Raw genomic sequence first — 144,179 nt, forward strand, 5'->3', positions numbered from 1 at the left:
AATTACAGTACAGTTCAATACAGAAGGCACAGGAGGGCCTTGCTCGTAGAGCTTACATTCTAAAGGGAGGGGGTGGTGGTGGTACAAAAGGTAATAGATGCAGGGAATGATTTAAGTGCATATGATGAGAACAACTGTGTTTTGTATAGTGCAAAATTATGTTTATGTAAATATCTGATGCCCTGAAATGTACACCACAGATCACATGTATGCAGGGTGGCCAACTGCCAGTAAATTTATTGATAGTTTGTAAAAATCTGTGATTTTTTTTACAACTGTCAGTAAATATCGGGGGTTGATCATTTCATGCTGTGTTGACTTTTCAAGTGTAAATCAAGCTAATTACTTTGTTTATGGGTATTGACAGTGTTTCCATATCATGTTTATACTGTTTAAATATCCACTTTGTTAGTTTTCAATAGGAGTTTTGTCATTTATCTGGTTGTCAGTAAAAATTGTGCTCCACCAGTAAATTTTCCATGTTTTGTCAGTAAAAAATGCTGCGGGAGGTTGGCAACCCTGCATGTATGGCATGGGTTTTGCACATTTGGCCTGTTCTTTTTTCTTCGGTGCAGTTCTCCTCCATCCACAGGGCAGGTGTTCCTCTTTCTAGGACAGTCTTTAATGTTTCCAGTGCAGTCTCTTCCATCTTTTTTTTCTCTACATTGCCAATATCTTTGCATTCCATCACTCCAAGGCAGTCTTTCTCTACATGGAAGGCTTTGTTGTGTGGTTGTCCATATGGCAAGTTCCCAATTTTTACCATGATGCACTTTGCACTCACTACTCATCATCCTGACCACAGCTCGCCAAACCTCCTAAAAATGTTGAAAAATGCTGTGATTTGCAGCTACACCCCCATGTAAAACCTCCTGTGTATTCTACATACTCTGTGCTGAGTATAAATATATAATGTATCTAGTGTTGTCTCCAACACCGTTCCACATAGTGCTCTCTTAATAAAGGTTGCTAAACCTAATATCTCTGGCTTTTTAGATACATTGCATTGCACATGTTATATGATGCATGCAGTGTTCTGTGGTTAATACAGAAGGACATCCTACTCTGTGTATAATTCACATACACTCCTCAATGGTTAGCTCTCCCACGATCAATAAATCACATCATTCACAGATTATGCTGCGGTTAGGTTCATTTTGCGGAGGAATCTCGGTGGGTTCATCAGTGGGTTAATTGCTTTGCAATAAGGAGTGGAAAAATAGACCTGGATTGCCCCAGCCTCTCATAGACAGGGAAAATAAAACAGGAAAGCAAAACCAGAGAACAGAAAAATGAAAACTGTCTTATTCATTATATTATACTTTTTAGGTTTTTACACTGTTGCCTTTTTTGACAATATGAATATGTTATCATTCAAACTCCTGTTTATTTATTTTTTTTAATTATTTGCGTATGCTTAAAGCTGATATAAAAAATAACTAATGCAACTACACTATATTACCAAAAGTATTGGGACACCTGCCTTTACACGCACATGAACTTTAATGGCACCCCAGTTTTCGTCCGTAGGGTTCAATATTGAGTTGGCCCACCCTTTGCAGCTATAACGGCTTCAACTCTTCTGGGAAGGATGTCCACAAAGTTTAGGAGTGTGTCTATGGGAATGTTTGACCATTCTTCCAGAACAAGAAGGCCTGGCTCAAAGTCTCCAGTCTAATAATCCCAAAGGTGTTCTATCAGGTTGAGGTCAGGACTGTGTGCAGGTCATTCAAGTTCCTCCACCCCAATCTCGCTCATCCATGTCTTTATGGACCTTGCTTTGTGCACTGGTCCAAATCATTTGGTGGAGGAAGGTGTATGGTGTGGGGCTGGACTTGGCCCCTTAGTTCCAGTGAAGGGAACTCTTAAGGTCTCAGAATACCAAGACATTTTGGACAATTTCATGCTCTCAACTTTGTGGGAACAGTTTGGGGATGGCCCCTTTCCTGTTCCAAAATGACTGCACACCTCCTCTCCCCTAAACAAAAACGTGCAGTGAACCCATGCAGTGCAGGCAGTGCCGGGACAAGATCATCCAGTGCCCAGGGCAAAGATGCAAAATTGTGCCCCCCATCCTTCATTTTGTGTGAGCTTATGAGGAGGAGGAGGGGTAAGAGAAAGCACAGCCCGCACCTCCTCCTGGCTCTCTCCACCCCTCCTTGCCGCTTCCAGCGCTAGGCAGAAGTAGTGACGCCTCTGTCACTACTTCTGTCAGCCTTATAGTAGAAGGAGCTTGCAGAACCCCCATCCCTACAATGCACGCTGCTCCCTTCTGCCCACCCCTTGATCCAGACCCTGAGTGCAGGTACAGCTCCACTGCATAGGAAAACTTTTTTTGTTGCCTGGAGTTGGGCTTTAATATGGTTATCTGAAATCTCTATTGGTATAAACATTTTACAATCCCCTACATACCAGGAATCATGCTGGGAGTGCCAGCTATTGGATAAAGTAGGGTTTTTTTTTTTTTTTTTTTTTGCTGTCTGTACCCCATTTGGAGGATTTCCCTTCACTTCCTGTCCTGGAGCCATGCAGGCTGTGGGTACATATATTTTTCACTTCCTTAAAACTTTATGTATTACTACACATTAAAGAGAGACAGGGATGGGTGGGTTGAAAAAGGTGTAAACATATCCTGCGGTTGATATGTTAGGTATTGTAAAACCGGCAATTTAACCATTTACAAAATTGCTGCAAATATGATCAGACAAAATAAAATGGAAATAAATGTTGAATTTGTGATTGAACATGGACATTTATTTGCTCCTGTCATGACATTAACCAAAACTGCTTAATCCTCTTTGTTTTTATAATACAGTTTAAGCCCCTTGAGCACTCATGGGGTTAATGGGCCAGAAACCTATGGTGAATTTGAATTTAAATTGGCCAAAATAAAAAAAGGGGGAGAAGCAAAGGTAAATTTTCCATCCCTGACAAAGAAGCCATTTCTGGCAATTAATGGTTTGTAGTTCACATTATATATGCAGGAGAAAGTAATTAGCTCAGCAGGGGACAGACACACAGGCCTTGGTCGCAGCTCTAACCAATAAATTACCACAAGATCCCACTGCTTGTTTAGATATGTGGAAGAAAATACCTTGGCATGGAAGATTTAAGATGCAGCTGTACTTTTAGAGCAGCACAATTGAACGGGGTAAAATGAGCCTATTTTTTACATATTATTCTGCTGTACACATACTCTCTGTCTAGCTGCAACATGGTAAAAGGCAACTAGGTACTTCTTAGTTTCCAATGTAGAGAAGTCGTGAGCAATCTCCATTCCAGGACCCCATTTAAGGTCCTGCCAGCAATTCTCTGCATCTTGGGAATATCTCAACTAAACTATAGGTGGATAATAAAAGAACATTGCTTAACCCAGCTGTGTATTCATTAACCACTTAAGGACCGAGCCTGTTTTTTAAGTTAAACACAGTTTTTTTTTTTTGCTAGAAAATCACTTAGAACCCCCAAACATTATACATTCTTTTTTTTCTAACATCCTAGAGAATAAAATGGCAGTCGTTGCAATACTTTCTGTTACACCGTATTTGCGCAGTGCTCTTACAAGCGCACTCTTTTTGGAAAAAATACACTTTTTTTAATTAAAAAATAAGACAACAGTAAAGTTAACCCAATTTTTTTTTATATTGTGAAAGATAATGTTACACCGAGTAATTTGATACCCAACATGTCACACTTCAAAATTGCGCCCACTCATGGAATAGCGACAAACTTTTACCCTTAAAAACCTCCATAGGCGACGTTTAAAAAATGCTAGAGGTTGCATGTTTTAAGTTACAGGGGTGGTCTAGAATTATTGCTCTCGCTCTACCGATCGCGGCAATACCTTACATGTGTGGTTTGAATACCGTTTTCATATGCGGGCACTACTCACGTATGCGTTCGCTTCTGCACGCGACGGGGCACGTTTAAAGTTTTTTTTTCTTTTCTTATTTATTTTACCTTTTTTTATTTTTTATTTTTACACTGTTCTTTACACTGTTTTTTACACTGTTCTTTTAAAAAAAATTGTGTCACTTTTATTCCTATTACAAGGAATGTAAACAGCATAATTGCCAGATTCTATCCACACCCAACACAGTATAAAAACAAAATTTTCTTTACGGGGGAACATATACAGGGGGCTGCACATACAAAAGAAGTGAGGTTCTTTAAATAAGTGGCACTTCTGCTCTTGCACTTCAGCGATTTGCACAAAGCAAACCACAGCAGATCTGGGGTCAAAAAGACCTCAGATCTCATATTTACACTAAAATGCAATAAAAAAAATTAAAAAAAAAAAATGTCATTTAAAATAAAAATTAAAAAATGGCCCTTTAAGAGCTTTGGGCAAAAGTGACGTTGCTTCCGCACTGCAATGGTATGGAGACGGGTGGGGGCCATCTTCCCCTCGCTCGTCTCCATACCCAGCAAGGAAGAGGATCCGATCACCTCCGCTGCTGCAGACGGCTCCGGTAAGCGTTGGAAGGTACCGGAGCGAGGCGGGAGGGGGGCCTCTCCCGCCGCCGATAAAAGTGATCTTGCGTCGAATCCGCCGTAGAGACCACTATTATCGGAAACCGGACCGCCGGCTGAAGTAGAGGATACCGGGGTTATGGCAGCTAGCCTGCTGCCATAACAACGATATTCCTCTTCAAAGTTAGGACGTATATCGGCGTGCAGCGGTCCGGAAGTGGTTAAAAACTTTTTATGTATTTGTAAATGCAGCAGGTTAATGACCTAAATCATAGCTCCCAACTGTCCCTGATTTCGAGGGACTGTCCCTGATTTGGAACAAATGTCTCTCTATTATTCCCAACTGATATTAAAGAGTGTATGTTACAGAAAGGCAACAGATTTTCAGACAAACGTAGATTGGGTTGTGAGATTGGGTCTGTCCCTGAAATATCCTACAATGATTTTACAGTTGTATCCCAGCATAAAAAGGTTGAATTAAATGGATATTAGTCTTTTTTTATCCTTATTAAATATGAACCAAATCCAATCTAATTGAAGGCCGAGCATCACATATAAGAAATAAGAACTGTCTGTTTTACCTATAGCAGGGCTGGGGAAAGCCCGGAAGCTAGGTAGCTAATGTCTAAAAAGTCCACACGGCTTCTAACCTTTCAGCCGGGTTGACACTGGGATGACATACGCTCTCACTTACGCTCTGACTTTGGGAGCTCATGTCGCATGGCATGTGTAAATTAATGGTTCCCTATGAGAGCTGTCTTAACTGGTCCAACAGAAGTCGGTCCGACATTGAAAAAAGTTCCTGCACTACTTTAGACCGACTTTGGTCCTACCGACATTGAAAAAAGTTCCTGCACTACGTTAGACCAACTTTGGTCCTACCGACATTGAAAAAAGTTCCTGCACTACGTTAGACCAACTTTGGTCCTACCGACATTGAAAAAAGTTCCTGCACTACTTTAGACCGACTTTGGTCCTACTGACATTGAAAAAAGTTCCTGCACTACTTTAGTCCGACTTTGGTCCTACTTCAGCCCATTGAATATCATGGAAGTCGGATCAAAGTCAGATTCTTGTCCTAACCATCTGACATGGAGATTACAGCAGCAGTAAAAGGAATTTATGTCACACTGGAATTGTTTTGATTGTTCAAAGGACAAGTCAGACTATCTCAAAGTCGGAGCAAAATCTTATCTTGTTCATTCAAGTCCAAAGTAGGATGGATGCAGGACCAATGTCACAGGGCAAAGTAGGATGACAGTTGTACAAGAGTCGTGTCGTACCAGTGTGAACCCAGCCTTCAAAGATTTTTAGTCACTATTAGTGGAAACCCAAGTGTCCTGGAATTGTAAAAGTGCCTATTGGCTCCAGAATAGGATAGGCTGGTTTCCAAATTCTACATTCAGTTCACCACCCAACAAACATAAAATAGCTGGATTATTTCTGTCCAATTTTATCCTGTCTCGGAAATTGATAAAAACATGATAGTCTACTTATTTACTAAGGCCAGCATAGACTGATAATTCCATGCATGAACAAAACATGAGAAAGACCCAGCATGGCATATTGGTAAATGGTTTATTGTACCAATTTATGTGCCAAGGCCATGGTCTGTCCATAGCCCAAGTCAAACTTTCAGAATAAGAAGAAATTCTCTTACTCTAGTCTAAAGGGCTGCAATCACTTAGCATTTGGTAAAACTGGCAGTCTAAGGCCCTAATTACCTAGTAATGGGCCCTCGGAGGGAGGCAGATATCCTGGGGCAGGACGATAGTTGATCTGTCCCTCTAGTGACAGCCCTGGAAAGTTCAGACTTGTAAACATGTCAGCAGGCGTGTAAAATAGAGCTCTCTGCTCTAGTGAGGCTGATAAGCCATCAGTCACAGTGTCACACATTAAACTAGTGTAGTGACAGCCCTGTATCCTCTGGGTTCTGTCCTTTCTTCACTGTACCGCTTGCAAGCTACTGTATTACTATACCCTGCAGCACCCTTATCTCCCTTAAAGAGGACCTGTCTTCTAAAGAAAAAAAAATACGTGCAGTCCAAATACAAGCTGACATGTAATATGTTTTTATTTGACATCTATGTTTCATTTAAAAAGATCAGCTGTAAAAGGTTCTCCTCCTACAATGGATAGTAAATATATTGGTCATTTATTCAGTTAGGAGTCTGTTTAGAGAAATTATTGAAAATAGGATAGACATTAATTTAAAAAATGTGCCCATTAGGCCATTTAAAGTGGCCACCTCAGGCGTGGAAGGCATGGTGGGGTTGGCACTGAGATGTGAGTGTCCACGTTCACGTCTGTGTATGTTAAACTCCAGGGCAACAGACAGTGGTGTGTTTTGGCTTTGTGCTGCCTTAGGCAAGACTAAAATCGGGTGCCCCCCCGTCTAAATTTGTCCCACCCCTTCCTGTCCATTGACACCCACGCCATCCGATCCTGTCCACCAAACACAGACGGATGCGGGATCTATTCCCCATCTGTCTGGGGGATCGGATGGCAGTCGGATGGAAATGGACAGGCAATCTGTTTCCATCCAACCGCCCCATAGAGGAGAGCGGCTGTGTCCCTGTCCACTCTGCATAGCAGACAGATCCCCCGCTAAACAGGCGTGTGACAGGGCTTTTACTATGTTTTTTTATTTTATTTTTATTTTTTTACAACTTTATTTTTTCTTTTTTTGTACAGGTACAATTTTATTTTTCACATTTTTATTATTTATGTAATATTTTTAACTTTTTTTGGGGGGGCTTTGGAGAGACATCAGGGGTCACTGAAGACCTGAAGACAGTCCCGTTCTCTGCAGCCTGAGCTGCACTGTGGATGAAAGAGATAGGCGTCTGTATATGGACTCCTAATCATTCAGAAAATTAAATATAGTAAACAGCGTTTACTATATTTTATTCACAAGCTGACAAAAAGTAAACGCAGCTTACTATGTTAGTGATTAATGAATACAGAAGCGATCAGTACTGTAATCACTGTCTGTATTCTTTCAGGAAAGGAAGGGGGCTGGTACATGTTTACCAGCTTCCCCAATCTCCATCCATCCAGTGATCTCCCGCACTAGCAGCGGCTACAGCCAATGGGAGTGGGAGGAGGGAGAGCCACCCAGCAGCTGCATGGAGGCCTAGGTCAACTAATTTCAGTAAATATATGGCCAGCATTAAGTCTGGCTTTTATTGCTATCCATGTCCCCACTGCGTGACATAATCCTCTCTATTTGTCACAGAAAGTAATATGAGATCAGAAAATGTTACTGTTGCCGCAGGAATGGGATCAGAGGGATAATCTTCCAACAGGGACACCTGAGACAGTGACAACTGTTTAGGAAGGGATATTCCCTTCATTTGTAAAGATTTCTGTTCGCTTCCTGTTGTGCCTCTGAAACAGAAGTAAAAATTCCCCAATGGGGCAGAGACATAAAAAATAAACATGACGGGGTTTAACTATTTCCTACTCAAAATGTTTGCCTTTATTTAGATGTAATTTAAGATCACTTGGTGTCATCAATAGAAACTGTTGGTGAAAGGTTGAATTAGTCTGGCAATTTTTACAATTGAAATTAGTAACTAATCTCTTCTTCCTCTACCTCCTTTAAACCCTCTTTCGACCCCCCCCCCCCACCTCAACCCTTCCAAACACACACTCCCACCCCATCTATCCTATGATACTTTTTTCTTGTTGAGCATTCACCTCTCTGGCTGCAGTAAACCTACTTAGGCCTTCAGCCCCCAAGCCAAGTTTTCCCCATTGAACTTTGTTGAATGGTTGCTCTCTATCAATACATGTACACCTCATTTGTGCTTACTATTTGACGCATGCTGATCCCTCAAATGATATTTGTAGCACACAATTTTGTTATGAATTGTACTTTCCTAAACAGTTCAATAAAAATGATTGAAAAAGAAAGTAGGAACCAATTGAAATCATCTGCAAATTTTCACAACTTTAGCAGTGAAATGGTAGAACAAGGGAGCAGTACTATAATCAAGCTCTATGACAATAAGTGGTCTGTTCACATTCCAATGATTGTGTATAAAGCTGTACACCTAAGTCATGAAATGAGAGCCATTATTGCTCTCCAAAGAGGTTTTCCAGAGAAAACAGGTGTCCTGATCAATGCACTCACTGCTCAGTTGTTGTACATAGCAACCAAGCACTGTTGAAGCTACCATGGTTTATATTGGTTCTGCTTACTTAGGCTGCCCATGAAAACCATTTGTTTTTTAATGGGTGACCTGGTCATCATAACCCACCTTGGAAAATGATGGGTTTCTAAAAGCATGGTGATTCAAGAGAGGTGTCTTCCAGAGCGTCTTCAAGAGAGTCTTCAGGAGAGGTGTTTTCAAGGAGTTTTCAAGAGAGGTGACTTCAAGAAAGTCTTTATGAGAGGTGTCTTTTAGAGAGTATTGAAGAGAGGTGTCTTCAAGTGAGTCTTCAAGAGAGGTGACTTCAAGAGAGTCTTCAAGAGCGGTGTCTTTAAGAGAGATGTCTTCAAGAGAGGTGTCTTCAAGAGAGTCTTTAAGAGGTGTCTTCAAGAGAGTCTTCAAAAATGGAGACTTCAAGAGAGTCTTCAAGAGAGGTGATTTCAAGAGAGTCTTCAAGAGAGGTGTCTTCAAGAGAGTCTTCAAGAGAGGTGTCTTCAAGAGAGATGTCTTCAAGAGAGTCTTCAAGAGAGGCGTCTTCAAGAGAGTCTTCAAGAGAGGCGTCTTCAAGAGAGTCTTCAAGAGAGGCGACTTCAAGAGAGTCTTCAAGAAAGGTGATTTCAAGAGAGTCTTCATGAGAGGTTACCTCAAGAGAGGTGACTTCAAGAGTCTTCAAGATATGTGACTTCAAGAGAGTCTTCAAGAAAGTCTTCAAGAGAGGTGTCTTCAAAAGAGTCTTCAAGAGACGTGACTTCAAAGAGTCTTCAAAAAAGGTGTCTTCAAGAGATTCTTCAAGAGAGGTGTCTTCAAGAGCGTCTTCAAGAGAGGAGTCTTCAGGAAAGTCTTCAAGAAAGGTGACTTCAAGAGAGTCTTCAAGAGAGGTGACTTCAAGAGAGTCTTCAAGAGCGGTGTCTTTAAGAGAGATGTCTTCAAGAGAGGTGTCTTCAAGCGAGTCTTGAAGAGGTGTCTTCAAGAGAGTCTTGAAGAGAGGTGTCTTCAAGTGAGTCTTCAAGAGAGGTGACTTCAAGAGAGTCTTCAAGAGCGGTGTCTTTAAGAGAGATGGCTTCAAGAGAGGTGTCTTCAAGAGAGTCTTCAAAAGGTGTCTTCAAGAGGGTCTTCAAGAGCGGTGACTTCAAGAGAGTCTTCAAGACAGGTGATTTCAAGAGAGTCTTCAAGAGGGGTGTCTTCAAGAGAGTCTTCAAGAGAGGTGTCTTCAAGAGAAATGTCTTCAAGAGAGTCTTTAAGAGAGGTGTCTTCAAGAGAAATGTCTTCAAGAGAGTCTTTAAGAGAGGTGTCTTCAAGAGAGTCTTCAAGAGAGGTGTCTTCAAGAGAGTCTTCAAGAGAGGTGACTTCAAGAGAGTCTTCATGAGAGGTTACTTCAAGAGAGGTGACTTCAGGAGTCTTCAAGAAAGTCTTCAAGAGAGGTGTCTTCAAAAGAGTCTTCAAGAGACCTGACTTCAAGAGAGTCTTCAAAAGAGGTGTCTTCAAGAGAGTCTTCAAGAGAGGTGTCTTCAAGAGAGTCTTCAAGAGAGGTGTCTTCAAGAAAGTCTTCAAGAAAGGTGACTTCAAGAGAGTCTTTAAGACAGGTGACTTCAAGAGAGTCCTCAAGAGAGGTGTCTTCAAGAGAGTCTTCAAGAGAGGTAATGTCAAGAGAGTCTTTTAGAGAGGTGTCTTCAAAAGAGTCCTATAGAGAGAGGTCTTCAAGAGAGTCTTCAAGAGAGATGTCTTCAAGAGAGTATTCAAGAGAGTCTTCAAGAGAGGTGACTTTAAGAGTCTGCAAGAAAGGTGCCTTCAAGAGAGTCTTCAAGAGAGGTGCCTTCAAGAGAATCTTCAAGGTGCCTTTAAGAGAGCTAATTAGTATTGATACTCACTGTAGCCTCTGAGACCTTTGGCAGTGCAGGTAAAATAGGCCTAAGATCACAATCTCAGTAGGAGCATGCTATTAATCAGCTCTTGCGGACTAAAGGGTATCTACTGAAGTACATGACGTTCATATGCCAGAAAGCTTGAAATCCCTAGTTTGCTCTGTATACAAGAAGATAACTAGAAAAAAGGAAAAAGTAAATTAAATTATGTACTGTGTTAAATTTGGCTGTGGGCTGTTTCCAATACATTTTATTAGGCATATTAGCCTAGGGTTCTTCTTTAAAACATGTTCTCCCGTCTCTCCTTCTGGTTGCTGCACTTCTCTTACCTCCTCTCGACGGGACTGAAATGTGCTGAGGGATTTTTCTATACATAATTTAGTCCCATCCATTTATCTGACGGACTAGTGGAAGTAACATAGAATAATTGATAAACGCTGAACATTAATACTCGGCTTGTCTGATACATCAAACCATTCGGACACTGTAAATACGCTGGCAATAATATTTTACCCTGGTAGAGAGAAGCTTTAACAAATGTGGCTTATGTGATTATGATTCATTGGAGTCTGGGAGTCATTCATCATGGTTGTACGTCTGAAAATGTGAGTGAAAAATTCACTCATTTCAAGTTAGCGAATGGAGGATTATTAGTATTGTAAAGGAAAAAAAGAAGTATGTGTTTCAGAACTGTCAATAGTACACCATTTCTTTAGGGGAGTCAATAAAAAACAAAGAATGTGTCTGTGTTACACACGTCGAAGTGAATCATCATTGTAGGACACCAGTTAACTGGAATCCATACATAATGTGATCTAAATAACTCCATTATTAAAAGTTAATAGTATTGTAAGGGCCGATCTGTTGCAAGATAGTATGGGGATTGTATCTATATTCTATTGCAATAAACCAAAGGAGCCAATAATATTCAAAAAAGCAGATCTCTGTCCCTACCCTCTGATGTGTAAGGTGCTCAGTGAAGCCCATTAGATAGCAGGAAAGCTAGGATTTTGGGAAAATTCCCATCACCAGCATTCTTACAAATCTGCTTATACTGTATGTACTCTATATATACTATGGTATCCCAGTCTTAGTTCATAGGGTTCAATATTGAGTTGGCCCACCCTTTCCAGCTATAACAGCTTCAACTCTTCTGAGAAGACTGTCCACAAGGTTTAGGAGTGTGTCTATGGGAATGATTGACCATTCTTCCAGAAGCATATTATTGAGGTCAAGCACTGATATTGGAATATTGGACGAGAAGGCCTGGCTCGCAGTTTCTGCTCTAATTCATTCCAACTGTGTTCTATCAGATTGAGGTCAGGACTCTGTGCAGGCCAGTCAAGTTCCTCCACCCCGAACTCGCTCATCCATGTCTTTATGGACTTTGCTTTGTGCACTGGTGCACAGTCATGTTGGAACAGGATGGGGCCATCCCCAAACTGTTCCCACAAAGTTGGGAGCATGAAATTGTCCAAAATGTCTTGGTATGCTGATGCCTTAAGAGTTCCCTTCACTGGAACTAAGCGATTGAGCCCAACCCTCGAAAAACAACCCCACACCATAATCTCCACTCCACCAAATTATTTGGACCAGTGCACAAAGCAAGGTCCATAAACAAAGAGTTTGGGGTGGAGGAACTTGACTGGCCTGCACAGAGTCCTGACCTCAACATGATAGAACACCTTTGGGATAAATTAGAGTGGAAACTGTGAGCCAGGCCTTCTAGTCCAACATCAGTGCCTGACCTCACAAATGTGCTTCTGGAAGAATGGTCAGGAAGTGAACCAGCCATCATTTTTTTTCAACACATTGCAGGAAGCAAGACATGTCTTTCTCAATCTATCGTTATCAACCCTTAGAGAACTTAAAAAGTAAGTTTTTATTATCTCATCTTGTACTGTATATCGTTGTTTATGCAATGTATGCTGTATTGTATGCAATATTATACTTATTGAGGTCTATTTCTGTTATTTTGTAGTTTCACCTGGCTTGTTCTAATAAAAGATAGAGATCAAAAGAAATATGGTATCTGAAGTTATTAGGATAAGAAGGTTTAGCTATCTGTCCCAAAGACAGAACACTAGGTCCGATTCAGTTACATTCAAAAATAATTTAATGATGTATCCATGATATTATTGCTGTATTTATTTCTGCCTTTTTATAGCTGCCTAGAGTTCAGCTTTAGTCCGGATCAGCAAGACAACCAGGCAGCTAGCATTTTCAGAAGGAATTCAGCAATAGCAACCTAAGAGCCTTCTGAAAAAATACAACAGATTCCTCCATCCACACAAACAAGGTAGATGGAGGAATCTTCCCAGCTGGAATACACTGATCAGCAGCAGCAGTCGATTGGCTGCAGCTGCTGATCAGGAAAAAATGTGATCAATCGACTTCTGTTGAACAGGAAAGACCACAGACTGATCCAAATTCAGCTGGTCCCTGCCTATTCAACCCATTCAGTTTAAATTAGAAAAGAAAAGGAAAACATTTGTGTATAGATATAAATACCTTTTTTCCCTTTCTTTTAAAGGGGTTGTAAAGGTTCCTTTTAAAAAAAAATAACAAACAAGGTATACTACCTCCTCGATGGCCCCGATCCTCCTTTTCTGGAGTCCCTCAGCGGTGCTCCTGGCTCCTCCCTTTATCGAGTGCCCCCTCAGAGACCCGCATTCCAAGGGGGCACTCGTGCAGGCGCGCTCCCGAGTCCTGCTGCTGCATCCATTGACACAGGCAGCGGGACTCTGCCCCCCCGGCTCCCGTGTCACTGGATTTGATTGACAGCAGCGGGAGCCCATGGGTGCTGCTGCTATCAATCTATCCAATGAGGACCCAAGACAGCGGCTGGAGCTGCTCTGCTCATTCACAAGGCTAGAAAGATCGGGTTCAGGTAAGTAAAACGGGGGCTCTGGGGGGCTGCTGCACTACAGAAGGTTTTTCACCTTAATGCATAGAATGTATTAAGGTGAAAAACCTTGAGGGTTTACAACCCCTTTAAGTGATCAAATTCCCTTTGTTTTCAGCTCCATAAGATCTGGGCAGTGGTGGCCAGTGACATTTTTTTTGGGGGGGCCGCAAACAGTATGTCAAACCCCCCTCCCCCCTGTCGGTCGGTTAGCAGGTAGGTAGCACTTACCCCATCACCGGCAGCTTCCCGTGCTTGGCGGCGGCTGCTTCTGTTTCCTCCCTCCTCCGCGGCCAATCAGGAGTCTTCTCTTTTTGGCCAATCTGATTGGTTGGATTGAGAATCAGTGTTTCAACAGTGAATATTCATTCGCTGTTGTAACACACCTGGGTGGGCTCCGGACGCATCCTCTGCGACCCGAGCTCACCCTATTTTGAAGCCTATAAGAGCCTCTGGCTCTAATCAGGTGATTAAAAAAAAAAAAAACCCGCCGCTGTAATTCATGCACCCGGTGCCCGGTAAGGGGGCCGGACGCATGAATAGGGGGTGGCCGTGGCGGCCTTCGATAGATTCATGCTATGCATGAATCTACCCATTATGCATATAGTGGGTGGAGAGGAGAGAGAGGACGGCACCCAGGCGCCTCTAATGGACGGGCCGCCACTGGAGCTGGGTGAGGAGAAACAGCATTGCACTGGTCTTCCCTGTGAATGGCTGTGCAGGAGGGGCATGTCAGGACAAAGCAGGAATTCACACAAAGGAAGCAATATAAGAGAATAGTATACTTTTTCATACAAGTACATGATACAGCAGGCTCATATTAGGAATATGAAATGTTGGGTTTACATATTCTTTAAGCTTGTCTCCAGCATTATCTTGCTTCTCTTGGTAGTGCCCAACAGTGTAGCCATTACCCACAATGCAGTTTAATCCGTCAGCATCTTTGTTTGTTGGAAACTGACTTAAACCTTTAGCACAGGCACTCAGGCAGCTCATATAATTAACCAATTGCCAACCGCCCCATAGCAGACTTACTGCTACAGGGCGGCCACGCTGCGCAGGATCACGTAAATATACATGATTCTGCACTTCCGGGTAGGGGGGCGCACACGCGTCGCTTCTGGTGTGATTTGTCACAGCAAAAGTCACTCAGCGGGTGCTGGTGAATGGATCATCGGGAAGATACACAGGACAGAGCTCTGCCCACAGTGTTTAAACAAGGCAGAGCTCCATTCTGACAAGGGAGGAAGTGATGGATTTGCTTTCCCTGCAAAGCAGGGAAAGCAAATCCATCACTTCCCTTAGAGCCCTTGCACACTGGGGCGGTTTGCAGGCGCTATTGCGCTAATAATAGCGCCTGCAAACCGCCCCGAAAGTGCCGCTGCTGTGTATCCAGTGTGCAAGCCCCGAGGGCTTGCACACTGGAGCAATGCGCTGGCAGGACGGTAAAAAAAGTCCTGCCAGCAGCATCTTCGGAGCGGTGAAGGAGCGGTGAAGGAGCGGTGTGTATACCGCTCCCTTACCGCTCCTGCCCATTGAAATCAATGGGACGGCGCGGCTATACCGCCGGCAAAGCGCCTCTGCAGAGGCGCTTTGTGGTGGTATTTAACCCTTTCTCGGCCGCTAGCGGGGGGGTAAAACCCCCCCGCTAGCGGCCGCATACCGACGGTAAAACGCCGCTAACAATAGCGGCGTTTTACCGCCGACGCCGCCCCCCGCCCCAGTGTGCAAGGGCTCTTAGTAAAAGCACCTAACACAGTACAGAAAAACACTGGTTAGGCACACAGTTAAATGTTTGATCGTCCCAGATGTTTAACCCCTTCCCAGCCAGTGTCATTAGTACAGTGACAGTGCATATTTTTTAGCACTGATCACTGTATTTGTGTCACCGATTCCCACAAAGTGCCAGTTATGCTGTGTACACACAACCTGGACTTTTCGACAGCAAAGGTCCGACGGAACGAATCCACTGGACAATTTGATCGTGTGTGGGCTTCATCGGACCTTTGCTGTCAAAAAATCAGACGGACTTTAGATTTAGAACATGTTTCAAATCTTTCCGACGGACTCGAGTCCGGTCGAAAAATCCGTTTGTCGGTATGCTAGTCCGACGGACGAAAACTGACGCTAGGGCAGCTATTGGCTACTGGCTATGAACTTCCTTATTCTAGTCCGGTCGTCACGTTCAAAACGATCGGACTTTGGTGTGATCGTGTGTAGGCAAGTCCGATTCGTTGGAACGCCGTAGGAACTCCGTCAAAAAGTCCTTCGGAGTTCAGGCGGACGAGAAGTCTGCTCGTGTGTACACGGCATTAGTGTCCAATTGTCCGCCGCAATATCGTAGTCCTGCTATAAGTTGCTGATGGCCGCCATTACTAGTATAAAAAAAAAAAAAATCAAATTTCTGTATACTTCCCATAGTTTGTAGATACTATAAATTTTGTGCAAACCAATCAATATACGCTTATTGGGAATTTTTTTTACCAAAGACACGTAGCAGAATGCATATTGCCCTAAATTTATAAAGAAATTAGATTTTTTTTAAAAGTATTTATTTATTGGATATGTTTTATAGAAGAAGGTAAAAAAAATATATATTTTTTTTCTAAATTTCTAAATATTTTTGTTTATAGCGCAAAAAAAAAAAAAAATGCAGTGGTGATCAAATACCACCAAAACAAAGCTCTATTCGTGGGAAAAAATAACATAAATGTTTTGGGGTACAGCGCTGCATGACCATGCAATTATCAGTTAGAGTAAGGCAATGCCGTTTCGCAAAAAAATGGCCTGGTCATGAAGGGGGGTAAATCTTCCGGGGGTCAAGTGGTTAAACAAAGACATTCTAAGCGCATATAACACAATACTAGATAGGTCTACTGGTAATTACTATAGTACCAATACTCCCTTCATAATTGCATGTGGATTGGGCGAAGGACATCAGGGCAGACAAAAGTAAAGCTAGGCAGTAAATCTACCTATTAACCCCCTAGGAGGGCTAATTTACACATCACTGCAGGAGACTGCATCTCACTAGCTCATCAATGAGATAGGGCTCAGTGTGGAGCCAGTGTTGAAATTGGAGAGAAATTTACCCCCTACCAGGAAACATTATACAGCAATCAGATGGAAGTAAGCAAAGTTTAGTATCCATTACACCAAACCATGTATAGTAGCAATGACACAATTTAATATTAGTATCAGGGAAAGCCAGCATAGGAAGCTTTGAGGTTTGTCAGTGCACCCATGGGTGGGCCTGCTATGAAGCAGCAATAACATGCAGCAGTAAACGTTGGGACTAATTAACACAAATGTATGTGCTTGCCTTAAAAATCCAGTTAGTAGTCAACATTGCTGGTAGAGCTAATCAAATTGTGAGCATAACATTTTTATTTTGTTTTGTAGCGTATGGTGTGCTAATTAAACATGTATGAAGAGTATGCTAACAAGAAAATTTCTGGTTGCCTCCAGCAAGCAATCATAATCCTTGTTGTAGATTTAGTTCTACATGGCAATTATAACAGTTAGAAGCTGGTTGGTTGCTACAGGCGACAGTAAATGTTCCTTTTAGCACACTTTTTCGAATGTTTAATCTTATGTTGCATTGTATGACGTAAAAGGACGATCTTTTCGGTTATGACACCTTTTCAGTTTGGACAAAGTATTGTATACACACCTTCCATGGGTCCTTATTTTAGTTTGATTCTAATATCTGTGCTCTACTGTCTCTTCAGCTTTCAAGAACAGAATAAACACGAGGCATCGGACTAATCATCAAAGAAAAGATGACTTGATGACTTGACTTCAGCTGCTAAATCACAAAAAACAGGGAGTCCCCCACAAAGTAGGGGCCACCTGAAACAAGAAGTCCATATATAAAAATACAGACTGCCAAATCTCAAGGGTCCAATGATGTAAATAATAACATCATTGGACCCAACTAATGCTTACCAATCTCAGGGGTGCCCATTTGGGTCCAATGATGTAAATAATAACATCATTGAACCTAACCAACAACGCTAACCAAACTCAAGGGTCCAACGATGTAAATAATAATATCATTGGACTCAACCACGCTAACCAATCTCCAGGGTCAAATAATGTAAATAATAACATCATTGGACTCAACCAACGCTAACCAATCTCAAGTGTCCAATGATGTAACTAATAACATTATTGGGCCCAACCAACGCTGAACAATCTCAAGAGCACCCATTTCAAGGGTCCAATGATGTTAACAATAACATCATTGGACTCAACCAACGCTAACCAATCTCAAGGGTCCAATGATGTAACTAATAACATCATTGGACCCAACCAACGCTGACCAATCTCAAGGGTGCCCATTTCAAGGGTCCAGTGATGTAAATATTAACATCACTGGACCCAACCAACGCTAACCAATCTCAAGGGTCTAATGATGTAACTGAGAACATCATTGGACCCAACCAACGCTGACCAATCTCAAGGGCACCAATTTTAAGAGTCGAATTATGTAAATAATAACATAATTGGACCCAACCCATGCTAACCACTATCAAGGGTCCAATGATGTAAATAATAACACCATTGGATCCTACCAATGCTAACAAAATTAAGAGGTAATGGAAACTACTTAAGGGTTTCATGATTATTTTTAAAGTAGAACTAAGGGCAAAACTTTTTTAATTCATTTCAGATATAGTAAGGGAGGGTAAAACTCCTGCCTGTTTTATTTTTGTCTCGTGTTCCATTGAGGAGATTTCCCTTCACTTTCTTTCTTTCTACAGGAAGGGAGAAGAAAGCCTTCCAAAATTAGCGAATCCCTGGTTGTTATGAGAGTCGGCGGCATCCCTCATCACCTTCGGACATTGCGTGCGGTGTGCGCGCATGTGCGGGTCGCATGTGCGTGCGGCCTCATGGTGTCACGTATTTTACGGCGAAGGTGACGACAGATGTCGGGGCTTCGCCTTGATGGATGCCGAGGGAGCCACACGAGGCCTGCCAATGGCGGCCATAGTCTCCCTCTACACTCCGGGGTTAAGGGGCGGAAGAAACGATACCTGTTGTTAATTTCAGTACTAATTAAGGACACTATTTAATGAGGGTGGATTTGGGTGTGATCCCTCCACTTCCTCCTTGGTCGGCCAGACTCTTTTCCTCAACAGTAGGAGTGAGTAAGTACTTATGATACCTCTGATTATCAATGCTTTGTCAGACCCCATAGAATAATATTTTACTTATATTTAATTTTGATTTATGTGCACACTAGCTCTGGATGCCGTAGACTTAGATACTTGGCAATATCATGCACTTTTTCCTCAAATTCACACATCACATTCACTGTGCACATCCTTCACTTCTCTTCCTATCACTGCCATTGTCAGCATTTAAGGACAAGGTCATCCCTGACATATTCTATATTAGTTATACCAATATAGTTACTTTACTCATTCTATTATCCTTCACATGATCAATTCAAGTTGCAATAGATTATTACAACACTTTCTGACCGCCCAATAGTTAAATCTAACTACTAACCTATATGGGTATATTCAGGAGCTAACGCTCTGACAATTTTCGTAGGTTCCGGCCCCACCCCCCAGTGGTGTGTTGGTGGGGGGGCAATTATACGTGTGACTCCTTGCAAGCCATATCAAGTGGATTCCTGTTCCCCCTTCTTCCTGGGGTGCTGCTACGTGCGGGCACACTGGATGGTCTGGTTGCTGTGTGGGGAGGCTCTGATCGAGGGGTACATCCAAACTCAGTGGTAATTATGTGCAAAGTGTTGCTAAACAAACTTGCCTATGCTGTAATTCTTTTAAATAAGCTGGACATACTGTTATAAATTTTTCTTTTTTTTTTGTAGCAAACTCATCCTCTGAAGAGACCCCAAAATTCATGGGTCGAAACGCGTCAGGATTGTTATGCAATAGCCTTATCATATGCTGTGTATAACCTATGTTTGCTACTATATGTATTTGGTATGGGTATTTCCCCACTGGAGCTACCAATTTATATTTATATGTTGTTACATTCATTCATTACCCTTCAATAAAGCACTTTAATATTTTATTTAATGCCTTGTTCATATCTATGGTTAGCTGCCTAAAAACCCCGCTCGGGGGACCTTTTTCCATTTTTTTTTGTCCATATTGGGGTGAGCAGCATTGACTCCTTAATGTGTCTTCCCTCTTTGCTGGGAGAAGAAAGCCTTCCAAAATTAGCGAATCCCTGGTTGTTATGAGAGTCTTCCCCTTTGAAACATTTCATCCCTATTTCTGTTCTGGTGACAACCCAAAATTTGGGACTTTCACTTTTAGTAATAATGGTAAACTGGACAAATAGAAAGCGAGAATCTCCCAAACAAGGGCACTGACCACAAAAAAAAACGAAAAGATGTTCTAATCTAATTTAAAAAGCCAAAGAGGTGGGAAATTAACCTTTAATTGCCATTTTAACCTTGTGTGTCTGTAAAAAAGGCCAAACATTGCAGGGTATGTCAACTTTAGATCAGGGCAATTTGGGTGATTTCTGTTATCATTATGATTTAAAAAGGAGCCAAAAATATGTGATAATAAATAGCTTCATGTGGTCACTATCCTTAACCACTAAGCCACCGCCCACCATCATATGACGGCGGGACGAGGCTTCTGTTGTTCTGGGCGGACGTCATATGACGTCCTCGCCCTCCCGAGCCACTAGGGGGCTGCGTCGCTCGGGACCCGGTGCACGTGCCCGGCGGCCGCGATGTCCGCCGGGCACCCGCGATTGCCGGGTAACAGAGCAGGACCGTGGATCTGTGCATGTAAACACAGATCCACGTCCTGTCAGAGAGGAGAGGAGACCGATGGCGTGTCCCTTGTACATAGGGACACCGATCGGTCACCTCCCCCCACAGTTAGAATCACCTCCTTAGGTCATACATTAACCCCTCGATCGCCCCCTAGTGTTAACCCCTTCCCTGCCAGTCACATTTACACAGTAATCAATGCAATTTTATAGCATTGATCGCTGTATAAATGTGAATGGCCCCAAAAATGTGTCAAAAGTGTCCGATGTGTCCGCCGCAATATCGCAGTCACAATAAAAATCGCAGCTCGCCGCCATTACTAGTAAAAAATAAATAAATATTAAAAATGCTATAAATCTATCCCCTATTTTATAGACGCTATAACTTTTGCGCAAACCAATCAATATACGCTTATCGCAATTTTTTTTTACCAAAAATATGTAGAAGAATACATAATGGCCTAAACTGAGGAAAAAATTTGTTAAAAAAAAAAAAAAATTGGATATTTATTATAGCAAAAAGTAAAAAATATTGTGTTTTTTCAAAATTGTCCCTCTTCTTTTGTTTATAGCGCAAAAAGTAAAAACCGCAGAGGTGATCAAATACCACCAAAAGAAAGCTCTATTTGTGGGGAAAAAATGATAAAAATTTCATTAGGGTGCAGTGTAACATGAGCGCGCAATTGTCATTCAAAGTGCGACAGTGCTGAAAACTGAAAAATGGCTTGGACAGGAAGGGGGTGAAAGTGCCCTGTATTGAGGTGGTTAAACAAAAGACAGTTTTTTGGCATGATCAGTCATAATTTCATTATCAATGCCAAAATTTCACGATTTCTGCCAGGGTATGCAAACTTTTGAGCACAACTGTAATTACTTGTATAGTTACATAGAACAAGCAATCTGTCTCAAACAACCCAGTCACTATACTAATATTCCCAAGGCATACCCATGCTGCCTTGCTAAGGAGAAATCGTCTCCCGAAATCTGCTGGAAAACAGACACTTTTGGGAGTGTTAATCTTCCCAACAGAAATTACTGGTTCCTCCTGCTGAACTCCATGTACAGGAGACAGTAGTGAAGTGGAGATCAGGAGCAGGAGGAACCAGTGAGTGCTGTAGGGGGGCCAAGGAGATTAACACACACAACAGGCCCACATTGCTCCCTGGTGATTAACAAGGTGTCAGGCCAGGGTTGGGCTGGAAACAGGAGTTTTTGTTTGCCAAGATTTGGGCTTTAAGTGCTGGGGTAACATAAAGTGTTAAGTATAAGTGAAGTGGAGGTAGGGGTTCCTATCTGTTACACCCTAGAGAAGCTATTCTCAACTAGGGTGCCTCCAAAAGTTGTTGGAGTTGTGGCTAATTTGATGGTGTCTGCATAGTTCCGGGGCCAACACCACTTGGTGGAGCCAGCTGCATGCAGTGGCGGCTGGTGTTTTTTTTGTTTGGGGGGGCGGCAAACAACACCTCCCCCACGGCACCTCAAACCCCCCCCTCACTGTCTGCCGGTCTACCGGCGCTTACCCCATCTAGACGGGCATCGGCGGGGATCGGGCAGCGGCCGACACATCGGGCAGCGGTGGGGATCGGGGCATCGGCGGGCACATCAGGCAGCAGCGGGGATCGGGACATCAGTCTGCGGTGGGCATTGAGCAGCGGCTCCTGTGTCTTCTCCTCCTTGCTCCTGCCTGGTGTCTCCTCCCCTCCTCCTAGGCGTCCAATAGGTTCGCCTGTCCTTCTAGCCAATCCGGTGACGGGTATCAGACCCGCTTTCCAATTGGCAGGGAGGAGGATCAGTGTTGCAACAGCAAATATTCATTCGCTGTTGCAACACACCTGGATGGGCTTCAGACGCAATGCTCTGCGCCCGAGCCCACCCTATTTTGAAGCCTATTAGAGCCTCTGTCTCTAATCAGGTGCTTCAAAAACCCCACCCCAGGCCATAGGAATTCATGTGCCCGGTGTCCTGAAAGGGGCCTGGGCGCATTGATAGGGAGGGCGGCAGTGGTGGATAGGGGAGGCGGCGCCCATGCGCATACAAAAGATAGGCTGCCTCTGGTTGCATGACACCAATAATCTTTCTAGCTGTTTGTAAGGGAGGCTTTCTAACCACCACTCTAAAGGTGGCATTCTTCCCACTGAGTGCCAATAAGTTGGTTTCAGCAGGGGCACCTCAAGACCCAAAAGTATTTCATAGAAATATAGAAAAATGATGGCAGAAAAAGACAGAGTAGTCCATCGCGTCTGCCCATTTTAAAAAAATTTTATTTTTTGTTTGTTTTTACGCTTTATTGTCTGAGTATAGATCTATGTTTGTCCAAAGCAAATGCTCCTCTGCTGTAAAAAGGTTGAGAAAGGCTGCGCTAGTGAAGCCAAGATCCAGAAGACAGCCTGGAAACTTTTTTCTTTATCCAGCTCAGCAATGGCAACCCCCATTTTTTTTATCCACATCCCTTTAAGAGGAAAATGAAGAGGTCAGGGAAGTATAGTAAAAGCCAAAGAAACAGAAATACGCATTTGGCAAAAATCAATGCAATCATGATGTTTTTCTACAAACCTTGATGTGGTAGTGCCTTCAAAGTCCCACCCCTAGGGGGTTCCTCCTTTTTCATGATGTTTTTGTAGTTTGACAATATTCTACTCTATATCAGAAAAATTTGATTTCTTATTGACACATGCACTTTAAACCTGTCAAACTATAGACCATGTTTATGCATTTGCAGAGCTTAGTTTACAGCTTTAAAATGTGGCATGCCAGAGAGAGAGCTTTCAAAATGCTATAAATCTGCTTTATAATTGCCCTTGTGCTGTTTTACTATGACTTTATGTCTTCGGCATCGTTCTCTGTAGCCTGTCAGTGTAGCATGTGCTGAGATTATCTTGTGCAATTCCCTGTAGGACCAGAGTGAACAACGTTTTTTTCTAAAGAGAATGCCATTATGCAGTCTGTAGTACGGTGTACATAGAAAGTCATGTCTTCTTCCACATCCTGAGATTGTGTTCCACGTGCTCCACCACTGCTGGTCTTTATCGTCAATCAATTTTACATTCGTCCCCCTTTAATAAGGGAGCAGCGGCTGGAATTGTGCTCCTGAGAACCGGGGTCCCCTACATTTATAAGATAAACATAGCATTGGCTCCGGTCATCTCCAGCGCTATTAATCTGGCAGCAAGTGACGGGGACAGGATAACGGGTCCGCGAGGTTGCCAACCAGCCTTTTCCTTTACAGTGACCTGGAGCACAAAGCTTTGTGTTATTCAGGAAAAGCAACAATATTCTTTTCTGTACTGAATCTCCATTTTAAATGTAATATTACTGGAGATTACTAAATAGCCGTCCCTCCCCCTAGGCAGCCATTGCCTCTGTTTTCTCTTTGGCTATGATGCTGGTGTAGAAGGTAATGCTTGGAATGGGACATAAAGCGCAATGCTGTGGCAGACTACAGAAAAAGTATATAGATGTGTAAATGTCCAGGTATTCTAAGGACAGCAATATGACGTCAAGAGCAGTGGCGGCTGGTGCTCAAAATTTTGGGGGGGGGGGGGCGCAAAAAATTTAGAAAAAAAATCATCAATTGCAACCACTGTGCCCTCAAATGCTGCCACTGTGCCCTCAAATGCTGCCACTGTGCCATCAATTGCAGCCACTGTGCCATCAATTGCAGCCACTGTGCCCATCAAACGCTGCCACTGTGCCATCAAATGCTGCCACTGTGCCATCAATTACAGCCACTGTGCCATCAAACGCTGCCACTGTGCCCATTAAACGCTGCCACTGTGCCCATCAAACGCTGCCCATTAAACGCTGCCACTGTGCCTATCAAACGCAGCCACTGTGCCAAATGCTGCCACTGTGCCATCAAACGCTGCCACTGTGCCATCAAACGCTGCCAGTGTGCCCATCAAACGCTGCCAATGTGCCCATCAAACGCTGCCAGTGTGCCCATCATATGCTGTCAGTATGCCTATCAAATGCTGCCAGTGTGCCCATCATATGCTGCCAGTGTGCACATTAAATGCTGCCAGTGTGCCCTTGAATGCCCCCAGTGTGACCCTCGCCCGCTCGCCGTCTGCCCGGCACTTACCCTGTCTTGGTGGGGCAGCAGGTGACGGCGACTTTGTGCGTCTCCTGGCTTTCTCATCTCCTGTCCTCTCCATCTGATAGGCGTCCAATAGCGGCGCCTGTTGTTTCAGACAATCAGGTGACAGGTAACAGACCCGAGCACCTGATTGGCGGAGAGGCGGTTTAGTGTTAGGAAAGCGAATATTCATTTGCTTTTCTAACACAGCTGAGTGATCTGCGAGTGCCCAGCATGGCACCTCCAGGTCACTTTTTTTTACGTCTATTAGAGCCTATGGCTCTAATAAGGTGCTTCAAGACACCCCCCGCCGCTGTAATTCTGGAGCTCGAAAAGGGGCCAGGCGCCTGAATAGGGGGTGGCAGCAGTGGCCATAGATAGATTCATGCAATGGATGAATGTTTTAAGCCAGACCCGATGGGATCCTCCATTCTCCTCTATGGGCAGTCAGGTGTAAACATTTATACCCGGCTACCTCCGGGTCCGATCAGACTCAGAAAAAAGAAAGGGAAGGGGATCTGTTTCCCTCTGTCTGGCTGGATCAGATGGCAATCGGATTTAAAAGGACAGCTGGTCCGTTTGCATCTGACTGCCCATAGAGCAGAGCAGGCTGTGTCTGTGGCTGTGTCTGTGGCCTCTCTGCTCAGCTCAGCAGGGGTTTAGTGGACAGATCCCCTGTTGAGTAAAACCTGACTAACCTAGTCTCAAAATACCAACCAAGCCGCTATCTTCAGTCCTCTCAAGACCTCCTGCTCTCTAGCTCCCTTGTCACCTCCTCCCATGCTCGCCTCCAGGATTTCTCCAGAACTTCTCCTATCCTTTGGAACTCCCTACCCCAATCTGTCCGACTGTCCAGGGCCATATTTAAGGCAGGGCAAAAGGGGCAGCTGCCCAGGGCCCCATTATTGTTGTGGGGCCCAAAGCAGCTGCCTCATACTTGCCAACTATCCCAGTTTAAATTCCTTTTGTCCCTTGAAGTTTTAGTCCCGTGCTGTGTCCTGATTGTCGTGTACAGATGACTCACCTGCAGACCCTGTGTTTACATGTAAATAAACTGCATTGTTATGTAAATATCCCCAGACTGGTGCCATTGATATGCAAAAAAGGGCAGCATTCATATGTATATCATGCCCCCCTGCATGCGTTCCCAACACACACAAATGTAAACGCAGGCTAAATGTCTCAGTTACATTGGTGGTCAGGGTAAATCTTCTCATTACATTGGGGCTTGGTGTACAATCCTTTCATTCACACTTAGTGCCAGTGTGAAGGTTCCCCTTGCATTAGTAGTCAGTGTACTCCTCATTACATTGGTGGCCAGTGTAAAAACTCCTCTTTATATTGGCAATCGGTAAAAAAATCCAAATTTGCATTTGTGGTCAGTTTTGAATCCTCCCTTACATTGGTCGTCAATATAGAAGCCCCTTTTAAATTGCCAGTGAATGAAAATTGGCCTTACATTGGTGGCCAGTGTAGAAATTCCCCTTTATTGGTTGTTGATGTAAAATCCCCCTTTGTCAGTGTAAATTCTTTATTACATTGGTGATCAGTGCACATTTTCCTTTACATTGGTGGTAAGTGCAGAGTTGCCCTTACACCGGTGGTCAGTGTAAATCCCAACAACATTGGTGGTTGGTGTAGAAGTGTCACCTTACATTGGTGGTCAGTACAAATCTCATCGACAATAGTTGTCAGTGTAAATCCCCCCTTACACGGAGGTCAGTGTACAGTATATTCCCCCTTACAGTGGTGGTTGGTGTAAATGCTCCTATTACATTGGTGTCAGTGTGGAAATCCCTCTTTATATTGGTAGGTGATGTAAAATCCCCTGTTATATGGTGGTCAGTGCAAATTCCCCCTCACATTGGCGGTCATTGTAAATTCCCCATTACATTGGTGGTCAGTGTAGAATCCACCTCTATATGCTAAAGATTTCCAGCTTTGGTCTACATGATTCAGAATTTGCCACAGTGCACTGCCTCCTAACTAATCCTATCCCCCCACCACTGCTACTGATACCATCAACCCCCTGCATTGTCACTGATCAACCTCCCCCCCAGCATTGTCACTGATCAACCTCCCCCCAGCATTGCCGCTAATGCCAGGAGTCCCAGGATTCCTAGGAGTTTTCTGTCTATTGATGGGTCCCCTCACCTCCCCAGTCTGTGGTGTCCAGGCAGTGAGGAGATGATGTGCTGTAACCTTTAGCAACCAATCAGTGAGCAGTAATGATGTGCACTAACCTCTTGCAACCAATCCGTGAGCAGTAATAATGTGCAATAACCTCTAGCAACCAACTGGTGAGTGGTAAGGATGTCCAGTAACCTCTATCAATCAATCAGTGAGCAGTGTTGATGTATAGTAATCTCTAGCAACCAATCAACAAGCAGAAGTCATGTGCTGTAACCTCGAGCAAATAATAAGTGAGCCATAATGTGTGCTGTAACCTCTAGCAGCCAGTCAGTGAGTGGTAATGATATACTGTAACCTCTGGCAACCAATCGCAATCGCTGCCTGATCTGATTCAGTAAACTGATTTTGAGTCTAGCAGCTATCTCTTGTATGACTCAGAAGAGGTGGAGAGTGAAATTGCATGCAGGGGGGGGCCCAAGAAAATGTTTGCCCAGGGTCCAGTCAATATTAAAGACGGCCCTGCGACTGTCCCCTAACATATCCATCTTTAGACGATCCCTGAAAACCCTTCTCTTTAAAGAAGCCTATCTAACTAATACACTGTTTTACTTTTTCCATCAGTTCATCCCCCACAGCTATTACCTTTTGTATCAATTGACCCTTCCTTTTTAGATTGTAAGCTGTAATGTGCAGGGCCCTCTAATTCCTCTTGTAACAAATTGTAATGTAACTGTAATGTCTGCCTTCATTTTGTTAAGCGCTATGCAAACTGTTGTATAATAATAACAAAGAAAGGGCCTTAGAGCAAGAGTAACTCCATACACTTCTGTTGCTACAACTAATTAAATTCAAATATTTAGGGACCAGAAGCAGAATGTGTAGGGACCAAAAACAGTGACTTGATGGTACCACTGTGTTTTCATCAGAGTTTATTGACAACATGGAGGTAATGCTTATTTACCTGTGGGTAAATAGACACAGATGAGCTGTGTTTTTACCGCCCCTCATCTGCTCCTTCTAAGCTTTAACCGCTTGCCGACCGCCGCACACATATGTATGTCGGCAGAATGGCACAGGCAGGCAAATGGGCGTACCTTTAAGTCCCTTTAAATTTGCCGCATGTAGGGCCTGCGCGCGCTCGCGGGTCCCGGGAACTCGATGTTCGCCGGCGGCCCACGATTGTGGTGTGGAGAGGTAGAACCGGGAGATGCCTATGTAAACAAGGCATTTCCCTGTTCTGCCTAGTGTCACGACAGAGATTTACTGCTCCCTGCCCTAGTGTTTAACCCCTTCCCTGCCAGTGTCATTTACACAGTAATCAGTGCATTTTTATAGCACTGATCGCTGTATAAATGACAATGGTCCCAAAATAGTGTCCGATGTGTCCGCCATAATGTCGCAGTCATGATAAAAATCGCAGATCGCCACCATTACTAATAAAAAAAAAAAAATAATAATAAAAATGCCATAAAACTATCTCCTATTTTGTAGACGCTATAACTTTTGCGCAAACCAATCAATATACGCTTATTGCGATTTTTTTAACCAAAAATATGTAGAAGAATATCAGCCTAAACTGAGGAAAAAAATTTTTTTTTTATATATTTTTGGGGGATATTTATTATAGCAAAAAGTAAAAAATATTGCTTTTTTTTCAAAATTGTTGCTCTTTTTTTGTTTATAGCGCAAAAAACTACAGAGGTGATCAAATACCACCAAAAGAAAGCTTTATTTGTGGGAAAAAAAGGGCGTCAATTTTGTTTGGGTGCAACGTCGCACGACCGCGCAATTGTCAGTTAAAGCAACGCAGTGCCGAATCGCCAAAAAGTGCTCTGGCCAGGAAGGGGGTAAAATCTTCCGGGGCTGAAGCGGTTAAAGATAACTGCCATGGGCATGATGCAATTATTATCAGACTGTGACATTGGTGCAAATAGGGCTGCACTGCAACCGCGTGCAATGCATCTGGTGGCAGCACGGTGCTGCAGGCTTTAGGGGATAAAACAGGTGGTGAGGAGTCGACATAATGATTCCTCATCACCTGTCAAATTCCCTCTGAAAAACGACCCAAAGCAGATCACTCTTCAGAAAGCAATGCATATACTGTATAAAAGAGCCCTAAATGTATTAAACACATTACACTTGTCCTGCAGTCCATTTCAGGATCTTTCTTATAAGATGCCAAATGTCCATTAGACAGATTTACACAGATGTGAGCACGCACACAGACGCACGCACACAGCGGACGGCTCTCCTCACTCCACTACTTCTGATGCATCAGCAGCTCTCCAATTTAGTCAATAACGCTTGAATCAAGTAATTATTTTCTCTTAAGACCATGACTTGATAAAAGCACTTCAGCTTCTTTATTAGGAACACTACATCAAAACCTAATTGCACAATTAGTTATAAATTAGAAGCAATTCCAAAGGTGACAGTCCCTCAGAGAGGGAGCAACTTCGGGCGTCCTGCGTCTGCATGGAGGAAATTCATAGAAAGCCGAATAACGACGGGTGACACCGGTAAGTGCTAAACCGTGTAGCAACGTATCCTGCCTATAAATTCACTTTACACATTTTATAGATATGACATTGAAGTGTGATAGGATAGGAAATAACAACTTTATGACTATTCCAAATACAAATCACACATTTATTTAGATGAATGCCAAAGTGGTACATAGCTCCCAACTGTCCCTGATTTTGAGGGACTGTCCCTGATTTGGAGCAATGTCCCTCTGTCCCTCATTCCTCCTCATTTGTCCCTCATTTTGGTCTGATCCATAAAGTTGTATATAAAATGCACTTTTTATCTTTCAAAAAGTGTTTCCCAGTGCTAAACCTTTCATCCAAATTCTAAATTGCTGCATTTGTACATAAAAGCCAATATAAAGGAATAGCAGTGATAAAAAAAAGCACTTGCGGATTTAATTAACCTGTTTTTTTGGTTAATTCTCCATAAAAAGGAGGTGTGGCAGGGGGCGTGTCCTATGCCTACATACGTTTGTTAGTAGGTGTCCCTCATTCCCGTCTGAAAATGTTCGGGGGTATGGTGGTATGAACAGAATCTCAAAATCTCTTACAGAATCTGTCCTGGTTATCTGCAGATAGGGAAGTGTCTGAGCTGGAAGCATGCACATGTAAAGGGATGTCAGCGTTTTTCTTTTTTATACGTCTCTATGTGCAGACAGCCACTTTGTCTAAAAAAACACACAGATGGCTTTATCAGGCATCAGCCGAGAAAAGTGACCTGGAATAGCCATTAAGAATTCCAGAAGAGCACTCTGGGGACGGCAGGAGCAACATAAAAAGATGACAATCATATATACACACATACTTGACCTGTCCAGTTAAATTCAAGGAGCTAAGGTGTGAACGTTTATAAATATATAGAGTTATTGTGAAAAATACTAAAATTCATTAAAATATTTTAAATAAAAATGTAATTATTTTAATAAAAAAGAAGTAATACTTACCTGCTTTCTGCAAAGATATTTCACAGAAAGGTAATCAATCTACCTCCTCTTCTGGCAGTCCAGCCCTATTAGCTTCTCCATCCTCCGGGTGTCTCCTGTAGCAAGCAGGATGGGCAGGAGGCACTCGTACATGCACACACCAGAGCCTGGCTGTGTACATCCATACAATTTATAAATTATGTCACCATGACATGGCCATCATCAGGGACGGTGCTACCACTAGGCAAACTAGGCAGCCGCCTAGGGCGCACTGCTTCCTAGAGTGCCCGGCCACTGGTGTTCCTACTCTTCTATCTGCAGCAAGCAACTAATTCTCAGCATCATCAGGCAGCCTCCGCTCCGTTCACACATGTGCATTGCCAAAAAAGTTGTTAGTTTTCGTTTCATTCATCTATTTTTCTTTCGTTTTTCGGGTCATTCGTTATGATCGCAATTTGTAAATTCGTACATTCATAAATTCGTACGTTCGTACATTCGCACATTCGTATATTCGTAAATTCATAAATTCGTACATTCATACATTCAGAAATTCATACATTCGTAAATTCGTAAATTCGTGAAATAGAAAATTTGTATATTCGAAATTCGTACATCTGTAAATTAGAAAATTTGGAAATTTGTAAATTCTAAATTTGAAAATCCAAAAACCCGAAAATTCAAAAATCTGAAATAGTAGCTAACTATTAAATTATAGGTATTGTAATTTCCTTTCAAATTTGGCTGTTAGTGAACGTAACAAATACAAATTAATCCGAAGTTACGAATTATCCGAAATAACGAATGCTGCATCTAAACAAATGGAACGGAACAAATTAATAATAAATAATCATAATAAAAATGTATTATTATTATTGTTATTTATTATTATTAATTCATTACGTTCCATTCGTTTGGTTACGGCATTCGTGATTTCGGATAATTCGTAACTTCGGATAAATTTGTATGTGTTACATTCATTAACAGCCAAATTTGAAAGGAAATTACAATACCTATAATTTAATAGTTAGTAATAGTTAAGTTATTATTAGTTAATTATTATTTCAGATTTCCGAATTTCTGAATTTACAAATTTACGAATTCACTCATTTACTAATTTACAATTTTACTAATTTACAAATGTACGAATTTACGAATGTGCAAATGTACGAATGTACAAATGTACGAATGTACGAACGTAAGAATGTACGAATTTACAAACGTACAAATTTATGAATTTACAAGTTTTTGAATATTCGAATATAAGGAAAAATTTGTTAAACGGGTTTTCATTAATTCGGATATTTCCGAATTAACTAATTTATTGAAATTCGTTAAAAAAAATGAATTCAGAACGAAACGAATTGCACATGTCTAAAACATAGTGTCTGTGTCCCGAGAAGAAAGCAAACATTGATTGATGGGCACTGGTAGGCTGCATTGATGGGCGCTGGTGATGCTGCATTGATGGGCGCTGGTGAGGCTGCATTGATGGGCGCTGGTGATGCTGCATTGATGGGCGCTGGTGATGCTGCATTGATGGGCGCTGGTGAGGCTGCATTGATGGGCGCTTAATTAAAAAGGTGGGGTATACATGAGCAGTGCAAAGGGGGTGGAGTCAGGGGTGGAGCCAAGGGGGGCAAAATTGGGTTTTGCCTAGGGTGTAAAAAATCCTTGCACCAGCCCTGGCTACCGTGGACATAAAAAGTGATACTCTATGCCTCATCCTCAAATAATACAGAACAAAATAGAGACCACAGAAAATGGGACTTTTTAGGCACCGTATCGAACACACAAAATCGTCTGTATATGTAAATATTGTCTTTTATTTATAATAAAAGACAATATTTACATATACAGACGATTTTGTGTGTTTGATACGATGCCTAAAAAGTTCCATTTTCTGTGGTCTCTGATTTGTTCTGTGTACATCCATAGACATAGACAGCGGCGGTAAGCCACGCCCCCACTTCCTCCTCATAGAGTCTGACTCACAGCAGCAGCCTATGGCCCCCAGTTTCTCCTATGAGACCAGGAAGTGAGGGGAGTGGCGCTGGAGTTGGAGACAGCACTGGAGCCCTGATATAGAGCCAGGTAAGTGTTTAGGGACAGGTTGAACTTGGACAGGTAGTGGGGTGTTTATTTCCTTAATGCAGAGAATGCATTAAGGTAAAAAAAAATGCAAACTTGAGAACCACATTAATACAGAATAAAGCTGAACTCCATGCAGATATAAAAGACACAAATTAATGCGGTTCCGTATTTATTAACACATTATTTAAGTGTTACTAAACCCAGGAGCCTGCGTTCACTATATCTGATCTCCCACAGCACACAGAACATGGAAATGCAATTATTTTAGCAAATATAATCTGCTAAATACCTTTTCTCAGCAGCAGTACATAGCAGTCTTGTGACTTCTATCAGTGTCTGGTTAAAGCTTGTAGGAGGAGTTTTCATTCTCTTCTGACTGTCCTATAAGGCTGCAGGACCTCTGACCCTCTGTCTGGACAGTGCTGATTGGCCCTTTGCTGACCACATGCATCCTCCCATAAAAAATAAATCTCTCTAGCAATACACACCAAACTGAGCATGTGCCTCCTAGGGCTCTGTGCTACCAGCAGATGGATTGGGGACTGTGAAAGAAGGGGAGGACCAAAGAAGACAGGATCAAACAGACTTCTTACACAATGCAGAGGATTAACCTCTTAGGTTACACAGTGAGTATAACAAGCATGCTTTACTGCATATACAGACTGATTTTACTGTTGTGGATTTAGTAACACTTATGCTGCGTACACTCGATCGCACTTTACGGCATACTTGGTCGTGTGTGGGCTCCAGCGGACTTTTTTTTTCTCAAAAGTTTGACGGACCTAGAAATGAAACATGTTTCAAATCTGTCCGACGGACTCGAGTCCGGTCGAAAAGTCTGCTCGTCTGTATGTTAGTCCAACGGACAAAAACCGACGCTAGGGCAGCTATTGGCTGCTGGCTGTGAACTTCCTTGTTTTAGTCCGGTCGTACGTCATCACGTACAAATCCGTCGGACTTTGGTTGATTGTGTGTAGGCAAGTCCGTTCATTCGGAAAGTCCGTCGTAAAGTCATTCGAAAAGTCCGCAGGACAAAGTCTGCCGTAAAGTCTGCTCGTGTGTACGCGGCATTAAAATTCAAGGAGCGAAGGTAAAATACTGAAAATTCATTAAACAATTTTAAATAAAAATGTAATTATTATAAATGAAAAGGAGGTAATACTTACCTGTTTTGTGCAAAGATATTTCACAGAAAGGTAACCTACCTCCTCTTCTGGCAGTCCAGCCATATTAGTTTCTCCCTCCTCTGGGTGTCTCCAGTACCAAGCAGGGTGTTAAGGAGGCACTCGTGCATGCACATTCCAGAGCCTGGCTGTGTACATCCCTAGACATACACAGCACTGGTAAGCCACACCCCTACTTCCTCCTCATAGAGTCTGACTGAGAGCAGCAGCAGCGTATGGCTCTCAGTTTCTGCTATGAGACCAGGAAGTGAGGGGAGTGGCGCTGGAGTTGGAGACAGCACTGGAGCCCTGATATAGAGCCAGGTAAGTGTTTCGGGACGGGTTGGACAGGTAGTGGGGTGTTCATTACCTTAATGCAGAGAATGCATTAACCACTTGCCGTCCGCCCTATAGCAGATTTACTGCTACAGGGCGGCTCTCCCGCACAGGACCATACATATATATGTGATTCTGCACTTCTGCCTACAGGGGGCGTGCGCACGCCACTGGCAAGCCACTTTTGCCATGATTAATCACATCAAAAGCCGATCTGCAGGTGCCGGGCACTGGATGTCCTCTGGCACCCACCGGTCGTCGGTAAAACTCCCCGTGGTCCCCAGTAGCTCAACATCATTCCCCATTCTATCAACAGTCTTAAGCCTCCACCATATCTATATATCCCGTAGATCTTTTAAAATTCAACCCCTTCCCCCAGATAGCCTAATATTTCTTTAAATACATTGTTTCTTCAATGGATCTTATCCAATCAATTTTTACAACCCATTCACACAATACTCAGGATAACTGGTGTTCGCCAGTATCTCGGTATCCTCCATATTTAGCTATATTTAATAAGTGCGGGACCATTCCTGTATTGAGCTACCATGTCATGGGACAGACAGCACCATGGTTCTGATTTCATGTGTTCTCCTGTAATTTGATAGATTGCCTTAATAATCCCCTCCAGTAGGACTGGATCTTTATGCAATCCCACCACAGATGTGCAATCTTTTTTTTTGTTTATAGCACAAAAAAAACCACAGAGGTGACCGAATACCACCAAAAGAAAGCTCTATTTGTGGGGAAAAAAAATGACATCCATTTTATTTGGGTACAGAGTCACATGACTGCACAATTGTCACGCAGTGCCGTATCACAATAAATGGCCTGGGCATGAAGGGGGGGGTAAATCTTCCGGAGGTCAAGTGCTTAAGGTAAAAAAAAAAAAAAATAGACTTGAAACCCACATTAATACAGAATACAGCTGAACTCCAGGTAGATATAAAACACACACATGAATGCAGTTTTGTATTTGTTAACACATTATTACGTATATTTTTATTGCAAGCAATACCTGAATTCGACTTGGTATCAACCACTTGCAGTTCCCGTAAAGCAGAGCTCAGACTGGGAGAGAGAGGTAGCACAAGCTAACAAGAAAATGTTGACAGGAGGAGAGAGCAGAGTGACGTAGAGATGAGCGCATCAGTTTTCTGCTTTTAAAGTGGTTTTAAAGGCTCAAGGTATTTTATGCATGAAGTTAAAAAAGCTTCTATGTGCAGTGCCCCCCCCCCCCAATACTCACCAGAGCTCCCTCTTGATCCAACGATGTGCATAAGAGCTGTGCGTTTCTCATTCCTCATTGGCTGAGACAAGAGTGGGAGCCACTGGCTCCTGCTACTGTCAATCACAGGCAGTGAGCCAATGAGGAGGGAGCAGGGGGGCGCGGCCGAGCCACGGCTTTCTGTGTCTTATGGACACATGGAGCAGGGCTCAGGAGCGAGCACGCACCAGTGCCCCCCAGAGCAAGCGGCTTGCTATTGGGGGCACTGGCTGAAGAGGAGGAGCCAGGAATGCCAGCAAGGGACCTGAAAAGTGGAGGATCGGGACTGCTCTGTGCAAAACCATTACACAGAGCAGGTAAGTGTGACATGCTTATTATTAAAAAAAAAAAAAAATTCCAGCCAGCAAAAGATTGAGACCATGCTCTCAATTTTTCGGTCGGAAAAAGTTCCTATCCGAAAATGCGATCGTCTGTAGCAATTCCGACGCGCAAAATTCCTACGCATGCTCGGAAATAATTTAACGCATGCTCGGAAGCATTGAACTTCATTTTCTCGGCTCGTCGTAGTGTTGTACGTCACCGCGTTCTTGACGGTCGAAAGTTCAGAGAACTTTTGTGTGACCGTGTGTATGCAAGGCAAGCTTGAGCGGAATCCCGTTGGAAAAGCCATCATATCTTTTTCCGACCAAAATCCCGATCGTGTTTACGCGGCTTAAGTGTCCGATTATTAAAAGTCAGCAGCTGCAGTATTTGTAGCTGCTGACTTTTAATTAGAAACAAATAGAAATCGTTTTTTAACTTTTCAGAGCCAAAAAATGTAAGGAACATGTTGGAAAATTCTGCCGAACAAACTATAAATTGAAAGTGTTAATGTGTTTCTCATCCATTAAAAAATTGAACTGTTTGTACTGCCCATATGTGACAAAACGGAGGAAAAACCAATTCATTTATGTCCATTAAAGGATTTATCGATTGAAATTCGGTCATTGGATGATGACTCTCACAGCCAAGTGCTCGTTATCCGAAAATGAGTTTGAACGATTTTTCGTATAGTGTATGGCCAGCATTACATTCAGTCTTGTACAGTATTACAGACACTTCTCCTGTACTGACAATGCTTACTCTGGTTTCCTGGGCACAAGCAAGCTCCAGTTTTGACGAGGAGAAGAAAAAACAACAATCACCTTCTGGTATACATACACATTGCTAGGATATTGGCCAACTTTTTTTTTATTGAAATCTAAATTGTAAAATTTCCTTTGACCGCCGTTCACACCGCAGAGCACAATGTATTAGGCAATCTATTCAACATGAATGGGCTATCAATGCACCTCAACACGCAAAAAAATAGGTTCTGAACCATTTTTTGAAGCGCGTTGCAACGTAAGGTGAGAGGAAAGCAATGGAGCTAGCAGAGGGCCGGCATGACAGTAAGAAGGGGACATCAAGGGGTTAAGGATAACAAGGTAAAAGTGTGGGAGGAGTGGATTGGAAGCAAGGGAAAGAGGGGAGGGGTTTAGTTTATTTATTGGATAGGGGGTGCCCTGGGCAGCATTGCAGGGAGAAGTCTAGACAGGGAATAGTTTCCAACCCACCCTCCCTGTTTTTTGTGTGTGTGTTCATTTTGCTTTATTTCAGATGCAGTGCGGGAAGGACATGTCATGGCAGCAATGAATTGGCGGTGGTGGTCTTTGATGGTGGCAAGATAAACTACAAGATGGAAGTGTGAGGGACTCATCGGTGGTATGGGCCCTCTGGGTATTCCAGCTAACATGGTTTAGCTGGATGATGGTAATGGTTGCACTGCGGGTAATGGGTTGTCTCCGAGCTGGTGTTACGCGGCTGGAGGCCCAGTACGGGAAAAGGCCCGCAGTTTAGAAGTGGAACAGCTAAGTTGGGAAGTGCCGTCAAAGACCACCGAGGGGGAGCGACTGATAGTTGAAGTTTTGTTATGTGTAAAAGAATGTTATATGGTCTTTGATGGTGGCAAGATAACCTACAAGATATAAGTGTGAGGGACTCATCGGTGGTATGGGCCCTCTGGTGTATTCCAGCTAACATGGTTTGGCTGGATGATGGTAATGGTTGCACTGCGGGTAATGGGTTGTCTCCGAGCTGGTGTTACACGGCTGGAGGCCTAGTACTAAAAAGGCCCGCAGTGTAGAAGTGGAACAGAGCTAAGTTGGGAAGTGCCATCAAAGACCACCGGGGGGGGGGGGGGGGGGGACTGATAGTTGGAGTTTTGTTATGTGTAAAAGAATGTTATATATTTTATACTTTGAATAAAAAGGCTGCTATGGCCAGTTATACTCCATCTCAAATGTGGTCTCGTTAATTGTAGGTAAAGTTAAGTGGGGCTAAGGGTGGAGTATACAATGGTTGGCAGCAGGGGCGTTGCTAGGGGGTGGCTATTGGGGCTATAGCCCCGAATCTGGGGCCCATAGCCCCGAGTCTCTTACCGCAGGGTCCCTGCCTAACCAGTGGGTTGTGGCTGCTGCGGCAGGCGGGCTGGCTGCATGAGAGAGGCGGAGGAGAGGAAAGAAGTGAGCTCTTCATAGCCGGGCCTCTTCAAATTGGGAGCGAGGTGCGGCGAGCAGCAGAGAGATGACATAATCTCTCACTGTCCGCCACAAATCGGCGCTCTTCTGCCCTCAGAGCAAGGTCATCATGGAGCTCCACTTTGCAGCCAGACCCCCTTGCTTCAATGTCGGAGGTGCGGCGGGAAGCAGCGAGGTGACATCATCTCTTACTGCCCGCCCCGCATCACCGCTCTCCACCAGTGCTGTCAGCCTGCCACCAATGCAGCATCAATGCACATTTGGTGGCACTGGCTGGCATGTCAAGTGACAATCCACATCAGTTGGCAAGTGACAACCCACATCTAGTGGCCGGTGACGTGGCAAGTGACAATCTGCAAATGGTGGCAAGAGATGTGGCTAGTGACAATCTCCAAATGATGGTAGAAGACGTAGAAAGTGACAATCCACATCTGCTGCCAGGTGAAAGTGGCAAGTGACAATCCACCACTGGTGGCAGGCGACATGGCAAGTGACAATCCACATCTAGTGGCAGGTGACAGTGGTAAGTGACATGCTGCATCTGGTGGCAAGAGATGTGGCAAATGACACGCCCAGGGCTCCCATTGATTCTGCAGTATGGTGAGCTGAACCACTTCATTATATATTAAAATGTAACAATAGAAAAAAAGGAACTTCAATCACCCTGACACCATATCAACCATTATGCCATAATGATTGAAGTGCCAACACCAGGCATCGCCCGTGAAAAATTGCTTACCACTGGGTACACCCCCCCACCCCCCACCCCCCACCCCCCCGCGGGCATGCAAAAAGGAGCTGCTATGGGCTCTAGCCCCAGATCTTTTGCAGACCTAGCAACTCCCCTGGTTGGCAGTCACAAGAAGGTGGAACATCTTATCTACCCTGGTCATGCACAGAGCAGATGTATCGGTTTGTGCACTGCAAAGCAGGCCCATTGAGCTGCAATTAACTTTGATTCCCAACACACCACTACACACATTTACAGTGATTTACTATGCCTTGTGGTAATGCGTATTATAATGCATGTTCTGGTGTAAATGAGCCCTTAGATTTAGTAACATCCATGAAGAGCCAAGGACTACCTGAGCTAAACCTTCACACTACATAAATATTTGTAAATCTAAAGATGTTTACGGAGACCTTGGGGTTGATTTACTAAAGGCAAATAAATTGTGAAATCTGCAAGTGCAGTTGCTCCAGACCTTGGTAAATGAGGGGATGCTTTGCTGACTTCCATCATCCAATCATGTGCAAGGAAAAATGCTTTTTTTTTTTTTTTAATTTCCCTTGCATCTGATTGGGTATTGTTTTTAAAGTGAAGCTTTACCTTGTTTAGAAAGCTCTGGAGCAACTGCAGTTACAGAGTTCACATACAATCTATTTGCCTTTAGTAAATCTACCTCCTTGCATCATCAGATTGCATAGGATGTGCAAAGCTTCAATCAAACCACACATTGTTACAGTCTGATTGTATAAATAATGCAACACAATACACTAAAACAAAAAAAAACAAAAAAATCTGTTCAGGTCATATAGTTTAGATAAATTAAATGTTAAATAGTAAGCAGCTAACACCCATTAGGGGTTATTTACGAAAGGCAAATCCACTTTGCACTACAAGTGCAAAGTGCACTTGAAATTGCACTGAAAGTGCACTTGGAAGTGCAGTCGCTGTAAATCTAAGGGGTAGATCTGAAATGAGGGGAAGCTCTGCTGATTTTATCATCCAATCATATGCAAGCTTAAATGCTGTTTTTTATTTTCCTTGCATGTCCCCCTCAGATCTACAGCGACTGAACTTCCAAGTGCACTTGTAGTGCAAAGTGGATTTGCCTTTTGTAAATAACCCCCATTATGTAAAGATAAACACAAACAGATATATTGGAAAGGAGCAGCGCTAATTGATTAAGGTCCATATGCATAGTCTATAAATAATCCAGGTGAATAATTTCTGGAGTGGAGATGAAATATCACAAGTGTAGAGAGACCGTCACCATCACCCAAACACACTGCCTCTTACCCTCAGATAGACTGTTAGGTTATCAACCAAATGACAGCTCCAGCAGCAATAGGGATAATCTCCAGCAACTCACATATACACTCACATTTGCTGAGAACAAACTCAGAACAATCTGATGGCGCCCCTGATGACGTCATTGATGACGAAACGTGTAGGAGGAGTTGGAGACATGTGACCCGACTCTTATGCCGGGACGCTGGACGTTTCTATAGTTTGTTCTCAGTAAATGTGAGTGTATTCCATTGGATTTTTTTTCAATAAACCATCTTATTTGGATGTCTGCATGATGAGGAGTTTCTTTTTATGTTTTAACTGAGACTTCGGGTGCTGTGGTGGAGTTGCTGGAGATTATCCCGATTGCTGCCGGAGCTGTCATTGGGTTGATAACCTAACAGTCTATCTGAGGGTAAGAGGCAGTGTGTTTGGGTGATGGTGACGGTCTCTCTGCACTTGTGATATTTCATCTCCACTCCAGCAATTATTCACCTGGATTATTTATGGACTATGCATATGGACCTTAATCAATTAGCGCTGCACCTTTCCAACACAAAACACCGACAGTGCATAGACTTATTAAAGTGGAACTATAGGCAAAACTTTTTTTTCTCATTTTCAAAAGAGTAAGGGAGGGTTATAACCCCTGTCAGACTCCATTGCAGAGATTTCCCTTCACTTCCTGTCCCATAGCCAAACAAGAAGTGAGAGGAAGTCCCTGCAAATTAAGGGAATTTCTCGGGGTCACCAGAACCCATTGGACGATTTCCCCTCTATTACTTTTCTGGGGCCAACCCAAAATCTGTGATTTTCCTTTACTTTCACTTTCAATGATAATGGTAAACAGGACAAGTAGAGAGGGTAAATCTCCCTAATGAGGCCACAGACGGCAATAGAAACCCTGACAGGGGTTCTAATACTTCTCCCCTCTATCCAAAACTTAAAAAAATGTTTTGCCTCTAGTTACAGTGCCTTGAAAAAGCATTCATACCCCTTGACATTTTCCACACTTTGTCATGTTACAACCAAAAACGTAAATGTATTTTATTGGGATTTTCTGTGATAGACCAACACAAAGTGTCACATCATTGTGAAGTGGAAGAAAAATGATAAATGGTTTTCAAAGTTTTTTACAAATAAATATGTGAAAAGTGTGGTGTACATTTGTATTCAGCCCCCCTGAGTCAATACTTTGTAGAACCTCCTTTCACTGCAATTACAGCTGTAAGACTTTTTGGGGATGTCTCTACCAGCTTTGCACATCTAGAGAGTGACATTTTTCCCCATTTTTCTTTGCAAAAAGTTCTGTCAGATTGGATGGAGAGCGTCTGTGAACAGCAATTTTCAAGTCTTGCCACAGTTTCCCAATTGGATTTAGGTCTGGACTTTGACTGGACCATTCTAACACATGAATATGCTTTGATCTAAACCATTCCATTGTAGCTCTGGCTGTATGTTTCGGGTCGTTGTCCTGCTGGAAGGTGAACCTCCGCCCCAGTCTCAAGTCTTTTGCAGACTCTAACAGGTTTTCTTCTAAGATTGCCCTGTATTTGGCTCCATCCATCTTCCCATCAACTCTGACCAGCTTCCCTGTCCCTGCTGAAGAAAAGTATCCCCACAACATGATGCTGCCACCACCATGTTTCACAGTGGGGATGGTGTGTTCAGGGTGATGTGCAGTGTTAGTTTTTCGCCACACATAGCAATTTTGCTCTTAGGCCAAAAAGTTCAATTTTGGTCTCATCTAACCAGAGCACTGTCATCCATATATTTGCTGTGTCCTCCACATAGCTTCTCGCAAATTGGGACTTCTTAGAGCTTTCTTTCAACAATGGCTTTCTTCTTGCCATTCTTCCATAAAGGTCAGATTTGTGGAGTGTACAACTAATAGTTGCCCTGTGGACAGATTCTCCCACCTGAGCTGTGGATCTCTGCAGCTCCTCCAGAGTTACCATGGGCCTCTTGGCTGCTTCTCTGATTAATGCTCTCCTTGCCCGGCCTGTCAGTTTAGGTGGACGGACATGTCTTGGTAGGTTTGCAGTTGTGCCATACTCTTATCATTTTCAGTTGATGGATTGAACAGTGCCCTGTGATTGGTTCAAAGCCAGCGATTCAGCCACATTTTAACTGCCCCACAACCTCTCCCCTCTTAGCTGCAGAGGCAGCGGCCGGGGGGTGTATATATTCTGCGTCTGCAATGCTTTGCTTGTAGAAGTGTAGTGCCCGCCAAGCGCAACCCATTCCATTCAATGGGGATGCTCTGCAAACGCCCCACAGCCACATGCAATACACGCAGTTGCAGTGCACTAGCGTGGGGTTCAAGGGATTAAGGCAGGTGGCAAAGAGGCAATACAATGCTTCCTCGCTGCCTGTCAAATGCTTTCTGAAGAGCGATCCACACATGGAAGCAAGTGTGACCAAGCCCTATTGCTAACCCTACATACAATCTTCCCTCTAAGCCTATGACTGACCATACAATATACAATCTGTTTGTACAATTTACAACAATGTAATGTAGGGGGTGGTGCAGCTGGACAGAACTTGATAAGATTGCATAGGTTTGTCCTCAGATTACCTAGTTTTGGTACATTTAAATGAGATTGCACAAGGATTGTACAATCAGATTGTAGTGTGTATGGCCACCCTAATACTATCCTACCTATACGTAAAATATTCTCAGTTTGCCCTGCCCCGGCATCCTCTGTGCTGAAGACCAGCCTTCCTCTTCTTCATTATGTTTATGTAGGGTGCCTATAAATGTTTAATGCAGAGGAGCCGGCAGCTAACAGACCAAAGTGGCCACTTGAGAAACACAGGTCTGTATCCATACAATGATATTACAGACCCAAAGATTGATAACGTTGTGAAGCCATGAGGCGGTCAGCATTATACTGAATTCATCAATGTGCATTACAAAAAAAAAAAAAAAAAAAAAGCTCAGCTACCCATAGCGGTCCTGTCTGGCCCCTTCTTAGAAAAAGAAACTCTAATATAAGTGTGTCTAATACTTGGATTATGGAACCGCAGCGCCCCCTACTGAGAAAAATCAGCAATTTCCAAAGTAATAATATAATATTCTATATTTTATCTGATTAAGGTATCTGCTGAGACTTAAATATCTAATAAGCGCAAGACACACAAAACAAAACCCAGCAATGAAAAATAATACATTGTTTTTGTGTCTGGAAATTATGACATCATGTATGTGTGCGTGAATTCATTTAATTGTTCATTCAAAAGGAACGAACAAAGAAAGACTCAAACGTGTGGCTGCATGATATGCTGCATTTGAATGCTTTATTTATACAGATCTGAAGGCAGATGTATTGTATCCTATGGGCCCATTCACACAGCTTCGTTTTGTTCCATAGCGTTTAGCTGTGTAAACCAAGACGAGAAAATTCTGCGTTCCATGGTTTGATGATGTGGTACGCGTGTAAGTGTTTCCGCATATGCTGACATGCATACAAGGTAAATGGACCATATGCACCTAGTAAATCATGGGCCAAGATGTAGACATTCCTAATTAGTGCTGGGACAAGGTGCAAGATGTAGCATTTTGTGTCAGCAAAAATTTACCCCCCCCCCCCAAATAAAAAGACAATTGAGCACTAATCTGCATGCTTACCCCCTTAAAATTTCCCGTCCTTTCAGTACCTGCCCCCCTGCTGAAATCCCCCCTCCCAGCACAAGTAATTGGCCCCCTCCCAGCTCAAATCCTCTCTCTCCCCAATCTCCCCACCCCAAAAAAAATCACCCCTTCTTGCACAAATCCTCTACCACCACTCAAATTTTCCCTCCCCTGCACAACCCCCCCACACACACACTTCTAACCCCCCCCCAACACCACACACAAACTCCTAATCCCCCCCCACACACACACACACACACTCCTAATCTCCCTCTTATCCCCTCTCTCAGCTCAAATCCTCTCTCTCCCCAAATCCCCCCAAAAATCAACCCTTCTAGGACAAATCCTCTACCCCTCAAATTCCCCTCCAAGCACAAATCCTCTACCCCTCACATTTCCCTCCAAGCACAAATCCCCTTATGCCCCCTCCTAGCACAAATTCTCCCCCCCCCCCAAATTTCCTCCCCTAGCACAAATGCCCCCCAATCACCACTTCTAGCACATCACCCTTACATTCCCCTCCTAGAACAATTCTTAACCTCTGAGAATGAGAATTTAGGGTCAGCAAACCCCCCCCCCCCCAAAAAAAAAGTGGAGAACTAATGTGCATGCTTACCCCCTAACATTCCCCCTCTTTCAGTATGTGCCCCCTCCCTGCTGAAAGCCCCCCTCCCAGCACAATTTATTACCATCCCCCCCAACTCAAATCCTCTCACTCCCCAAATCCCCCCCAAAAAAATCACCCCTTCTAACACAAATCTTCTACCCCTCAAATCCCCCCTCCCAGCACAAATCCCCCCCCAGCATAAATCCCCCCATATCCCCTTCTAGCACAGACCCCCCCCCCCCCATTTACCCTCCTAGCACAAATACACCCTCCCCCCATCATCTCTACTAGCACAAACCCCCCCCCCCCAAAAAAAAAAAAATCCCTTCCTAGCACAAATTTCCTCCCTCTCTACCAATCAGTTCTTCTAGCACAAGCTCCAAAAATCTGCACTCCTAGCATGGTTACTCTTCCCCCATCCCAACTCAAATCCCCCCAAATCACTACTCCTCCCTCCTAGAACAATTCTTAACCCCTGACACCCTCCAAATCCACTCTCACAACACAAATCCCCTCTCCCCCAATCTCCTTGTAGCCCCCCCTCCCCCCACCTCACATAATACCACAGTGCACTGGGCAACCTCCCCTCCTGCCCACCCATTTTTCGCGGCCCTGTACCTAATACATGGGCAGCGGTGGTGGTGAAGATGCCAAATGACTTCAGCCTTCTGATTGCTGAATACTGAGATCATTTGTGCCTGCTCCACCGCAGCTGCCTCCACTTGTTGCTGTTACAACTTGACTTGAATAAATCATTCACACAGCAGTGTCTCAACTCACACAGATATAAGTATGTGTATATCCGTATGGATTGTAATACACTATGGAGCACATTTTTTTATGACAGTGTGCACAGGGCTTTGATGGGGATTTTTGTTATCTTTTGTAATTAGAGATTCCATTGCGTAAAGTGTATTCCCACCTTCATTGCTTAGGCTGTTTTTACACTGCTCCGCTGAAAAAAATAATAATAATCAAGTTTCCAGTGCAAATTTCTGGATGCCTATTACCCAGCATGCACCTGTGAAACTTGGACATGTGACTCAAAAAATGCACCAAAAATGCAACGCATGTGCATTTTTTCGGCGTTTTCTATTTATGTCAATAGGGACCTGCGTCAATAGGGGGTTGTGTTTTTGTTGCATTTTAGCACAGTAAAAAATGCAGCAAAAACACATCAGTGTAAAAGCAGCCTAAAGTATTACTAAACCAGGACCCTGCATTTACTATATCTGGTCTCCCACAGTACACAGAACATGAAAATGCAATTATTTTAGTAAATATAAACTGCTAAATACCTTTTCTCATCAGCAGTTAACCCCCCCTGGCGGTATTCCCGAGTCTGGCTCGGGGTGGATTTTACATACCAAAAGCGGTATCCCCGAGCCAGACTCGGGCTTGCATCGCAGGATCCAGGAAGAGATTACTTACCTTGTCCCCTGGATCCTGCGACGTCTCCCCGCTGTGATCGGCGAGCCGCTGTGTCTCGCTCGATTCACAGTGCCGAGCTCCGTTCCCTGCGAGCGTTGCGACGCACGGGGACGGAGTTCGGCGGTAAATTCAAAAGTGAAACACACAGTATAGATACAGCATACTGTAAATCTTACAGATTACAGTACTGTATCAAATAACTACACATCCCCTTTGTCCCCTAGTGGTCTGTCCAGTGTCCTGCATGCAGTTTTATATATATAAAACTGTTCTTTCTGCCAGGAAAACTGGAGATTGTCCATAGCAACCAAAACTTGTCCCTTTACATCAAAAGTGGTTTTAGACCAGCTAGAAAAAAGCGATAATAAATTATAATCACTTGCAGAATTGAGCGATAGTGATTGGTGGGGAGATCCGTCATCAAACACTAAAAGTAATAAAAGCTAAAATTCTGCAACTGTGCAAATTTCAGTGTTTTTGATTTGATTACATTATTATATAATTTTTATTATTATTATATTATTATGTGTTTTAATTATTTATAGTTATTTATTATATTATAATTTTTTATTTCGTTTTTCAAACTTTATCATACCCGGGATGTCTACTAGACTCTTGTTTGGACAGATTAAGTGAACTATTCCTAAGAATTACAGGCCTACAATATGAAACGCCATATTTCTGTGCAAAATAATTGTACCGCTTTCAGCACCTAAAATCTGAAATAATCATACCGCCAGGGAGGTTAAAAGCAGTCTTGTGACTTCGATCAGTGTCTAGTAAAGTTTGTAGGAGGAAGTTTTCATTCTCCTCTGACTGTCCTATGAGGCTGCAGGACCCCTGACCCTCTGTCTGGACAGTGCTGATTGGCTCTGTACCCATCACATGCACCCTCTAATGCCCCCGTACAGACGAGCGGAATTTCCGTCGGAAAAATATTGGATGTTTTTCCGACGGAATTCTGCTCAAGCTTTGGCTTGCATACACACGGGTCACACAAAAGCTCTCTGAATTTTCGACCGTCAAGAACGCAATGATGTACAACACTACGACGAGCCGAGAAAATGAAGTTCAATGCTTCGAGCATGCGTCGAATTGTTTCCGAGCATGCATGATTTTCTGCGCGTCCGAATTGCATACAGACGAACGCATTTTCGGATAGGAACTTTTTCCGACCGAAAATAGAGAACCCTGCTCTCAATGTTTTGCTGGCAGGAATTCTGGATGGAATGGAGCATACACACAGTCCCAATTTCCGACCAAAAGCTCTCATCTGACTTTTGCTGGTGGAATTTCCGCTCGTGTGTATGGGGCATAATAAAAAAAAAAAAACTCTCTAGCAATACACACCAAACAGAGCGTGTGCAGACGGGCCTCCAAGGCTCTGTACTCAGCAGATGGATTGGGGACAGTGGAAGAAGGGGAGGGATCAGAGAAGACAGGATCAAACAGCCTTCTTACACAATACGCAGAATTAAACCCATTAGGTTCCGCAGTGAATATAACAAGCATGCTTGTACTGCATATACACACTGATTTTACTGTTGTTGGTTTAGTAACACTTTAAAGTGTAACTCTGCTATTTGGAAAAACTTGATACTTTCAGGATTACATTGCAATAGTGATTCTTTTGCTAGCAACAATGCACAGGCAGCAGAATTGGTAACACTCGACTCACCATCTCTTATGGCATTGTTCCCAGCAGTGTTTGCTGCTGCTGTCTTGATATTGCATTCTGCAGCCTTTTGGCTAGCAAGGGGTGACTTCCATTAGAGTAAATGGAAGTTGGCATTTTGTTGATTCTGCAATTGATGACACTTTCCCGAAGGCAAATACTGCCAGTGTGTGATCTCTAACGCCAGGGCAGTATAAATTTCTACTTTGTAAATAGTATTCATCTCTTTTTCTTTTTGTTTAGTCTGTATAGTCATTTGGAGCATCCATTCAGTACTACTGGAAACCTTCACATGTAGCTTGATGAGCAGGCAGACTCTATGGGGGAGATTTACTAAAACTGGAACACTCAGAATCTGGGGCAGCTGTGCATAGTAACCAATCAGCTTCTAACTTCAGCTTGTTCGATTAACCTCCCTGGCGGTATGATTATTTCAGATTTTTTGCGTCTCAAAGCGGGTACAATTATTTTGCATAGAAATTTGGCGTTTTATATTGTAGGCCTGTAATTCTTAGGAATAACACACTTATATCTGTCCACCAAGAGTCTAGTAGATATCCCGGGCTATGATGAAGTTTGAAACACAAAATCATAAATTATAATATAATAATGAATATAAATAATTATAAAAAATAATAATAAAATAATAATAAAATACATTTCCCCACGATTCACTATCGCTCAATTCTGCAAATGTCCTAATTTACTATCGCTGTTTTCTAGCTTTTCTAAAACCACTTTTGACGGTAAAGGGACACTTTTTGGTTGCTATGGACAATCTCCAGTTTCCAGGCAGAAAGAACAGTGTATATAATATAAAACTGCATGCAGAGCACTGGACAAAGCACTAGGGGACAAAAGGGATGTGAAATGATTTCATACAGTAATGTAATCTGTAAGATTACAGTGTACTGTATGTGTTATGAATTTTCACTTTTTTAAATTTGCCTCCAGGCTCCGCCCCTGTGCGACGCGACGCTCGCAGAGAACGGAGCACAGAGGGGCTTCGGGAGGAGGTCAGAGCCCGTGGACACAGCGGGGGGACATCGCAGGATCCTGGAGACAAGGTAAGTATACCACACAAGGATCCTGAGATATAATCCCGAGTGTGGCTTGGGGTTACCGCTAATGGTGCTGAAGTTTAACCCCGAGCCACACTCGGGAAAACCACCAGGGAGGTTAAGCTTTGACAATATAACCTGAAAGCTAATTGGTTTTCTATGCACAGCTGCACCAGATTTTGAACTCTCCAGTTTTAGTAAACCATCCCCTTAGGCAGGCCATACATGGGTCGGCTTTCGAAAGAATTTTCTTTTTATATTGTAGGCCTGTAATTCTTAGGAATAACACACTTATATCTGTCCACCAAGAGTCTAGTAGATATCCCGGGTATGATGAAGTTTGAAACACAAAATCATAAATTATAATATAATAAATGAATATAAATAATTATAAAAAATAATAATAAAATAATAATAAAATACATTTCCCCACGATTCACTATCGCTCAATTCTGCAAATGTCCTAATTTACTATCGCTGTTTTCTAGCTTTTCTAAAACCACTTTTGACGTAAAGGGACACTTTTTGGTTGCTATGGACAATCTCCAGTTTCCAGGCAGAAAGAACAGTGTATATAATATAAAACTGCATGCAGAGCACTGGACAAAGCACTAGGGGACAAAAGGGATGTGAAATGATTTCAAGGTAAGTATACCACACAAGGATCCTGAGATATAATCCCGAGTGTGGCTTGGGGTTACCGCTAATGGTGCTGAAGTTTAACCCCGAGCCACACTCGGGAAAACCACCAGGGAGGTTAAGCTTTGACAATATAACCTGAAAGCTAATTGGTTTTCTATGCACAGCTGCACCAGATTTTGAACTCTCCAGTTTTAGTAAACCATCCCCTTAGGCAGGCCATACATGGGTCGGCTTTCGAAAGAATTTTCTTTTTATATTGTAGGCCTGTAATTCTTAGGAATAACACACTTATATCTGTCCACCAAGAGTCTAGTAGATATCCCGGGTATGATGAAGTTTGAAACACAAAATCATAAATTATAATATAATAAATGAATATAAATAATTATAAAAAATAATAATAAAATAATAATAAAATACATTTCCCCACGATTCACTATCGCTCAATTCTGCAAATGTCCTAATTTACTATCGCTGTTTTCTAGCTTTTCTAAAACCACTTTTGACGTAAAGGGACACTTTTTGGTTGCTATGGACAATCTCCAGTTTCCAGGCAGAAAGAACAGTGTATATAATATAAAACTGCATGCAGAGCACTGGACAAAGCACTAGGGGACAAAAGGGATGTGAAATGATTTCATACAGTAATGTAATCTGTAAGATTACAGTGTACTGTATGTGTTATGAATTTTCACTTTTTTAAATTTGCCTCCAGGCTCCGCCCCTGTGCGACGCGACGCTCGCAGAGAACGGAGCACAGAGGGGCTTCGGGAGGAGGTCAGAGCCCGTGGACACAGCGGGGGGACATCGCAGGATCCTGGAGACAAGGTAAGTATACCACACAAGGATCCTGAGATATAATCCCGAGTGTGGCTTGGGGTTACCGCTAATGGTGCTGAAGTTTAACCCCGAGCCACACTCGGGAAAACCACCAGGGAGGTTAAGCTTTGACAATATAACCTGAAAGCTAATTGGTTTTCTATGCACAGCTGCACCAGATTTTGAACTCTCCAGTTTTAGTAAACCATCCCCTTAGGCAGGCCATACATGGGTCGGCTTTCGAAAGAATTTTCTTTCGAAAATCTTATCTAAGAATTTTCGTTCGTATTTTGCACCATTAGTGGGCTGCAGCAACAGCCAGTTTTCCTGCGGTAATCAAATTTGAGTAATCGGACATGTTGGAAATTTTTTGAAAAACTAACGATTTTGTAATCAATGAAGGGAGAATCGTGCGAGAAATGTAATCGAAAAAGAGATGCGCATGTGCAAGAAAAGAAAATTCCCGGAAGGAATAGAAGATTCCCAGCTACGAAAATTATTTTCTATAGCAACATGAGATGAAATTGAAGGCTTGGTTGGCCGAATTTCGAAATCAATGGTGGCCCATCAGATCACAAAACGCACAAAATTTCTGATTTTCAAAAGAAAATTCTTTCGAAATTCGACCATGTATGGCCTTAATGTCTCCATTATCCTATGAAATATTCCTATAGACACAGTATGGCATGGTTCCTACAGTTTCCACAAATCTAACATCAAACATAAAGATGTTGAGTAAACATAATGGTACAAAACTATTTGTAAATATTTTTTGAAAGAGTTGATTATTTTACTTTCTGTATTTATTATGTCATAAAGGTTAGTAAAGTAAGTCTATATGTGGGTGGGAGATGTGTATCAATGGCACCTCATTCCTTGTAATACATGAAAAATGGTTTGAACGGTAGGAATGGGATTTTTTGGGCGCATATATTGCAGACACTAAGGGGTTGGTTTACTAAAGGCAAATAGACTGTGCACGTTGCAAAATGCAGTTGCCCCATAGCTTAGTAAATGTAGGGAAACTCTGCTGGCTTCCATCATCCAATCATGTGCAAGCAAAAATGCAGTTTTTTTTTTCCTTGCATGTGATTGGTTGGTTGGTTTTTTAAAGTGAAGCTTTACCTCATTTACTAAACTCTGGAGCAACTTCACTTGTAATGGGCAACTGTACTTGCAAAAGTGCAAAGTCTTTAGTAAATCAACCCCTTAGTACCAATTACATTTTTCAAATTTTATTACAAACAATACATAAAGAGCTGCGCAAACTGTTGGCGCTATATAAATCCTGTATAATTATAATGATAATAAAATGTATTGTATATAAATATTAGTAGAGTGCCATAGTAGACAACCACTGTACATAATGTTGGTAATGTTGACAAGATCCTCTACACAACTTTTTTTTACGTGTTTCGCCAACATGGCTTCTTCAGGAAACAATTACGTGTATAGGATACCAGTAAGAATACAAAAATACACACATAAGAAATATTGACAGACAAAGGGACAAGTTTATACATACACATGGGCAGACAAAAGGGCGCACCCCCCCACCAAATCCATTACAGCACAACCCACCACGGTTCCGGACCGCAAGGAGCGTCGCTAGATGGAACCATACAGAGGGATCCCACAGGAGTGGATCCACTAGATGTTCACATTTTTTAAACAAACTCACATATAGGCAACCGCCAGTACAATGTTCTTTCTCATTATAAGCAGTGGCAAAACCATCACTATGCTCTAATAAACTATAAACACAGACTTTGCTGTAGCATATTTCAGTTTGAACTAGATACTTGTATTCATCATTCAGCTGAACATCATTTATTATCCTGCAGTCATGTGTTTGTGTCATTTCTAAAACATCTAGGAAGAATAACAGGAATAGTACAAAATAATATTTTTCTTTAGAATTTTACATTTCAAATAAATAATTGAATTATTCTGACGTGTATGTGGTTTCTTATATCGCGCGCATATGCAATAAATTGCGAACAGGGATGTTTACATTCATCCCTGGTATAAAGTACTGGTAAGTCATACTTTTTGTAAATAGGAGCAGATTTATTTTTCTTCAAAAGGACAAAAAGTAAATAATACTTAATACTGTATGTGTGTGTATATATATATATATATATATATATATATATATATATATATATATATATATATATATACATAAACAGTATGTATACTTATATATATAAATTATATAAATAAATTATATAAAAAAAAGTATATATTATATATATATATATATATATATATATATATATATATATATATATAAATATATGTGTGTGTGTGTGCGTGTGTGCGTATATATTAATGAAGTGTTTCTGTGCAGCTGGAGGGGAATTTAAGATCTACTATTCCCAAATCCCTCCCCTCTTCTTGTCAGGAACGCTCAGCCCCCACAATGAAGATGGATGGATGATAAAGGAGGAGGGTGAGAGGGTAAATATTAATCATACACACAGACCCTCTGACGTGTGGGGTGATGGAGCTGAGTCCCTCTGGAAGTTGTTATGAGATGATACAGACGCCCGGGGGGCTATGGGTTTAGATTTGGTGTTTGATTTATGATGAGGGAATAAAGAGGAGCGCAATGCGTTGTATAATATATATATATATATATATATATATATATATATATATATATATATATATATATATATATATATATAATTTTTTTTTTTTTACATATCTACCTATAGATCCCGACACTTAAGTACAGTAGACTTAGAAAATAGTATACATTACTTATGATAAAATATTGATCTCATTTATACTTTCTAGGTCAGTCCTGATGTCAGACATGCGTATATTTAAACTGATGACGAAAGAAATTATTTTGTGTCTCAAACCCAGACTGGCTTACTTAACACTAGAATTTATCGCAGCGTTAAACATACTAATAATATAATATACAGCGCGAAAACATTTTTATTATTTCATTTCATTTCTTGCTGCTCTTAAAAAAAAAATCTGATTTTTCATAGGTTAAGCAACAAGTAACATTACAGGGTATCCTGTAATAAGCGCAGCCACACAACCAAAAAAAAAAAAAAAAAACCTGCTTTATTTAAATTTGTGGTTTAAAACACTGACTAGGGCTTTCAACAATTTGTTTCAACATTCTATACAAAGATGCTACTGTAACACAGAATCTTAGCAGCACTTAATTATTAAGTAAAACTAAAAAGCACTTAATTATTAAGTAAAACTAAAAAGCACTTAATTATTAAGTAAAACTTAAATCTATTTGGTTTGTTGAGAACTTCTAGATAAAGTTGAAAATAATAGGGCAATAAGGTGGTGGATGTGTTTCTGGCCAACAAGCACGCTCAAGTTGTCTCATTTACACTCCATTGTTTATTTTTATGTCTATTGAGAGTCTATTGAGAGTCTGGTTGTATAATGCACACTTCTGTTCTACTGTATATCATACTACCGCTACACAAACCCTTGCAAGATCATTACATGTGCCTTCCATGTGTGTAGGATATGTCAAATCACAGACTAGACCGGTGCTCTTCCAGTCCCCAAGCTCCTTGCCGTTGCTTTATTCAGGAGTTTACATGTTTGTATTCCTGAGCATATAAAGATATGACAAGTGAGCGTCCCAGGGAGGAGAGCCAAGTGGTTCTTTGGCTTTTGACACACAAGTGCAAATATAGGTTCATATAGCGAGAGACGTCATGCTCCTGTCTGCAAGGATGTCTCATTCCAAATTGACTTAACAGCCTTTTAAATACACAAGAGGCTAAAGACTAATGCAGAATTCCACTTTGCAGGAGACTTTATTATAGATTGCAATGGTTTATTTTGTATGGTATTATATACAGTATATATACATATATATATATATATATATTAATAAATATATATATATATATATTAATAAATATATATATATATATATATATATATATACATATACACATATATATATATATATATAAATATATATTAGGGCTGTTACTGATTAAAGTTTTCGTGTTCGATTAATCGATTTTTTTTAATCGATTTATCGACTCATTTAAATTAATTATAATGCACATACAGATCCAACTACTTTTAGCTGATTTGGCACTGTTGTTATGGCAACGGTCGAAGCCGGACATAGCGGGGCATGGCTAGGACGTCACACGTCATAAACTCAGCCTCACCATGCCCACAATCTCAGCCTTACCATAATCGCAGCCTCACCATGCCCATAATGCAGTCTCACCGTGCCCATAATCGCAGCCTCACCGTGCCCATAATGCAGTCTCACCGTGCCCATAATCGCAGCCTCACCGTGCCCATAATGCAGTCTCACCGTGCCCATAATCGCAGCCTCACCGTGCCCATAATCGCAGCCTCACCGTGCCCATAATCGCAGCCTTACCATGTCCATAATCGCATCCTCACCGTGCCCATAATGCTGTCTCACCGTGCCCATAATGCTGTCTCACCGTGCCCATAATCGCAGCCTCCCCGTGCCTATAATGGCAGCCTCATCGTGCCCATAATGCAGTCTCACCGTGCCCATAATGCAGTCTCACCGTGCCCATAATCGCAGCCTCACTGTAGTCAGTGCCTGTGCCTGGATTACACAGTCTGCAAGCATCTCCAGCTGTGTGTCTCTGAGCTGAGTGTGAAAACTTTGGCCACGCTGTGAGAAAAGTCACGCCCTCCTCCTCCTCGTTAGTGTTACAAGGTCTCAGGTGTGAATGGGGAGCAGGTGTGTTAAATTTGGTGTTATCGCTCCCACTCTCTCATACTGGTTACTGGAAGTTCAACATGGCACCTCATGGCATAGAATTCTCTGAGGATCTGAAAAAAAGAATTATTGCTCTACCTAAAGATGGCCTAGGCTATAAGAAGATTGCCAAGATCCTGAAACTGAGCTGCGGCACAGTGGCCAAGACCATACAGCGGTTTAACAGGACAGGTTCCACTCAGAACAGGCCTCACCATGGCCGACCAAGAAGTTGAGTGCACGTGCACAACACATCAAACCTGGGGCTACAGCAGCAGAAGACCTCACTGGGTGCCTCTCCTGTTAGCTAAGAACAGAAAACTGAGCCTACAATTCACACAGGCTCACCTAAATTGGACAATAGAAGATTGGAAAAACGTTGCCTGGTCTGATGAGTCTCGATTTCAGCTGCAATATTCAGATGGTAGGGTCAGAATTTGGCGTAAACAACATGAAAGCATGGATCTATCCTGCCTTGTATCAATATGTATATGGTTCAGGCTGGTGGTGGTGGTGTAATGGTGTGGGGCAGCGGCGGCTGGTGCTAAATAATTCTTGGGGGGCAAGAAACAAATCTCCCGCTGCCGCCACCCCCGCCGACTGGGTCAAATGGGAAGGCGGTGATCCGTGGCCTTATCTTAGGAGGCTGATGATGAGGTGGTGCTGGATCCAGGGTAGGGCTCCTGGAAGCTGGAAGAGGCTGTTGCTACCCCTGTGCCTCTCCACCTTGCCAAGGGAAGAGCCGGGGCCATTGCTTCTCCTCCTGGCCAAAAAGGAAGTGGGCCCTGAGACCCGATTGGCGGGACTCCCTGGCCAATCGGCGGGACTCCCTGGCCAATCGGCTCTCAGGACCCGCTTCCTGATTGGCCAGGAGAAGAATCAGGATATTAATTCGCTCGCTATTGTCACACAACTGGGTGGGCTCAGGGCACAGTGCTCTGCGCCCTGAGCCCACCCTTTTTTGAAGCCAATTAGAGCCTCAGGCTCTAATCACCTGCTTCCAAAAGAAAAAAACATTGAAAACATTGAAACTAATGCGTCCGGCGCCCTGTATGTAAATTAGGGGCCGGGCACATAGATTAGGGGGGCCGCGCCCCTTATGGTGTGGGAGATATTTTCTTGGCACACTTTGGGCCCCTTAGTACCAATTGAGCATGGTTTAAACACCATGGCCTACCTGAATATTGTTGCTGACCATGTCTATCCCTTTATGACTATAGTGTACCCATCTTCTGATGGCTCCTTCCAGCAGGATAATGTACCATGTCACAAAGCTCCAATCATCTCACCACTGGTTTATTGAACATGACAATGAGGTCACTGTACTCCAATGGCCTCCACAGTCACCAGATCTCAATCCAATAGAGGATCTTTGGGTTGTGGTGAAACGGGAGATTCATGGATGTGCAGTCGGCAAATCTGCAGCAACTGTGTGATGGTATCATGTCAATATGGACCAAAATCTCTGAGGAATGTTTCCAACACCTTATAGAATCTATGCCACAAAGAATTAAGGCCATTCTGAAGGAAAAAGGGGGTCCAACCCAGTACTAGCAAGGTGTACCTAATAAAGTGCCCGGTGAGTGGAGAGAGAGAGTGACAGAGATGGAGACATAGAGAAAGAGCATATATTAGTCCTAAGGTTATTCTTATAAAATTCCTATAAAATTGTATATGTGTTTTGATTGATGAAACTCCATTTTTATTACCAGGAATTTTGCACACAGCTCCTAGAAGCCCTGTACCTAAGTTTTCATTGTGCGTTATACCAAAACTTATTGTTAGCTTTGGATGGAGAAGAGTTAAATCCCCAGTCAGTAAATTTTTTCCTCTGTACCATTGGAGAGATTTTCCTTCATTTCCTGTCCCAAAGTCACAACAGGAAGTTAGAAGAATTGTCCAAAAGTAAGGGGAGGTTCCCATATTAAATAGTTGACCCCACACCAAATATACCTATTAGTAGATTTCTCCTCACTTTTTATTCCGGGAACAATTCAAATGCCCCGTACACACGATCGGGCTTTCCGACAACAAAACCGTGGAATTTTGTTCGAAGGATGTTGGCTCCAACTTGTCTTGCATACACACGGTCACTCAAATGTTGGCCAACAATTACGAACGTGGTGACGTACAAGACGTACGACGAGCCAAGCAAAAAGGAAGTTCAATAGCCAGTGCGGCTCCTTTTGCTTGATTCCGAGCATGCGTGGAACTTTGTGCGTCGGACTTGTGTACACACGATCGGAAATTCCGATAACAAAGTTTTGTTGGCGGAAAATTTGAGAACCTGCTAGCCAACATTTGTTGGCGGAAAGTTAGACAACAAATGTCCGATGGAGCATACACACGGTCGGACTTTCAGCCAACAAGCTCACATCCAACATTTGTTGGCAGAAAATCCGATCATGTGTACAGGGCATAACCCTTTTTATTTCCCTTCACTTTCTGTTTCGGTTACAATATTCAACAGCACACATAGAGTGACAAATCTCCCCAACGGGGACACAGACAGTAACAAAAACTTGACATGTGGTTTAATCCCCATCCCTCACCCAAAAAAAAAGTTGTTTGAAGACACACTTTAAGCTATCATTTATTGTGTTTAACCATGTGATTGGACACAGCTGATCACATGGTAAAGAACCTACATCATAGACTCTTTACCATGATCACTGATGCGCTGATCCGAGGGACACAGCGAACCACCGATGGCCACGCTGTCATATGTAGTCCTCCCAGAAAGAGAGCACTTTATTTCACTATACGGTGGGCGGGATGTAGTTAAAGCATTATTTCACCCAAAAGCAAACATTTATTAAACTTATTAAACATCTTACCAATTCTTAGTTGTGATTACTGCAATACTATTATTTTTTTTAGGCATTCCTTTATTTCACCTGGTGATCTAACCAGTAAGTCTGTTGTTTTTCAAAAGAACAAGCTGTCCTACAGAGGTAGAAGTTAGGGGGCTGAGACAAACTATTTAACACTGACAGGGGTGCTTACAATGATCAGCTTTTATTCATTTATGCAGGGCTTTTTTTCAGCGGGAACGAAGGTGAACGCAGTTCCGGTACCCCCAGCAGTGAATGTATGTACTAGAAAGGGGTGTGGGGTGTGCTGGAGGGCTAGTGATGCTGGCTGCTGGGGGATTTATTGTCCCTGGTGGGGATCTGTTTTTGTGTGAGGGTCTATTGTTGCTGGTGGAAGATCTATTGTTGCTGGGGGGATCTTATGTTGCTGGTAGGAACTGTTGAGGGAGAGGTCTATTGTTGCTGGCTGCTGGAGGGTCTATTGATGCTGGCTGCTGGGAGATCTGTTGTTGTTGCTGGGGGTCTCATTTTGCTGGGGAGGATCTTTTGTTGCTATTTGGGGGGTCTTTTGTTGTGTGGGGGATATATTGTTGCTGGGGTGGAGTCCATTGCTGCTGGGGGAGTCTATTGATGTGTGGGGGCACTATTGTTGCAAGCTGCAGGGAATCTATTTGACTGTTATCAATAACATATTCCATACAAATTATTTAGCACCACAAAATTATACTTGGTTCTGTATTCTCTAAAAGGAGCGGTACTGAGAGGTGGGTAGGGGGTGGAGACAAGATATGGTGCTGAGACGTGGGTAGGGGGTGGAGACAAGATACGGTGCTCAGAGGTGTGTAGGGGGCGGAGACAAGATACGGTGCTCAGAGGTGTGTAGGGGGTGGAGACAAGATATGGTTCTCAGACGTGGGTAGGGGGTGGAGACAAGATACGGTGCTCAGAGGTGGGTAGGGGGTGGAGACAAGGGGTGACTCAGAACAGGGGAGTTCCTGCACCTATTCTCTGAGAAAAAAAGCCCTGCATTTATGTATAATATTTATTCCAAGAGGAACAATACTGTTTGCTGTAATTGCTTATAAAGTGTGAGCTGGAGTTTGGTTTCAATTTGTTAGTGTATCTAGATCTACTAGTACATCTATTGCCGTGTACACACGGGCGGACTTTTGAACCGGACTGGTCCGACGGGCCGAATCCGGCGGACAATCTGACCATGTGTGGGCTCCATCGGACCTGCAGCTGACTTTTTCGGTCAAAAATCTGACGGACTTTAGATTTGGAACATGTTTCAAATTTGTCCGACGGACTCGAGTCCGGTCGAAAAATCCGCTCGTCTGTATGCTAGTCCGACGGATGAAAACCCACGCTAGGGCAGCTATTGGCTACTGCCTATCAACTTCCTTATTTTAGTCCGGTCGTACGTCATCACGTACGAATCCGTCGGACTTTGGTGTGATCGTGTGTAGGCAAGTCCGTTCATTCAAAAGTCCGTCGGAAGTCCGTTGAAGGTCCGTCTGTGTGTACGCGGCATTACACTCCCCTCTCCCAGACTGACAAAGCTGCTGTAAAAAAAAGTGCTGCTGTCATCCAAACTGTAGGCATCCAGACTTCAGCAGGTGAAAACAGAAAAAAAAGACTAAATAAAAGAAAACGAATGCAGCAACCACATCTAATGATTGGCAAGCTGCAATATATTACATTTTTGTTTTTGGGTTTAATACCGCTTTAATAACCCAAAAATTTAATACTCCAATACTCATTAAAATAACTGTTATATAAAAATGATTTGGGGATTCCATTTAAGGGTTCTGACCAACAGTCTGTAAGCCAATTCTATAGGTTAGTGATTTCCACCAGCGGCATGTGTACCCTCTGCATTCAACCATAGGTTCACCTGAACCATTATCTACAAAATTAGAATATTGTATATATAAAATGGATATCAGGAAGTATTTTTAGTTATTTAAAAGGACAATAGATTGTTTGAAAAATATTTTAACACAATCAGGGGGATACTGGTGCTAAATGTGACAATTTTAAGATGTATTTAAAGTGGTTGTAAAACCACAAAAAAAAACCCTGCAGACATGCAGACAAAGGTACAATGAGCTACTAGCTCATTATGAAATACTCACCTTAGATCGAAGCCCCCGTAGCGGTCTCCGTACACTGCTCTGACCGGCGACAACGCTCCCGGAGTTACTTCCGGTTATCGTGGGCTCCGGCGACGTGATTGGCCAGAGCCGCAATGACCTCACTCCCACGCATGCGTGCTGGAGCCACCGGTAACGGCACACTAGCTGAAGCAACGGCACAGATGTGCCGTTGCTTCAGTGCGCAAGTGCCGATGACGTTGGCACATGCTGATACAGGGGATATCTCCTAAACCATGCTGGTTTAGGAGATATCCTGGGTAGCTACAGGTAAGCCTTATTATAGGCTTACCTGTAGTAAAAAGTGGTCTGTGAGGGTTTACAACCACTTTAACACATCTGAGACAAGGGTAATCGACAGAGTGGTAGATACTTTAGAGATGGTAAACTTTTATAGATAGTTGAGAATAAATGTGAGGTCATTAGTATTAACCAATCAAAGAACTTGTAAAACAAACACCAACCATTTTTACCCATTATCTACCCATCTTCTGTACCTATGATGACCTCTCACAGGTCAACCACCATTTTTGCCACAAATTTACAAGGGAATGTTGAACTGACTTTGGGAAAGCCATATGAACCAGAAAGCTCAAAGTCTCTAGAAGACTGGTTACCGTGAACAAATGCTTACTTTTGTCCTAGGCACGTGTGCTTCTTAGGTGCTAAATTTTGTTGTTGTCAATATACCATCCGATAGTTTGGCCAACCGGAGACATGTGGAAAAATAGTGCCTGTTAAAAAGTGGGACGTTTTTTGGGAAGGATGTAAAGGGCTCTCTTGTTTTCATGGATTGTGCCAGGAGAGTGAAATTTGTAGTACATTTTCATTGTGGTTTCCTTGTTTTTTCTGAGGCCTTCAACTAAAGTCTGGAGATAGATGGGCACAGGCCTAAGGACGTTTAGATCAAGGAGCCTACTTGACATTTGCAGAACAGCTGTAAAAAATGAGGTCCAGTCACTGATAAAGAGTATGGTATTTACTTTTTTTATCCCAAGAGTGAGGACATCTGAGGGAGATCCCCTCTTGCCATCAAGAAAAGTTACCTCACTGGAAAAATGTCCCTTTTTTTGTTCTGGTGACTACTCAGTATTTTGTTTTGTTTTTTCTCACTTTCAGTACTTGTGACAACATTGCAGAAGATCCAGACAGTGGAGAAAAACTCCCTGGCGGGGGTAGATACAGGCAGCAATAAAAAAAAAAAACTGAGAGGTGTTCAAACCCCACTCCCCTCTATATAAAACAAAAAAATAATAGTTTTGGCTTTAGATACACTTTTTAAAAAGCCAGCAAATACCCAATAACAAGAGTAGAGAGATGAAAAAAACAAATGTAACAATTAGTGCTACAGACATGAAATATAAACAAATGAAATGAAAGACATGAAATATAAACAAAGCGTAAAACTCTATAGAGTAAAATTGTCTCCATTTCTGTCTAGTACTTCATTTCTCTGCTAGCTGAAAGAGTCACTTCTGACAGGTTATTCTGACACCAAGAGAAAAAAGGTGACAGGGAAGGGATCTCCAGCACACCACCTGTGATTGACAGCCTCAGCCCTGTGTAGCACCCTCTAGTGTATGCTAGTAATATAAGGATAGGAAAAAAGCATATTCTGACCAGGAATAACCTGTGTTACTAACTTGGGTCAGGGTTATTAGAAGCCAGGGCTGGATGACTCATCATGGCAGCTCTCTCTGAGCCCCCCCCCCCTCCCGATCTGGACGGTTGGAAGAACTTTCTAGAACTGGAGGGTGGGGGTTAGGAGGGGCTGCCATGAATATTCCTGGAGGCACAAGAGCCAAGCACGGACAGAGTGAGTAATTCAACACTTGTGGAAACTGACAAAGGGGGGAGACTGCTTAAGTCTTCTACCTTTCCTGAGAGTGGGCTGATGTAGAGGCAGCCAGGAGGACTGGTGAATGAGGCATTGCCCGAAGAAGTGGTGCTGGGATCAGTGGCCATGTCTTTATGGTCCTTGCTTTGTGCACTGATCCAAATCATTAGGTGGAGGGGGGATTATGATGTGGGGTTGTTTTTCAAGGGTTGGGCTTGGCCCCTTAGTTCCAGTGAAGGAAACTCTTAAGGTGCCAGCATACCAAGACATTTTGGACAATTTTTCATGCTCCCAACTTTGTGGAAACAGCCTTATATGAACAGAATTTCAGTAGAAATTTTTTATTTTAAGGACAATTGTTTGATTTTCTAATGGCTAAGGGCGTCAAATCAATGTTCATTTTCAACCATAGTGACAAGAAAATTCGAAGGAACAGGATGAAAACTTTTTCTCAATTGAGTGAATCAGTGAATATGGTTTTGGTTTGAGAAAGTCCATTCACTCCAAAATCAAATGGTAAAGTGGTAGTAAAGTCCCAAAGGTTTATTCGTACCTACAGGTAAGCCCAAAATAAGGCTTACCTGTAAGTACAGTAAATATCTTCTAAACGTGCACTGTTTAGGAGATAATTACTATAGTAGCAGCCGGTGACATCATTGACACATGCGCACTGCCGTCTATTGTAAGAGCCGTGCCATGGCCATGACTTCCGTGTGCATGCGTGGGAGTGACATCATCGCAGCTTGGCCAGCCAAACAGCTGAAGCCTGCAAACCCGGAAGGAAGACCAGGTGAAGATGGTAGCGCCAGAGAGCCGTGAGCGCACCACTGGAGGGCTTTGTTCTAAGGTAAGTCTTTTTTATAATGTGCTAGTATGCGATGCATATTAGCGCATTATGCTATTATCTTGCAATTTTTTGGGATTTCTTATTTCTTTTGCATTTAAAATCACTCTAAAAACCAAAAAAATGGTTTAATACTTTTTAAACAACATTTGTCAAGTCATCAAGTACTGATGAGATATTCTGTATGGATGAACAAACGTTCATACAAAAATCTATTATGCCGTGTACACACGAGCGGACTTTTCAGCATCACACGTCCGACGGTCTTTCTGACGGACTTTCGACTGAGTTACTACGGACTTTCGAACGACCGGACTTGCCCACACACGAATGGACTAAAGTCCGTTCGAAAGTCCGTTTGTTTGGATGTGATGATGTACGAAGGGACTAGAATAAGGAAGTTCATAGCCAGTAGCCAATAGCTGCCCTAGCGTCGTTTTTTATCCGTCGGACTAGCATACAGACGAACGGATTTTTCGACCGGACTCGAGTCCGTCGGAAAGATTTGAAACATTTTCTATTTCTAAAGTCCGTCTGATTTTTCGACAGCAAAGGTCCGATGAAGCCCACACACGATTGGATTGTCCGGCAGATTCGTTCCGTCGGACCTTTGCTGTCGAAAAGTCCGCTCGTGTGTACGCGGCATTAGTGTATCCCCACCTTAGAATGCAAAGCAGTTTGGGTAACAAATATCTAGGCTGCGTTCTTTTTTTTAAAGTTTGGTCTCCTTTTAATTGTATAAGTGCACTTTTAACCACTTCAGCCCCGGAAGAATTTACCCCCTTCCTGACCAGAGCACTTTTTGCGATTCGGCACTTCGTCGTTTTAACTGACAATTGCGGCGTGGCTCCCAAACAAAATTGACGTCCTTTTTTTCCCACAAATAGAGCTTTCTTTTGGTGGTATTTTATTGCCTCTGCGGTTTTTATTTTTTGCGCTATAAACAAAAAAATAGCAACAATTTTGAAAAAAACGCATTATTTTTTACTTTTTGCTATAATAAATATCCCCAAAAAATAATTAAAAATACATTTTTTTTTCCTCAGCTTAGGCCGATACATATTCTTCTACATATTTTTGGTAAAAAAAAATCGCAATAAGCGATTATTGATTGTTTGCGCAAAAGTTATAGCGTTTACAAAATAGGGGATAGTTTTATGGCATTTTTATTATACATTTTTTTTTACTAGTAATGACGGCGATCAGCGTTTTTTTTTTGTGACTGTGACATTATGGGGGACACATCGGACATTTTTGACACATTTTTGGGACCATTGTCATTTATACAGCAATCAGTGCTAGAAAAATGCACTGATTACTGTGTAAATTACACTGACAGTGAAGGGGTTAACCACTAGGGGGCGGGGAGGGGTTAAGTCAGTACTAGGGAGTGATTTCTAACTGTAGGGGGGATGGGCTAGCTGTGACACGTCACTGATCTCTGCTCCCGATGACAGGGAGCAGAGATCAGTGACACTGTCAGTAGGCAGAACGGGGAGATGCTTGTTTACATCAGTATATCCCCGTTCGTCCTCTCTGTGAGGCGATCGCGGGTATCTCTGCGGCGATCAAGTCCACGGGACCCACGACCCGACTCACGGAGCTCCCGGCTGGCGCGCACGCAATGGTACGGCGGAGAATTCAAATGGGACTTACAGGTACCCCCATTTGCCCAGCCGTGCCATTCTGCCGACGTACATCGGTGTGCGCCTGTCGGGAAGTGGTTAAAGTGAGGCCTGGAATGGAAAGGAAGCATGGAAAATAATGAAGGGCCGGGCATGACAAGTGTGGAGGGGTGAGACAACAAGAGGTTAATGGGAGGGGGAAGTAAAGGGGAGGAGGCAGAAAAATGAACTAAGGGGGTGGAGTGCTATAAAAGAAGGAGGTGGGGACTTCCAGGAGCAGTGGGGGAGAAACAGAAGAGAGGAGAAAGTTGCCCACCCACCCTTCCCGTTGTTTGTTTGTTTTTTCTTTCAGGTTCAATGGATCTGGGTTGTCATAGCAGTGATGTAACGGTGGTATCTTTGGTCTCTGATGGTGGTAGAAAACAGATGTGATGGAAGTGGTGGGGGGCTCATTCGGTGGGATGTGCCCCTCTGGTGTGTTTCCAGAGGAAGGGTAGGCTGGAATAAGAAAATGGTTGGAAGGGGGTTGTCTCCGAGCTGATAATACGGCTGGAAGCCTGGTATGGTAAAACATGGTCCCGCAGTGTACTGGTGGAAAGGTTAAAGTGGAGAATGTAAAGTTTGGGGTGCCATCAAAGACCAAAAGATTGGGAGTTAAAAAAGGTTGTACATACCCTGTTTCCCCGAAAAATAAGACCTAGCGTGATTGTCGGTGATGGCTGCAATATAAGCCCTACCCCCCAAATAAGCCCTACCCCCCAAATAAAACCTAGTTAAAGTCCTTGTAGGTCTTATTTTCAGGGTAGGGCTTATTTTCGGGGAAACAGGGTATGGCTTATTTGGGGGGGTAGGGCTTATATTTCAGCCATCACCGACAATCACGCTAGGTCTTATTTTCGGGGAAACAGGGTAGTTATACATATGTTGATTAAAAAAGTTATTTTATATTGGATTTTAATAGTTTATTAATAAAAAGGCTGCTATGGCCAGTTATACTCCAAACTCCTGTGTGTGGTATTCTTATATAACAGGGGGGTAAAGAGAAAGGGGTTTTAAAAGGTAAAAGGGGGGTTAGGGAGAGTTGGGGATATCGGTCTTACACTGGTCATGTGTATATCCAAAGAAAAAGTCAGTGAAAATGTAGGCAATGATGTTGTAATCTGAAATAATTACAGATATTGCAAAAATGCTAAAATTGTGAATTGTGAATTATTTTACCTTTTTTTTTTTTTTTAACCAGCCTCCCCCCCACGCTATACAGTCTAATTTGATACAATTGTTAATAAGTGCAAGAATGTACTGTTGCAATTACTGACCTAGCTATAACATGAGTGAATTATAAGGAAAATTGTTGAAGGATTTAAAGCATTATAGCTGAATATTCTACTGTCTTTGGAGCTCTGTATTTCGAAGTCTCTGGCACAGAGTGTGTTACAGTCTTGTTCTCTCCAGTAGGGTGCAGTGGGAACAAGCAGGTGCTCCTGGATAACAATTAGCTGCCCAGAATGTGCATTTGGCACGAAAAAAAATGCTGTTGCGGCCTGTCTTTAAAAGTAGTAATTAGGCTTCTGTAACCGGCCGTCTTGCTGGGAAAGTGCTGCCTGGTGCACAGAGACAGCCTCTTCCTCTGCACTGGGATCCTGCCTTGGTCTCTGCTGTGTCTTTGCAGGAATCACTCGTTTGTACAAAAAACAGGTGTGCATGCAGTGCGCTACACACAATTGTTCATACCAGAACACTTTGTGGTGTATGTAAAAAAAATGTGGCGTACATTACTTTTACCAGACATGAAGGAGTAAAACCCAGACATATGAAAGGAGTTAAAAAGAAAAATACGAGGCAGTTTACATAGTTCACATTTTTCAGGAAAACCTTGGATTGCGAGCGTAATTTGTTCCAGAAGCATGCTTGTAATCCAAACCACTTGTATATCAAAGCGAATTTCCCCATGAAAAATAATGGAAACTCAGATGATTCGTTGCACAACCATTTATTCATACGTCCTCTGCGAGCTGGTGGTAAGTAGGCTTGGATTTTTTCCTAGGCATTCCCAAGGCTTTGTTGGTATCGGTTTGTAGCCTTCCAATGCCGCTTACTGCGATAGCCAGCTATAAACGAGGGTGGTGGAATGTTTTTTGTGGTCCTTTCGTTTATAGTCCATATAAAAAGATTATACCAATGTGATAGGTTGTGTAACCATAAAATGTCCATCCACAAAAGGAAGCCTCCACAAGGGGATTAGAAGCAAAATCCAGCAGGGGCTACAGAGTATAAAAGAGAAGAGAGGTGCCTCTAAGTGTAACAATATGGTTACATTTAATGACGGTACAACATTTAGCAACTCACATGGTTGATGATTAAAAGAGGCACATCTAAGTATGCAGGCATCTGGGGAAAAGTTGTCTGCAATCGTGACTGGGAAGACTACCCTGCAGTAGAGCGTTCTGAAAGCGAGGCTTGAACCGCTCGTGAAACGCAGCATGAAAGGGACGAGGTCAATGGCGCTGAGGAGGATGATCTATGTGGACATCTTTACCCCAGATGCCTGCATACTTAGATGTGCCTGTTTTAATCATCAATCATGTGAGTTTCTAAATGTTGTACCTTCATTAAATGTAACTGTATTGCTACACTTAAAGACGCCTCTCTTCTCTTTTATTCTCAGTTGTGACATGACACTACTTGTATATCGCTTGTATATCAAGTCAAAATTTATTGAAAAATTTTGCTTGTCTTGCAAAATGCTCTCAAACCAAGTTACTTTCAAACCAAGGTTTTACTGTACATGGTTTACAGCGCCCCCTTCATTTTCCTAAAAATTTCACATGAAAGCTCCCTGCAATAGAAGAACGACTATACTTAACAGCAGCCTGTGTCTCCTGCCTCCCTCGATTCCAATGCTGCAGCCTGCAGCCTCCATCAATCCCTTCAGTATAAATTCGCTTTTTTACTCCAATGAGCTGTGGGCTGGTGTTGGGGAAATTGCATATTACATATGTCCATATTAATAACGTGGATCACTAATGCATTTAAGGCTTTCAAATCTTGGTTAAGGAGGCCATATAAGGACATTAGCATGGCTTTACCTTCCTACCAAAAGAATGTTATTGTTAACTGATGACCAAGTCCTTGAGGGGTCATATTGCAAAGGGAGTTGGCCAGGGGTGGTCTTTTCCTTTCTATATTACCACAGCCAAATCCTATAAGGTCTTTGTCACACCCAGAGCTTGCAACCATGCAAGCGTCTGATCTGATCCTCTGGCCATGTTGTGTAACAGCAAAAGGGACCCACGGCTGAAAAAAGCTTCTTTAGCTAAGTATTCTTGTTATATTTTCTAATATTCTCTGTATCTGTCATTACTTTTAATAAATGTTATATTTTTAAGTATTTGTGTGATCTTATTTTTGTATGTAGCACCCTTGTCCCTAGAACAGGGCTACAGGTAAATTTAGTGTGCCCGGTGGTAGTCACCCTGGCCAATTTGTAGTATTTAGTGATTACATGACTTCTGTTAATTCCATTCTAAGTTGTGGCTTCTCCTTTCTGTCAGTAGGCGGTGTTGTTGCCATTAGAGTGATGAGCTACAGTGAAGTTCAGGTTATGATAAACATACCTTTCTCAGCTAATCATATTTGGGGCTAAGCATGCTGGGAAAGGTTATTTAATGGAATTAAGTCAGGTGGACAGGCAGTGTGTTCCCGCCTGGGGCTTCGGCCTGGGTGGATAGTGTATGTAGAGCTCCTGGCTGCTAGGCCCGAAGCCTGGGGCCTATCTAGGTGATTGCCGTCTGCTAGGCCCAACCGAGGCCTATGCGGGTGTTATGTGGAGGAAAACCTGCCAAAGATTCGGTAACGATACTAGAGGGATGGAGTTCTAAGGAAGCACCACAGAGAGGACCCTTCATGAGCAGGAGGTTATGAAGTGGCTGGGAAGACATCAGAGAGAACTCATCCAAGGGAATCAGTGCATGAAGCAGTGAGTAAAGTTTAGTTGCTAGAGAAGACAGCTTGTCCTGCAAAGTACAGATGTGCTGGTTCAGCTTAAGGGCTCTTATTCCTGTACTGCTATCTGCCTTACTTCACATATTTTTGTCTAAGAAGTCTGCCAATCTGTCGGTTGCTGAACGTTACTAAGGGTGTCCTGCGCCCTATTCCTCTCTCTCCCATATTTTTCCTGTTCTGAGAGATAAACTTCTCTTTTGTTTAAGCATAAAATTGACTGGCGCCCAACATTTTTTCTGGTTCATATCCCACCATGCCCAAAAACCTGTACCCTGAGGATGTATGTCAACCTTCCCTACCCTCGGTAGTCACCATTAGACTCCCAAAAAGTCTGGGTAGGCGCTACATGTACATATCCAATAAAAACCCTAAAAGAGCTTAAACTATCATGTGACCATGATAAAACAGCTGAGCAATTCCTGCCCCGCCACATGCCCTCTTTGTTTACATGAGCTGTGGGGCAGGAATGACCCGACCCATGGCTTATTGGACTAAAAAATAGTTAGCAAGTTCAGAGTTTGGCTAGAGATGAGTGTGGAGGATGCTCAAGCTCGCCTCTAATCCTCAGCATTTAACACATTTGGGAATGTTGGATGCCTGCACCCCTTCCCAACAACCTGGTGCTGGGGTTCCATCCTCTGACCCCTACAGAGGACAATAGTGACACAGGTGTTGGAGGACTGCACTATCCCAGCAAGACGAATGTTTGGAAAGGATTTTAGTGCATTACATTAGAAATTCTTATCTGTGTGTGTTTGGTAAAAACTCTTTACCCCTGCATTACATTCACTTCCTACATCCTCTGTACCTAGAGGAGTTTGCCTGCCAAAAATTGAATACAAAAACCAACACTTTATATTGATAGGACTGCATAATTTTGTAATAACAAAGTTTAGGTCTTTTTTAATCAATTTGATTAGGTGATGTCTCTGCGGGCTGGTTACCTTCACCAAACAGGAAGGCAATTTCCTCTGTACACATGATGTGATATGCAAAAAAAAAAAGGAAATGGTCATGGGTCCACTGGGCCTAGGGCAGCTGTCCTTTTGCCTATTTTTATAATTGTATTTATTTTTACGAAATATATATAGAAAGTACAATGGTGGGTATCACACAACATATATAAATAACAGCAAAGACTGCCTGGGTACAAGTAAATAAAAACAGCCCAGTGGAAGACTCATGAGTCTTTTACTAAAGCAACATAAACAGAGTTTATTGGCATTTCGACAGGGCACTGCTTAGCACTATACATATATTTTTTATATATAAATATATATATAAATACTCTATCTATCTATCTATCTATCTATCTATCTATCTATCTATCTATCTATCTATCTATCTATCTATCTATCTATCTATCTATCTATCTATCTAGATATATCTATATAGATATATATATATCTAAATAGATAGATAGGTAGGTATATAGATATATATACATCTATATATACTGTATGTACTATAACACACTCCCAAACAGTATTTATTTTTTTCTTTGTTTGTAATACTTTTTTTTTCAAATGGGGGTTTTGGATCTGGTTATTTGAGACCAGACCCCTTGTGCAATTTGCAGCACTCCTAGTGATCTCTTGCTGTCTGCAATCAGCCAACAACAGATCACTATAGCAGAGATCTAATGCAACATCAAAACTGTGTGCCAAGACACACCACAATCCAGCACTACCAGTGTACAGAGGAGATGAGTCCCAGAAAGGTTAGTACCATTATCCAATAAGTCCCTGAAGTCACTGAAGTTGGGTGACTCCTGCAGCTCTTAAATCAGAATTAGGAACGGATCCACTCCAAAACATGCAAAGAAAAGACAGCACCAGGGCACAGGAGTTAAAAAGCAGTAAAGGAAACAAGTGGCTTGACAAAGGGAGCAGAGCCCCAGAAACACGTTGCACCACTGTGGCATCCTTCCATTCACAGCCTGAGAGTAGAAGTGGTTTGGCTGTGAAAGCTGCTGATTCAATGCTTCTTGTGGGGCCCCACTCTCTGCACACAGGGGCTTCGGGATTGTCCAGTTCTAATGTGTCTCACAGATGTATTGATCTCCCTCTCCTCACCATGCTGGATACTGTGTATCTCAGATGTAAGTGTGTCTGTTAATAAAGTGTTACCATTACTGCTTTCTAACGGCTGTGCCTTGGTGCTGTCTTTTCTTTGCAGAGATCTACTGCTCTAGAGAGAGGCAGGACACAGCATCACTACACACCTAATATCACTACATTCCTGATGTAAACACTGTGGTGGAAACATAATGTTTACATTTTATTTTACAGTGCATTCCTATGAAGCAATTTGTAGAAAGCACTTGAAGCCCGGGAGCTGATTTTTTTTTTTTTTTTTTTTTTTAGAAATTAGGTTTACACTGTGTCTAGGCACCATTCTAAAGCACACGAATGACAAGATTGCTAAGATACCACTGTGACAGACTCCTGACACCCTGACTGCTTTCTTGCCGCTGGAACACAGGAACATGGTATTATACTGTAGCTGAGCATTGCACCCAAGAACTACACAACACTAGCTTAGTTGCAAACAGGAACAACTTATTTAAACAGAAATACAGGTTTTTATACACTTCAAAAATAGGGCAGTCACCACATGAAGAATGCAAACTTCAAACAGCAATCCAATTAACAGCTAGTGATCTAATTAAACAGTAATCTAGCTAACACCTAACTAATTAACCAGTAAGCTAATTAACAGCTAGGTACCTAGACAAGCCTTGATTAGTCAGGGAGCGTCCACCCCAGACTTTCAGTCCAACAACAGTTCTCCAGCATTCAAGAAGACCCAGGGCTGTCCAAATATCATTACTAGGGATGAGCTTGAAGTTCAGGTCAAACATCGGGTGTTCTCCAGTTCGCCAAAGAGCGAACATTATGGGGCGTTTGCGGCAAATTTGAGCGCCGCAGAATGCCCCATAATAAACTGCGGGATCGCAGTGCATTGCTGTATGATGATTGGCCAAAGCATGTACCTGACCTGCATGCTTTGGCCAATCTCAGTGCTCCTCTGCTAAGAGAGCCATAATTGGCCAAAGGCAGGGGGACTAAGTCTACGCCCCACATTATATAAGGCAGTTTACACGGCGGCCCTGTGTAGTGTTGTTGGTGTGGACAGAGAGATAGCTTGAGTTAGATTAAACACGCAGGTTATTCAGTTAGTGGCAATGTATTTGATATATATATATATACAGTCAGTCTAGTATATATATATATATATATATATATATATATGTATATATATATCTTTTTGGCTCTATACACCACCACAATGGATTTTAAATGAAACGAACAAGATGTGCTTTAACAGCAGGCTTTCAGCTTTAATTTGAGGGTATTTACATCCAAATCAGGTGAACGGTGTAGGAATTACAGTTTGTATATGTGCCTCCCACTTTTTTTTTTATGGGACCAAAAGTAATGGGACAATTGGCTGCTCAGCTGTTCCATGGCCAGGTGTGTTATTCTCTCATTATCCCATTTACAAGGAGCAGATAAAAGGTCCAGAGTTCATTTCAAGTGTGCTATTTGCATTTGGAATCTGTTGCTGTCAACTCTCAATATGAGATCCAAAGAGCTGTCACTATGAGTGAAGCAAGCCATCATTAGGCTGAAAAAACAAAACAAACTCATCAGAGAGATAGCAAAAACATTAGGTGTGGCCAAATCAACTGTTTGGAACATCCTTAAAAAGAAAGAATGCACCAGTGAGCTCAGCAACACCAAAAGAACCGGAAGACCATGGAAAACAACTGTGGTGGATGACTGAAGAATTCTTTCCCTGGTGAAGAAAACACCCTTCACAACAGTTGGTCAGATCAAGAACACTCTCCAGGAGGTAGGTGTATGTGTGTCAAAGTCAACAATCAAGAGAAGACTTCACCAGAGTCAATACAGAGGGTTCATCACAAGATGTAAACCATTGGTGAGCCTCAAAAACAGGAAGGCCAGATTAGAGTTTGCCAAACAACATCTTAAAAAGCCTTTACAGTTCTGGAACAACATCCTATGGACAGATGAGACCAAGATCAACTTGTGCCAGAGTGATGGGAAGAGAAGAGTATGGAGAAGGAAAGGAACTGCTCATGATCCAAAGCATACCATCTCATCAGTGAAGCATGGTGGTGGTAGTGTCATGGCGTGGGCATGTATGGCTGCCAATGGAACTGGTTCTCTTGTATTTATTGATGATGTGACTGCTGACGAAAGCAGCAGGGTGAATTCTGAAGTGTTTCGGGCAATATTATCTGCTCATATTCAGCAAAATGCTTCAGAACTCATTGGATGGCGCTTCACAGTGCAGATGGACAATGAGCCAAAGCATACTGCAAAAGCAACCAAAGAGTTTTTTAAGGGAAAGAGGTGGTATGTTATGCAATGGCCAAGTCAATCACCTGACCTGAATCCGATTGAGAATGCATTTCACTTGCTTAAGACAAAACTGAATGGAAAATGCCCCAAGAACAAGCAGGAACTGAAGACAGATGCAGTAGAGGCCTGGCAGAGCATCACCAGGGATGAAACCCAGCGTCTGGTGATGTCTATGCGTTCCAGACTTCAGGCTGTAATTGACTGCAAAGGATTTGCAGCCAACTGTTAAAAAGTGAAAGTTTGATGGATGAATGTTAATCTGTCCCATTACTTTTGGTCCCTTAAAAAGTGGGAGGCACATATACAAACTGTTGTAATTCCTACACCGTTCACCTGATTTGGATGTAAATACCCTCAAATTAAAGCTGAAAGTCTGCAGTTAAAGGACATCTTGTTCATTTCATTTCAAATCCATTGTGGTGGTGTATAGAGCCAAAAAAGTTTAGAATTGTGTCAATGTCCCAATATTTATGGACCTGACTGTATATATATATATATATATATATATATATATATATATATATATATATATAAATAATCAGAAGGGTGAGGTGCACTACAGTCTCAGATGGCCGTGCTTAGCAATCAAGCCCTCCCACAGGCTTCGACATAGAAAAAATCCAAAAACAAGGGATTGCTGCACAAACCGTATTTATTTTGAAATCTTCAAAAGGACATCACCATGACATCCATAAAATCAGGCATCCATAATAAATGTTTTCGGGTTCTTGTAGATAATGCGCTTCATCAGAAGATCATGCCTGATCTTCTGATGAAGGGCGTTATCTACAATAGCCCGAAAACGCTTATTATGGATACCTGATTTTATGGATGTCGTGGTGATGTCCTTTTGAAGATTTCAAAATAAATACGGTTTGTGCAGCAATCCCTTGTTTTTAGATTTTCTTATATATATATATATATACTCTGCATTTAGCATAGACTATAAATTCAGTGTTTACTCTATACTATATTCAGTCAGTGCATTAATTTATATATATATATACACTACCGTTCAAAAGTTTGGGGTCACATTGAAATGTCCTTATTTTTGAAGGAAAAGCACTGTACTTTTAAATGAAGCTAACTTTAAACTAGTCCTAACTTTAAACAAATATACTCTATACATTGCTAATGTGGTAAATGACTATTCTAACTGCAAATGTCTAGTTTTTGGTGCAATATCTACATAGGTGTATAGAGGCCCATTTCCAGCAACTATCACTCCAGTGTTCTAATGGTACAATGTGTTTGCTCATTGGCTCAGAAGGCTAATTGATGATTAGCAAACCCTTGTGCAATCATGTTCACACATCTAAAAACAGTCTAGCTCCTTCCAGAAGCTACAAAACTGACCTTCCTGTGAGCAGATTGAGTTTCTGGAGCATCACATTTGTGGGGTCAATTAAACGCTCAAAATGGCCGGAAAAAGAGAACTTTCATCTGAAACTCGACAGTCTATTCTTGTTCTTAGAAATGAAGGCTATTCCATGCGAGAAATTGCAAAGAAATTGAAGATTTCCTACAACGGTGTGTACTACTCCCTTCAGAGGACAGCACAAACAAGCTCTAACCAGAGTAGAAAAAGAAGTGGGAGGCCGCGTTGCACAACTAAGCAAGAAGATAAGCACATTAGAGTCTCTAGTTTGAGAAACAGACGCCTCACAGGTCCCCAACTGGCATCTTCATTAAATAGTACCCGCAAAACACCAGTGTCAACATCTACAGTGAAGAGGCGGCTGCGGGATTTTGGGCTTCAGGGCAGAGTGGCAAAGAAAAAGCCATATCTGAGACTGGCCAATAAAAGAAAAAGATTAAGATGGGCAAAAGAACACAGACATTGGACAGAGGAAGACTGGAAAAAAGTGTTGTGGACGGATTAATCCAAGTTTGAGGTGTTTGGATCACAAAGAAGAACGTTTGTGAGACGCAGAACAAATGAAAAGATGCTGGAAGAATGCCTGACGCCATCTGTTAAGCATGGTGGAGGTAATGTGATGGTCTGGGGTTGCTTTGGTGCTGGTAAGGTGGGAGCTTTGTACAGGGTAAAAGGGATTCTGAATAAGGAAGGCTATCACTCCATTTTGCAACGCCATACCATACCCAGTGGACAGCGCTTGATTGGAGCCAATTTCAACCTACAACAGGACAATGACCCTAAACACACCTCCAAATTGTGCAAGAACTATTTACAGCAGAAGCAGGCAGCTGGTATTCTATCGGTAATGGAGTGGCCAGCACAGTCACCAGATCTGAACCCCATTGAGCTGTTGTGGGAGCAGCTTGACCGTATGGTACGCCAGAAGTGCCCATCCAACCAATCCAACTTGTGGGAGCTGCTTCTAGAAGCGTGGGGTGCAATTTCTCCAGCTTACCTCAATAAATTAACAGCTAGAATGCCAAAAGGTGTGCAATGCTGTAATTGCTGCAAAAGGAGGATTCTTTGATGAAAGCAAAGTTTGATGTAAAAACAATGTTATTTCAAATACAAATCATTATTTCTAACCTTGTCAATGTCTTGACTCTATTTTCTATTCATTTCACAACGTATGGTGGTGAATAAGTGTGACTTTTCATGGAAAACACAAAATTGTTTGGGTGACCCCAAACTTTTGAACGGTAGTGTATATATATATATATATATATATATATATATATATATAGTCTCGTGTATATACATATTTATACTCTGCATCCAGTGTAGCCTATATCTACAGTGCATTCCGTGGTGTACTGTTTCTAATACACTTGCAGGATCTCCTGAGGCAGGCCAGAAAAGTCATACAATGACAGTGCTCGGCTGGCTGACATACTATATTTTTGATATAGTATGTGCAATTGCTTAGTAAATGAGGTAAAGCTTCACTTTGCAAAGAATATCCAATCACATGCAAGGAAAATTTTAAAAAAAAAGCATTTTTGCTTGCACATGATTGGATGATGAATATCAGCAGAGCTTCAGAGCTTCTGCTCATTTACTAAGCTCTGGAGCAACTGCTCTTGCAAAGTGCACAGTCAATTTGCCTTTAGTAAATCAACCCCTGAGTGTATTGTCTGCCTGCACAGCATAGATTTTATGTATGTAAATCACAAAGTTAACTGTACAAAATTATAATCATTTGTCAGGTATCGTAGTAAACCTATGTGTATTTCAATGGTGTATTTAGCAGTTTGCATGGAGTTTAACTTTAACGTGACTGAAAAGGATATAATAGTTTGGGCTCCAACGTATATCTCATATTTTGACAGCCGTCACTGTGTTACAACTATGCTCTTACTTCTGTCAGATTTATTCTTGGGCTTTATGTGCCAACATATACACAGCTGTTAATAATGGCTCTGCGCTCCATTTCTATACGCTGTGTTTACCACTTACATAAACAGTAGGTGCGAGTCATGTACCTGCGAATTTTCCTTGTATAATTTATCAAGCCAAATTTGAATGCATCTGGATGGCTTCCATCTACACTGCTAGAGCTCCACCAGGCTGGAATATTAGTATTCAGAAGGGTTGTGGGGTGACTACGTCTCCTTTATTTGGAGTAATTGGGATTAATTAAGCACGAGATTTTGGCTGGTTGCAGCCTCAGACGTTTTCAGGAGGGGTTTTTTTTTCGTGGGCTCAGATCTGCCTGAACTTGGCTCCTTTCTGCAATATAGCATGTTGTGTGTCTCTGGTCGGGGGAAGTGGTCGGTCCTCGCTGTTACCACTCCAAACCATTTATCAAAATGTCACTTTAATGACAGAAAATAATATATATCCTGCCACGGATTCTCATGCACCTGGCAGGACTGACTTCCGCTGCAACACACTGCTAACCTAATTTACTAATTGCTGCTTTCCACATTAATTTTAAGACTGTCTCGTTTGCTGTAGATGAGAGGAAGCGATGCCGAGATAAATAAAAGGGTGCTGGATTTGTACCAACGGGTAACTTTGGCTTTTATAATAGTAAACAGACGTGTATAAAAACTGAATATTATCCAAATGATATCTTTTCTATTGATTTTCTAAAGATAATATGACCAAGGGATATAGGGCTGCAAACCAAAGATTATCTGATTATCTATATGGAATACCTTCATCCAACTGAACTAATTAAGTTTTTGGATACAACCCAACCCTAGCTAAGACTTTTTTTATTTCAGGGCCAATTTACTGTCCTTCAAGCTTTAGGGGGCTGGACTGTGGTCAGTGTGAGTAAAAAATGGCATCACCGGGAGTAAACACTGCCCTATCAGGGGGAATAGTGCCCCATTGTTGGTTTTAGCAGTAGGAATAGCGCCCCATAGTTGGTACCAATGGTAGGAATAGTGCCCCATTGACAGTGTCAGTGGGAGGAAGAGTGCCTCATTAATGGTGTCAGGGGGAGGGATAGTGCCCCATTATTGGTCTTAGTAGGAAGAATTGTGCCCCATCGATTGTGTCAGTGGGAGGAAGGGTGCCCTAATAATGGTGTCAGTGGGAAGCATGGTGCCTCATCATTGATGTCAGTTGGAGGAATAGTGTCCCCAGGGCCGAGTAAAGGCAAGCAAAGAGCCACATCTGGCCCCCAGGCCACAGTTTGGAGACCACTGGGTTAGAATATGTTTCAGTTATTATTGCTTTGCCCTCATTGGAAAGATTTTATCTTATTTCTTGTTTGAAGGGAGCAGGTATAACAGAATGTAGAAAAAAAGGGTGTAAAAAGCTCTTCTTGCAGCTCCTGAATTAGAATTAGAGTCGGATCCACTCCAAAACATGAAAAACATGCAAAGAAAAGACAGCACCAGGGCGCAGGAGTTAGAAAGCAGTAAAGGTAACAAATGGGAAGGGAACAGAGCCCCTGAAACGCGTTGCACCTGCCCACTTCTGTGGCATCCTACCATTCACAGCCTGAGAGCAGAGGTGGTTTTGGCCGTGGATACTGCCGATTCCATGCTATCTTGGCAGGCCTGATTCTCTGCACACAGGGGCTCCGGGATCGTCCAGTCATGATGTGTCTCACTGGTGTATTGATCTCCCTCTCCTCTCCGTGCTGGATACTGTTTTTGGATAAAAGGGTGAGAAAAAAGGGTGTGAAAAAGCTTTTCTTTTTCTTGCTATCCCTGTCTCCACCAGAGAAATTCTCCATTGGTTTCTTGGTAAACATCAGGGCTACTAGTCTTGATGTGCTGTCTGTGTACCCAATATAGATCCTAACGCACTAAAGTATGAAAAAAAAAGTTTTGATTGGAATTAAGCTTTAACATTTAAATTGTGTTTAATACATTTGTGAGGGGTATATTCTGCTTAGATTTTGTGGTTGTAAACCTTAGATATGAAATATGAACAAAGCACATCACTCTATAGTGTGTACTTGTTTCAATTAAGAGCACTAAGTGGCATTTCTGTCTGCTGCCTTGTTCCTCTGCTATTAGCCCGAATCACTGCTGACAAGTTTTCCTGACACCAAGAGAAAAATGGTGACAGGGGAAGGAGCTCCAGCTGATTGACAGCCTCAGCTCTGCTCCTGTGAGCTGTGTGGAGGGGGGGGGGGTGTGTCCCTTCCCTCCAATCAGCTCTCAGAGTTCTCCTCACTGAGTTCTGCAGAGTGTAATGTCAGCTCAGACAAGCTTTATAAATTCTGAACTTTGAACGGATGTAGAGAATAGAAGACTGCAGATCAACATTTACCACTTATGTAGGAGGATTTGTTTCATCTCTGTGTATCACCTGAGGACAGTCACTTCCCTGAGTATATGTAAGGGTTTACAACCACTTAAACACCAGCGTGGATCTTTCAGGGCTTTTACGTTCCTATATAGATATCTAAAAGCCCAGCTTAGACTGATGTAGGGTGTGGATACAACATCTGTGAGATTTTCTCAAGTCCTACTTGTAAGTGCAACAAACTTTATTTCTAGGAGCCAACTCAAATATTGCTATCAAAAGAGGATGAAGTGCCATAGTTGGCTTTTGTGGAAATGTAATTGTGGCAGGTATTCCACAGTCTAACATACAAGTTCTTTAAATTCCTCATCCATCCTCAGCCATACTGAAATACTAAAGTCTAAAGTGGTTTTAAACCCTAAAGTTTTTAAGTGATATTAAAGTCTGTTTTTTTTTTTAACCAAAAAAAAAACATGTTATACTTACCTGCTCTGTGTAATGGTTTTGCAAAGAGCAGCCCAGAGCCTCCTCTTCTTGGGTCCCTCGATGGCGCTCCTGGCCCCTCCCTCCTGCCGAGTGCCCCCACAGCAAGCTGCTTGCCACCTGAGCTGATCTTGTCTAACAATTCATGTTAAAAGCAGAGGGTTTTTGCTTGCTCACATTTGCAAATATATGCGTAAGCCGTAGTGCCTACGTCAAGGCTGCTCTGTGTACTGCGGTCCTAAATCTATCATTTTCAATGTCTTCCAAGTTGGAGCAATTATAGCAGTGGATAGATAAATGGCAGGTTTTCTTGGAGGGAGTCCACCCCTCCTTATTGGCACAGGGAAGCACAGGATGCCCAACAAAAGTACAATGGCAGCTGAAGGCATCCAATGCGTCCCTGCACACCAATTCAACCAACTGTACAAAAACGTGGCAACCACCCCAACCCATAACTAGCCTTTGTAGTAAGGTGTACATGGAATACGCTTTAACCTAACCCTTGAAATGAACCATTCATTCTTAACCTAACCCTGATATAAACCCTTAACCTCAGCCTAACCTTCATTCTATACCTTACAATAAAGTATATCTAAAGTGAAAACTTTTTTTTTTAGCTTTGGATAGAGTAGGAATAGTCAAGATCCATGTCAGTTTTTTTGTCTTCTTTGTCCTACTGCAGGGATTTCCCTTCACTTCCAGTCCCATAGACACATCAGAAAGTGAAAGATCATCTTCCCAAAGTGAGGGAAATTCTCCCAGACAGTTGTCACTGCAAGAAATGTCCATAAAAGATTAGAACTAAAGCATTTTTCTTTTGCCCACACTAGCACAAATAGAGAGGGAAAGTGTGCATTGTGGGACCACAGCTTTGCCCAGCTAAAGAAAAATAATCCTAGAGAAAGCACTATATCCAAGCATGAAGAGAGTTTATAAAGATCAATCAGCATACATCAACAGTTAACAAAATCAAAAACATCCATAGCGGAGCCTCTGAGGACAACCATGTTGAACGGGCGAAACGCGTCGAACAGAGACTAGCTGTGACGTCATATCCAGCCTGAGGTCGATGCGCGACTTCTGGTACTGATCATGTGTGTTTTTTGTTCCACTTACATTTTTTATAATACTTTATTAGAATGGAATTATGCTATTTTTTGGCCCCTCTTGTCATTATTTTTGCATGCATAAGTACATCAGCCTTCTGACACTTGTCGACCCGGCGGAGGAGTGATTGACCAGGAGAAATACAAGTCCCAGCAAGCCTAAGAGATCTGGTATACATGCACCAGAGGAGGAGTCCACAATTGTCGGGGAGTATGGGAACACAGGAGGAGAGCATGACACTGTAGTTTCTGCACCTATTTACTTGGAAGAATATTGCACCATGTCACTATAAAGTGCACTTTAATATTGTTTTGGATATTTTTTTGGATAATGTGAATATATATATTATAATTTTATATATTTAAAGAGCAGCGCTTTGAGTTGGTATATTTTGTTTTTGTATACATCAGCAGCTGTCATATAGAGGTTTGCAAAATGGTTATTTATCCATCACTTGCCTTATCAATAAGCTTTGGTGTCACAACTCCTAACCCTAAACTAGCCTTATGTCCTAAAATGCTGTACTTACCCCTTATCAGCTTTGAAATTATTAGTGATGGAACCTATAAATCCCATACTGAATGTTGCCATGCTCAAACCCTTGTGCTAAGCTCAATTGTTTACTAATTATTAATGTAATCAATACAGAAAGAATCAATGTCACTGTAAATGACCTTGATTTTCGATTCAATTTCAGTTCCAATCTTGTGATAGATGCCTTTATAACCATAAAGTAGACCTAAAGGATAGATTAACTAGTAAAGGACCGGAAGGATTTGCCCCTTAATGACCAGGCCATTTTTTGCGATTTGGCATTGCTTCGCTTTAACTGACAATTGCGCGGTCGTGCGACGCTGTTCACAAACAAAATTGATATCCTTTTTTTCCCACAAAGAGCTTTCTTTTGGTGGTATTTGATCACCTCTGTGTTTTTTTGCACGCTATAAACAAAAAAAAGACCCACAATTTTGAAAAATAAACAGTATGTTTTACTTTTTGCTATAATGAATATCCTAAAAAAAAATGTAAAAAAACACATTTCCTCAGCAGTTTAGGCCAATATGTATTCTTCTACATATTTTTTGTAAAAAATATCGCAATAAGTGTATATTGAGTCGTTTGCACAAAAGTTATAGCGTCTACAAAATAAGGGGATATATTTATGGCATTTTTATTATTCTTTTTTTTTTTAGTAATGGTGGTGATCAGCGATTTTGAGCAGGACTGCGACATTGCGGCGGACAGATTGAACAACTTTTGACACTTTTTTGGGACCAGTGACATTTATACAGCGATCGGTGCTAAAAATAGCCACTGATTACTGTATAAATGTCACTGGCAGGGAAAGGGGTTAACACGAGGGGGCGATCAAGGGGTTAAGTGTTCCCTAGGGAGGTGATTCTAACTGTGGGGGGAGTGTAGTGACTGGAGGAGGAGAGAGATCGCGGTTCCTAACCACTAGGAACAGCAGATCTGTCTCTCCTCCCCTGACAGAACGGGGATCTGTCTGTTTACATTGACAGATCCCTGTACTGTCTCTGTCAGGAGCGATTGTTTGGACATCGCAGCCACCGAACATGTGCATCGGCTCCGACGTCGCACCGCCGCCACGCGTGTGCCCCCTAGAGCTCTTAAAGCGGCCGACATACAATGATGGTGATTTGTCCCAGAGAGCCAACCTGCCGCAGTACAACTGCGGCAGCTGGTCTTAAAGTGGTTAAGTGAGGGTATAACGCTGTTAGTTTTATTTTTACTATCTGTGTCCCATTGGGCGGATTTCCCTTCACTTCCTGTCCCATATGCGAAACAGGAAGTGGGGGAAAATGCCCGTCAGAGTGAGGGAATCCCTGGTTGTCACCACAGTCGCCAGAAAAAGTGTCCTCAATGGAAGATTCCCCCTTCATTTATGTTCTGGGGAGAACAAAAAATTTGGGATTTTCCTCATCTTTCACTGTTGGTGAATACAGTAAACATGAAAAGTAGAGAGGGTGAATCTCCCCACCGGGGGGGGGGTGCAGACAGCAATAAAATGTGCCGGGTATTATAATCCCTCCGCACTCTAAAATAAAAAAGCTTTGCCTTTAGTTATACTTTACTTAGATATACTTTTATGCTAGTTGCTTACTAGACTGCTTGCTGAAATATTGTATTTTATATGCATAAAAAGTACTTTAGAAACTATTTGAGAAGACATCATAAAAATATGAGAATATTGTGACCTCTGAGACATTGCTGTGCTGATTCTACTGTTGTTTCTTGTGGATCCTTTTAGAACATTTCTCAGCCAGGGATACGTATACCCCAAGAGATGCTGTTGACAGTACAAGGGGTACTTTTAACATAAATTCAGCAGTTTGAATTTGTAGCAAATAATAAATCATATACCATATTTAACAGATCCCAGAGGGCAATTTAATTATTTAGAACTATAAGTTATTGTTCAAAATATATACCAAATTAGGAGATACGTTCACAAATGTACACATAGCAAGAGGTACTGAAGATGAGCTCACTCACACAGGGGGTACGTAATGAATAAAGGGGTACATCATTTTGCTTTCTTTTTTCTTTTTTTTTCTGACCTGTTGATTCTGGCAAGTAAGTGTTTTTTTTTTCAACTTCCTTTAACCGATTGCCGACCAGCGCACGCTGATGTACATCGGCAGAATGGCACTGGCAGGCAAAAGGGCGTACAGGTACGTCCCCATTAAGAAGCGGTATCGAGAGCGCACCGCCGGAGGCGCCCACCGTGGTCTCCGTGACCACGGGTCCGCCGGATGCCCGCGATCGTGTCACGGAGAGGAAGAACGGGGAGATGCTTATGTAAACAAAGCATTCCCCGTTCTGCCTAATGACAGGACAGTGATCTACTTCTCTCTGTGATCGAGAGCAGTGATCACTGTCCTGTGTGTTGAAGCCCAGCCCCCTCACAGTTAGAATCACTCCCTAGGACACACTTAACCCCTTCACTGCCCCCTAGTGGTTAACCCCTTCACTGCCAGTGTCATTTACACAGTAATCAATGCATTTTTAATCTCACTGATCGCTGTCTAAATTACAATGAATGGTCCTAAAAATGTGTCAAAAATGTCCGATGTGTCCGTCAATATATGCTTATCGCGTTTTTTTTTTTTACCAAAAATATGTAGAAGAATACATATCAGCCTAAACTGAGGAAAAAAATATTTTTTTATATATTTTGGGGGATATTTATTATAGCAAAAAGTAAAAAATACTGCGTTTTTTTCAAAATTGTCGCTCTTTTTTTTTTATAGCGCAAAAAATAAAAAACGCTGAGGCGATCAATTACCACCAAAAGAAAGCTCTATTTGTGGGAAAGGACATCAATTTTGTTTGGGTACAACGTCGCACGACTGCGCAATTGTCAGTTAAAGCGACGCAGTGCCGAATTGAAAAAAAGTGCTCTGGTCAGGAAGGGGGTAAAATCTTCCGGGGCTGAAGTGGTTAATAGTCCAAGCTGTCCAGCAAAAGTAGAAGTGGAAATTAGGGTTGGGACAAACCATTTAACACTGACAGGAATACTTACAATGGTCAGCTTTTATTTATGTATTATAATGTTGCTGTCCAAGGTTGTCTCCATTGTTCCTCAATCCAAAATTGAGACAACCTAAGACAGGAAGTGTGTTACTGGACAGATCTCCAGGTGAAAATAAAAGAAAATTCACCCAATAAAAAAAAAATACAGCCACCACAACTTTCCGCCACTGGTAAGTTAACCCTTTTACGCCTAAGCCTATTTCTGCCATTTTTTTCCTTATAAGTTAATATCCATATTTTTGGCAAGAAAATTACTTAGAACCCCCAAACATTATATATACATATTTTTTAGCAGAAACCCGAAGGAAAAAAATGGTGATTGTTGCAATATTTTATGTCACGCAGTATTTTAAACACATTTTTTGGGGGAAAAATACACTTTCATGAATTAAAAACAAACTAAACAGTAAAGTTAGCCCAATTTTTTTTTTTTGTATAATGTGAAAGATGATATAACGCTGAGTAAATAGATGCGTAACATATCATGCTTTGAAATTGCGCACACTCGTGGAATGGCGACAAACTACGGTATCTAAAAATCTCCATAGGCGACGCTTTAAAAAAAATTTTACGGTTACCAATTTAGAGTTACAGAGGAGGTCTGGATGAAGTCTGGTGCTAAAATTATTGTTCTCACTCTGACGATCGCAGCGATACCTCACATGTGTAGTTTGAACACCATTTACATTTACAGCGTGACTTGCGTATGTGTTTTCTTTGATGCGCAAGCACACGAGGACGGGGGCGCTTTAAAAAAAAAAACGTATTTATTTTATTTATTTATTTTTTTTTACATTGTCACTTTAAAAAGAAAATTCTGATCACTTTTATTGCTGTCACAAGGAAGGTAAACATCCCTTGTGACAGCATTAGGTGGTGACAGGTACACTTTATGGAGGGATCGGGGGTCTAAAAGACCCCAAATCCCTCCTTTGCACTTAAAAGTGTTTAGATCGCCAAAAACTGCGATTCTGAATACTGTTATTTTTTTAAATCTGCACCATTGGCAGCCGAGTAAACCGGAAGTGACGTTATGACGTTGCTTCTGGGATTTTACATTGGAGCAGCATCCGGCTTCGTAGTTTCAGTCTCAGCCTAGCCAGCGGACGCGCCGGCTGGTGGCTCGTGTCTCCCGGTGGAACTGGAGGCCCAGGAAGAGTGGCGAAAGGTGACGAGAGGGGGGGATGTCCCCTCCTGCTCCTTAGGATAACAGCCAAGCAGCTAAAAACCGCTCTAAAAAACGGTACGGGATTCATTGAAGAAGAAAACGTACTTATTTACAAAAAAGTTTTAACAGAAACAAAGAAAAACTTGTTTTTTTTTTTAATTTTCGGTCTTTTTTTATTTGTTGCGCAAAAAATAAAAACCGCATAGGTGATCAAATACCACCAAAAGAAAGCTCTATTTGTGGGAACAAAATGATAAAAAATTTGTTTGGGTACAATGTAGCATGACCGCGCAATTGTCATTCAAATTGCGACAGCGCTGAAAGCTGAAAATTGGTCTGGGCGGGAAGGTGTCTAAGTGCCTGGTATTGAAGTGGTTAACTTATCCTAGTGTATAAGAACAGGTAACAAGTATAAAGTAGGTGTTAGCCCTATTTGGTTGCAAAAGTGGCGAATACACAATAAGAAACACAAATTAAGATAACATGATCATCAAAAATCTGAGTAAAAGTAGACTTTCACCCTTCCCCATCCTCTCAATATACGTCGGCAGAATGGCAAGGGTGGGCAAAAGGGCGTACAGGGACATCCCCTTTTAGAAGCAGCACTGCGGGCGCACGCCCACCCACCGTGTTCTCCGTGATCGTGACCACAGGTCCCGCGGACTCGATGTCCACCGGGTGCCCGCGATCGTGTCACGGAGAGGTAGAACAGGGAGATGCCTTTGTAAACAAAGTATTTCCCCGTTCTGCCTAGTGACATGACAGAGATCACTGCTTCCTATCATCGGGAGCAGTGATCGCTGTCATGTGTGTTGAAGTCCATCACCCCCACAGTTAGAATCACTCCCTAGGACACACTTAACCTCTTCACTGCCAGTGTTATTTACACAGTAATCACTGCATTGTTATAGCACTGATCGCTGTATAAACGACAATGGTCCTAAAATAGTGTCAAAAGTGTCCGATGTGTCCACCATAATGTCATAGTCACAATAAAAATCGCAGATCGCCACCATTACTATTAAAATAAAAAAATTAATAATAAAAATGCCATAAAACTATCCCCTATTTTGTAGAAGCTATAAATTTTGCACAAACCAATCAATATACGCTTATTGCGATTTTTTTTTTTACAAAAAATATGTAGAAGAATACATATCGGCCTAAACTGAGGAAAAAAAAACATTTTTTAATATATTTTTGGGGGATATTTATTATAGCAAAAAGTAAAAAAAATTGCTTTTTTTTCAAAATTGTCGCTCTTTTTTTGTTTATAGCACAAAAAATAAAAACCGCAGAGGCGATCAAATACCACCAAAAGAAAGCTCTATTTGTGGGAAACAAAGGACGTCAATTTTGTTTGGGTACAGTGTCGCACGACCGTGCAATTGTCAGTTAAAGCGACGCAGTGCCGACTCGCAAAAAGTGCTCTGGTCAGGAAGGGGGCAAACCCTTCCGAGGCTGAAGTGGTTAAGGACATCGACCAGCACACACATTTCTGGATTCTCTCCTAGTTGGGAACAATGGACCCCTCCAGGCTCTTGGAATACCAGTGCTGTGCATCCCAGGAGGCTGTCTCTTCCTGGTTCATGCAGCCAGCCCCCTAATGATGTGGTGCATGTGCGTCCTCACTGGGCTGCAAGAACCTGGAAGAAACAGCAGCACCCCCTGACAACATTATTAAATAAGATGTAGGTGCAGGCTTGGTATGTGGAAGCGGATCACCTGATTGAAGATAACCCAGAAAACCAGATACGAGGGAATTAAAAACAAATTACACGGAGTGAGGTTCCCCTTTAAGTAACACCATGGTAAAACATAATAAACACTACACGTTTCAATTTAAAAATTGTGGCAGTCATCTGACATCACCCTTGGCAAGAATTATTAAATAATTCATACTCTGAATTAATTGGTGCAGTGAATTAAATTACTGAAGCAGGGAATTAATAAAGTGATTAAGACATAGAATGATTTAATGCAGAACCCCAGCCAATTTTTTTGGCGTGGGGGGGGGGGGGGACTTTTATTGTGCTGGATTTCTTTATTGTTATCAGTGTCACTGGAAATTTCCTCCCATTTCCTATCTCAACGGCACAAAAGGCATAGCTCCCAACTGTCCCTGATTTCGAGGGACTGTCCCTGATTTGGAGCAAAGTCCCTCTGTCCCTCATTCCTCCTCATATGTCCCTCATTTTGATCTGATCCATACAGTTGTATATAAAATGCACTTTTTATCTTTCAGAAAGTGTTTCCCAGAGCTAAACCTTTCAACCAAATTCTACATTTCTGCATGTGTACATTTTTAAAGCCAATATAAAAGAATAATAGTGGTGAAATAAAACCTTTTTTTTGGTTAATTCTCCTTTAAGGGGGTGTGGCAGGGGGCGTGCCCTATGCCTACATACTTTTGTTAGTAGGTGTCCCTCATTCCCATCTCAAATTGTTGGGAGGTATGCAAAAAGAAGTAAAAAAAAATGTTAAAGACACAGCAACATAAACCTGATGCCAATATTTGCCCACTCCACTAAAAAAAGAGAATGAATGCATTGCTGTCTTTATCCCATTCAAGAGATTTTCATCACTTTCTGTTCTAGTGACACAACAGAAAATGGGGATAAAGCTTCCCAGTAGAGATAAAGGCATTGATAAAAACCTTATGCCGTGTACACACGAGCGGACTTTTCATCGGACTGAACTCCGAAGGACTTTTCGATGGAGTCCTGACTTGTCTACACGCGATCCCACCAAAGTCCCATCGTTTAGAATGCGATGACGTACGACTGGACTAGAAAAGGAAGTTCAATAGCCAATAGCCAATAGCTGCCCTTGTGTCGTTTTCGGTCCGTCGGACTAGCATACAGACGAACGTTTTTTTCGATAGGAATCGAGTCCATCGGAAAGATTTGAAACTTGTTCTATTTCTAAGGTCCGCCAGATTTTTCGACAGAAAAGGTCCGATGAAGCCCTGAAGTCTGACGGATTTCGTTCTGTCGGACCTTTTCTGCCGGAAAGTCCGCTCGTGTGTACACGCCATAACATTTTTAGAGGAGCAGCAAAAATAGCCACATGTGTGAATGAGTCAAAAAGAGATGAAGATGTTATCAACTTGACACATATGAGTGGTCTTTTATGCTTTTGATATGAGTAGGGTTGCCACCTCATCCCTTTAAACCCAGACACATATGAATTACACAGGTTTTGGGACTAATTTAATGCAGATAAGGTCCCAAGTGAGTTTAATTACAACCTTAATCAGCCACAGAACCTATGTAATTCATATGTGTTTGGGTTTAAAGGGATGAGGTGGCAACACTAGATATGAGTGATGTCAGTTGATAAAAAATGTAGGCTGCAAATGTAGCACCCAATACCACACATATTTATAAGTGTGCAACATGGAGCTGTCCACCGTAGTTTTTTTGAACCAAAAGATATGCCAACTCTAAGGTTCAAATTAAAGCCAGCATAGTTCAATCTACTTCCTTCGAGCCTAGGCTGTCATAGACCCTCCTCCAGCAACAAACATGTTATACTTAGGGCCGGTTCACACGGGGGCGACTTGTCAGGCGACCTAGCCGCCTGACAAGTCGCCTCCCGTTCTGTACAATGGAACCGTTCTAATCGGAGCGACGCAAGTCGCTCCGACTTAGAAGAAAGGTTCCTGTACTACTTTGGGGGTGACTTGCATAGACTTCTATACAGAAGTCGTCTTGCAAGTCGCCCCGGCAGTCGTGTGCAGGTTGCCTCGTTGAGGCGACCTGCAAGTCGTGCCGCGTCTAGTGTGAACCGGCACTTACCTGATCTGTGCAGTGGTTTTGCACAGAGCAGCTCAGATCCTCCTCTTCTCGGGTCCCTCTCCGGTGCACCTGCCCTTCCCTCCTGCCAAGTGCCCCCACAGCAAGCAGCTTGCTGTGGGTTCACCCAAGCTGCAGCTCACCCCCTTTCTCTCCTCATTGGCTCACTGATTGACAGCAGTGGGAGCCAATAGTGCCCTGCTGCTGTTTCAGCCAATGGCGAGGGGAGTCCCAGATAGCCGAGTCTCTTGTGCAACATCCCTGGATCTAGATAGACCTCAGGTAAGTATTAGGGGGGCTGCTGCTCACAGAAGGATTATTATCTTAAAGTGGTTGTTAAGCCACTCTGACCTCTTTATACTACCTGATCTGTCTCTTAATGCTGTGTGCCCCTGTGTGTGTGATTTATAAAAAAAAAATGTAGTCTATCCCTGCTTTCAGAGCGTTGCTCAGCTCTCACATGAGAGAGGCGGCCGGTCACGTGAGTGCCGAGCGGCGCTCTGAAAGCAGGGATAGACAGCATTTTTTTTATATATCACACACACAAGGGCACACAGCATTAGGAGACAGAACAGATAGTATAAAAATGTAGATGTTATTTAAGCATCATGAGGGGAGAGGCGGGCACTGTCACTAGCAGACAGGCAGGGAGGGGAGGGGGGAGGAGGACAGAGGAGAGCAGACAGGAGAGCTGTGGATGACAGAGGCACGTAAACTGACCACAGTGTCAGGGCTCAGCAGCCATGATAAGCTGTGGTCAGTTTACAGGGGGGAAGGCAGAATCAGGCAGGATCAGCCGGGTATTTCCTGTAATACGGGGGGGGGGGGGCAAATTACACAGCACAAGCACTGCTTTAAAGGGACAGGATCCTTTTTTTTTTTTTTTTTTTTTTTTTTTAACAAACGTTTTAATGTATAGAATGCATTAAGATAAAAAAAAAAAACTTCTGCCTTTACATCTACTTTAAAGTAGAATTAAAGGCAAAGCATTTTTTCTTTCATTTTAAATAGAGTAAAGGAGGGTTATAACCCCTATTTTTTGGCCGTCTGCATCCCATTGTGGAGTCTCTCCTTCACTTTCTGTCCCATAGCCGAACAAAAAGTGAGAGGAAAAGCCTCCAAAATGAAGCAATCCCTGGTTGTCCCCAGGGTCACCAGAACTATGCACTCATTGGAAGATTCCCCTTTATTATATTTTTGGAGGCAACTCAAAATTTTGGACTTTCTTTTATTTTCATATTCAATGATAACGGTAAATATGGCAAAAAGGAAGGGTGAATCTCCCTAACAGAGGCATAGACAACAATAAAAACTTGAAAGGTGTTGTAATCCCCCCCAACTCTGTCCAAAAAAAAAACAACTAAACCTTCACATGTACTTAGTGAAGTGACCAGCATTAGGTGATACAAAGAGATGAACCAATCCTCCTACATAAGTTTGTAGCGCTGGTAGATTTTTCAGTCTACCGCTTATAGTTAAATTTAGTGGGTCATCTGTTCTGTACATAGTTCAGATTTAGTTTATTGTCAGATTTAGCCTCTGTTCCAGTTTGGCTGTGTTGCGTGTAGTTTTACACTGTGCCTGTGGGTGTCGTTGTCACCATGGGTCGGTGTTGGAAAGGCAACATGCTGAAGTGTATGATTGCTCTTCTGTCCCGGAGATAACTCGGCGGAGGTGGTCCTCCGAGTTGCATTCTGGGAGAGAGTATTTATGGGACAGACGCCATGTTTTGTGAGTTCTTTCGCCTCGTGGCCCTCCTGGCCTAGAAGTATGTGTCAGTGAGTTCTAACTCGTAGCCCTCCAGCCTGGAGGGTTGCGTTGCTGCAGCCGGGCGGGTAGACCCAGAAGCCCGCCTGGGGCCTACTGTCGCTGGGATGGTCCTGTGCTGTCTGTCCTGCAGGAAGAAGCCGGACAATCGGGAAGATCCAGGGGAGCACCCATCTTGGAAGGGACCATGCAAGGCTGGTCTTAAGAAGGGCCCGGTGATTTGATTGGAGGACGTATTCTAAACTACCCTACCGTACAAGTACTGCCGGGTCGGCTTAAAGGTTCTGGTACTGTGTTTGCTATTTCATCGAAAACCACTACATCCTGTGGCAGAGGATCGTACGGGTTTTATTTCACTCAAGTCTGTGGCAGAGGCTTTTTGTTCGTGCTGCATACCGGCTGCTAGGTTGGTGAGAGAGACCTATCCAGGAGGGCAAAGATTAAACCTTGAAAGGAAAATATATTCATCCCTAAGATTTCAATTCCTTAGTGCTACACCAAGAAAAGGTATTTGAACTTTCCTGCAACTCTTCTTCTATCTCTTTCCTGCTACTTCTTCCAGTTATCTCCCCTTAAAGCATTGGAAAAATACTCAAGTGACTGGTGCCTACATTGTCTGATAATAAGCTCAACGGGACCCTAGACCCGGTACTGGTGAAATTACAGGTAAAAAGGTGACGGTAAAAGCCCGCTTTAAATCAGCATCTCCACCGTGAGTTAGTGCTACAAGTTGTAGCTGTGTATCTGCAGCCGTTTCTTCTGTAGATTGTTCTGAAAACACATAGAAGAAAGGATTTCTCTTTGGTTCTAGGAGCAGGGGGTGGGGATCTGAAGTCTTACCACCGCCAACAGCTCTGAGGCCTAATTGGATGGAAGGTACTCTCCCCCACTTCAGACAGTACTGTGAACAAGCACAGCTGGGAATAACAGTGCTGCAACTCCCTCCCCTGTCACCATTATAATTCTTAGTGTCAGGAAAAGCTGCCAGAACTGAGTCATGCCGATAACAGAGGAACCAGGCTTAAGAGAGAAATTACGCTTTGGAGAGAGGCAAATGCACCGTATAGAATGATGTGTCTCTTCATAGTTCATGTCTAAGGGATACAACTACAACTACTTTAGGGTTAAAAATCAGCAAGCATATGAGCTCTTCTCTCTATCACTCTGCCGTGTCCCTCTATCAGCATGTTCTTTCTCTGCACAGAAACAGATTTGCTCTTTGTGCGGCTTCTTATGTAACACCCTCTAGTGTGCAACTCAGCGACATGCGGTGAGGTCAGTGGCTGGTGAGGCAATGACTAGTATTAGAGCCAGATACACACAGGTTACATACGCCACAAACGTTAGAGCAAGAGCAATAATTATAGCACTAGACCTCCTCTGTAACTCTAAACATGCAACCTGTAAAAAAATTTAAAGCGTTGCCTATGGAGATTTTTAAGTACTGAAGTTTGGTGCCATTTCACAAATGTCTGCAATTTTAAATTGTGACATGTTAGGTATCTATTTACTCGGCATAACATCATCTTTCACATTATACAAAAAAAATGGGGTAACTTTAGTGTTTTTTTTTTTTTTATTCATTAAACTGTTTCTTTAAAAAAAAACGCATTTGAAAAATTGCTGAGCAAATACCATGTAACATAAAAAGTGGCAATGAGCACCATTTTATTTCCTAGGTTGTCTGCTAAAACAATATATATATTGTTTGGGGGTTCTGAGTAATTTCCGAGCAAAAAAATGATGAGGACAGAAGTGTCAGAATTGGCCTGGGTTGCAAGGGGTTAATTACCATAAGTAAGTTATATACAAATAATTATTAGATGTTGTTTTTAGGGTAATTTACTATATTTTCAAAATCTGCGGTGCTCATACACATCACTCCCGGGGGTTACTTTCGGGTATCGCGGCATACCAGCACTGTAATTGGCCGGAGCCGCGATGACGTCATTCCCGCGCATGCGCACGGGAGCACACTCACTGAAGCAAACGGCACGTATGTATGTATCAGTTTGCTTCAGTGCGCATTTGCCAATGATGTCGGCACATGCAAATACAGGGGTTATCTCCTAAACCGTGCAGGTTTAGGAGATATCCTGGGTAGCTACAGGTAAGCCTTATTATAGGCTTACCTGTAGCAAAAAGTGGTCTGTAAGGGTTTACAATCACTTTAAAGGGGTGAGAGTGCTTCCATTAGATGATCTATATGTTATGTTGATTATGTAAATATATGACTTATTGAATCTGATAGGGACCTCTTTTAGGTCTTTATGTGTATTATTATTGGTTATTTATTATTATTATTTTTTATTTCATCAAAATTTATATTTTTTTCGTTTGTTCTGCGTTTTGGTGGTAATGTATTAAGGTCCTACAAAAGCTCCAGAGGAAGCCACAATTGTGGTGAAACATGTAGAGGCAACCATTCTTTTGTATTGTGACCACTGGACTTTATTGTGCTCTTTTTATATATAAATTGTTTTTCTTTTTCTTTTTCTAAATTATGTTTGTTTAATAAAAAGTAGATATTTTTGTAATATCAATTCTCATTGATTGCGTGCACCCTTAAACTCCAATTTTGTCCTTGCTAATATTTGAACTAATTTAAAGGAGGTGGTGTATATAGTGAAATCTCCAACCTCAAATACTAAATTTTTTTTTAATAGAATAATACTTTCCTTGATACATGGGGATCAGACAGGCTTTATGCCGGGTAAAGGCACTGATATTAATTTGAGACAGTTGTTCATGGTGATTGACCGGGTGGCAGGAGGGGGGCAAAGGTGGTGGCCTCCCTGGATGCCGAAAAAGCCTTTGACACAGTGGAGTGGTATTATTTGTGGACAGTAATGCACAAATTCGGGTTTTTACATCATGGCTACAGCTGTTATACTTCAACCCGACAGCCAGGGTCCACACGAATGGCGTTCTGTCTGCATCTTTCCCACTCCACCGGGGCACTAGACAGGGCTGCCCCCTCTCCCCCATCCTGTTCGCTCTTGCTATTGAGCCACTGGCAATGATGTTCCAGTCTTCCCATAGAGTCACTGGTATATCAGTGCCCTCGATAGTAGAAAAGGTATCAATGTACGCGGACGATACCCTCCGATATCATAATGACTCTCATCAATCCCTGGCGCCGGTCCTAGAGGTCATTGAGTCATTTGGTAGGTTCTCGGGTATCAAAATAAATTGGGACAAATCAGTGCTGTTCCCCTTAAATCCGATAGCACACCCCCTAATCTACCGGCCCCTCTCCAATGGGTAGATAAATTCAAATACTTGGGTATATATGTCCAAAGAAACCTGCTGGATTATTTGGAGGCACTTGTGTGTCCAGTTCTGCAGCAGTTCCTTCAAAAATGTAATACATGGAAGACTTTACCATTCACACCAGTGGGCAGAGTAAGCCTAATTAAGATGTCCTTTCTCAATAAATTTCTCTATGCGTTTAGACATACCCCTATTAGTATTGCTAATTCCTTTTTCAATAAAGTTGACCAAGCTATTGGATCTTTTGTATGGCAGGGCACAGTCTCCAGAATAGCTAGGTCCACATGCCATCTCTCTCTATCTGAGGGCGGCTTGGCACATCTAACTTTAAGAAATATCATTGGGCAGCTATCCTAGTCTCAGTGAGATGGTGGTTTACACAGGATCAGTCTAACCCCTCGGTAAACCTAGAGACGGCAATATTAGGATCTTACTCTGAACTTAGTAATTTGGTGTACGATGGCCCTCGATCCAGCACACAAATTACCACCCCCATGAGCACCACAGTGCGGTTGTGAAGGCAGGTTTCGGGGTCTCTGTCAGAGCCCCAAACTTTCTCTCCCTATATTCCTCTATGGGGTAACCCAGAGCTGGCCCACTTGAGGACTGTGCCTGATCCACAGATTTGGGCTCGATATTGGGTAAAGACCCTGAGGGATATTATGCTAGACGGACGCCTGCTCTCCTTTAGTGAAATGAAGAATAGGTTCCTGCTTCCTCCATGGATGTACTTTAGGTTCTTGCAACTTCGGCATGGGGTTCGTGCACAGTTCCCGGATCCAATCACCCTAGCTCCACACTCTGTTTAGAGGCTCCTTACTGCCGTAATATAGATAGGACATTATCCTCTATTTACCTTAGACTCACTTGTGTGGGTACTACAGAGGCTAAGAGGGCATTTTTGGCCTGGAAGCATGATTTACCGGCCCTGGCGGACGAGGACTGATCTGAGAGCCACCAACAATACATCTTTCTCATGATTGCAGCCAGAGATCACTTTATACAGATAAAATTTCTTCATAGAGTGTATTATAAGCCACAGAGGCTATCAGTTATTTACGGCACCTCTGACGCTCTGTGTCCAAGATGCAGAGGGGAAATAGGAAATGATATCCATATGGTATGGGCGTGCCCTCTCCTACAGACATTTTGGCAGGCGGTGGTTGCTGACATCAGCTCAATTAGTGGGGTGGCCCTTAAGCTATTCTCTTGATTCTCCAGTTAGGAGTAACGGATAATATACCTACTAACACACATACCTAACTGTTTATTTTTTATACTGCTTACTATGCCAGGAAAACAATACTAATTAACTGGAAGGCACGTGAACTGCCTAGGATTTCTACATGGAGAACAATGGTGAATGCTACTCTTCCACTGTACAAGCTGACGTATATGGGCCACAATTGCCCAAAAAAGTTTCAGAAAATATGGTCGGCATTGGTGGAGGCCAGACACCTTACGGTATAGTTTTGTGTTGCGGTCCCTGCTCTCCCCTCCCCCCCTTCCTCTTGTTCCCCCCTCTCCCTTCCCCCCTCCCCCTATGACCTGAACTAACACTGGAATTTCTCCTCCCGCAGATTACTATATTTGCTGTGCTGATGTTGGTTTTTATATTTGCCAGATGAGTTGGAACCTCTTATATCCTATGTTCCTTACTAGTTGAATCTCTGTCTATTGTCCTTGAGATACTTAGGTCAATCCCTGTTAGATGAAGTACATCGTTCTCTTGTAATATCTACTGCTATTCACATGTAAACTGATGTTTTTTCTCAATAAACATTCCTTCTGTTAAAAAAAATATAAAAAATTGTGAACTAATGTCCTCTATCAGACACTGTAACTGTCACATAATCAAAAAGTGTAAGTCTACCTTTACCATTCACACCAGCTGCATCGGGACTGTGTTAGGTGGCTTTTCCAGCTCAGTCCCACTGCACAACAAGTTAAAATGCCTTGTCTCCAATGTGCACGCAACCCAGTGGTGTGCATTGAAAAAAAGGATGACAGGCAGACTTTTTTCCAACACAGCTCTGTACGAGGCAATCTGCAGCCTCACATTGTGCAGCAGTTGATAGAACTTTATGAAATACCACTGAGTAAAGTGTAGTGCTAACCCCTTAGAAGCCGTTGATTTTTACTGGTTCTTCCTCAAACAGTGCAGAGGCCACTAATCACACAGGCAACAGTCCATTCACTCTAGCTCCATTAGACAGTCTAGGGGATGTATTTTGAAAATGTATTGCTTGCAGAACTTGTAACAGGAGAGGGGTTGGGTTGGTATGGGATACCCCAAAAATGCTGGCTTGTAATAGGAGGACACATTTCACAAGGTGAAACTTGTGTGAACAGTCTTTAAGCCAGAAACAATGTGGAAGGCTTAGAACTGATACCCTGTAAGAGTTGTCTCAGAGAGTGAGCACCCCCTGGCACCCCAGAAGTAGAACAGCACACAGTCACTAGGATCTTCAGTTCAGGTCTATTCTCATAATGTCTCTCCAGGACAACTGAACTTCCTCCACTTTCCTCCAGACATCTCTGTCCCTGGGCAACTGCACAGTTCCTAGCTTCCACCGGACACTCTTCAGTCTGGGAGAGGTTAATACACACAATACCACAGGACAGCTACACACCTTCCAGCTTCCACCAGGCACTCTTCATTGAGCTCTCCAGACCAGATCCTTAGGTCAAACTGGTTAGTTAGCCATGAAGGTAATTATAAATAAGCCCCCAAGCTCTGCTATAGCTGGGACCTTGATGAACTCCAGCAGACTGCCTCAAAAGGGCAGCTGCCCCAGAGGCTGGGAATTTATCCACCAGGACAAGACCAGACCAGAGATGCTCTATTTATGTTTCCCCCAGCCACCTACTGGGCACACCTCCCCAGGGATTAGCTGCCTCACAACAGATATTCTAGCTGATCATTTGACTCTACCAGCCCTCTATGTTCTGGAAGCTTCCCGAATGCAGGGGGAAGCAGTCAAACCTGTAGCCTACAACAGCCCAGAGAAATCAATAGTTGCTCCAATGATTACAGAGGAGCCAAAAAAAAATTTTAATTTACCTATCCTAGCAACCTACCTAGGAGTGTGCTACAAAGCTGCTCTGCTGCTTAATATAAAAAAAGAGAACAATACCCTGCACAAACCCTGGCATTGTTATACCTTTTCACTTATTAATACCCCTATAGCAGAATGACGGCCGGGTGGTGCTGCCTGCAGACAGTGTCAACCAAGCTGCTAATGCCATACTGTGCTGCAGACAGTGACACCCATGCTGTCAAAGCCATAATGTGCTGCAGACAGTGATGCCCATGCCATAATGTGCTGCAGACAGTGCCACCCATGCTGCCAATGCCATAATTTGCTGCACACAGTGCCACCTATGCCATGCCGCCATGCCATAATGTGCTGCAGACAGTGCCACCCATGCCGCCAGTGCCATAATGTGCTGCAGACAGTGCAATCCATGCCATGCCGCCAATGCCATAATATGCTGCAGACAGTGCCACCCATGCCGCCAGTGCCATAATGTGCTGAAGACAGTGCAATCCATGCCATGCCGCCAATGCAATAATATGCTGCAGACAGTGCCACCCATGCCGCCAGTGCCATAATGTACTGCAGACAGTGCCACCCATGCTGCTGGTACTATGGTAACATTAAATTGCTCTGGTCACAGTATGTTAAACAAATTTTGTAAAAAACGGAAAAGTAATAAAAAATAAAATATTTACCAGTCAGTATCCCTGATCCCTGCCACACCAGTTATATGATGATGCTGTACTGCACTGTGAAATTGTGAAATGTTTTTTTTAATTTCTCAATTTCCAAAAAATTGACAAAAAAGGACAACTTTAAAATAACCCGCCATGCCTCTTACTAAATACCTACTTTCCAAAAAGGGGTCATTTGGGGGTTATCAATAGGGGTGCTGTCCTGGTATTTTAGGGCCTCATGAAATGAGATAGACTGTCAGTTCTTCAGGATTGATCAATTTTCAGATACAGCCGATAAAATAAGTACTGAACACGTCACCATTTTTCTGGGTAAATATATTTCTAAATGTGCTATTAACATGACATTTTCACCACATTTCGGCAACAATCCATGCAATCCATACATGCAAAGAGACCAAAACAATTATGTTTAGAAATTAAGTTATGTGTGATAAAATGGAATGACTTAGGGAAAAAGTATTTAACACATCAAGAAAGGGAGATGCAAAAGAGGCATTGAAAGCCAAGACACCAGCTGAAATCTATCAGTAATTAGGAAGCATTCCTGTGCCTTTAAAAAGGTGTCTCATTACCAAGGTGTGACACAAGAAACATCTCATGATGGGTAAAAGCAAAGAGCTCTCTCAAGACCTTTGCAACCTTATTGTTGCAAAACATACTAATGGCAATGGTTACAGAAGGATTTCAAAACTTTTGAATGTTCCAGTGAGCACTGTTGGGGCCATAATCCGGAAGTGGAAAGAATATAATTTTACCAAAAACCAGCCACAACCAGGTGCTCCTCACAAGATTTCTGACAGAGTGGTGAAATGAGTGAGGAGTGAAAAGAATTATCAGAAGAGCCAAGGCCCACTTCTAGAGAGCTACAGAAAGACCTGGAATTGGCAGGTACAATTGTTTCAAAGAAAACAATAAGCAATGCGCTCAACTGCCATAGCCTGTATGCACGCTCACCATGAAAGACTCTGTTGAAGCTCATTTAAAGTTTTCTGCACAACATTTAGACAAGCCTGTGAAATACTGGGAGAATATAGTCTGGTCAGATGAGACTCTTTGGATGCCATAATACACACCCATCATGTAGGGAGCCCAAAAGCACCCCCAAATTGAATCCAATAGAAAATCTATGGAAAGAACTAAAGATCAGAGTTTATAGGCCCACAGAACCTTCATGATTTGAAGACTGTTTGTGTGGAAGAATGGGCCAAAATCACACCTGAGCGATGCATGCGACTAGTTTCTCCATACGGGAGGCGTCTTGAAGCCGTCATTACCAACAAAGGATTTCATACTAAGTATTAAAGGGGTTGTAAAGGTAAACATTTTTTCACCTTAATGCATTAATGATGGCACTACATGGGTACCTTAAATATATAAAAAATAATAATATAGTGGATGGGCATCTTGATGGGACGCAATGTGCGGGGATGGGGAAAATTGTGGGTGCTCACTCAGGTTGAACTGGATGGACTGGTGTCTTTATTCAACCTTAGTAACTGTGTGTGTGACAGAGATTCTATGCATTAAGGTGAAAAAACTTTTGACAGTACCGCCGCCCCCAGGCCCCCCGTTTTACTTACCTGACGCCTCGAATCTTCGCTGCTCGTCCTCGTCATCTTCATTGCAGCTCAGCCTGGTCGCTGATTGGCTGCAGTGGATGGATTGAAAGCAGCGCAGCCATTGGCTCGCGCTGCTGTCAATCACATCCGATGACGCGTCGCGCCGGGGGGCGGGGCCGAGTGATACAGCGAGCGGCTATAGCCGCCGGCTGTATCACGGGAGCGCGCCCGCAAGCACTCACCACCGTGCGAGGGAGCTCGCATTAAGGTGGTAAATGCTTGTGGGGAGGAGCTGAAACAGCCGCCGAGGGACCCCAGAAGACCAGGTTCGGGGCCACTCTGTGCAGAACGAGCTGCACAGTGAAGGTAAGTATAACATGTTTGTTATTTTTTTTTTTTTAAAAATTAACTTTACAACCCCTTTAAATAAGTTTCAGTTAGCGTGTTCAATAATTTTTCCCTCTCTCATTCCATTTTATTACACTTCATTTCTGAACTGATTTGTTTTGGTTTCTTTGTATGTGTGGAGTGCATGGGTTTTTACTGACATGTGGTGAAAATTCCATGTCAATAGCACCTTTATAAATATATATATATATATATATATATATATATATATATATATATATATATATATATACACAAAAAAAGACTTATTTTACCTGCTGTATATACCATTGTTTGTGGAATCTACCCTGTTTCCCTGAAAATAAGACCTAGCGTGATTGACGGTGATGGCTGCAATATAAGCCCTACCCCCCAAATAAGCCCTAGTTAAAGTCCTTGTAGGTCTTATTTTCAGAGTAGGGCTTATTTTTGGGGAAACAGGGTAGGGCTTATTTGGGGGGTAGGGCTTATATTGCAGCCATCACCGACAATCACACTAGGTCTTATTTTCGGGGAAACAGGGTATAACTTTCCTACGAACTAAATAATAAACACTGATTTAGGTTATTTTCGCCAAAGAAATGTAGCGGAATAAATTTTGACCCAAATTTATGAAGAGCAATTATTTATGTGCAAAATTTTAAAACGGAAACAAATAAAAATGCGCTCAAAATTTTCAGGTTTTTTTAGTTTATTTAGAAAAACATAAAAACCCTAGTGGTGATTAAATAACACCAAAGAAAGATCTATTTGCGGGAACAAAATGATAAAAAATTTAGTTTGAGTACAGTGTTGCACGACCGCGCAATTGACATTCAAAGTGCGACAGCACGGAAAGCTGAAGATTGGCCTGGTCAGGAAGGGGGTAAAAGTGCCCAATAGGCAAATGGATAAAAAGGAAATAAAGAAAGTAGTTTTGTTGTCTGAAGTATTTCCCTGTAATTATTATTCACTACAAGCCGTTGACTCCATAAAGAAACAATAAAGAGTAGGATATATTGTCTTGGCTCATGTCAGCAAAGCCCTGCTTGTTTATTAAACCCATTGTAGCTTTTTCAATACTCATGTGGAGCCACCACGTACCAGGTAATTGCCTAAAACTACCAATCGGTCAGGTATTTCCCCGCTTTTCTTAATCTGCAGTCACGCCATCTGCTGAGCCTGCTCTGTTCCCCTCTGCCCTGCCGTGCTGTTTGCCTTGCCAGCCGTGGCGGAGTTCAGACCCCTCAGATGCCCCTACACAAGGCTCCCTGCAAGCTCAGAGCTGTTAATTAAGGAGCAGTGATTAATGGATGAGCACCTCTCTTGTTCTACATGCTAAATCTCATCTAGAGTCCAGCCAGACAATACTTTTCTCAGTTAAGTATATGAACCCCTTCACTGCCAAGTAAACAAACACTGCTCAGCCTTGTCCTTGAACAAAGTCACTGAACTGGTTAGAGAAGCCCTCAAAGTTTAGCAGTTCTATCTCACAGTTAATGCCCATGATATTTAACCACTTCAGCCCCGGAAGGTTTTACCCACTTAATGACCAGAGCATTTTTTATGCGATTCGGCACTGCGTCGCTTTAACTGACAATTGCGCGGTCGTGCGACGCTGAACCCAAACAAAATTTACGTCCTTTTTGTTCCCCACAAATAGAGCTTTCTTTTGGTGGTATTTGATCACCTCTGCGGTTTAGATTTTTTGCACTATAAACAAAAAAATAGATATATTAGCATCACCAGGTGTCACTGATCCAAGCGTTCTAATGGACAAAATCAGATCAATGCACAATAGCAGCTATTATAAAAAATAAACAATTAATAAAATGCACCAAAGATAAAAATCGAAACAGTCATCTAAGCACTTACAGTGCTAATAGAATAATAAAAATATTCCATGCAAACTGTGGCAATCAAAAGCCACTTAACCACTTCAGCCCCGGACCATTTGGCTGGCAAAAGACCAGAGCACTTTTTGCGATTTGGCACTGCGCGGTTTTAACTGACAATTGCGCGGTCGTGCGACGTTGCTCCCAAACAAAATTGACGTCTTTTTTTCCCCACAAATAGAGCTTTCTTTTGGTGGTATTTGATCACCTCTGAGGTTTTTATTTTTTGCGCTATAAACAAAAAAAATAGCGTCAATTTTGAAATAAACGCAATATTTTTTACTTTTTGCTATAATAAATACCCCTAAAAAATATATATAAAAAAAAACAATTTTTTTCCTCAGTTTAGGCCGATACGTATTCTTGTACATATTTTTGGTTAAAAAAAATCGCAATAAGCGATTATTGATCGGTTTGCGCAAAAGTTATAGCATTTACAAAATAGTTTTATGGCATTTTTATTAATAATTTTTTTTTTTTTTTTTTAATGGTGGCAATCAGTGATTTTTATTGTGACTGCGACATTATGGCGGACACATCAGACATTTTTGACACATTTTTGGTACCATTGTCATTTATACAGCAATCAGTGCTATAAAAATGCACTGATTCCTGTGTAAATGACACTGGCAGTGAAGGGGTTAACCACTAGGTGGCAGTGTAGGGGTTAAGTGTGTCCTAGCGGCGTGTTTCTAACTGTGGGGGGGGGGGTGGCTACATGTTACACGTCACTGATCTCTGCTCTGATGACAGGGAGCAGAGATCGAGTGACACTGTCACTAGGCAGAACGGGGAGATGCTGTTTACAACAGCATCTCCCCATTCTTCCTCCCTGTGAGGCGATCGCGGGTATCCCCGTGGCGATCGAGTCCGCGGGAACCGCGACCCGACTCACGGAGCTTGCCGCGGGCGCGCCCGGTGGCCGCCTCTTAAAGGGCAACGTACAGGTACGTGGTTTTGCCTGTACGAGCCCTTCTGCCGCAGTATATCTGCGTGAGGCGGTCGGCAAGCGGTTAATGACCAGAGCATTTTTTGCGATTCGGCACTTGCATCGCTTTAACTGACAATTGCGTGGTCATGCAATGCTGTACCCAAACAAAATTTACGTCCTTTTTTTTCCCCCCACAAATACAACTTTCTTTTGGTAGTATTTGATCACCTTTGCGGTTTTGATTTTTTGCACTATAAAAAAAAAAAAAAAAAAAAAATTATATATATATATATATATATATATATATATATATATATACATATTATATATATGTATATATATATATATATATATATAATATTAGTAGCACCAGGTGTCACTGATCCAAGCGCTTTAATGGACAAAATCAGATCAATGTACAATCAGGACAGGGGGACATGATATACATATGAATTCCGCCACTATTTACATATCAATGCAGGTTGTTTACATGTAAACACAGGGTCTTCAGGTGAGTCATCTGTACATGGCAATAGGGCAGAGCATGGGACTTAAACTTCAAGGGATAAGGGAATTTAAACTGGGATAGTTGGGAAATATGAGGCAGCTGTTTTGGGCCCCACAACAATGATGGGGCCCAGGGCAGCTGCCCCTTTTGCCCTGTCTTAAAAAGTGTATATTGATTGGTTTGCGCAAAACTTATAGCGTCTACAAAATAGAGGATAGATTTATGGCATTTTTATTATAATTTTTTTTTTTTTGTAGTAATGGCAGTGATCTGCGATTTTTATCGGGACTGCGACATTGCGGCGGACAGATCGGACACTTTTGACACTTTTTTGGGACCATTGACATTCATACAGGGATCAGAGCTTAAAATAGCCACTGATTACTGTATAAATGTCACTGGCAGGGAAGGGGTTAAACACTAGGGGGCGATCAAGGGGTTAAGTGTGTTCCCTGGGTGTGTTCTAACTGTAGGGGGGATGGGCTACCTAGGACATGACAGAGATCACTGCTCCCAATGACAGGGAGCAGTGGATCCCTGTCATGTCACTAGGCAGAACAGGGAAATGCCTTGTTTACATCAGACGTACATCGGCGTGCGGTGGACGGGAAGGGGTTAAAGAGTAACTCCATCTTTGTTGAGAAAAAAACATTCCCCTCTGGGTGATCTACTGTATGTACATTGCAGGGATTTTAACAAGCTTTGTTGCAGATTCCTACCTATTGTTGGTCTAAACCAGGGATATGCAATTAGCGGACCTCCAGCTGTTGCAGAACTACAAGTCCCATGAGGCATAGCAAGACTCTGACAGTCACAAGCATGACACCCAGAGGCAGAGGCATGATGGAACTTGTAGTTTTGCAACAGCTGGAGGTCCACTAATTGCATATCCCTGGTCTAAACAAATAGCTGATAGTCTGTATCTATGTGCTAAATGAATGTGAATGGGAGTGATTATTATCAATCAGCTGCTGCACTTTCAGGGTTCTAATAGGGAAAGTGGCAAGGTCTGCTTCCTTTTGAATGTGATTTCCCTTTGGGAGTATCCCACCAAAAATGACAACTTTGTTGCAGGGGATGCACAGAACCCGACTTGTATCTTAGTGCAGACTTCTGGGAAAATCATAAAATTGCTGAAAAGGAAAGGGGACTTTTTAATAACATTCGATGACAATATGACTTGTGTCATAATTGTATTTGCTATATCATTATTAATTTTTTTTCTATTTCCCCCCTCCCCCCCTGAAAGGGGAGTAACCCTTTAACCGCTTGCCGACCGTATACTGTATATTAGAGCTGCACGATTCTGGCTAAAATGTGAATCACGATTTTTTTAGCTTAGAACAAAGATCGCAATTCTTGCGGCCTAACATCATCTTTCACATTATACAAAAAAATTGGGCTAACTTTACTGTTTAGTTTTCTTTTAAATGCATTCAAGTGTTTTCTTGTTAAAAAAAAAAAAAAAATTCCTTCAAGTGTATTTTTTCCAAAAATATTGCGTTTGAAAGACTGCTGCGCAAATACAGTGTGACATAAAATATTGCACCAACTGCCATTTTATTCTCTAGGGTCTCTGCTAAAAAATATTATATATAATGTTTGGGGGCTCTAAGTAATTTTCTAGCAAAAAATACTTATTTTAACTTTTAAACAACAAGTGTCAGATGACAGGGGTGGATGTACGGGATATTGTTATCCTTTAGCTTGGATACTGTAATTATGTGCATTTGACCACTCTTATTAGGGGGTCACATATCCTCTGGTAAGCGCGGCTGCATTTACTTTGATTGATGACACATATTCCTACCTTTATCACTCTCATGGTTGGAGGGACTTCTTTATCATCCTGAGTGTTCTTCTATGTGCAATAGCATTAATTACTTTTGGATACCCACATGGGATTTCACATATGAACTTTTTTACTTATCAACTTCTGTGTATAAATTTTTTTTTTGATTGGATTTATGCATTGATTTGTACCTATACATTTAAATTTAGCGCTGCACTGCTTTTTTTACATATACAGTATATTCATTTAAAGAGGAGTTCCACCCAGGGGGTCCATTAACAAAAAAAAATTAAAAGTCAGTAGCTACAATTACTGCAGCTGCTGACTTTTAATTGGACACTTACCTGTCCCTGGGTCCAGCGATGCGGGGGATCGAAGCCCCGCTCGTCCCCCCCCTCCGCTTGTCGGCGCCGGCATTTCAACTGTGGGCGCCGGGCTGTGGCTTCACAGCCTGGCACCCACTGCGCATGCGCGAGCGGCGCCGTGCGCCGTGATTGGCCGCTCAATCACCTGGGACCTGTAATGGGTCCCAGATGATTGACAGGAGGGAGGGAGCAGAGCCGAGCCCTTCCTGTGCCGAGGGGGAAGTGATGTCACCAGCCCAGGCAAAGGAAGAGGCAGACTACGAGGGACCCCCTAGCAACAGGCATTTAGAGGTAAGTAAACAAAATATATATCCAAATGTTTTTTTGTTTTTTTTTTTAGAATTTTTCAGGTATTTTTGTTTTTTTGGGTGGAACCCCACTTTAAGTCTGTGGTTCCTCGCAGGTGTCTGTCCTATAACATACTGAAATTAGTGTAGCGCAACAATACAATGTGATAAATAACTATATAAAAGTCCGTGCACAATGAATGAATTATAAACAAAGTCCGAAAACTCCACAGTGCAGTCAGTGGGCCTCTGCCTCCATTCTTCATCAAGTGACCTGTGTGTTAGGTACACAATCAAAAAGCCCTCATCTATATCCTCCAGGTGATTATGAACATAAGGCAAACCTTTCATGGTCCTCCTCAAGGTCCAGGAAGGGTATACCCTCCGATCACAGATATTTCCCTATGCCACCAGATATGAATCACATACAACAAAAAGTCAAATCCAAAGTACTCTCTATTTGTCTTTGTTAGGGTCTTAAAATTTTTGAAAAACAGAGAGCACTATGGTTTTGCATTTTTTGTTTTATATTTCATATCTGTTGGCATATGAAACTACACTATATTACCAAAAGTATTAGGACGCCTGCCTTTAAGCGCTTCAGCCCCAGAAGATTTTCCCCCCTTCCTGACCAGAGCATTTTTTGCGATTCGGCACTGCGTCGCTTTAACTGACAATTGCGCAGTCCTGTGACGTTGCACCCAAACAAAATTGACGTCCTTTTTTTCCCACAAATAGAGCTTTCTTTTGGTGGTATTTGATCACCTCTGCAGTTTTTATTTTTTGCGCTATAAACAAAAAAAAAAAAGCGTCAATTTTGAAAAAAAAAACGCAATATCTTTTACATTTGGCTATAATAAATATCCCCAAAAGATATATTAAAAAAACTATTTTTTTCCTCAGTTTAGGCCGATATGTATTCTACATATTTTTGGTAAAAAAAAAAAAAAGGCAAAAAGAGTATATTGATTGGTTTGCGCAAAAGTTATAGCGTCTACAAAATAAGAGCTAGTTTTATGGCATTTTTATTATTAATTTTTTTTTAGTAATGGCGGCGATCTGCGATTTTTATCGGGACTGCGACATTATGGCGGACACATCGGACACTTTTGACACTATTTTGGGACCATTGTCATTTATACAGCGATCAGTGCTATAAAAATGCATTGATTACTGTGTAAATGACACTGGCAGGGAAGGGGTTAAACACTAGGGGACGATCAAGGGGTTAAGTGTGTCCTAGGGAGTGATTCTAACTGTGGGGGGATGGGCTACACCTCACATGACAGCGATCACTGCTCCCGATGACAGGGAGCGGTGATCTCTGTCATGTCACAAGCCAGAACGGGTTAATGCCTTGTTTACATAGGCACTTCCACATTCTGAGGCTCCGTGATACGATCGCCGGGAGACCAGCGGACATCGAATCCACCGGTCCCGCGGGCACGGTCACGCTGTACAAGGTGCGCGCGCGCCTACTATCCCCGCCTCTTAAATGGGATGTATAGGTACACCCATTTGCCCACCGCTGCAATTGTGCTGACGTATATCGGCGTGCAGCGGTGGTTAAACACACATGAGTTTTAATGACATCCCAGTCTTAGTTCGTAGGGTTCAAGACTGAGTTGGCCCACCCTTTGCAGCTATAACAGTTTTAACTCTTCTGGGAAGGCTGTCTACAAGGTTTAGGAGTGTGTCTATGGGAATGTTTGACCATTCTTCCAGAAGTGCATTTGTGAGGTCAGGCACTGATGTGGATGAGAAGGTCTGGCTCGCAGTCTCCACTCTAATTCATCTCAAAGGTGTTCTATCGGGTTGCAGGCCAGTCAAGTACCTTCACCCCAAACTTGCTCATCCATGTCTTTATGGACCTTGCTGTGTGCACTAGTCCAAATCATTTGGTGGAGGGGTGATTTTGGTGTGGGGTTGTTTTTCAGGGGTTGGGCTTGGCCCCTCAGTTCCAGTGAAGGGAGCTCTTAAGGCATCACCATACATTGGACAGTTTCATGCTCCCAACTTTATGAAAGCAGTTTGGGGATGGCCCCTTTCTGTTCCAACATGACTGCGCACCAGTGCACAAAACAAGGCCCATAAAGACAAGGATGAGCGAGTTTGGGGTTAAGGAACTTGACTGGCCTGCAAAGAGTCCTGACCTCAACCCGATAGAATCTTGACCTCACAAATGTGTTTCTAGAAGAATGGTCAAACATTCCCATAGATACACTTATAAACATTGTGGACAGCCTTCCCAGAAGAATTGAAGCCGTTAGAGTTGAAAAAAGTGGGTCAACTCAATATTGAACTCTACAGACTAAGACTGGGATGCCATTAAAGTTCATATGCGTGGAATACTCAGATTTTCCAGCAAGCTGGAGAATCTCCGCCAGTAAAAACATTTTCACCCAAATGCGTTTCCATAAAAAGCCCAGAAATTGTTCTAGCATCATCTAGCCCATTGGATTGGGTTGTGTGTAACAAGCCTAAGAGGACCTGTATTCCAGCAGATGCACTTCTCCGGCCAATCATATTTTCCTAAGTCATCCTTTTCTGGATCCTGGGAGGAGCCAGCTGCTGGACAGCAAAATGAAGTGTCTACATCTTAGAGTGGCTTGGACTCTCAAAAAAGAACCCTGTCTCCTGTACATAAAAGAAGAGAGAAAATATTGTAATGTCATGTGACTTTGGATTTAGATGAGTAAAAGGGGCATTTAGGTTTATTTTATTTTTTTCATGGCAGACATTAGTTAAAGGGAGGAAGGGAGGGGGTTTGTTATGGCAACCTGGAGAGTAGCTTTAGAGCAGAATTTGAACTCATTGGTGCTATATTTTTTTAACTATATGCCCCCCCAGGAGGTTGATGCCATAATATTGTAGTATGCACAGTATATTAGCACATTATGTTAAACTTACCTGTCAAATGAGGCCCTCCAGCACTGTGCCTCCAGCTTTTCAATGGCAATGGCAACAAGTTTACTTAACCACTTCCAGACTGCCCACCGTCGTTATGCGTCATTACTTTGAAGAGGAATATCGTTGTTATGGCAGCAGCTAGCTGCCATAGTCCTAGTATCCTCTTCTTTAGTGGGCAGTCCACTTCAAGATAAAAGTGGTCTCTGCAGCAGATTCGCCACAAGATCACTTTAATCGGTGGCAGGAGAGGGGCCCCCCCTCTCCCGCCACGCTCCGGTACCCTCCGCTACTTACCGGAGCCGTCGGTAGCGGCGGAGGCGATCGGATCCTTTCCCTAGCCTGACATGGAGATGAGTGAGGGAAAGATGGCCCCCACCTATCTCATTGCAGGACGGAAGAGACGTCAAAACGTCACTTCCGCCCATAGCTCATAAAAGTGACACTTTTTTTTTTTAAAAGAACAGTGTAAAAATAAAAAATAAAGGTAAAATAAGTAAGAAAAAAAAAAATTTTTTAAATGCGCCCCGTCCCGCCGAGCTCGCATGCAGAAGCGAACGCATACGTGAGTAGCGCCCGCATATGAAAACGGTGTTCAAACCACACATGGGAGGTATCACCGCAAACAGTAGAGCGAGAGCAATAATTCCAGCCCTAGACCTCCTCTGTAACTCAAAACATGCAACCTGTAGAATTTTTTAAACGTCACCTATGGAGATTTTTAAGGGTAAAAGTCTGTCGCCATTCCACGAGCAGGCGCACTTTTGAAGCCTGACATGTTGGGTATCAATTTACCCGGCATAACATTATCTTTCACAATATGAAAAAAAAAATGTGGGCTAACTTTACTGTTGTCTTATTTTTTAATTCAAAAAAGTGTATTTAAAAAAAAAGTGCGCTTGTAAGATCGCTGCGCAAATACGGTGTGAAAGAAAGTATTGCAACGACCGCCATTTTATTCTTTAGGGTGTTAGAAAAAAAAAGTATAATGTTTGGGGGTTCTAAGTAATTTTCTAGCAAAAAAAACTGTTTTTAACTTGTAAACAACAAATCTCAGAAAGAGGCTCGGTCCTTAAGTGGTTAAATATACTTTGCACCTTTAAACAATCCTGCTGCTGAAGTTCATTTACCAAATGGTGTGTGTAAGTACTAGCGTTGTGTCAAATTACCTTTTCTATGCACACGGGTGCCCCTCTGATTTTAGGTGCACATTGAAACCTTGACCTCTGCAATTTAGAGCTCCTCCTCTCCTCCCCTCCCTTCCCCGCCTTCCACAAATCAACACAAATTCCTAAATAGCCAATGGCAGAGCTCTGTTTGGTTGTGGACAGTTTAGGGTCCCTATGTAACATGCACCCAGGATTGGATTAGCCCTGCAGACTTGCAGAAGAGGGTTATCACACATTTATCGTGTACAGGTAAAGAGCAGGGTTAAAAAAAAAAAAAAAAAAAGAACACCGTTAACATTTTCTTTCTAAATGACCCAAAGTGTTGTCAAAACATACAAAGCGCTTGCATACAATGCAATACTGGATCATGCAATCATTTCTGGCATCTTAACACAACCATAATTCAAGTCAGCAATAGACATAGCAGAATGATTTTACTACATGTAAGCAAAGCCTTCGTCTGGCATGGAAGGGGTGAGGTTTATAAAAATGCTGATTTTCCCCCAGTCTGACCTTACCTTCAAACAAACTCTAAATTATGCATTTGAAAATAAGTGCAGAAACACTAGCTTTTATTACAAAACTGGGATGGGAATGGGAGCTTGGCCAAGACTTGAAAAACCCACCCTGTTTAATATCTGCAAATATTTCCTCCTCCTTGTAAGCTGTATTGTTTAAGTTGGGCTTTGTTTTTTTTTCATTTTTGCAGTACATGGTTTTGAAGATTATTAATGCTGTCCCCCCACATTATGCCTGAATTATTCACACTTAGGGCGGAAGATGGAGGGTGCCGATAAGAGGTTTTGTTTTTTTTTTTATTTAGAAAAGAATGAAAAAAGGGAAATGTTCTACAGACACAGAGCTTATCCACAGTTTAATGTGTGTGCCTGTTTTCCATAACCCCTTCATTGCCGGTCTCAAATTCTAAGACAGATGCTAAGATTAAAATATACTATATGTCTAATTAACACCAAGAACTATTGCACCTTCCATGGAATCTGTGTGCAAAAGCAGTTCTGTATATAGCAATATCAAGCTAATTTCCTTGTTACTGCAATATTTACAAGACTCTATATTATCGTTCTAAATATTACAGTTGTATCTGTTGTTTAAACCCTACACATATATACCAATCAACATTATGACCACCCACCTTATATTGAGTAGGTCCACCTTTTGCTTCCAAAACAGCCCTGACTAGTCAAGGCATGAACTCCACTAGCCCTCTGAAGGTATGCTGTGATATCTGGCACCAGGGCATCAGCAGCAGATCCTTTAAAGCGGAGCTCCACCCAAAAAGGGGAAACTCCGCTTGTTCACACCCTCTCCCCTCCACATTTGGCACTTTTTGGGGGCGAGCGGGTACCTGGTTTTGACAGGTACCCACTCCCACTTCCAGGTAAGAACCCCACCGTGATCTCTGAGTATGTCCGGCCCCTTCTTCTTCCTCCTACTGCCTTCTGGGACACACACAGATCCCAGAAGATGGCGGGACCATTCAGAAAGTGCAGGGCAACTCGTGCAGTAGGAAACCAGCTGTGAAGCCTGAAGGCTTCACTGCCAGTTTTCATTAGTGAAGATGCCGCCACCTGCACCCGAAGACGATTGAAGAATCGAGTTGGGGTGTTGACATCACTGGATAGGTAATATAAGGACAGGTAAGTGTCCTTATAGTAAAAGTCAACAGCTACAAATACTGTTTTTTATTTAATTTTTTAATTTTTTTTGCCCAGACTGGAGCTCCTCTTTAAGTCCTGTAAGTTGCATGGTTGGGCCTCTATGCATCGGAATTGTTTTTCCAGCACATCCCACAGATGTTCGATTCAATTGAGATCTGGAGAATATGGAGACCAATTCATCACCTGAAACTTGTTGTTGCGTTTTCCTCAAACCATTCTTGAATCATTTTTGCAATGTGCTAGGTCACACTATTCTGCTGAAAGAGGCCACTGCCTTGGTCAGCAACAATATTTAGGTAGGTGGTATGTGTCAAGTAACATCTACATAAATGTCAGGACCTGCATCACACTGCCTCACAGGCTTGCTTTCTTCCCATACTGCATCGTGATGCCACCACTTCCCCAGGTAAATGATGCACATGCACCCAGCCATCCACGTGATGTAAAAAAAAAAATGTGATTTATTGGACCAGACCACCTTCCTTCCTCTGTGGTCCAGTTCTGATGCTCACTTGCCCATTGTAGGCTCTTTTGGCTGTGTGTGATTTGCATATTACAATGGCTTGGGTTTGAAGGCTTCTGGGAGGGAAACAAATCAAAAAGCTACTTGGAAGTGGTGGTTTAGTATGTTTGTTCTAGACTTGGCCAGACCAGGTCAGAGAACCAAACCAGCTGTTTGTAAGGAGCTGTCAATTCTTCAGTTTAACTTTATACTACATAATTCAATTGTTTGACAGTTTGCACTGGCATCATGATGTTTGCCTTGCTTAAATCGTAACTTTACCCATAACAACTTGATAAAAAAAAAATGTTCTTTAGCAAGGAACATACATTCCACATTAATAATTATGCTGCTACAATACCAATATTAGTGTGTGCTGTAAATTGCCTCCAGCGTTCCTGTTTCTTCTTGCTGGAGGCTGCCATTTTGCTGAAGCCCAGAGGCCATGAGCAGTAAACCTTTAGGCTATCAACAGATTGGCCTCCACATTTTTGGCAAAGTGCCGAAAAATAGAGAGAAACTGAGCATGTGCAGAGCAGGGTGAGACAGTGTTTTACTGGATTTAAAACAGTAAAGGGACTTATTTTTAATGTTTCACATAGGTATACCTGCAAAAGGGGTCAGCATGAAGTGATCTAGTAGGACCTTATTTTCTGACTAAGGTTCAGCTTTAAGAATATCATCTGTAATTTGGCTACAATTCACAATTCTGAGAAATAGCTTTACAGTATATATGAACTTGCACTGCCAACACAGCAGCAATTGCTATGTTTTCAGATTTACCTTAATCATGTTCCTCTGGGTTTCAGAGATTGCTGCTCTTCTTTGTGATGGTCACCTACATGTGCAAGCCATGCACCCCCCTCCAACAAAATCACTACCTAGTAAGGCTACTGAAGACCATAGGAGGGAGCACTTCTCTTCTATGGTTCAAATTACCATTCTGTTTTCTTGGCTGGTGTCAGTAGAGTGAATATATTCTCCCACAGTGAATATATTCTGACAGTGATTTTATCTAAGGACAAGGAAATATTTGTTTGTGTCTGCTTTTTTCCAGTTTTCATTCACTCGCAGGGGTTGATTTACTAAAGATAAATAGGCTGTTCACTTTGAAGGGGAAGTTGCACTTTCCAAGGGAATTTTTCCCAGAGCTTAGTGAATGTGGTGAAGTTTCACTTCACAAACAATGCCCAATCACATGCAAGAAAAATTAAAAAAAAAAACAGCATTTTTGCTTGTACAAGATTGGATGACAGGGGTCAGCAGACCTTGACCTCATTCACCAGAGCTATGGAGAAAATTAACTTGCAAAGTGCACAGTTTGTTTGCTTTTAGTAAATCAACCCCATAGTGTCAATCAGTTTCCACCAACAATGGGCAATTTACAACTATTTAAGAATGTTACTCATGCTGGTCACAATCTAATGCCACTGTCTCTATTTCTATCTCTACCTGATTGGATAAAGATTATATAGATTATTTTGGGAGGTGTTCACACTAGAGATTTATTTGTAATGTTCAATATGCTTCTATAATTGCAAAAATAATCATACAAACTTCCCTTAAAAAGAAATGACTAAAGGATTTGTCAACCTGGGTCCTTAATAGAATAAAGAAACGGACTGCATGACATGGGTTTAATACGGCCACAGCAGCCAATTTATTAACCAAAGAATAAATAACATCACATTAAAAACATATCAATAAGTGCAAATTCAACAATGTAATTGTAACAATGCCCAACAACAAGGGGTCTTTGGCACAATTTTAACTGGAATCGTCCATGTCCTCAGCCGTGCCCCAACCGGCTGAAAGATGTTACGACATCACACATACTTCCATCCCCCCCCCCCCCCAGGGGACCTAGCTCCTGGGAGAACCACCACTAACCAAGTGGAAGCGCCATACCCTAGATGGGCCCCACAATTTTGTAACAATGTAATTACTCACTGACATCCCAAAGACCCCCTGACCTACCAACTGCTGTGACAAAGTGTGCAACAGACATAATTATCTTCTTCATTTTTTTTTTTTTTTTTTTTAAACTCAATCAAAATCTAAGACACAAAACATCTCCACAACCCGTACACTTCGATAACCCCTAACACAAGGACGGGGGGTAGGGAAGTAACCTCTTCTCCTGAACTCCTTGGAATGAGCAAAAATGACCTATCTGCAAAGACCCTCACATCTGCACCCTGGCCATCCAGCCTCTGCCTCCAATCAGGTAAGGACTACACCCCTTCCCACCACACTGACCTAGCTGATCATTCCATGACCCCGTTGCTCCCTTAGTCATGCAGCCTCTTCACCCATTCTCTCCTCCAGGTCTCAATGTATTTGTAAATCTAATGCTGATCATACGTGCAACGGTTTTATTATCCAATTGACTTTTCAATCCGATTCTTTTATTGATCGGGTATCTGAAATTACTGTTCGGTATAACTCAAGTAGAACCTTTACATTTATCAGTAATTTTCAATGTCAGAAGGTTATAGAAATCCATATACAAAATGTGAACGTGATTTTAAAATTGATCGATTAAGCTTCTCAGTATCCTGATATCCTACAGAAAAATTAAAAATGATCAATATTTGGTAGGTTTTTCAAAACGTTGAAACAATCACCTATTTTAGAACCAAACATACAGTATATGGCCATCTGGAAGTGGATTGTAGCCAGCATTAGCCTTAAAGCAAAGTTTAATTTTTACCTGTGGTGCACAATTTACACCAAACACCTGGTCATTGTCCATGGTTTGTTAATAAATACCCCTGCCTGACAATAAATTCATGCTGACTCTGGATTTTATTAATAGACTATACAGTCTTATTACATATGCTTTATTACAGATTAATGTGTTAGACCCTAATTTACACTTATTTTAAACCTAAGCAGGGATAGTCTATTGTGTGCACACCTGCTTGCTTTATGGTATAGGGTAAAAGTGCTTTGTATAAAACTGGGTAGGAGTATAATACACATCAGCGGGAGAATCACCTGGGGACTTCATACTAACATTGTGATAACCTTTGTTAGCATGTGGGATTGGAGACAGCAAAATAAAACATACGATTTGGGAGAAATGAGATAAAAGGTGCTGATGTGGCAACTTGAGATTTTCGAAGATTTCAGCACCACGGACAGCAGACCATTCCCAAAACAATGGTGTTTATTGCACTCTGACAAAACCTGGACAACAAATGTGCTTAGTAGTAGGAAAGAACAGAATACCCTTGTAGGTAGGAAAGCACAAAAGTTGGCTACTCAGTAAATGTGTTTTCTCACAAAAACTGACCTGTCAAGATGCACAAAAAATATACTTTAACAAAAATGAGAATATTCTATGCAGTTCCGGACTGTCTATGAGAAAGAGTTCTGTAATGTACACAGATAGAATTCAAAATGATATGAATGTAGGTGAAGGGGCTCTCTAAAAAGCAAAGAAAAGTTGAGAAATTAGGAGCTGATAACAAAAAACTTAAATTATTTGATGTGCAAAATGTTTTATTGTTTTTTCTTGACACGTTATAATTAACACTTTGTTAATATAATAAGGTATAACATACCCAAGGTATTAAACAAGTAAAAGAAGAATATATAAATACAACTGACATTGAAATTCCCTTAAAAAAAAAAGAAAGAAGAATATAGCACATATGCTAACAAAATCAAACAATTAGACTAATATCTTGTTTAAATAAGATATTAAATGGATCAGTATATAAAATAGTATTTACAGTATCTCACAAAAGTGAGTACCCTCCTCACATTTTTGTAAATATTTTATTACATCTTTTTATGTGACAACACTGAACTGAACTGAACACTTTGCTACAATGTAAAGTAGTGAGTGTACAGCTTGTATAACAGTGTAAATTTGCTGTCCCCTCAAAATAACTCAACACACAGCCATTAATGTCTAAACCGCTGGCAACAAAAGTGAAAATGTCCAAATAGGACCCAATTAGCCATTTTCTCTCTCAGGTGTCATGTGACCCATTAGTGTTACAAGGTCTAAGGTGTGAATGGGGAGCAGGTGTGTTAAATTTGGTGTTATCACTCTCTCTCTCTCATACTGGTCACTGGAAGTTCAACATGGCATCTCATGGCAAAGAACTCTTAGAGGATCTGAAAAAAAGAATTGTTGCTCTACATAAAAATGGCCTGGGCTATAAGAAGATTGCCAAGACCCTGAAACTGAGCTGCAGCACAGTGGCCAAGACCATACAGCGTTTTAACAGTACAGGTTCCACTCAGAACAGGTCTCGCCATGGTTGACCAAAGCAGTTGAGTGAAAATACTCAGCATCATATCCAGAGGTTGTCATTGGAAAACAGATGTAGACTGGGCCGCAGGGCAGTATTCCAACATTATGACGACCCCAAACACACCTCCGAGACGACCACTGCCTTGCTAAAGAAGCTGAGGGTTGAAGTAATGGACTGGCCAAGCATGTCTCCAGACCTAAACCCTACTAAGCATCTGTGGGGCTTCCCCAAATGGAAGGTGGAGGAGCACAAGGTCTCTAACATCCACCAGCTCCGTGATGTTGTCATGGTGGAGTGGAAGAGGACTCCAGTGGAAACCTGTGAAGCTCTGGTGAATTCCATGCTCAAGAGGGTTAAGGCAGTGCTGGAAAATAATGGTGGCCACACAAAATATTGAAAAAGGATGAAAAGGGCGCTAGCTGGACAATCTGAAATGTGAACCAAAGTGATTAAGTGAATGAATAACTTAAATAAATTGATAAGTAAATAATTACATGAATAAATAGATTAAAACATCCAATATATGATCAAATTCATGCAATTAGAGTATGCACAATAATCAAATTTCGAACCAATACAATGAGTTATATATTATAATAAATTAAAGTTCATGATTTTTGTGTGTGGTCACTCCAAAAATAATTCTCCAACACCATGATTCTAGAAAAGTGTTCCAATGCTCCAAAACAACAGTGCTCTACCCAATGTGAGATATGAATTGTGCTCACCAGATGTATCCGGCCAACAAGTGACCATCAAGCGTGGGTAATTGAAATGCTACTTCAATCAATTCATAGGTCAATCTCCACCATATTCACCATCCACCTCTTCTCCTCATATGGTATATGGATGAATGCAGCCACGACCAGATCACCATAAAGCATGAACGTGTAAGTCAAAACTTTCCAATTTGATGTATCATCCACAATATTCAGTATCTATCTCTATTGGTTCCGCCAAATGAGCCACAGAATGCAGGTATAGTGTAATATTGTTTTTATTATATCCACTTACATGTGTACAATGTGATGAAAATTGGCACATTAGCAGCTCTGAGGTCTGTAAAAACGATCCCACACTGCTGTCTGACTAGTGGCGTTGAGCGTGCTTTCCAACGACCTGGCGGAAGTGAGGGGCTCCTGTATGTTTTGAACAAACATAAAGGGCATTCAAGGTTTTTCCTTCACAAATCTCCAATATCCATAGATGAATATTGTAACCAAGGTCACCACATATTTTCAAAAATAGCTAGGCGGCTATGTAAAATACAAGTCATTTTATCGTTGATCATGACCCAGTTCAACTTTTGTATGACATAATCAAATATTATTACAGATTGATTCCGACAACGCGCAATGGTTATTTTAGTGGCTAGGATTATATAGGAAATCAAGCGTTTGACATGATTAGGTAAACTCATATCAAATTTTTGGAAGCAAGTTCTGGGGATCTAATAATATTTATTTTGGTATTTTCATGTATAAAGTCAAATATTTTGATCAAAAATTTACGTATTTTGGGACATCGCCACCAAATGTGTACCATAGAACCTTCTTGACTACAATTTCTCGAACATTTAGAAGAGACTTGTTGATTTATTTTAGCTACGGTATTCTCAATGGTACCATGTACCATTGCAATGCAGTTTTGTAATTAGATTCCACTCAAGATGCATTAATCAATATTTTAGAGAGATTATTGATTGTTTTATATCATTCTGAGAGTTCCCAAGAGAAATTAGGATCTTTTTCCCATTGTTTCATATATGGGATCTTATGTTCAGGTTCAAATAAAATACTATATATAATAGAGATAAGGCCTGTTTTTGGAATTCTAGTAGTACGAGATTTTCAAAGAGAGATAATAGGAGTAGTTGATTCATTTTACTAAGTTTATTTTTCAAGAATAAATTAATTAGGTTGTATCACAAAACCTAAATTATTGACTGTAAAAAAGACTTAAAGTGCTTCTCCAAGCAAACCACAGAATGCACAGATGAAATGCATAGATGATTATTGTTTGGCTTGCCAAGTATTTGTAATTTTGGCGAGCCACTCTTTTGGAAAAAAAGCACCCCTTCTATTCAGGGTTACCACATTGCTATCTCTGATTTTACAAGTACTGTTAGGGCACTTCTACACAATACTTATGTATAAACGTCAGATTCCTGGCAGAACATTCCTGCATAAAAACACAAGTATGGGCAGTAGTGTGAATGTGCATATTTGCACGTATGTATACACGTGCATAAAAAATCTTCTTTTCTAGGGATTTGTCACATAGCGATAGATATACTAAAACTGGAGAGTGCAAAATGTGGTGCAGCTCTGCAGAGAAACCAAAAAACTTCCAGGTTTTATTGCCAAGCTTTTTTGAACAAGCTGAACTTAGATGCTGATTGGTTTCTATGCAGAGCTGCACCAGATTTTGCACTCTCCAGTTTTACTAAATTAACCCCATACTGTCTAGCAATGCAGTGTTTGATTTTTTTTTACTGACCTATAAGCACCACACATTTATGTGCCATTAAAAACAATGGGTTGCATTTAGATCTGTTTTTAGGTATGTGTGTGCAAGAGGCCTTAGGTGGATTATGGATTATGTTGACGACTGCTCAGTGATACACCAAGAGAAGTGACTTAGGAATCCAGAATGCTGAACCAGAAAGCCAAATTGATCAACTAAGAAAAAAATGTGTCACCTGTCTGGCTTTGCAGCGTGCAAGAAGATGACAAAATTGCAAAAAGCGTTAACATGAAACTAGAGTGTATTTTCCATGAGTACGTATTTTGTTCTATTATGGTAAAAAGACCCCACTCTCTAAGGAGGGCTTAGTAGGGATCCAATCATTACCATACCAGCAGACAACGGAAGGTGATCCATGCTCATGAATACATCTGATTACCATTCTTAGGTAACCACTGTTTCATTTATAGCAGTACATAAAAAGGGACCCCACTAGCTTTTATAGGAAAAGGGTAATTGTTTATAACAGCTAGAAAAGGTAAAAGGCATTAATCAGACTTGTATCACTGTCTCTATCACTGGAAACTTACACTATGCCAGTATGGGCTCCCTAGGATACACAAAGAAGGTGCCCCTCTAAGACCAATTATCAGCATCATCAACCATGTCACATAAGACATTGCTAATCAGTATCAGGCTACTATCCTATCATCCTTAGTTTGCAACACTGTATACCATATTGTGAACTCTAAATAATTTGTCAACAAGGTTTATGGATTGAAGTTAGAGCCTAAAAAGAAGAGACAAGACTCTTGACAGTCGAACAGAACTCAACCAAGACCAAGTATTATCCTTACTGGACTTTTATCCTAACACCACTTATTTCAAGTACAAGGATAACTTGATAAACATGGTAAGAGTCACAGAATAACAAATTCTTCTTATTGGACTGTGTGTTACATCATGCCACGGAGGTGGGTGACATGGAAGTCTACATGGAAAACTATCCAAACAGACCAGTTGTTTTTTTTACTTCTAACACCCACTGAACTGAGGTTATTAGAACTTCATACCCTCGGTCTGAGATGGTTACAAACACTAAAATCTAAAGACAAAGAACACAGGCATCTCAAGAATGCTTTGAAATTTTGTGGCTACGTCTCAGTCCAGGAGGTAGTGTATAAAGTACTGTACTGTAATCTCTGTTAAAGGTAATTAATATCGGTAAGTTTCATACTAACACATTACTTAGCAAGCAGGCACCTATTATTTAACATATAGCTGAATCTAGGTCAACTTTAATGAGAAATCCTATCTAAAGAGGACCATAGACATCATAATCCAAGTAGATAATGCTCCTGATTCCAAGCACAGCTGGTAATTATCAAGCCATTTTTGATGTGCAAGAGGGGTGTTTATTATTACACAAGGAGATTTTCTAACTTGCTCAAATAGCTCTCTTTGGACAGGGATTATCCTTTACATTTCTATGGAGAAGACGGAAAGATTCAAGATGGACTGGCATCTCCACACTTGTTGCCTGTGGGAAGATATCCAGCCTGATGCAATTAAAATGTTAGTTCACCTTTACCAAAAAATTGTCATGGCAGCTGTAGATAAAAACAAAACTGTGCAGCTCTGATTGAAGTTGAAAATGCCATCGGTATAGGTATAGGCCATTTACGTACCTCATGAAGCCTGACTAGGATTCTCCCAGGGCATTGCTAAGTGAGGCCTAGTGGTTACTGCTCACCTCCTGCATCACAAAAGTGAGTTCTCAAACGCTGAGCTCAGAGCTCAGTCACATGAGGGAAGAGAAAGAGCATGTGAGGGGGTTTGGATCAGAGAAAGAGCTCACTCTTGTGATGGTGGAAGTAAGCAGTAATGACTAGGCCTCACTTAACAACATCCTAGGAGTATTCCGGTCAGGCTTCTGAAGGTATGTAAATGGATTACACCTAAAGCATGGGCATCCTTCAACTTTAGTCAGAGCTACACACTTTGTTTTTATCCACAAAAACCCAGTACCTGTATAGGAAGTTTTTTTGTAAGGTGAACTAACCCTTTAAGTAAAAAACAGATGTGATTTTTTGGTATAGTTTTATAGCAGTATAATTGTGTCCCAGGAAAACAAAAGGGTGGAACTGAAGAGCTTAGTAGATATATGTCCCATCACACTGTAGTTCAGGAGCGGCCGGTCCATAAGGGGCGCAAGGGCCGAACCCATCCACTTGTGACAATAGCGAATCAATATTTCCTATTGTCTTACGGCTTTTCTTCCTGGCCAATCAGGACAGGAAGTGGATTGGGTTGGCCGGGAGGAGAAGCCGAAGAAAAGCCGCAGAGGGGCTGAGTGCGGGGGGACCGTGGAGGAGTGAGTGCGGGGGGGCCGTGGATAGCTGAGTGCGGGGGACTGTGGAGGGCTGAGTGCGGGGGGGACCATGGAAGGCTGAGTGCGGGGGGACCGTGGAGGAGTGAGTGCATGGGGACCGTGGAGGGGTGAGTGCAGGGGGGGACCGTGGAAGGCTGAGTGCGGGGGGGGACCGTGGAAGGCTGAGTGCGGGGGGGGGACCGTGGAGGAGTGAGTGCAGGGGTACCATGGAGGGGTGAGTGCGGACCTGGGGGGGTTTGTTTTCCAACCCCCAAAAAAGTTTAGCACCAGCCGCCACTGCTGTAGTTGTATGTGATAAAATAGTTACATAGGTTGAAAAAAAGACACAAGTCCATATAGTTCAATCAATAAAAGAGAAAAAAAAAAATCATACAATCCTATACCCACAGTTGATCCAGAGGAAGGCGAAAAACCCCAGAAAAGCATGATTAAAGTTGCTACAGCAGGGGAAAAAATTCCTCCCTGATCCCCTGAGAGGCAATCGGATATTCCCTGGATCAATTTTACCTATAAATGTTACCAAGTTATATTATGTACATTTTTAATGCAATCTACTGAGCTGGCCAGAACCAGATCTTGAGGGATTCTATTCCACATTTTCACAGCTCTTACTGTGAAGAAACCTTTCCCTATTTGGAGATTACATTGCTTTTCCTCCAGACGTAAAGAGTGCCTCCTTGTCCTCTGTGATGACCTTAAAGGGGTTGTAAAGGTAATTTTTTTTTTTTTTTTAAATAACAAACATATCATACTTACCTTCACTGTGCAGCTCGTTCTGCACAGAGTGGCCCCGAACCTGGTCTTCTGGGGTCCCTCGGCGGCTGTTTCAGCTCCTCCCCGCAAGCATTTACCACCTTAATGCGAGCTCCCTCGCATGGTGGTGAGTGCTTGCGGGCGCGCTCCCGTGATACAGCCGGCGGCTATAGCCGCTCGCTGTATCACTCGGCCCCGCCCCCCGGCGCGCCGCGTCATCGGATGTGATTGACAGCAGCACGAGCCAATGGCTGCGCTGCTTTCAATCCATCCACTGCAGCCAATCAGCGACCAGGCTGAGCTGCAATGAGGACGAGCAGCGAAGATTCGAGGCGTCAGGTAAGTAAAACGGGGGGCCTGGGGGCGGCGGTACTGTCAAAAGTTTTTTCACCTTAATGCATAGAATGCATTAAGGTGAAAAAATTTTTATCTTTACAACCCCTTTAAAGTGAACAACAACACCAAGTTCACTATATGGACTATATCACTATATATCACTATATCACTATATGGACCCCTTATGTATTTATACATGTTGATCATATCCCCCCTTAATTTCCTCTTCTCAAGAGAGAATGAATTCAGTTCCTCTAATCTTTCCTCATAGCTGAGCTCCTCCATGCCTCTTATCAGTTTGGTTGCCCTTCTTTGTACTTTCTCCAGTTCCCCAATATCCTTTTTGAACACTGGTGCCCAAAAGTTCCAGATGAGGTCTTACTAATGATTTATACAGGGGCAAAATTATCTCTCTCTCTCTCTCTCTCTGCAATCCCAAATTCTCTTAACACAAGAAAGGACTTTGCTCGCTTTGGAAACCGCAGCTTGGAATTGCATGTTATTTTTGAGCCTATAATGTACCAAAACCCCCAGATCCTTCTCCACCATTTATTCTCCTAGTTGTACCCCTCTAGTATATATGATGCTTGCATATTCTTAGCCCCCAAGTGCATAAAATATATCAGTTTGTGTATATTTATATTAAAACAGATTTACAGAAATTGTGCTGTGGTTATGTTGTATTTTTTGGGATAATTGTGGCCTTTTAAAACAGACGGTGTGGAATAAGAGTTCCTTCTCAGCCTTAATAAGCTTTTCTGTTCACACTGACGAGCCCAGATCAAGTGTCTGCATTGCCCTTCGATTAAAACCGCCCTTGTTATCTCCCATTACCTATCTAGCACTAGATTTGTCTACTGTTCATTTTTTCATCTTCCTGTACAATTTTTCCCACCTTCTCTGTTTACATTGCCCGCTTCCCTCTGCTCTCACACTTTCTTCCTCTATCCTCCACCCGTTCCCTCCCTCTCCATCCCTCGTCTCTTCCAGTCCATGGGATGCTCCTGCTGACTTCACATTTGCTGCGGTGTGAATTTCACATCTGTGAGCAGTGACAGCTGAGATTAATCACCAGACCCTCGTACTCCCCCCCTTCAAGGAGAATAAATAAATATAAACATACTAATACAAGCCTTAAATAAAGCCTAGAACTGCTTCCTACAAAGAAAGGCACCACCAGCTGTCACAAGCCAGGGCTACAGAGCTGACGTTTTTTACCAACTTTGACTTTTAATGGTGCACAATTTTTGATCGCACTAAAATTCTCATTTAACTTTCAACCTATGATAAAAATAATTATAAAAACAGCTAAATTCGTAGATTAAATACTGCACATACTGTATAGGGGTGCGAGTTACCTGACAAAGGATGTGGATTTTTGTCCATCCAGTCCTGAGATTTACACAGCACAATCCTAGCAGGTCAGGTGCATACTGCAAAAACTAAACTCCCCGTGGAATGCACGCTGGCCGAAAACCAGGCACTTCCTGGGCCGCACTTCCTGGTTTTCGGACAGCATGCGTTCAACGGGGAGTTTTGTCCAACTTGGATTTGTGGTCCAGCACCGGCGGCCGCAGATTCTACATTTACTTTAATTGTATTTTATTTTTTTTCACAATTGGTTCCCATTCTTATGTGAGGGCCTTTCAAGACACCCCAGTCCTATTGTACTCCACCTATGCAGATAGTAATTGGTATGTATGCTTTTTATAAGTGGTCTCCAAACTGCAGCCCGAGGGCCGGATGTGGCCCTCTGCTTGCCTTTGTCTGGCCCTTGAGGCACTATTCCTCCTACTGACACCAATGATGAGGCACAATTGCTTTCACTGACACCAACTGTGGGGTACTTTTATTCCTACTGATACCAATAATGGGGCACTGTTCCTGACACTAATGCCAATAATGGGACATTATCCCCCCTCCTACTGACCAATTTTTTAAAATCCCCATGACCACCAAGCCTGAGACATTGTGGACTCCCGTCGATGCTGGGACATTTTCTACTCTCATTGGCCACAGTTTGGCCCCCGTCTAAAGTCTGGAAGGCAGGAAACTGGCCCTTTGTTTAGGAAGTTTGGAGACCCCTGCTTTATACTATAGTCTTGCCTATATTCCTATCACACACGTTCCTGGACAATGCTCATCAATGGTGGGTTATACAAGGAAAAAGTACCCCCCAGGAACATGGGACTTTTAAGGCAACTTGATAAAAAGAGATCAAGATATATATAGGAAGAATTAACACAATTTATTGAGGTAATATTAAAAACTAATAGGTGCCAACATCACCAATAGGACATAAAATTGAAAGTAAAAACAATACAGTTGATGTGGTTGAGAATTGTTGGTCTCCTTTGTGGTTCGTCTGACGCGTTTCAGGATTTCAGTATTAATCATCAGGGTTAATCTTTCAGGAGAAATTAAACAAATGACAATCAACTGGATACTGCACTTCTGCACTGCCAATATTTTAATATATATGTACATATATAGATGTAATGTACACTGATATGTGAAGCTTATACAGGTGGGTCGGTACTGAAAAGATCTCACTTTGATACCTCGAACAGCCAGATCAAAGAACTTTATGGGTATGATGTTTGGATCTGTAAGAATCCCAGAAGAGTGTGTCAAAGCTTGAATGAGTCAAAATTGACGATCAGCTTATTGGTGGCCCAGTGTCGCTGGAATCAGGACTGAAACGGTATGTTGGAATACCCAAAAGTGCTGTTATTAGGATCCAGTTGGTATCAAGGGGTCCTTGCTGGCATTGGCGATCAATGGTGGGTGCTGCAGAAATTACCAGCTAGATCCTGGAGACATCAAGAAAGTGTACATATTCGCCAACACACCAAGGATCTATAATCGTTGTCCAAAGGGTTATATTGCAGAGAGATCACATCACAAACACAAGTGCACGTTGAAATCTGTACGTAGATACACTTTAATCAATGTAAAGAAGCATTTGGTGCACTTTAATTTGAGTTTCACACTACACGGACACACTCCACGGATACACTATAATATACTGCAATATAATGCGCCAAATGTACAGTGACCAAACTATATAGCGTTAAACTGGCAGTAACGCACACAAAATAAATGGTGTTAAACTGGTAGTAATGCACAAAACTATGTGGCGTTAAACTGGCAGTAACGCACACAAAACTATATGGCGTTAAACTGGCAGTAATGCATGCAAAACTATATGGCGTTAAACTGGCAGTAATGCACACAGAAATAAATGGCGTTAAATTGGCAGTAACGCAATCAAATAGACGGTGTTCAACCGTCACTACACTGATGCTATCTGAAGTGTCCCTACTCTAGCTATACACTAATGTAAAGATTACTGACACGGTCTCACTACACTACAGTGAAACTATCTGAGCTGTCCCTACTCTAGCTGCACACTATGCAAAGCTGAATGATGGTCCTCCTCACTACACTCACACTATCCCTAGACACTAAACTAATATTCTCCACTGACAATTGAAGCAAAATAGCACAGTATAGCACACTAACTAACTAATAGCACTGAACAGAGCCCTGTTCTATCTCTCTTCACACCAAAATCACACTGAAAATGGATCCCATTGAAAGAATACTTTTATACTGTGGGGCGGGAATGAGCCATGATTGGATAAAGTCATGATGACAGTGTCCAATCATGACTTGTGCCCTGCTTAACTACTTCAGCCAATCAGGGCTTGCAATGCACTGTTCAGTGCCGCAATGCATTGTGGTCGGTTCTGGGGGGCAGAACAAACGTTCGAGCTTTTCGCCAAACATCCGAACAGCGAAAGTTCGGCCCGAACTTATGCTCGGGCCGAACCGTTCGCCCATCCCTAATCATGATGAGAATACCTCTGCCAATGACAAGAACAATGTCACCCTCCCTACCTTATGTTTCAATATCATGACTATTGTATGTCTTGAATTACGGGACTAGATATTCCGGTTTATGAATCTACCTGAAGTGTGTTTTACCAACCCCTTTAATTCAGAGATACCTTTATACATTCACCTTTATGATGACCAGTTAGTTGTTTTGATCCATCTGTACCATTTTTTAATATAAAAACCTATTCCCATTTGTTGGTATATATTTATTGTATAAAAATGTTAATAAATACGAATGTTAAAAAAATGCAACAAAAAAAACGAAGCACAAAGAGTGATGATGGCAACCAATCAAACTTCACCTGTTTGCAAACTCCTCCCTTCAATAAAGTGGAACTAAACCCTCCTATTCTTTACAATTACAGCCAAGGAAACTGCCATCTTAGCCCCTGTTTGATCTGCAGTTGCCATAATGCTGCACATGTGGTCAGTTAGGGCACTAGCCATTTGATGGTTTGTCAGTTTGGGTGACAGTACAATTAACTGTGACAGTTATCATTCAGGGTAGACTTGAATATAACGGTTTTGGGAAACAATTAAATCGATGGGTTTAATTCCGCTTTAATAAAGACTACACTGTAGCTGGATTTATTCTCATATTGTATCTCCTACATACCTCTTTCTAATTATTTTACAAAATTACTTTCTTCCTGTGCCCAAAGCTATGCCAACCAATACATTGTTAGTATGGCCTGAAGAACTATCACTAAAGAATGTTTCATAAGAGAAAATGCTTTTTCATATAATTGTAGGTATAATGAAGCCTGTTAATACTACTCAAAGCGGAACTTTATCCATAAAAAGTTGATAAAAAATAATGTTCATTAGCAAGGAACATACATTGCACATTAACCACTTCAGCTCCGGAAGATTTACCCCCCTTCATGACCAGGCCATTTTGTGCGATACGGCACTGCGTTACTTTAACTGACAATTGCGTGGTTGTGTGGCACTGTACCCAAATAAAATGTATGATTTTTCCTCCTCACAAATAGAGCTTTTTGGTATTTGATCACCTCTGCTTTTTTTATTTTTTGCACTTTAAACAAAAAAAAACAGACAATTTTGAAAAAAAAAACCTATCCAATAAAAAAATGTAAAAAAATCAAATGTCTTTATCAATTTAGGCCAATATATATTCTGATACATATTTTTGATAAAAAAATCCCAATAAGCATATATTGATTGGTACATATTTATGGAGTCTTTATTTATTTTAATTTTTTTTTACTAGTAATGGTGGCGATCAATGACTAATAGCGGGGCTGCAATATTGCCGCAGACAATAGGACACTACCTGACACTTTTTTGGGAACCAGTGACACTAATACAGTGATCAGTGCTAAAAATATGCACTGTCACTGTACTAATGACACTGGCTAGGAAGGGGTTAACATCTAGGGTGATCAAAGGGTTAAATGTGTGTCCATGTGCTGGTTTTTACTTCCTGCTTTGCAGGGAGAAAGAACAGCACATTCCTGCTGTCAGAAGAGAGCCCTGTATTTGTTTACATACACAGGGCTCTCTTCGGTAATTACTGGAGCCGATTGGCGGGTGCCAGCGTCCAATTAGCGGCTGGCACCCGCTGATTGGTTTGTGCTGCAGAAAATCTCAGCACAGCTGGACTGGACATACCTTCCAACATTTTGAGATGGGAATGAGGGACACATACTAGCAAATGTATGTAGGCATGGGACACGCCCCCTGCCACACCCCCTTAAAGGAGAATTACCCCCAAAAAAAGGTTAATTAAATCCACAAGTGCTTTTTTTACCACTACTATTTCTTTATATTGGCTTTTAAAATTTACAAATGCAGCAATTTAGAAATGGGATGAAAGGTTTAGTACTGGAAAACACTATATGAAAGATAAAAAGTGCATTTTATATACAACTATATAGATCAGACCAAAATGAGGGACAAATGAGGAGGAAAGAGGGACAGAGGGACATTGCTCCAAATCAGGGACAGTCCCTCGAAATCAGGGACAGTCGGGAGCTATGGGAGTGGATCACGTACTAGGTACGTGATCCTGCACAGAGTAGCTGCCAGGTCGCAATATATTGACGGTGGTTGGTCCGCAAGCGGTTAATAATTATGTAAATTGCCTCCAGCATTGTTTCTCCTGTTTTTTCTTGCTGGAGGCTGCCATTTTGCTGAAGCCTGGAACCCCTGAGCAGCAGTAAATCTTTAGGCTGTCAGCAGATTGACCTCTAGTGGCTCTGATTTTCAGCACAGTGCCGAAAAATAGAGAGAAACTGAGCATGTGCACAGCAGAGTAAGACAGTGTATTACTGGATTTTAAACACTAGAGGCACATATTTTAATGTTTGACATAGTTATACCTGCAAAAGGGGTCAGCCTGAAGTAATCTTTAGGACTTAATTTTCTGACTAAGGTTCCACTTTAATCAACTGTAATTAACTTTACACAGAAGAGTGAGCAGAGCTTCTCCAAACTTTCTAAACACAGGGCTGGTTTACTGTCCATCAGACTTATAGGGCGTACACACGGTCAGACTTTGTTCGGACATTCCGACAACAAAATCCATGGATTTTTTCCGACGGATGTTGGCTCAAACTTGTCTTGCATACACACGGTCACACAAAGTTGTCGGAAAATCCGATCGTTCTAAACGCGGTGACGTAAAACACGTACGTCGGGACTCTAAACGGGGCAGTGGCCAATAGCTTTCATCTCTTTATTTATTCTGAGCATGCGTGGCACTTTGTCCATCGGATTTGTGTACACACGATCGGAATTTCCGACAACGGATTTTGTTGTCGGAAAATTTTATCTCCTGCTCTCCAACTTTGTGTGTCGGAAAATCCGATGGAAAATGTCCGATGGAGCCCACACACGGTCGGAATTTCCGACAACACGCTCCGATCGGACATTTTCCATCGGAAAATCCGACCATGTGTACGGGCATTAGGCCTCTTTCACATGAACGATCCGTTCAGGTCCGCATGTCAGTTTTTTAGGCGGACCAGAACGGACCCTCCATAGATCTCTATGGAGCGTCGGATGTCAGCGGTGACATGTCCACTGACATCCAACCCGCTCCGATCCGAAAAAGTGTAACGGAGGAAAAACCTACTTTTCCATCCGTTTTCGGATCGGGTGACGACGGACTCTACGGTCCGTCATCATCCGATCCCCCATAGGGGAGAGCAACGCTCTGACAGGTCCATCGCTGCACAGTGTGCAGCAACAGACCTGTCATCTTCCTGCTCAGCGGGGATCCACGGAGCGATCCCCCCGCTGAGCAGAGCGGGCTCCGTACACAGAGACGTCCGTGTGAAGGAGCCCTTAAAGCGGAGTTCCAGTCCCTCAAATACTTTTTTTTTCTTATATAAACACTCCTCCATACTTGTTTAAATAACAAGTCCTATGTGTGTTCTAGCAATATTTAGAACATGTCCTATGTGTAGTCCCTGTAATTTGTGTTAAAATATTTGAAGACTAACCAGATCTCGGAAGCAGGCAGGTTCCAGGTCATCTGTGGGCATCTAAAGGCCTCTTCTCTTGATTTCCGGGATTCAGTGCAGCTGGCTACCCAGCATGCACCTCCCGATCTTGTGCCTGCAGCTGCACACTGGGCAACTCTCTCTCTAACCGAAAGGTTGCCATAACAATGGCGGCGTTGGCGGAAGTTCCCGCCCCATTGCTATAGCAACCTGTCAATCGTGACTTCCCGTTCCTCCCGTCCGTGTCATTTCCGGTCTGGAAATAACACGAGATTTCGTCCCTAGGTGATTTGCAGGGACTTCTGGGATACATGACGCCACTATCCCAGGAGCCCTTGCAGATCGCCTAGTGACGTACTCGCCTAGGCGGCCGCAGCTGGTGGTGCTGCAGAAGAAAAGTAAAAAAACATAAGTACAAAGAAAAAAACAAACAAACAATGGGGGTTATTTACGAAAGGCAAATCCACTTTGCACTACAAGCACTTGAAATTGCACTGAAAGTACACTTGGAAGTGCAGTCGCTGTAAATCTGAGGGGTAGATCTGAAATGAGGGGAAGCTCTGCCGATTTTATCACCCAATCATGTGCAAGCTAAAATGCTGTTTTTTATTTTCCTTGCATGTCCCCCTCAGATCTAGAGCTACTGCACTTCCAAGTGCACTTTCAGTGCAATTTCAAGTGCATTTTGCACTTGTAGTTTGCACTTGTAGTGCAAAGTGGATTTGCCTTTCATAAATAACCCCCATTGCCATTTATTATAGCATTTAGGATGGGCATGAGAGTGATTGGACCTTCAAAAAATGGGTGGAACTCCACTTTAAGGAGGGCTGGGCTATGGCCAGTTGGAGTAGAAAATGCCCCAGTGCCAGTGGGTGTAGACAATGCATCAGGCTTGGTGGTTAGTGGGAGTAAAAAAATTATATAGTGCCTGGCCAGTAGAAGGAGGAATAGTACCCCATCATTGAAGTCAGTGGGAGGAATAGTGCCCCATTGTTGGTGTCAGTGGGAGGAATGGTGCCCCATCATTGGTGTCAGTGGAAGGAATGGTGCCCCATGGTTGGTGTCAGTGGGAGGAATGGTGCCCCATGGTTGGTGTCAGTGGGAGGAATGGTGCCCCATCATTGGTGTCAGTGGAAGGAATGGTGCCCCATGGTTGGTGTCAGTGGGAGGAATGGTGTCCCATGATTGGTGTCAGTGAGAGGAATGGTGCCCCATGGTTGGTGTCAGTGGGAGGAATGGTGTCCCATGATTGGTGTCAGTGAGAGGAATGGTGCCCCATGGTTGGTGCCAGTGGGAGGAATGGTGCCCCATGTTGGTGGGAAGACTAGTGCCCCATCATTAGTGTTGGTGGAAGGATCAGTGCCCCATCATTGGTGTCAATGAGGGAGGAGGGCTAGTGACCCATCATTGGTGTCAGAGGAAGGAATGGTGCCCCATGTTGGTGGGAGGACTAGTGCCCCATCATTAGTGTTGGTGGAAGGATCAGTGCCCCATCTTTGGTGTCAGTGGGGGAGGAGGGCTAGTGACCCATCATTGTGGCAGTGGAAGTAAAAATGCCCCATCGTTGGTGTCAGTGGTAATAAAAAAGCCCCATCATTAGTGTCAGTGGAAGGCATAGTGCCTCGTATCAGTGTGAGTAACAGTGCCCCAAGGGCCGCACAGAGGCAAGCAAAAGGCTGCATTCAGCCCATGGGCCACAGTTTGGAGACCACTGGAGTAGAGGGATGATATCAGGCTGTTGGCTTGCTCTTTACCAAGCTGGGCTGCTGCTGTAGTTAGGGCCAAAGATCTAAAATATGATTAGGTGTCTGGATCTCTAAACTGGCGGAAGAGAATTAAAAATCTCTTAGCAATTCCAAAAAACTGCATGCATGTTGGTTGTATCTAGTTGCTTGCCTTGAGTTATTAGGATTGTAAATCTTTTATGATATAGAAGATAATTATTATGCTACCTTTTACAACAAAGTGATGAAAATGCAGCAGATTTGTGTGTATAGTGCTATCTCACATCAGTACTTTTACAAGCATTTTAACAAACAACTGTCATGAAACAAATAAGTGGACAGTCCCCACTTCTGAAAATGCTTTCCCTGAATGTCTTAATGAATGTTTTTTTGAGTCACTATCCTGAAACAAGTATATAAATATGTTTTCTGTGGGATTATCTGACAGCATTTATGGGAATTTCGGCTATGAGACCCCACCGTATGCACTTAGGTAAATATATGAGATGGCTATTGTTGCGTATATATGATCAGTTATGCATTTTTCCCATTTGATATGCTAAATGCAGTCTCTTTGCAGCAAATTTATCCTCTGAAGAAGACCCTAATGAAACAGGTCGAAACGCGTCAGTTTTGTCACATATTAGACATGTTTGCTATTGTCAGGAACTGGTGTGACCAGAACCGTGTGATCTGCGACAGAGGACACCCAAACGTATATAAGTGAATATATATATTAATTTATTAAGGAAAGTGAGTAATAAATAACAACCAACTCCAATATGACACAGTGCAATAACCAACCACAGACAGAGACCTACAAATAACAATAGACAGATAAATGCAATAAATGGGAAATACCAGGTTCATAAACAATAGCCAGGCCAGGGTCATACACAGCAGATCAGCAGGGAATGTTCCAGAGACGTAAACATAAGCCAGGCCAAGGTCATACACAGGGAAGTCAGTAGATGGGGTATGGAACACAGGACAGGGAGAGGATGGATGGGTCAGACTGCAGGCAGGGATCCAAGGTAACAGGTGGGACAGGATAGGGTCCCAGACAGGGACAGGATCAGGGCTCAGGGCTCAGGGCTCAGGTTCAGGTTCAGGTTCAGGTTCAGATAGCAGGTCAGGAGGCAATGACGAAATCAAGGCAAACATGTGAATGTTTGCCAGGTATTTATAGGCCTGTGATTGGCCTCAAGTGACACCTGATTGTAGGAGGTACTGTCTGCTCCACACTGCCAGGATCCATCCGCTGGTGGACGCCAGTACTGCGGCCCAAAGATGATATACTATTAACAGGGAAAAGCTCTCCTGACAGTTCCAAACTGCCAGGAGACACCTGCTGGTGGACCTCAGTACTGCATGCGAAATAACAGGTCTTACCAGCGGATGGAACATTTCCTGACAGTACCCCCCCTCAAAGGAGCGGCCTCCGGACGCTCCAATTGGTTGTAATTGTCCATAGTCTATGGTATTAAGCAGAACAACAGATGGTGGCACAACAGGCAGAACAGGTGGTGGCACAACAGGCATGGGCACTTCAAGCTGGGCAGCAGGCTCATCAAGCTGGAGGGCAGTCACCGAGACATCAGGCTGGAGGGCAGACACCGGGACATCAGGCTGGAGGGCAGACACCGGGACATCAGGCTGGAGGGCAGACACCGGGACATCAGGCTGGAGGGCAGACACCGGGACATCAGGCTGGGCGGCAGCAGGCACCCGGACATCGAGCTGGGCAGCAGCAGGCACCGGGTCATCGAGCTGGGCAGCAGGCTCCGGGTCATCGAGCTGGGCAGCAGGCTCCGGGTCATCGAGCTGGGCAGCAGGCTCCGGGTCATCGAGCTGGGCAGCAGGCTCCGGGTCATCGAGCTGGGCAGCAGGCTCCGGGTCATCGAGCTGGGCAGCAGGCTCCGGGTCATCGGGCTGGGCAGCAGGCTCTGGGTCATCGGGCTGGGCAGCAGGCTCTGGAACATTGGGCCGAACAGCGAGCACCGTAAGGGCAGGCCGGATTACAGGCACCGGCTCAGCAAGCTGGATAACGGACCCCGGCCCAGTGGGCTGGGTAACAGGCCCTGACTCAGCGAGCTGGACACCGGGCACCGGTTCGGCAAGCCGGATAACGGATACTGGCTTGACAGGCAAAGTGATGGACTTCGGTTTAGCAGACTGGGTAATGGGCACCAGTTCAGCAGACCGGGTAACGGGCACCGATTCAACAGACTGGGTAACGGGCACCGATTCAGCAGGCCGAGACACGGGCACCGAAACCTCAGGCTGGGATACCAACATCACGACATCAGGCTGGAAGACAGATACCAGGATATCAGGCTGGAGGATGGACACATCAAACCGGAATGCAGGCTCATCAGGCTGAACAGTGGGCACATCAGGCAGAACAGCAGGTACATCGGACTGGTCAATAGTCGCTGGAGCGTCAGACTGGAACATGGACACTGGGGTTTCGGGCTGGAAGGCAGGCATACCAGACTGGAAGGTGGGCACACCAGACTGGAAGGTGGGCACACCAGACTGGAAGGTGGGCACACCAGACTGGAAAGCTGGAACGTCAGACTGGAAAGCTGGAACGTCAGACTGGAAAGCTGGAACGTCAGACTGGAAAGCTGGAACGTCAGACTGGAAAGCTGGAACGTCAGACTGGAAAGCTGGAACGTCAGACTGGAAAGCTGGAACGTCAGACTGGAAAGCTGGAACGTCAGACTGGAAAGCTGGAACGTCAGACTGGAAAGCTGGAACGTCAGACTGGAAGGCTGGAACGTCAGACTGGAAGGCTGGAACGTCAGACTGCAAAGCTGGAACGTCAGACTGCAAAGCTGGAACATCAGACTGGAAGGCTGGAAAACCAGACTGGAAGGCTGGGACATCAGACTGAACGGCTGGAACATCAGACTGGACGGCTGGAACATCAGACTGGACGGCTGGAACATCAGACTGCAAAGCTGGAACATCAGACTGCAAAGCTGGAACATCAGACTGCAAAGCTGGAACATCAGACTGCAAAGCTGGAACATCAGACTGCAAAGCTGGAACATCAGACTGCAAAGCTTGAACTTCAGACTGCAAAGCTGGAACGTCAGACTGCAAAGCTGGAACATCAGACTGCAAAGCTGGAACATCAGACTGCAAAGCTGGAACATCAGACTGCAAAGCTGGAACATCAGACTGCAAAGCTGGAACATCAGACTGGAAATTGGGAGCAGGTTGGGTTACTGGCAGGATTGTATGAGTAGGGAAGAACTTCCGTTTCTTCTTTGGCTTAACTGCTGGAGATCTGTAGGTGGCTGTAGGACTGTAGACAGGAGGTGAGGCATACTGAAAGGAAGGGCTGGGATATGGCAAGGAAGGGGGAACAGCAGCCAGAGGGAGTTCTTGTGGGAAAGTTGCAGGTATTAGAGAAGAGGCAGGTGGGTTAAAGGCAGGATAGGTACAGGAAGGAGAAACAGGGCATTGATACTTGGTGGGGAGCAGGGTATATTGGGCTGTAGCTGAGGTTGCCATGAGCGATGGGGGAATAGATTCTTGGGAAGGCAGGTGATTAATGGCAGGGCTGGGTTGTTGTGGCTTGGCTAAATTAAAGAGATCTGACCATGCCTGTAGCACAGGATGAACAAACATTGATTTACACACAGCCTGACTAACCAGAGATTGCACTGAATGGATGCAATCAGACAACACCTGCGGGGAACAAGAGGCATAATGTTCCTTGAAAAAGGCTGGGTCATCCTCTAATAACCACACCAGAGACTCAACCTGATCAAAACTGAAGGGGGGAGAAAAATCATCCCTGCCCTCTGGAGTACTGGACAAGGCTAGCTCTGCACACAGCTGGATCAGAGGCTGAACATTTTCAAATAGCAATCTACCCTGATCAACCAGAGAATGGGCCAGATGGATACACTCCAGGAGCTGATCCCTGGCCCACTCTTTCAATACCAGACGACAGTAATTGTTATCCTCCAACACCAGTGAGGCAAGGAGAACAACTGTTTCTGATTGCATTTTCATAGCACTACAATGGTTCCTTTGCGCAGTCACTTCTGGTCAGAGATGGCCTTGATTTACTGTCAGGAACTGGTGTGACCAGAACCGTGTGATCTGCGACAGAGGACACCCAAACGTATATAAGTGAATATATATATTAATTTATTAAGGAAAGTGAGTAATAAATAACAACCAACTCCAATATGACACAGTGCAATAACCAACCACAGACAGAGACCTACAAATAACAATAGACAGATAAATGCAATAAATGGGAAATACCAGGTTCATAAACAATAGCCAGGCCAGGGTCATACACAGCAGATCAGCAGGGAATGTTCCAGAGACGTAAACATAAGCCAGGCCAAGGTCATACACAGGGAAGTCAGTAGATGGGGTATGGAACACAGGACAGGGAGAGGATGGATGGGTCAGACTGCAGGCAGGGATCCAAGGTAACAGGTGGGACAGGATAGGGTCCCAGACAGGGACAGGATCAGGGCTCAGGGCTCAGGGCTCAGGGCTCAGGTTCAGGTTCAGGTTCAGGTTCAGGTTCAGGTTCAGGTTCAGGTTCAGGTTCAGGTTCAGGTTCAGGTTCAGGTTCAGGTTCAGGTTCAGGTTCAGGTTCAGGAGGCAATGACGAAATCAAGGCAAACATGTGAATGTTTGCCAGGTATTTATAGGCCTGTGATTGGCCTCAAGTGACACCTGATTGTAGGAGGTACTGTCTGCTCCACACTGCCAGGATCCATCCGCTGGTGGACGCCAGTACTGCGGCCCAAAGATGATATACTATTAACAGGGAAAAGCTCTCCTGACAGTTCCAAACTGCCAGGAGACACCTGCTGGTGGACCTCAGTACTGCATGCGAAATAACAGGTCTTACCAGCGGATGGAACATTTCCTGACAGCTATGTAATGCTATGTATTTCTGTGTTTGCACCCCTTGGGTATACCCCTTTGTCGAGCTCCTATTTTAACCTTCATGGTAAATTTTCTATGTCAATACATTTTTATTAAAGAATTATTTTTTTTGAATTACTTATTACATATTCATCTCGCTGCTAAAAAACCCCTTTGGGGGAAGTTTCCCATATTATATTATTCGGGGTGTGCAGCAACTTTATCTCTTTATATGTATCTTTCCCATGTTACGTTTTCTGACTTTTTTCTGACTTTTATTTGCTGCATGCTTTCTCCAGGTCCGTGATTCAGAAGTACCGAAGCAGCTCTGGATTGAAGATAAGTATTGCGGCAAAGGTTGCATATTTTTTTTATGTTTACTTTTCCTAATCTATGTATTTTTTTATTTTTTAAAACAGGTGTTTTAAGTGAGTGTGTCTCAATTTGGTAGATGAATGCCGTGCAAACAACATAATTCTATTTTACATATTTTGATTAAGAAGAAAAGTTATGAGGAATGATTGCAACACAAGGAAAAAAGAAACAAGAAAATGATTAGACAATCCTGTACAGATTACCTGAGCACATATTGGAGAAAAGACATGATAAACGTTTCTAAGACATTAAGTGATAAAATAGAAATTAGTCACTGAGAATGTCAGCATGTCACCTGTCACCGGGGTCCTTCCATATGCTGCTGTCACTCACACAGGTTTAAATACAACCTAAGCATGGATCAGTAAGCTAAAAGGTGCACTATGCAATGTCTAGTATACAAATGCAGAAATAATAAGGCTATAAACCCCACTTTCTGCAAAATAATATCAATGTCAATGCAACACAATTAAAAACATACGTAAAAGTAATTTTCATTTACAGAAGTGCTAAATTGCAGTAAGAAGAGTTTCTGAGCAAATGGTGCTTTAGGGAGCATGATGTATGATATTATTATTTATTTATTTATTTTTATGGTTGAACTGGATGGACTTGTGTCTTTTTTCAACCTTACTATGTAACTATGAGTTGGCCCTCCCTTTACTAGGGTGAGTCCAGGACAATTAAATCAATTTTCATTGGACAGCTTTTCATACAGTCTATTGTCAAAAGTATTGGAACGCTTGCCTTTACACACACATGAACTTTAATGGCATCCTAGTTTTAGTCTGTAGGGTTCAATATTGAGTTGGCCCACCCTTTGCAGCTATAACAACTTCAACTCTTCTGGGAAGGCTGTCCATAAGGTTTAGGAGTGTGTCTATGGGAATGTTTAACCTTTTCCAGAAGTGCATTTATGAGGCCAGGCACTGATGTTGGAGAAGAAGGCCTGGCTCACAGTCTCCGCTCTACTTCATCCCAAAGGTGTTCTATCGGGTTAAGGTCAGGGCTCAGGTTAAGATCCTCCACCCCAAACTCCCTCATCCATGTCTTTATGGACCTTGCTTTGAGCACTGGTGCGCAGTCATGTTGGAACAGGAAGGGGCCATCCCCAAACTGTTCCCACAAAGTTGGGAGCAGGAAATTATCAAAAATGTCTTGGTATGCTGGAACTAAGGGGCCAAGCTCAACCCCTGAAAAGCAACCCCACAATATAATCTCCCCTCCACCAAATGATTTGGACCAGTGCACAAAGCAAGGTCCATAAAGACATGAATGAGTGAGCTTGGTCAGTACCTGACCTCACAAATGCGCTTGTGAAAGAATGGTCAAACATTCCCATAGACACACTCCTAAACCTTGTGGACAGCCTTCCCAGAAGAGTTGAAGCTGTTATAGCTGCAAAGGGTGGGCCAACTCAATATTGATCCCTATGGACTAAGACTGGGATGCCATTAACTTCCATGTGTGTGTAAAGGTCGGTGCCCCAATACTTTTGACAACAGAGTGTATGTAAAGGTGTTCAATGAACATTTATTTGATGGAGTCCTGGACTCACCCTAGGAAAAAAAAAATCATGAAATATATGAATATATTTAAATAAAATGATCATATACCCCATAACAATTATAAAAAAAAAAAAAAAACAGGGCACCTAAAGTTACATTATCCCAGTCTTCTGATTTTTATTCATCCACTGATCTGAATTTCTACTACTACTTTTTCCCAGCATGTAATAACTGACCAGAACTGAACTGCTTCACATAATGCTATAGAAGGGCATGTTTCCCTTTTACTGTTATGTTGCAGACAATACACACAAAATTGAAGTACTTCCATGCTGTGAAGAAGTGTACTTTTTATAGAAGAAAGGGCATTGTTGGGACTTTGAATGACGCTCCTGATGTAACATGCTCCCCCATACCTGTTTGATTAATAAAGGAAGAAGGGGGTTGGTACTTTACATGAGATGTGTAACACACAAAATGATGAATTGGTGCACAATGGCACAAAAGTTTATTCATGGGGCTACACATAAAAGAACATTGTAAATACAACTATAAATATAAAAAGCTGATATGCATAAGTAGACAACAATAAGTACATGATGTCACATATTACATATTTCATATATAATCTGAGTATAAACGTAAGATTGTATAAAAAACTGCATTTAAAAAAGGCTTGACGCAATTCATGGATGAGACTCTACTTCTTCAGAAGCAAACACAGAATGCGTGTCTGCAGAAGATATATAAATATAAGAAAATTTTGAAGATAATATGATGGAAGCGAAAGGGGGAAGAACCAAAAGGGACACCCCAAAATTACCTACATATCAGCTTCTAAATTTGATCATATGATGCTGGGAGCCAAAAAAATATATACATAATGAAGAAAAGAGTGTGACTTTAAATGAGGGATATCAAATGCTATAAACAATGCATAGGGTATAGATAATTTATTCTTTCATCGTATATTCACATAAATGATCTAAAATTCATAATACCGGTATGTATATTCTGAATAGGTTACAAAACCATGTGCAAAAAGCCTGGCAAATAAAATAATAGAGATACACATATATACAGAAATGGCATAATATAGGTATTGTAAGGTAAACTGAAGTTCTAGCACCAAAAGGCCAGTTCATCGCGCACGTATTCGTGCGAAAGTGCAAATTTATGCGTGACCATGAATTCGCGCGCATGCACATACTGATTAGCACTTGGCGCCCAGTGGCCTTTTTAAGCTGGTCCATCACTGTGAGCAGTTGCTGCATGGTCTTCAGCTTGTTCCTGTGTTCCCAAGACCTGATACGCTGTATCTGCTTAATTGTGTATGACCCAGCTTGCTTTTGGACTCTGCCTCTACTCTCACTCTTGCCCTGTTACCTACTACACTGACCCTGGCTTGTTTACTGGATCTGATTTGCCTGCTGAATTTGTACTGTGTTGCCCGGCTGTTAATGACTTTGGCCTATCCCCTTGACTTGCTTCGCTTGCTGATTCGGTTCCTCGCTGCCTGGTTGCCGCTGACTGCTGCTCGTCTCCTGGTTCTGTTGTCATCCCAAGCTCTGGTGCCAAGCTGCTCCTGCATCTGTTCTTCCAGCTCTACCCAGAGTGGACCTCACCAGCCAGCTGTTATGGCACTTGTGCCACTCCCTGCCCTAACACTCTCTGACTCCACCTTCAGGAGTTTTAGGAGGGAGGTGCAAGAGAGGCCTCCACAACATTTCAGTCCTCACCAGGTAGGTGATAGGTATAAAATACACAAATTCCAAACATGAGCCAGTTGATTGTGGGGATAGGTCAAACTTGTCTGTGCACCCTAAAAACTTTATGCGTTTCATGGCTCACGACCATTCGTCAGGAGTTAGATGCAAAGATAGGCTAAAAATTTCAAAAACATTTGTTGTTAAATTGTACCCTATAAAAGGGAAACTAATAGGGAGCAAAGGGTCTGGTACTTACAAATAATCTCCAAAACCACGCCCAGCCTGTAAAAAAGGGGAAGCATGAGGGCCCCAAACAATATGCTTGGTCCGGGGCTGAGGCAGGAATCACGTCCAAATCGAAAGAAACAGCCAGGTATACATCAGGGAACCACAACACAATCAATTTGTATATTGCGTGCTGTGAACGTGTGGTTACCATGTGAATCTAAAAATGTAAAAAAAAAAAAAATTATGAAAAATAATAAATGAAAAAATGAAAAAATGAAAATTAAAAAAAATTTAATTAAAATGTGTGTATGTGAAAAATGAATGGAGTGTGAAATGACCTCCATGTGGACTCACGTGTGTGCTGACCTGAGACAGGCTGTCAGGAGATGCCTGTCTGGTGTGAGTTGAGTGTGGAGTGGCCCTCTGGTACAACTAGGCTGTATATACACCGAATGATGGTGGGTCCTCGCCAACATCATGCTTGGATGCTAATGGAAAAAGGGGGATGCCGTGTCCGCCATTTTTTTTCACATATCTTTTTATACATTATTTTTTATAATTTGTTTCTTTACATTTTTAGATTCAAAGTTAGGCTAAAAATTTAAAAAATATCTGTTGTTAAATCGTACCCTATAAAAAGGGAAACTAATAGGGAGCAAAGGGTCTGGTACTTACAAATAATCTCCAAAACCGCGCCCAGCCTGTAAAAAAAGGGAAGCACGAGGGCCCCAAACAATATGCTTGGTCCGGGGCCGAGGCAGTAATCTTTCTCTCGATTTGGATGTGATTCCTGCCTCAGCCCCTATTAGTTTCCCTTTTTTAGGGTATGATTTAATAACAGATATTTTTGATATTTTAAGCCTATCTTTGCATCTAACTCCTGAGGAATGGTCGTGAGCCATGAAACGCGTAGAGTTTTTAGGGTGCACAGACAAGTTTGACCTATCCCCGCAATCAACTGGCTCATGTTTGGAATTTGTGTATTTTATACCTATATTATGCCATTTCTGTATATACAGTGGATATTAAAAGTCTACACAGCCCCTGTTAAAATGTCATGTTTCTGTTATGTAAAAAAATGAGACGAAGATAAATCATTATAGAACTTTTTCAACCTTTAATATGACCTATAAACTGTACAACTCAGTTGAAAAACAAACTGAAATCTTTTAGTGGGGGGAGTAAAAAAAAATAAAAACAATAATATGGTTGCATAAGTGTGCACACCCTTAAATGAATACTTTGTTGACAGACCTTTTGATTTTATTACAGCACTCAGTCTTACTGAGTATGAGTCTATCAGAATGGCACATCTTGACTTGCCAATATTTGCCCACTCTTCTTTCCCAAAACACTCAAAATCTGTCAGATTGCGAGGGCATCTCCTGTGCACAGCCTTCTTCAGATCACCCCACAGATTTTCAATGGTATTCAGGGCTGGGGTCTGGCTGGGCCATTCCAATACTTTAAAGTTCTGCTGATGAAGCCATTTCTTTGTTGATTTGGATGTATGCTTTGGTTCATTGTCATGCTGAAAGATGAAGTTCAGCTTTCTAGCAAAAGCCTGAAGGTTTTGTGCAAATATTGACTGGTATTTGGAACTGCTCATAATTCACTCTACCTTGACTAAGGCCTCTGTTCCAGCTGAAGAAAAACAGCCCAAAGCATGATGCTGCCACCACCATGCTTCACAGTGGGTATGGTGTTCTTTTTTGTGATGTGCAGTGTTGTTCGGGCGCCAAACATATCTTTTGGAATTATGGCCAAAAAGTTCAAGCTTGGTTTCATCAGACCATAACACATTTTCCCACATGCTTTTGGGAGACTTCAGATGTGTTTTTGCAAAATTTAGCAGGGCTTGGAAGTTTTTCTTCATAAGAAAAGGCTTCTGTCTTGCCACTCTACACCATAGCCCACACATATGAAGAATATGGAGATTGTTGTCACGTATACCACACAGCCAGTACTTGCCAGATATTCCAGCAGCTCCTTTAAAGTGGTTGTTAACCCACTTTTACTAAATGCTGCCATCCACTCTGTACCACTATAAGAAGTTTCCCTGTGCCTATGTTCTGTAAAAAAAACTGCCCCAATGTACCTGTATGAGCTCTGCTCCAGGCGCACAGCTGATTCATCTCCTCCTTCTCTCTCCGGCTCACAGCTGCAGTGGGCGGGGCTGGGTGCTTCCACCGACGTCAGCCGGGGAGGAGGGGAAGAGAGGAGAGAGAGAGAGACGCGCGTTAGCTGAGCAGTGGGAGTGGAGCTTATACAGGTACAATGGGGCATATTTTTTACAGAAGACAGGCACAGGGAAGCTTCTTATAATAGTTCAGAGCATATGGCACCATTTAATAGCAGATTTGCGATCAGCAAGAGCGGGTTGGGGGGTGGGCGCAGGTACGAGCAGGAAGGGGAGGGGGGAGGAGGGCAGAGGACCCAGACACAGGGAGAGCTGCAGACAGGAGAGCTGCGGCTGATGGAATCACGCAAACAGACCACATAATGATGGCTCAGCAGCCATGAATATCGTGGTCTGTTTGCAGAGGAGAGGGTATAGCCAGGCAGGATCAGCCAGGTAATTTAGGGTATACAGGGGGCAAATTACACAGCACGAGGACTGTGCTGTATTACATGCTTTAAGGCACAGGTGTCAAACACAAGGCCCACGGGCCGAATCCGGCCCTTCAGGCCATTTCATGTGGCCCTTGCACCTCTCCTGCAGCTGCAGGAGAGCTCCAGCCCTCCTCTGGTCCTCCTCCAGACCCCTACTTTCTGCTGTCAAGCAATGCATCCAGCTTCTTCCCAGCAGGTGCATAAGGAAAGGGGGTGCACTGTGATGTTAGGGAGAGTAGGGGACTCAACTTCTGATGGTGGGGTGGCTCTTGACATCTAATGTAAGGGGAGGGGATTCACTGGACATCTAATCTTACAGAAACAACCAGCCCTTTTGAGGGCAATCATAATCCTGTTGCGGCCCACAATGAAATTGAGTTTGACACCCCTGCTTTAAGGGAACAGGATCAGGATTTTTTTTTTTTTTTTGGTTAATAAACGCTTTAATGTTGCTGTCGGCCTCTTGGCAGCCTCCCTGACCAGTTTTCTTCTCGCCTTTTCATCAATTTTGGAGGGACGTCCAGTTCTTGGTAATGTCACTGTTGTGCCATATTTTCTCCACTTGATGATGACGGTCTTCACTGTGTTCCATGGTATATCTAATGCCTTGGAAATTCTTTTGTACCCTTTTGCTTGCTGATACCTTTTAACAATAAGATCCCTCTGATGCTTTGGAAGCTCTCTGCGGACCATGGCTTTAGCTGTAGGATACGACTAAGAAAATGTCAGGAAAGACCTTCTAGAATAACTGAACTTTATTTGGGGTTAATCAGAGGCACTTTAAATGGTGGCAGGTGTGTACTGACTCCTATTTAACATGAGCTTGAATGTGATTGCTTATTTTTGAACACAGATTCATCCCCAGTTACGCAACCACATTATTTTAGTTTTCTATTTTTACCCCCCCCCCCCCTAAAAGATTTCAGTTTGTTTTTCAATTGAGTTGTGCAGTTTATAGATCACATTAAAGGTGGAAAAAGTCCTGAAATGATTTATCTTTGTCTAATTTTTTTACATCACAGAAACCTGACATTTTAACAGGGGTGTGTAGACTTTTTATATCCACTGTATCTCTGTCATATTATTTGCCAGTCTTTTTGCATGAGGGGGAATCTAACTTAGACCCCCACACTGCATGATATTCAATTGCCTTATATGGCAATTGCTGACAAACTTTATTTATATTCTACCTATTTTCATACTGACATTCGATGCAGGAACGTGGGGACCTGGAACCAACACACAGCCCATGTAAAAAAATTTTTAAAAAAGTTAAAAATGCAAAATAAACAAAAAACATACCAGACCATCAACATTTGCTGTGTGCTATGTTGGTGATCCCATGAAGTCAGTCATTCATGTTCTACTGACACCATCCCCAGTATTTTTGTTTTTGTTTTGAGGGCCATTTTTTGGACTGGCGGGTGTTGGTGGTGCCTCCTCTCCCTTCTTGGGGTGAGTCTGACCCCTCGCGGCTTCCCGGCAGGAAAAGGGAGGGGGGCATGCGAATTCCTTTGCGTGCCCCCTCTTTTGCTCACCGCTGCAGTTAAGGTGAGCTCTATCCTGCCGGCGGCGTCCCGTGTTCATCTCCGGACGTTTGACGGAGTGCGACAAAAAACGTGACGTCACGCGCATTGCGGCGGAGATGACGACAGTGGTCGGGGCCTGTAGGCCTTCCGGGACGCCGAGGGAGCCACACAGGGGCCGCTCCATCAGCTCCATCAGCGGTTCCAGCGCCAATCCCTCCGGGTTTTTTTTTTTTTTTTTTTCTTGGGGGCTGTGTGGTTGGGGGGTTTGCACCTGCACATGATTATCCCATTTGCCTGAATTTGGATATAAAGGGAGACTGGAGGCCTGATAATTAGATCATGATCTCCTACAGGCCAGGATGAATGCCACTGCTGCCAGGTTCTTTCTACACTAGAGCCCTTATTTTTGCATGATCGCCACCAAGCTTATCACATTGAACCTATCAACAAGTCCAACATTACCTTCAGCCTACACGATTTATACAACTGATAAGGTAAACTTTTTGTTATTTCACCTTCATTCCACACAGCACTCTCCACCATCCTACATACACACTTTCACATTTTGATTGGCTTTTCACTTTTTTAGTTCACTTTTCATTTTTGTTTTCACACAGTAGGCACCAAGCAAGCACCATGTCATGTTACCACACCATGCACCACCTCATTCACACCATTCTCCACCACACAATGCACTCCTCTCCATTTAGGCCATCGTTGTTGCGGTTTTTTTTTTTTTTTTTTCACACACACACATCTTTTTCCCTCTTTTTCACCCATTTTATCCTTCTTATTTACCTATCCATTACAACAGTATAATAGACCTACCATACCACTGCATTGTTGGATCACACGATCATTAACTCTTATCGATTACATTCATGGAATGGAATTAACATTTCAATATATTTACATAGTAAAAATCCTATCCAACGCCAGTCTCCACATAGACAAATTGGAAACACTCAGTACATTACCAAGCTAATTATCAAACTTCCTCTAACTAATACATGGCTATTCTTGGGTTTCTGTTGCAGGTGTGGGCTCCTCCCCCTCATCTCCCCTCCCGGGGGGCGCGCTAAGTGTGGCTCCTTGTAAGCCCCTTGAGGCTGGCTCTCCTGGGAGAGTGAGGGTGGCCCCCCGAGCCCTCCGGTGTTTCCATTGGCCCTCAGCACATATCCTGGACTAGAGAACACCCATTCCACCATTTAGCGGTAAAGACTCATTATCTTGGTTTAATCCAAGTGATGCACAATAATATATATATATTTATCTATTTGAATTTAATTTATGTAATTCTTTTTTAGATCCAACTGTCCCCCTGAAGAGACCATATACAGGTCGAAACGCGTCGGGGCTTGCTATTTATGTAACATTATGTAACCTAATTATGTGTATTAATATGTGTTTGTTACTGCACTGGGGAATAAGATGTGTGTTATTGTACCAGATGATTCTCTATACTGTACTTCAAACCATGATATTGGATAAAACTTTTTATACATCTATTAAGAACTTCCTTTCATTATGTGCACTGCTGTTTTAAAGCCCCATGGGGAAAATTATTTTTCTTTAACAATAAGATCCCTCTGATGCTTTGGAAGCTCTCTGCGGACCATGGCTTTAGCTGTAGGATACGACTAAGAAAATGTCAGGAAAGACCTTCTAGAATAACTGAACTTTATTTGGGGTTAATCAGAGGCACTTTAAATGGTGGCAGGTGTGTACTGACTCCTATTTAACATGAGCTTGAATGTGATTGCTTATTTTTGAACACAGATTCATCCCCAGTTACGCAACCACATTATTTTAGTTTTCTATTTTTACCCCCCCCCCCCCCCTAAAAGATTTCAGTTTGTTTTTCAATTGAGTTGTGCAGTTTATAGATCACATTAAAGGTGGAAAAAGTCCTGAAATGATATATCTTTGTCTAATTTTTTTACATCACAGAAACCTGACATTTTAACAGGGGTGTGTAGACTTTTTATATCCACTGTATCTCT

Source organism: Aquarana catesbeiana, linkage group LG12 (genome assembly GCF_042186555.1).
Source record: "Aquarana catesbeiana isolate 2022-GZ linkage group LG12, ASM4218655v1, whole genome shotgun sequence".
Classification (NCBI taxonomy): Eukaryota; Metazoa; Chordata; class Amphibia; order Anura; family Ranidae; genus Aquarana; species Aquarana catesbeiana.